Source organism: Paramisgurnus dabryanus, chromosome 3 (assembly GCF_030506205.2).
Source record: "Paramisgurnus dabryanus chromosome 3, PD_genome_1.1, whole genome shotgun sequence".
Classification (NCBI taxonomy): domain Eukaryota; kingdom Metazoa; phylum Chordata; class Actinopteri; order Cypriniformes; family Cobitidae; genus Paramisgurnus; species Paramisgurnus dabryanus.
The window spans coordinates 14,371,957-14,497,469 of NC_133339.1; the positions used below are offsets into that span (position 1 = coordinate 14,371,957).

The 125,513-nt window shown below is 37.0% G+C and overlaps 5 protein-coding genes and 3 long non-coding RNA genes across 11 annotated transcripts; 5 read left to right on the forward strand and 3 right to left on the reverse strand.

Annotated features, from left to right (window-relative positions):
* Positions 1 to 4,039: 4,039 nt before the first annotated feature.
* On the reverse strand, positions 4,040 to 38,593 carry LOC135768996 (uncharacterized). Its single transcript, XM_065278351.2, has 3 exons — positions 38,490 to 38,593; positions 28,949 to 29,157; positions 4,040 to 6,838 (listed from the first exon to the last, which is right to left on the reverse strand). The coding sequence occupies exons 2-3, from the start codon at positions 29,034 to 29,036 to the stop codon at positions 5,322 to 5,324; spliced, it is 1,605 nt and encodes a 534-aa protein (XP_065134423.1). The 5' UTR covers positions 29,037 to 29,157; positions 38,490 to 38,593; the 3' UTR covers positions 4,040 to 5,321.
* On the reverse strand, positions 7,777 to 11,791 carry LOC135769048 (uncharacterized). The gene is made up of 4 exons (XR_010542355.2): positions 11,723 to 11,791; positions 10,769 to 10,836; positions 10,297 to 10,431; positions 7,777 to 8,723 (listed from the first exon to the last, which is right to left on the reverse strand). It is a non-coding gene; the product is annotated as an uncharacterized lncRNA (long non-coding RNA).
* Positions 14,666 to 19,775, forward strand: LOC135769039 (uncharacterized). Its single transcript, XR_010542341.2, has 4 exons — positions 14,666 to 15,010; positions 15,240 to 15,327; positions 15,483 to 15,537; positions 19,416 to 19,775. It is a non-coding gene; the product is annotated as an uncharacterized lncRNA (long non-coding RNA).
* Positions 30,148 to 38,702, reverse strand: LOC141279794 (uncharacterized). Its single transcript, XM_065278350.2, has 2 exons — positions 38,490 to 38,702; positions 30,148 to 36,266 (listed from the first exon to the last, which is right to left on the reverse strand). Exons 1-2 carry the CDS (start codon positions 38,575 to 38,577, stop codon positions 34,336 to 34,338), a joined length of 2,019 nt encoding a protein of 672 aa, XP_065134422.1. The 5' UTR covers positions 38,578 to 38,702; the 3' UTR covers positions 30,148 to 34,335.
* Positions 38,703 to 48,650: 9,948 nt separating this feature from the next.
* Positions 48,651 to 72,628, forward strand: LOC135769014 (uncharacterized). Of its 3 annotated transcripts, XM_073813825.1 has the most exons (4): positions 48,651 to 48,792; positions 55,548 to 55,752; positions 60,146 to 61,378; positions 68,570 to 72,628. In XM_073813825.1, the coding sequence occupies exons 2-4, from the start codon at positions 55,605 to 55,607 to the stop codon at positions 69,529 to 69,531; spliced, it is 2,343 nt and encodes a 780-aa protein (XP_073669926.1). In that variant the 5' UTR covers positions 48,651 to 48,792; positions 55,548 to 55,604; the 3' UTR covers positions 69,532 to 72,628. The 3 variants fall into 3 exon arrangements, with proteins under 3 accessions (XP_073669926.1, XP_065134445.1, XP_065134443.1); XM_065278373.2 differs by lacking the exons at positions 55,548 to 55,752; positions 60,146 to 61,378 and adding an exon at positions 66,800 to 67,008 and having other exon boundaries at positions 68,180 to 72,628; XM_065278371.2 differs by lacking the exon at positions 68,570 to 72,628 and having other exon boundaries at positions 60,146 to 65,985.
* Positions 72,629 to 78,003: 5,375 nt separating this feature from the next.
* On the forward strand, positions 78,004 to 96,470 carry LOC135769027 (uncharacterized). The gene is made up of 3 exons (XM_073814106.1): positions 78,004 to 78,136; positions 92,171 to 92,381; positions 94,572 to 96,470. Exons 2-3 carry the CDS (start codon positions 92,294 to 92,296, stop codon positions 95,615 to 95,617), a joined length of 1,134 nt encoding a protein of 377 aa, XP_073670207.1. The 5' UTR covers positions 78,004 to 78,136; positions 92,171 to 92,293; the 3' UTR covers positions 95,618 to 96,470.
* On the forward strand, positions 78,004 to 108,857 carry LOC135769007 (uncharacterized). The gene is made up of 3 exons (XM_065278366.2): positions 78,004 to 78,136; positions 98,712 to 98,923; positions 106,069 to 108,857. Exons 2-3 carry the CDS (start codon positions 98,836 to 98,838, stop codon positions 107,502 to 107,504), a joined length of 1,524 nt encoding a protein of 507 aa, XP_065134438.1. The 5' UTR covers positions 78,004 to 78,136; positions 98,712 to 98,835; the 3' UTR covers positions 107,505 to 108,857.
* A 2,028-nt stretch (positions 108,858 to 110,885) lies between these two features.
* On the forward strand, positions 110,886 to 112,919 carry LOC135769043 (uncharacterized). Of its 2 annotated transcripts, XR_010542348.2 has the most exons (5): positions 110,886 to 111,031; positions 111,320 to 111,377; positions 111,717 to 111,891; positions 111,990 to 112,147; positions 112,706 to 112,919. It is a non-coding gene; the product is annotated as an uncharacterized lncRNA (long non-coding RNA). The 2 variants fall into 2 exon arrangements; XR_010542349.2 differs by lacking the exon at positions 111,320 to 111,377.
* The last annotated feature ends 12,594 nt before the right edge of the window (positions 112,920 to 125,513 follow it).

Below are 125,513 nucleotides of genomic sequence, written 5' to 3' on the forward strand. Positions count from 1 at the left end.
TGAGTGACTGGGCAGCCCTTTTTAGGGAAAGCACTGCCTACCCCAGAAGGGGAAGCCCCTAGAAAAGGTGGGGTAAAAAAAGCGTGTTCAGAATACATCCTGGCTGGTTTACCGCTACCAGCGGGACTTCACCTCAGCGGTCGAAACAGAAAAAGCAAAAAGTTGATTGTGGCATCTTGGAACATCCGTACTATGCTAGACGGAGCTTCCAGACCTGAGCGGAGAACGGCTCAGATTGCAAAAGAACTACAACGATATAGAGTGGATATTGCTGCCCTTCAAGAGACCAGGGTTGAGGGTCAGGGTCAGGTCCAAGAGGAAAATTACACCTTCTTCTGGGTTGGGAAGACAGAGGGAAGGAGAGACGCTGGTGTGGCCTTTGCTGTCAACAATAAGATCAAGTTGACAACCCTGCCAACATTTGTCTCTGAGAGGATGATGGTTATATGTGTACCAATTGATAACAACAGGCACTTGACCATCGTCAACGTGTATGCCCCAACCATGACTTACCCAGATGAGGAAAAGGAGGCTTTCTATCAGGAGCTGACAAGGATTGTAAGTGGAGTTCCCCCACAGCATAAGTTGTTAATTGTGGGTGACTTTAATGCAAGGGTGGGAAGTGATTGTGAAACTTATGCTGGAATCCTTGGAAAGTTTGGTAAAGGTAAAAAGAACACCAATGGAGACCTCCTGCTTAATTTCTGTGCTCAACAAGAGCTATGTCTCACGAACACCTTCTTTAGACAGCCAGATAAGAACTTCTTTACATGGAAACACCCACGCTCTGGACACCATCATCTGTTAGACTATATTGTTACCCGTAGGAACGGCCTCCATGAGGTCATGTGCACCAAGGCCATGCGTGGGGCGGAGTGCTCGACTGACCATTATCTTGTGAGATGCCAGATCAGACACAAGATAACTGTGCCAAGGAGAAAAACTAACGGCATACCCCCTAAAAAACTTGACCTGGGAAAACTTGCAAATGAAGAGCACTGCAGAAGGCTGGCTGAAACTGTGTCATCTGCAGTAAATGATGCAAAAGCCAAAATGGTAGGATTTGAAGATATTGAAGAACAATGGCAAGTCCTGAAGAAGGCAGTCTATTATGCGGCAGAAAGGACCTTAGGTCACCCGCATCATAGGACACCTGACTGGTTTCAGGAACATGATGAGGAGATCCAGAAGCTGCTGGATGAAAAACACCTCCTGCATAAGCGACATCTGCAGGAAAACTCTAATGGGAGTAGGGCTGCCTTTGCTGAGATTAAGACCAAAGTACAGAGAGAGGTGAGAAAAATAAAGAATGACTGGTGGTGTAGACAGGCAGAAAAGTTGCACACCATGGCTGACAACCATGATTACCATGGACTGTTTGCAGGTCTAAAGGTCATTTATGGTCCAAGGAGCAACGCAGTAGTACCCGTCAAGTCAGCAGATGGAGGAAAACTTTACACTGAATTATGTGAGATCCAGAAAAGATGGAAAGAGCATTTTTGTAATCTGCTAACTCAGCAAGGATCCTCTGAACCAGATGCCTGTAGATGGCTAATGGGACACCAGAGTCGTAATGACCTCTGTTATGAGATTACTATGGAAGAGCTCGAACAAGCCCTTAAGGCCACAGCAAGCCATAGAGCACCAGGTCTAGACGGAATCCCCTCAGAGGTGCTCAAGAAAGGAGGAAGAGTACTCAGAGAGGAGCTCCTGAAACTTTTTAATAGTTGCCTTGTTCATGAGTGTGTACCTCAGGATTTTAAGGATGCACTGATTGTTACAATCTACAAGAGAAAGGGAGACCGAGCAGACTGTGGAAATTACAGAGGCATTCACTTACTAGCCATAACAGGCAAAGTGTTGGCAAAAATAATACTCAACAGGCTCAAAAACATCGCTGAACAAGTCCTACCAGAGAGTCAATGTGGCTTTAGGTCGGGGAGATCTACCACTGATATGATTTTTACTCTACGGCAGTTACAGGAGAAAGCAGTGGAGCAACATCAGCCTCTCTTTGTGGTGTTTGTAGATTTTTCTAAGGCTTTCGACACGGTCGATAGAGAAACCCTTTGGAAAGTCTTACAGATCTATGGATGCCCCGAGAAGCTTGTTAACATCATCAAGCAGTTTCACACAGGGATGAAAGGACAAGTCCTCATTGGTGGGGAACCCAGTGAGGCCTTTGAAGTTAACCATGGCGTGAAACAAGGATGCGTGCTAGCACCCACGCTTTTCACATTATACCTCACAGCAGTGTTAGATTCAATAGGCCTTGATCTGCACAAGGGGATCTTTATTCGCACCAGGACAGACGGCAAGCTCTTTAACTTAGCCAGACTTAGAGCACCTACTAAGACCAGAGAACTATGCATCCGGGAGCTGCTATATGCAGATGATTCTGCCCTCGTTGCTAACAACGCTGAAGATATGCAACATATAGTGGACCGGTTTTCATGGGCAGCAGATTTGTTCGGATTGAACATCAACATCTCTAAGACCGAACTTCTGTATCAACCACCCCCAACTTCATCCAGCATTATGAAAGAGCCACAGCCGGTGAAGATACATGGAGAGCCCCTGAAATCTGTCAAGGCTTTTACATACCTGGGCAGTACAGTGACTTACACAAACTCCTCTGACTTGGAAGTTGAAAGGAGAATTCAGTCTGCTACCAAGGCTTTTGGATCTCTCGAGAAGCGCCTCTGGAGCTGTCACGACATCTTGTACAGCACAAAAGTGAAAGTCTACAATGCTGCTGTACTCCCCTGTCTGCTCTATGCTACTGAGTGTTTAACGCTCTACAGCAGGCATATTAAAATGCTTACACGAGTTCAGCTACGTCATTTACGTGCCATTTTACACATCAAATGGCAGGATCGAATCCCAGATATAGAAGTAATCCAACGAGCTGGCTCTGTCAGTGTTGAAGCCCTTATTACATCATCACAGCTGCGATGGGCTGGACACGTGCGTCGAATGAGTGACAGCCGACTACCCAAAGCAGTTTTTTACGCAGAGCTAAAAGAGGGCAAAAGAAACCGTGGTGGTCAAAAACTGCGTTTCAAAGATGCCCTGAAAAGGCATATGAGGAACTCTGGGATATCTCCGGAAAGCTGGGAGGAACAGGCCTTGCAACGTAAGAAATGGCAATGCATATTGAAAAAAGCAGTTGCAGCTGTTGAGAAAAGGCGTCAGAAAGAATATGAGAAAGCCCACGAGAGGCGGCACTATTCTACTTCAGTAAAAGACTTTGTCTGTAGCAAATGCCATCGGTGCTGTAGATCGAGAGCAGGCCTCTTAGCCCACATGAGAGTCTGCCTATAATAGCCTTCAGTCCAGACAGTCATCGTCGATACACGACGGACTGCCGATGAATGGAATATGGCCCAAAAAACACTACAGTGTAGTGGTTTTAATGGTGAAAGCTAATGGTTCTATTGATATTTTAATGGAAACAATTAGAATTTTTGTAATGGTTTTATTGTTTTTTCAGCAGGGCGGTAGGACGCGAGTCCGGTTATATTGCAAATGAACAGCAGAGTACTTGAGGTCGTCATTCAATCTATCCAAATTATGTGCAGCCCTTTCTTATTTTAAAGGGGACATATCAAGAAAATCTGACTTTAAAAAGGGAATTTAAAAGGACATAACCAAAAACAGCACATTTTTGCTCACACATACAAAGTGGCAATTTTATCAAAAATTATTTATATGGTATTTTGAGCTAAAACTTCACATACACACTCTGGGGACATGAAAGATTTATTTGACATCTCTAAAAAGTCTTGTAAAATGTCCCCTTTAATTCATTTTTGCAATAAAACAAAATATATAAAATGCAAAAACCTTGCTTGCTTTTGTATAAAAAAATGAATATGTGGTTCAGGTAACACTGATTAGGCTACACTGATTAATACATTTATTACTAAATGAAATATGATGTTAAGCACAACCATTTATTATAAAAGTACAAATATTTTGTACAAATATGTAGTAAACACAAGTAAAAAAAGGTTAAAGTACAAAGGCAGTGGTTCAGTGTTAAGATTCTATAGAAAATATATGTGATTTAAGTTATGAAACTTAACTTTAACACCGGTTAAAACAATAATAACAAATAACAGACTTTATATGAATAATTAAGAGAAATACATTGATGAGACCAAAAAAAATCCCAGTTAGATGCACTATATTGACAAAAGCTTTGGGACACCTGCTTTTATATTCTTAATCCATATGGTTTAAAATGGAGTTTTGTCCACCCTTTCAGCAATAACAGCTTCAACTCTTCTTGGAAGACTTTCTACAAGGTTAAGGAGTGTGTTTATGGAAATTTTTGACCATTCTTCCCAGAGGGCTTCAGCTGCTTAGCTATTTGTAGCAAGTCTAACTCAGTAATGGAGTTAAACTCATTTAGAAAGGCAGTGACATTTAAAATATGGTTAAAAGTAGTAATAGTAGTAGTATTAGACAAGGGAATTATACCCTGCCTGAGAGTCCTTATCTTGTCTTCAAAAAATAATAAAAACTCATCACATGATGGGGACGTAACCCCAGGAGAGAGACCAACTGATGGATTAAGAGTGGCATTAATGATATTAAAAAGAGTCTGTTCATGTCTTTAATATAGTGTATATCCAAAGGGAATATTTCATGTTTGACCATCAGACACTGAAGAGCAGAGCAGCTGCACTGAAACAGCGGCAAATTTCAGAAGGACTTGCCGAGATGATTCTGCCCTTGATGGTGTACACAGCGCTGACGGCCCGCTGATCAACTTGAAATCACATATCCAAAATCATCAGAGGAAATGTTAATATTAGGTCCTATCTTTACTAACTGACCACAGATTTGAAGTTTATTCATCTATATTCTCGACTAAACGGCTACATTTTATGACACAAAAAGAGTAATATTTCAAATATTGTGTGGGTTTTAAACTTCATTGCCGTTGACGTGAAATGCATTCTGGGAAACATGGATGTCGTAAGTCCACAAAGTCACCTCCTGATGCATCCTCGATAAAATGAGCAGATCAATAACACATCCGGGGATGTTAGGTGAACTTAACTTGATGTAAACTTGGAACTGGAACAGTACTTGGGCCGCAGCTAATGACGTTTCACAAGTCCACAAGAACACAAGTACAGACAAGAACACATATTGAGAAACGGCCTGAATCTATTTTGCCGTACGCCATTTTTGGCTTTTGTATGCATGTAGACTTTTAGTAAGGATCCTCCAGACAGTTTTATTAATAAGACCTCAGCTGATTTATAAACTTTGTTGCCATATCCACACTGTTGACACATGAATGGTTTTTATCGAGTGTGAAATCTTGTGTGTATTTTAAGGGTAGCTTTTGTTTTGAAACTCTTTTTACACTCATGGCATGTGAACGGTTTCTCTTCAGTGTGAGTGCTCAAATGTACAGTAAGTTGATATTTTCTAGTGAATCTCTTTTCACACTGTTGACACACGTGTGGTTTCTCTCCAGTGTGAGTGTTCAAATGTGCTTTAAGATTTAGTTTTGTCCTGAAACTCTTTCCACACTGATGACACGCGTATGGTTTCTCTCCAGTGTGAATTCTCATGTGTCTTCTAAGGTCACGATTCATTTTAAAACTCTTTCCACACTGTTGACATGTAAAAGGTTTCTCTCCAGTGTGAACTTTCATGTGTGTCTTAAGAGCAACTTCACTTTTAAAACTCTTTTCACAGTGAAGACATTTGTAAGGTTTCTCTCCAGTGTGATTTCTCATGTGAGTCTCAAGTCCATGTTTATCTCTGAAACTCTTTTCACACTGAGGACATGCGTGAGGTTTCTTTTCACTGTGAGTTATCATGTGTCTCTTAAGAATAAACTCCATCCTGAAACACTTTCCACACTGAAAACACGCGCATGGTTTCTCTCCTGTGTGAATTGTCATGTGTGCTATAAGGCAACTCTTACTTCTGAAACATTTTTCACACTCCTGGCAAGTGAACGGACTCTCTCCAGTGTGAATTCTTTCATGTATCTTAAGGCTACTTTTAACTCTGAAACTTTTCCCACACAGATGACAAGTGTAAGGTTTCTCTCCAGTGTGAATTCTTAAATGTATCTTTAGTTTACCTGCAGTTATAAAACTCTTTCCACAGTGATGGCATGGATGTGGTTTCTCTCCATTGTGAACCTTCATGTGTTCATTAATTTCAGGTTTTGTTCTGAAACTCTTTCCACACAGATGACACGTGTAAGGTTTCTCTCCGGTGTGAATTCTCATGTGTATCTGAAGTTGACCTGTATATAGAAAACTCTTGTCACAGTAATGGCAGGCGTGTGGCTTCACCTTGTGAATTTTCCTGTGCTTTGTAAGGCCTGATTGAAAGGTGAAACTCTTTCCACATAGATGACACTTGTAAGGTTTTTCCCCAGTGTGGATTTCCGAATGTTTCTTAAGGTCACCTGCAGTTGCAAAACTCTTTTCACACTGTTGACAAGTGTAAGGTTTCTTTCTGGTGTGAATTCTCAAATGTCTCTTAAGAACACTTGCAGTTGTACAACTCTTTTTACAGTGATGGCACGCGTGTGGTTTCTCTCCAGTGTGAATCCTCATGTGTGCTTTAAGGTTAGCTTTTGTTCTGAAACTCTTTTCACACTGTTGACATGTGAAAGGTTTCTCCTCACTGTGAGTCCTCTTGTGATCTTCAGGGCGTTCATCTTCACTGAAACTATTTTCACACTTTATGTCTTCTGTCTTCAGAGTTTCTTTCTGTGAAACATTATGGTTTATTTTTACAATCTGATGTTTCTCATCCACTTCAGGTTGACTCTCCTCTTTCACTTCCATCAAATCTAAAATGAAGACAGTAAATAGTTCATATTGATAAATCAGAGTAACAAAAATCATTTTAGATTGTCATGTATTCATCACTAAATATTGGATTCTATCATTTTGTAACATGTTTTGTTTGAGTTAGTTTGTATTTCTTTTTTTAACTAAATATAGGCCCAATTAATATGAGTTTATGCACCTCAATGTTTTAGTGAAAATAGCATTATCTGTGAAGTGTTGCAAAATTCCAGGAATTTTCAGAGCTGGAAACTTACCATGGGAATTAACAGTGATATATGAGAATTAATGAGAATAAACTGGGAATAAGATTTTTTCAGAGATGCCTATAACAGGAACACTGTAAAAAAAAAACGTTTTTTTACAGGTAATATTCTGTATATTTTTACAGAATTTTCCAATTTTTTCATTAAACAGTAAAATGCTTTTGTTTTACAGATATTTTCTGTTATTTAAATATTTACCATTAAAATGACAGTATTTCCTTGTAATTAACAATCACATCAAAATTATGTTTTTTAAAGGCAATTCATACTATTTTTACAGATCAAAAATGTATTTTCACAGACATTTGCCGTTAATTTTCACAAACATTTGCCGTTAATTTTCACAGACATTTGCCGTTAATTTTCAGACATTTGCCGTTAATTTCCACAGACATTTGCCGTTAATTTCCACAGACATTTGCCGAAAATTTTTACAGACATTTGCCGTTAATATTCAGACATTTGCCGTTAATTTCCACAGACATTTGCCGTTAATTTTCACAGAAATTTGCCGTTAATTTCCACAGACATTTGCCGTTAATTTTCACAGAAATTTGCTGTTAATTTCCAGACATTTGCCGTTAATTTCCACAGACATTTGCCGTTAATTTCCACAGACATTTGCCGTTAATTTTTACAGACATTTGCCGTTAATTTTTACAGACATTTGCCGTTAATTTTCACAGAAATTTGCCGTTCATTTTTACAGATTAAAAAATTATTTTTACAGAAAATTTCTGTAAATGTTTTATTGATTATTTTTCTGTAGAAATGTAAGTAAAATTACATAAATCAGTAAATTTATAGTGTTTTAAATGTATCCCTCTTCAGCATTGAAACTTTTAGGGTTTTGCTCTTGCTGCAAAGTAAGACCACGTCCACTGTTAACTCACATTCCACCTCAATCTCTAACTGGTGAACATTGTTCAGCAATACTACAACATGACTTCATCAAATCCACTTCTTTGGTTTTGTGCTGCTTGTAGCTATACAACTTGACTAAGAAATGTTTTTGGAGCTGCAACTTGTGTCATGGTAGCCTACACTGTAAAAAAAATTACTGTAATTTTTTTTAACTGCTGTAAATCATTTAATGTAATGTAAACTAAAACACTTAAAATAACAGAAAATCACAGATGTAGCCAAATGCATTTATTGTTCAATAGTCCAAAACTTTCCAATGCATTAAGATAATAAGTATTAGTTTCCAAAACTCTCCAATACAATGCAGATCACAAAATAAGGCTTAAGCCTTGGAAATACAACAACGAATACCACTAAGCACTGCAGCATTTAATTAACCACAAAGGAACACATTACTACATAGTGACCAAACTTCAGTCATAAATTTACAGTTTAAACAAACACACAAGAAATAGTTTTAACTGTGCCTACCTTTAAATTGCTTATCTATGAAGATAAACTTTTAAATTAAACACAAACTTGAAAATCTTGTCAGAGTCTCTTCTTCAATTCCATTGGAATTAACTGGCAAGCCATTCAAAGTCCATTAGTTTTCGTAGCAGTGTTCATACATTTGGGTTCATTCCATGCCTTTATTTGTCTCACATTCCAGCAGCAAATTTTTGATCCAGTTTCCGGACTGATGCCCACAACTTCTCTGTTAAAAAAAACAACAACCAGAAGATCTTATTATAAAAAATCAGCATATACTAAAACAATAAAATAAAAATTTGCTAGAAAAAGATTTTAAAGTTTTAGTTCTGCCAAACATAAAAACTGTCCAGGGCAGTTCCTTTAATTCATACTGGGTTTATAACAATGCAGTATGGGTTGAAATTAGAAAATTATTCACAAATAGATGCACATTTACTGGTGAACTTGATGCACAGTACAAATGTATTTTACCATCCACGAACAAATGTCTTAAATTTGAATATATACAATTCAGAATTTAAATTAATGTGTATTGATTTATACAAATGGAGACATGTATGTGAATAAAAATGCAAAAAATGAGATGTGCATTTGTGGTTCAGGTGACACGCCTGCATTTATCCCGTTCTGTTTATTTGGATTTTGAGACTCATTTCCCCATGTAAAGCATTATATGAGCCAAATATAAACAACTATCGATGAATAAACCAAACAAATGCATTTCATTTTTGTGTCCGTAAAATTCAATATTCAAATGAATGTGCATAGATTTGTACAAACAGAGACATTTGTGAATTTCAGTGATTATATTTTGTATCATTATATCACAATTTGTGCATGCAAAAATGCTGATGTGCATTTGTGAATCAGGTGATACATGTAAATTCACAGGTTCATTCAAATTTTGCGACTTTTGTTGCGTGGTTTGTATTTAACCAAACAGGATGAATGCATGTACATCGCCTAATTCACAAATGCACATTGATGTTTTTGCATACACAAATTGTAATAAACTAATAAAAAATATAATCACTGAAATTCACAAATATCCCAATTTGTGCATGCAAAAACAAAACCACTAATGTGCATTTGTGAACCAGGCAATGCATGTGCATTCATCCTGTTTGATGCACATAATTAAATTCCAACACAAAATGAAACGCATTTGTTTGGTTCATTCATTGATAGTTGTTTGTATTTGGCTCATAAAATGCTTTAAACGGCAAAATGGAAATCTCAAAATCCAAATGAACAGAACGGGATAAATGCAGGCGTGTCACCTGATCCACAAATGCACATCTCCTTTTTTGCATGGGCAAATTATGATATATATAAATACATAACAAAAAAAATTAACATTTTTATTCACATACATGTCTCCATTTGTACAAATCAATACACATTCATTTAAATTCTGAATTTCATATATTTAAATCTTATGGCATTTGTTTGTGCATGGTAAAATACAGTTGTAACGTGCATCAAGTTCACCGAGAAATGTCCATGTATTTGTTATTTTGACTAATTTCAACCCATAAAGCAGTGGTTGTAGTGTTATAGTTATTAGTATCTGCTCTAGAGTTTGCATTTTTATCATAAACCCTTTTGATGCGTGTTCAGCAGGCACTCATTTTGACAATACACATGATGCACATGGTTCACATGATGCAACAAACACATATTTTGAATTTGCTCCCCTGAAAAAAGAAGTCACTAACTAAAAAACTTAACCTAGAAGTCAAAAAAACTTGCAAGTATACAATAGATATTTGTTAAGAGTTTATGCTCTGAATTACCTCTGAATAAACTCAAGTGTGCATGCAGCTTGATTCTGATACGTGTCTGATATGCCCCAAATGCCTCTAAACATGGGCCCAGGACAACCTTCTCTTCAGATGACAACATCCATTTGCTTGAGGTCATCAATTCACCTATATAAATTAAACTTGGATTAATAATGGTTGTGACAGTATGGTTCATGGCATGCACTGCAAAGAAGAGCTTAGTATTTCTGTCTTTTTTCCAGTCTAAATATATTAAAATTCTTAAATCAAGATGCAGAATATAAGATAAGAAAAATGACAAGAAATTTTGTCTAGCTTCAATCTAAATTAAGTGAATAAAAAATAATTTAAAATGATCTTTTTTGGATTATTCGACTGTATGTACCTTGTGTAAACAACAACAAAAAAACAGATAACACTAGAAAAAAATTAATCATTACAAAAGAAAACAAAAAATAGTTTGTATTCATTGTATCCAAATTACCTTGGATGATCAGTGAGTGTAGATGAATCCGATAATCCTCATTCCATGTAAGCTGCAGTTGCTGCTACCTAAAAAAAATTAAACTATATTTCATATAAACAGGACATAAAAAAAACTAAATATGGCAGCTTCAATTAGAAGGGAAAAAGTATTCTTTTTCTTATTTTGGAAGTGAATGGGGCTCATTAAAGATTGGGTTACAAACATTCCTCAAAATATCTTCCTCCGTGTTTGAGATGTCATGAATATGAAGTGAAATGCATTTAACATACTATAATCTTGTATTACAAAATGAATTTAAGTAAAGCTGTACTCATCTTTCATACAAAGATGGGTTCAAATGTATTACAAGTGGTACCTAAATACATTTTTAAATTAGATTTTAGCATATTTCATATGTACTAAGGAACAAAAAATGTAGGCTATATTAAGTACAAAATTAGTACATGAAAATAGAGCACTTTGAGTAGATTATAGAATTGTACTTGTCATTGATCAAGGTACTTGACTTCATGAGGCGAGGCGCTGCAAGAAACGACATATGGATGACATCAGAGTAACGCGAGAGCGATTTGAAATCAGCCTCTTCCGCAACATTTCTCGCGGTACTCTGATGTCATCTTTGTCAGTTCTTGCGGCGCTGCGTAAAGTTGAGTACACAAAAAACCTCGAAGCAGGACAATTTATCTATTACTTCTCAGCCTGAGAAATACAAGGTTTGGCGTGTGAGCGTGTGAACTGACTGAAATGCGTGTGTATCACGGTGAATGCCTGAGACTTGACTTGAGAGCCCTGTCTTCCAGCATGCCATGTGCAACAAACTAACACGCGCATATTACATCAAATGATATGCTATAGACTCGCCCAATAAATTCAGCAAAGAAACTAACGCTAATACCCAACTCTGATGAACGTCTTGTGTTTGCAATGTGACAAAATAAAAATATTACTTACACGATTGAAGAATTATCAGATGCAACAACTTCTTTCCACTCCGTAGACATCTGTCTGCGCATACTTGCAATGCGCATGTGCACCGCGCGCAAATTTGCTGATGACGTCGTGACATCACACGTACTGCGCTATGCACATGTTGTCTAAATGTGTTTCTTATCAAATATTTTTGACAAAGATTTGTACATTAAAAGAATCTACATGCATGTTTATAATTCATTTAATAGGCTACATTTATTGCAGTTATTGTAAAGTGCCAAAGCTTTTATTTCCAAACTAGTACCACAGCTGACATTTTCAATAAATACATAAAATAAAATAATAAGTGTCATTACATGTTGTCCTGTAGCATTTACATATTAGCCTATTTTAAAAATACAATATTGCAGACATACTGTAAAATTTGCATTTAGCATGCTCCCACAATTCATTGCAAACTACAGCAATGTAATTTTCAAATTATATAGGAGAGAGAGAGAGAGAGAGAGAGAGAGAAAGAAAACAGGGCTTAAGACAAATTTGATAGAAGATCCACAACAACCATTATTAAAAAGTCAGCCTCTCTCACACCCCATCTGCATTCAAACAAAGCAACATTCTGTGTATTTGTAATATGTAAACTCAATGGACACTCACGATTCTATTAAAGACTTAGACCTAGTCCACACGGACCAGAGTATTTTTATAGCCGTGGCATTTTTAAACGTGGTTCGGCCGTTTGTCCACGCAAAAATTCAGTATCAGGGCACTAAAACCAAACATTTTTGAAAATCCCTGCCAGGGTAAGGATTTTAAGAAAACGATGGATGCAGTATTGTCATTTAGACAGTTAAACCAGGGTTTTTGCCCTGCGACGTCAGAGTGTGCGCCGTTATCTGCTGTATTTGACGTCAGAGGTTATATTGTTGCCTACTGGTGTGGCATGCTCTTGACAGCGCTTGATAGCGTGTTTTTGCTTTTTCATGTGGACAGAGATTTCTTTTAAACTGCGCATGTGTGAACAGGATTTGTTTGGAGGAAAAACTCAGGTTAGAAATTTCCATGTCCATGTGGACTAGGCCTTATTTTCCTGCATTTTTGCACTGGCGGGATTTCAAAATGGCAAACTTAGGCCTTGTTCACACGGACACGGGTATTTTTATAACCGTGACTTTTTTACACCTTTCATCCACACAGACACGCAGTATCACGTCACTAAAACTGAACATTTTTGAAAACCCCTGCCAGGGTGTGTATTTTAAGAAACGCCGAGTGCAGTGTTGTTGTGTAGACAGTAAAACCGCCTTGCAACGTCACTTGTGTTAGGCTTCTGATTGGCCACGGTGGCTTTATGATTTGAGTAATATCACCGCCTGCCAGTGTGGCATGCTCTTGACAGCGTGTAATTTCGTGTTGTTCCATGTTCATGTAGGCAGAGATTTCTTTAAGCGAGCATGTGTGGAGGGGATTTTCTTTAAACCGCAGCAGGAAAAACTCCAGTTATAAAAATACCCATGTGTGTGTGGACTAGGCCTTAGCTTGGCCAATAAAAAATTACAAGAATCATTGTTGTTGCCATGAACTTTTATATTTATATCCTAATATAAACTAAGGTATTGTTATATGAAAACCCCAATTTTGTGATCAACTTTCAAGTATTACAAATAAAGGAAGTCTTGGACATTCAAAAAACATATGAAAAACATCATAAGCATTACAGGACAGAACAATCTTATTAAACTTTGATACCGAGCTATTTGAGGCTATAATACAACTCTACACTGAAGATCTCCACATCGCTTGGAGATAGAATGTTTACACAATACTCTCCATGATGGATGTACTTCTTCACAAATAGAGATTTTATCCCTTCATTTAGTATCTGTTTTTCCTTGCAAATGTCCAACATGCACAGATTTTACACACAAACGTTTTTCTTTGCCACATTATGAAAAACCAAATCCCTGTCAACAATGCAGTCTGGTTTATATTACAACTCATCCATTTTTAGGGGTCACCTTCAGCACAGGCAAGTTCTGGGGTGTAAAACCATCTACCAGGGCTGAGTTCATACAGGACATTAATGCATGGGGCAAAGCATCCCTAATACACTTAATTATCCTGCCCACAGTTCTCAGAGATTTTAATTTAACCTGTGCAGCAAGTGATTACACAGTTTGTGTAATCATAATCATAAACACACAATAATCATAAAGCACAAGTAATTTTTACAGTTTACCACACTTTTGTTATTTTTCAGGCTGTTTACCTAGTGACTAATGAAAAGTCTCATACATGAAATTATCTTGTATGAAATTGATTTGTCCATGTTGAAAAATAGGGTGGATGATGTAGTGAAGTATAGGGTCAACAGTCATAGGCTACAGGAGAAACCCCAACAGAACCTTTGTATATATATATATATATATATATATATATATATATATATATATATATATATATATATATATATATATATATATATATATATAGACCATTTCACAAGATGTAAACAACACTGGTCCAGAAGCACTTCCTGTTTCCGTTTTTTAACACTAGATAAACGTTGGGATAAAATAAACCAACAGAACATATAAACCTGAATTAACTGAAGTTAAACAAACATCTTAAAGATAATAATACATGTGAAATAAAAAAATAACTCACAAACTGTAACAGGAAGTGTTTCTGGACCAGTGTTGTTTACATCATTTGAACTGGTCTATATATGTATGTATGTATATGTGTGTGTGTGTGTGTGTGTGTGTGTGTGTGTGTGTGTGTGTGTGTGTGTGTGTGTGTGTGTGTGTGTGTGTGTGTGTGTGTGTGTATGTATGTATGTGTATATATATATATATATATATATATATATATATATATATATGTGATTGTAACTTTTGTTGCCTTTTCAGACTTTGTTTTGACAAAGATCAAAATATTTCCACAGAATAATAAAAATAACATTATTCTAATTTCAACTCCATACAACTAACATTCACAATTTTATTCAACAGCACACTTTATGCATCTCTTGTTTGTGTGTGTATGTGTGCGACACAGATTCAAATTTGCCGCCAATTCCCGCCCACAACGTCGAATGTGTCGTAGGTCGTAACAGTCGAATGAGCAGCAATGATTTGGTCACGTGTTTTAGAAGTTTGAATTCACAAACGGATGTCATGCGACTCCTCAACGGGTTTGCGCGGATATCTTCGATTCACTGCTTTAGGTGAGCCATCCTCGGATATCATGGAGCTGCATTTGCATTTTGGAATAAGGAATATGTTTTCTCCTGCGTTTCGAACGAAGGTAAGAGTGTTTTCAGTTCAATATAAAAAGTATGCATTTGTAACTGGTGTGAATTATTTGAATCGGTTTTTTTCCCTATATTGTATTATTTTCTTGAATTTACTGGTTATACTCCGTTTTATAATTAAAATGGGTTAATGAACCTCAAACAATTTTGTTCATATCATTGTTCACAAGGAAGAGAATATAACGTTGAATTAAGGGAACTTTTCTTCGGGTCTTCGTTTAGGGTGGGAACGTCATCGGATCGGTGCAACATCTCCCGGGTTTCTCCATGTACAACGTGTGATGGTGCTTTTCTCGTAGACGTTTCTCTGGTATGCTGAGTTTTATCGTTCAAATGCATATTTTTGCTCAAGGGCTCAACAGCATTTGAACGTGTTGGTTGCGATGAAGTGTTGAAGTTTTTAAGTGTAAGCACATTATGAATTTCATAATCTTATAATAATCATGTTACGCTCTGTGTCTTCAGGACAGACAGTGAGAGAGAAGCCGTTGATCCACTGATGATGTTGGTCTGTTTACAGGTATGTTGTTTGTTTAATTATTTTTTATGAAAGAAAATAGATCTGATTAACTGTTAATAAACATGCATTGTACATCGTGTTTTAAGAATCCATTTGAATGATATTTTGTGCTGTGCGTGACGCACGTGGTCAGGCCTGCACATGATGTAGGTAGGTGCTAAATGTAGTAAATGTTTCATTTGGATGTTTCTCATGTCATTGTAGTTGTTTCATTAGAAGGTTAAATCATAAGAATATGAATTAATAACATATTTCAATGTAATCTAGTATATTTAATGTTGCTATATAACGTTACTTATAATACACTATTAGACTGCATTAAAGTAGACCTTTGGTCAATTTTAACATTTTAGCTTTGTTGTTTGTAAATGGAGTGCTGTCAGTACAGAGAACAATTAATACAATTGTTGTTGGCTACACTGTGTTATCCTCTTTTAAAATTTGCACCCAGTTGACTAAAATGGGTCCAGTTATGTTCTTTTAGCCTCTTTAACACCCTGAAATAGTTATCACAAGTGCCCAGCAATGTAAAGTGTTTTCTTCTGAGTGAACACTGTAAATATGACTGCAGTATATGTTAAAGGTATGCATAAAAGTGATGTTAATTCAGCCAGCTCGCATACCTCGGTTTACTTCCCGTTTTCCAGTGTAGTCCACATTAATCGATTGTTGAATTCGAATGATCCAATATGTCAAAAAAAAAATTATTCCACAAAAAAGCTATTGCCGTGGTTATGTCTATAGTAATGAATATGTAGCAAGTAAAATAGGCCGTAACTTATGGACATACGTAACCACTGCAAATTGTTTTTTTGTGGATTGCATGAGTCGACAGCTGATAATTTTTATGCATATCTTAGCAGAATAAATCCCTTCACATTGCTGGGCACTTGTAATGACATTTCAACGGTGTTAAGAAGCTAAAAGCACATTTACAACAGGGCTGCATTCAGCCCCGACAAAACGTTGCACCCTGCAACACCCTGTTCTAATGACGCAAGAGTTGCAACTACGGTAGCTGAGAAGGTCATTCCTTATGTCTTTTTAAATGTTATTTTTTAAATCCATTGTACGAGCTGTCTCTTTAGTATCGCGTGTTTGCTGCAGTTATGACACACCCACCAAACAAGAGAAAATGTATCTCAAACCGCGTTGCATACCGGTGCACACCGTTTTCAGGAAATATGTTGTTCAACCCGGAAACTGTAGCTAAACGTTGCACACTGTTTTAAACTTGAACGTGCCCCAGGCCCTGTTTCAGTAAACAGGGGGCATATTCTAAAAAGGAGGATAACACTGTAAGCAACAGCGATTGTTTTCATTGTTCTCGGTACGGACAGCACTCCACATCTGCAAACAACAGAGCTAAATGTTAAAATTGACTGGAGTTCTTCTTTAATACGAATGTTAATGTGATGTTTTATAAGGAAGATAAGAGATGTATATATTGTATTCCGTTTTCTTTACTTGCATGCATTTCATTATTATTTTTTATTGTCTAAGTTAATATCAGTTTACCTGGGCAAGGCTGACGAGTGCATGCACGTTGCTTCTCTAGTGGATGTTTCTTAGAGGCTGTTTACACTTGGCATTAACATGCGTTTTCGTTGATCGGATCACAAGTGGACGACGTTAATGCCAGGTGTAAACGGTGTTCAAAACGTTTTGAGCTCGTCCACTTTCGACCACTTTCAACCACATCCAGAGGTAGTCGGAACCACTTTCGATCGGATCTCTTTGGAGTTGCGGAACGCACATGTGGTTGAATGTGTTCGAACAGCCACACGCGACCGCCTTCTCTCTGCCCATTTATCTAATTTAATATACTAAACACAAGTTTTACGTCTTTTTTTTTTTTACTTCTGGCGTGAACATACGGTGAACAGCTCTATTTTTAGCCTTTCATTGATACAACTTAAGGGGGTGATCTCCGTAGTTTCGTTTTGAAAGCGTGTGAAAGTTGCGCGATCCCATTTCATCAATTGCGCTGAAAACTCAGAGAAAGCTCTAACATATACATATACAAAACACTGTGCAGCATGTTTACTTAAACACAAGCAGCGGACTCCGACATAATATTAGTTTGCGTCCATATAAACTCATAATTACTCCCGCTCGGGTTTGAATGACAGCAGAGACACTCGGCCACAGTCTCACAGACCATCCCCTCACAGTATTCAGGACAGAAGCGGTCGAAAGTGGACAAAAGAGACGGATTTAAATACCAGGTGTAAACGTAATGTGTTTCTCTCGTGAAGTGAAATACGTTTTTTGGGCACACGTGAATGGGTGTTTTTGCTACTGCTTTATAATCAGTGAGGCACAAAGCAAATCTTGAAACAGCGTGAAACTATATTTGTGCAATGTGCGCATGTCAAATGATCAAATCTGAGGTAAATCTTGTGTCATATAAACACGCACATCATTCCGATCACATTAAGTGTTCATGTAAACACTATGATAGGAGGCTAAATGTGTCCATGTAAACGTAGCTACTGTTAAGTGATCCTGTGGTCAAATAATTATAATATTTTGTATCATTAAAGTAAACTTTTTTTTTCTTTAAATCAAATGATATATTCACCACAGTATTGTGGTCAAACCTTAATATCAATCATAATAACAGGTTAAGTGTTTCCTCCATTAATGAGTTTGGAAATTTTAAAGAATGCTTAAAGGAATAGTCTACTCATTTTCAATATTAAACTATGTTATTACCTTAACTAAGAATTGTTGATACATCCCTCTATCATCTGTGTGTGTGCACGTAAGCGCTGGAGCGCGCTGCGACACTTTGATAGCATTTAGCTTAGCCCCATTTATCCAAAGGTACCATTTAGAGATAAAGTTAGAAGTGACCAAACACATCAACGTTTTTCCTATTTAAGATGAGTAGTTTTAGAGCAAGTTTGGTGGTACAAAATAAAACGTAGCGCTTTTCTAAGCAGATTTAAAAGAGGAACTATATTTTATGGCGTAATAGCACTTTTGGGAGTGCTCTGGCTCCAAACCAGCACCAGCTCTCCCTTGGTGGAAAAGGGGTATCAATGCTTCCTCCATGATGAGTTTGGAAATTAAAAAAATGCATAAAGGGACACTCCACTTTTTTGAAAATATGCAAATTTTCCAGCTCCCCTAGAGTTAAACGCTCTGGGTCTGGCTGTACCACTTTTAGGATAGCTTAGCATAATCCATTTAATCTGATTACACCATTAGCATCGCGCTAAAAAAATTAGAGTTTCGATATTTTTCCTATTCTAAGCTTGACTCTTCTGTAAGTTACGTTGTGTAGGTTACTAAGACCAATGGAAAATTAATAGTTGCTTTTTTAAGGCTGATATGGTTAGGACTATACTCTCATTCTGGTGTAATAATCAAGGATTTTGCACTAATTTCGGGCACTGCGTAATATCACTGCTGCAGCCATGTTACGGCAGCAAAGTCGTTGATTATTACACCAGAATGAGAGTATAGTGCTAACCACATCTGCCTAGAAAATCACAACTTAATTTTCTGTTGGTCTTAGTACACGATGTAACTACAGAAGTCAAGTTTTACATAGGAAAAATATTTGAACTCTTTGTTTTTTTTTAAACATGCATTGCTAATGGACTAATCAGATTCAATGGATTGTTAAGCTATGCTAAAAGTGGTAAAGCCAGACCCGGAAATCGGCTGAATGGATTCCAAAACGGTAAGAATCAAATGTTTAACTCTAGGGGAACCAGAAAATGAGCATATTTTTTAAAAAAGTGGAGTGTCCCTTTAAACTAATCCATTACACTTTAAAGGTGCACTATGCAAGAGTTATTCATAGTTAATCCTAAACCTAAATGTTAATAATTTTTTTTAAATATTTCCTCCTTTTGTGATTTCAGATTATAGAAAAACCTGTGCTTGTGGATCTACATCGGATGACCATGGCAACCCAGGTGTGGAAAATTAGACTGTTTTTAATCTGAAATCTGTGTAATCTAAGATGGACAATTCTTCTGACACCATATGAATGCATACTGTCGTCTGGCAGAAGCTAGATCATTTAGATTATAAAGTTATATGTTTTTACACATGCATCTATTTGCTTCAGAAGGCCTTTATTAAAGGATTAGTTCACCTCAAAATGAACATTTCCTGATCATTAAAGGAATAGTCTACTCATTTTCAATATTAAACTATGTTATTACCTTAACTAAGAATTGTTGATACATCCCTCTATCATCTGTGTGCGTGCACGTAAGCGCTGGAGCACGCTGCTACACTTCGATAGCATTTAGCTTAGCCCCATTCATTCAATGGTACCAATCAGAGATAAAGTTAGAAGTGACCAAACACATCAACGTTTTTCCTATTTAAGACGAGTAGTTATACGAGCAAGTTTGGTGGTACAAAATAAAAAGTAGCGCTTTTCTAAGCGATTTAAAAGAGGAACTATATTTTATGGCGTAATAGCACTTTTGGGAGTACTTCGACTCGCCTGAGAAGTCCGCTCCACTTCTCACTCTCATAATGGGAGAGGGAGGGTGTTACTGCGCAGAGTCGAAGTACTCCCAAAAGTGCTATTACGCCATAAAATATAGTTCCTCTTTTAAATCCACTTAGAAAAGCGCTACATTTTATTTTGTACCAACAAACTTGCTTGTATAACTACTCGTCTTAAATAGGAAAAACGTTGATGTGTTTGGTCACTTCTAACTTTATCTCTAAATGGTACCATTGAATGAATGGGGCTAAGCTAAATGCTATCAAAGTGTCGCAGCGCGCTCCAGCACTTACGTGCACACACACAGATGATAGAGGGATGATTCAACAATTCTTAGTTAAGGTAATAACATAGTTTAATATTGAAAATGAGTAGACTATTCCTTTAACTCACCAATGCCATCCAAGATGTCCATGTCTTTTCTTTCTTTAGTGTAAAAGAAGTTAAGTTTGAGGAAAACATTTCAGGATTTTTCAACACAATGGACCTCAATAGCAAATTAATGCAGTTTCAAGAGGCTGTACACGTCACAATCCCAGCTGAGGAATAGGATCTTCTTTAGTCATTTTCTAAAAAAACCCACAAAAACCTTTATAAACTTTTTTTTATCACAATTGTTCAGCTTGTGCTGGTCTGCGATGCGCCAGGCATAACGTCATCACGTTGGAATTGTCACCCGTCATGTCATTTATCTAATATATTTATCTGTGTACTCCATTTAAAAAGTCAGGGAAGGGCAGCAAATTCCATCTAATTTTCCCTCCAATTTCAACATCTTTGTTTTTTATTTTATTATTATTTAAAATGTTTCCAACGTGATGACGGAATGTACTGGTCTTCAATGTGCCAGGCAAGATGACCATTTGTGGTTAAAAAGTATATAAATGTTTATTATTATTATTATTATTATTATTATTATTTTAGAAAATGATAGATCGTTTCAGATACTGTAAGACCCTATTTCTCAGGTGCGACTGTGCACAGCCCATGAAACTGCATTGATTTGGACTTCAACATTTTGGTTGCAATTAAAGTCCATTGAGTGGAGAAAAGTCCTGAAATGTTTTCCTCAATGAAATGTTTTTATTTTGCCAGTAAAATTTTTTATTTGACACAATTATTTTATTAATTATCATAATGTAGCTATTTTTCATACTTTGCTTGTATTTCTACTGTCCAATTAACATTACATTTTTGTTTACAATTCACTTAAATGACTGTTCTGTTTTAAAGGAGGTACCCTTTACATTTTTATAGTTTTTATTTTACTGCAAGAAATAACATTTCTTAGTTACTATGCATGAGATTAGCTATATTTTAACACAAAATTATTGTTGGTAGACATGGCTGTTTTATATAACGACAACTAAATACCTTAATTTCCAGATTATGTATGTAGCTTTTGAGGTATTTTAACATACTATGATTATTTTTCTATTGTCCAATAATTCTGTTAAAATATATTTCTGTAATATTTTAGTCTTTGATTTTATGTACTTATTGGGTTTTATACATTGTTCTTAGTTGTTTTGTAAAGATAAGCTATATTTAAGAGTAAACTGTTTTTTTACAATGTATTTTCACATACTTATTACGCTTTAATACACGTCTTTTAAATAAAATGACTAATAAAAACCATACCTTTACAGAGATTAACCTGAAAAGTAGTTGTTTTTCGTGCATTTTCACATACTTGCTACGTTTTTACACGGGTCTTTTTAATTATTTTACAAAGATAAACTGTATTTAAAAAAATATTACTGTATAAATACAGAGAACTTAATAAAGTAACTATTAAAAGCCGTACATTTACAGAGATTAACCTGAAAAGTAGATGGTTTTCATGTATTTTCACATACTTATTACGTTTTTATACAGTTTTTTTTAGTTATTTTAAAAGGATTTTACTATATAAATACAGAACAATTAAATAAAATAACTAATAAAAGCTGTATATTTACAGGGATTGACCTGAAAAGTAGTTGTATTTCGTGTATTTTCACATAATTTATCTGTTTTTCTACAGTTTTATAACAATTATTAACAGTAATATTCTGTAATTTAATGAATTAGGACTGTAAAAGATTCTCTGTATTTTTACGGTTTTTGTATGTAATTTTGAAAAACATTTTTTACCGTAATTTGACGGAATTTCTCTGGCGACCGTGCTGCCAGAGATTTACCGTTTTTTTACGGATTTTTTTTTTACAGCGTACTTCATGTATTTTCACATACTTAATACGTTTTTATACAGGTGTTTTTTTTGTTATTTTACAAAGATAAACTGTATTTTAAAATAATATTACTGTATAAGTACAGAGCAATTTAATAAAATAACTAATAAAAGCCATATATTTACAGGGATTGACCTGAAAAGTAGTTGTATTTCATGTATTTTCACATAATTTATCTGTTTTTCTACAGTTTTATAACAATTATTAACAGTAATATTCTGTAATTTAATGAATTAGGACTGTAAAAGATTATCTGTTTTTTTACGGTTTTTGTATGTAATTTTGAAAAACATTTTTTAACCGTAATTTGACGGAATTTCTCTGGCAACTTTGCTGCCAGAGATTTACCGTTTTTTTACAGATTTTTTTTTTACAGTGAACTTAAATGTACTTAAAAACTCTTACAGCATAATTGTTTAAAACAACAAGATTTAATGGAATTTTAGTTGAATTTATACTCTGCACATTCTTCAGTCACATAGCACACTGCTTACTGAAGGGCCGTTGAGGCTCAAACCCCCTGCATGAACTTGACTTCTTCCATAACATGCACAGATAACTTCTTGAATCCTGTACACAAAATAATGTCAAAATGTCCTACCACCTCAAGACCAGATATTGCTCTCTTATCAAATTCCACCAAACAAGTGGATCTGCTGGAGCTTATAGTTCCTTGGGAAGACCGATTGGAAGAGGCCTTTAAGAGGAAGCTCGCCAAGTATGAGGGACAGGTCATTGAGTGTCAATGAGCCGGATGGAGAGCCAATAGAGGTAGGATGCAGGGGCTTTGTAGCCCGATACCTGTAAAGAGCCTCAAGATGTCTATGACTCAAGAGAGGGGATCCATGGGGTCAATGTAGCTAGATTTGCCAAATGGACACAAGTTGGGGTCTGATCAGCAATGTATCCAGTGGCATCAGAAGATTTATTTGCACAACATTAACCTGATTCCATCAGTGACGACCAGGAAAGAACGTTTGACAACCACACAAAGCGGGGTTACTACTGGAGAGTCGGTAACAGCTCAGAGAGACGACAATCAGGGCAGAACAGTCTGGCAACAAAATCTGTGTCTTCTGTGAGGGAGACTCCCACAATAAGCTACGATGAACCTAAAGAAAAAATACCCCCAGGGGTGTCCGAGAGGGCGGAGGATGAGCACCCCAACTGGATGGATACAATGGTATTACAAAAAGGCAACAGACAAATGATTATGAGCAAGCAGTGTACATGTTGCAAAATCTGTAAGAACGAGCGAGGCCTAAAGATCCAACAAGGGAGTATGAAGTGTCTGGTGGGGACAGGACCAACACAACACACAGGTGTACAACCTGTTGAGACGCAGGAGGAGCCGAGCCCGAAGATACCCCACAGTGCCCGGAACCTCCAAGTGTTTCAAATGAATCCCTCTAGCATTAAGACTGAAAGGAGGCAGATCATTCAATCTCTGGATTTCAAAAGCCCTTTCTGTCCATCAAAATTTTTTTAGCTCCCTTACCCATCTCTGGACATCTGCCTTGGCTCTGGAGTGAGTCAACCTTTTGGCCTGGCAGGTTACATCATTTTGCCAGGCACAGAAGGCCACTACTCGTCTATGAAGTACCAATCTCGACTCTGGAAACCTTAGAGACGAAAGTCAGCAGCCACCTCAGAAGATGGCTGGGGCTTCCAAAAAGTCTAAGTAGAATCGCACTCTACGGATACCGCAACAAATTGCAACTGTCGTTCAAGTCCTTGGAAGAGGAGTTCAAGGTAACACAAGCCAGGGAAGTGTTGCCATAGAGAGACTCAAGTGATTCAAAGGTGGCAATGGCTGGGATTGAAGTGAGGACTGGTCGGAAGTGCAGAGGTGGGTAGAGTACCCAAAATCTATACTCAAGAAAAATTACAAGTACTTGTAAACAATTTACTCAAGTAAGGGTAAAAATCTAATTATCTACTTGAGTTACAGTAAAAAGTATTAGATGATAAAACTACTCAAGTAGTTAGTTACTAGTTACTTCCAATCTGATAGAGAAGAAGCGTAAAAACAATACATTTCAGACTACTTGGAGGGCTTTCACAAACCTCTTCATTGTCGTATTTCGGTATATGGGTAAATGACTCAGTACGAATGAAGACTCTCTCGCCCGCCCCTACCACCTGTAGGAAGAATACCCCACTTGCAAGTTCGCTGTATCCGACCCACCGTCCTTCAGTCTCGCAAAGTCTCAGATATCGCGAGAAGCAGGATCACTTAACGGCAAACAACACAGAGGCAGGTGAACGAAACACGGCTAGTGATAGTTGCAAATGGCAGAGCCGGGGAAGAAGCAGCGAAAACCCTTGACGGAAGATTCCAAGAAAAGAAATCCTGGCCAGGATTTCGGGTGCGTCTTCCGGTCATATTTGTCGACAGCATATGCATACGTTACATTTTAAGGTAAGAATGAAACTACAATTGCATGTCTTATGTTTTTAACTGAATGGCATATGCGGTCAACACCATGTTTGGAGAAGAAATGGCACTGCCCACCACCCCAAGAACACCATACCAACAGTTAAGTTTGGGGGTGGAAGCATCATGGTTTGGGGCTGCTTTTCAGCAAGTGATACTGCGCATACTTCATATTATTGAAGGCAGGATGAATGGAGAAAAAATACTGTGACATTCTGGATAAAAATCTGCTGCCATCTACCAGAAAGCTGAAAATGAAAAGAGAGTGCACATTTCAGCAAGACAATGATCCCAAACACATGGCCAAGGAAACAATGAAGTGGTTTCAAAAGCACTATTCGGGCGGAATTCGTTTTCCAAATGACGTTTGAATTTTAACGTGTCCCTCACAGCGTCTCTGATTTTATGTATCGATTCGGACGGGTTTAAAATTCTGGGATTAAAATTGTTCTCGTTGCAGATCACGTGCTCTGCATACGCATGTTTGTATTGTTTGATATTTTGCTTTAAATGTAAAATTATTACATAACATGTAATTTTTCAATTTAAAGCAACACTAAAGACTTATTGCTCTTTGCTCCCTCTACAGGTTAGAAGCGTAATTGTTCATTACCACTGTCGTAAATACTGCAGCATAGCTGGCTCTGATTGGATTGTAGGTCTGCCGTAAAGCAAGTTTTTCTAGTTTTCACTCGAACTACAGGACCACTACCGGTTGGAATCTTCTTTAGTGCGGTTTTGGCCGATAGAGGGCTGCAAAGCGAATGTGAAAGTGCCATTAACCCTGTTTTGAGTGGATGAACCACTGAAACTTTTTTGGAAACGTTATTTTAAGGTAAAAAAAGATGGTGTTACTTTAACAAATCAAAAGAACTTCTAATAATCCTACTAAAGTATCCTACTTGTTTTATATAACTGGCTGCTTATAATAAACCCAAAGAAATGAAGAAATAATGATTAATAACAATTTATTATCTTATTACTTAACATTACCATTCCGAATAAGGTTGAGTTTACCTTATACTGATATTACAATGGCCAGTCTTAACAGTGTTTAATATTCAGTTAGTCTTGAATTAATTATTTTATTTCGCAAAAATGAAAAAAAAAAACTCCATATCTGAATGAATGGGACTCAGGAAGTACAATAAAGACCTTACAGCAGATCACGTTAGCCAAAACATGAAAAGAAGATATTTTAGCGTTTTCAAAAGATACTGCGGGCAAACACAGACATTTGCATCCACACACACTCCCCCTGAAATTAAAAAAGAATTAAAATAAATCAAGTAAGTTTTGATAAAACTTCACTTCAAAAAATGACTTTCTTACTTAGTATTTTTGTCTTGTTTTCAGTAGAAATGTCTAAAAATTCTTAAATCAAGATGTATTTTCTTGATGAGCAAAATGACCAAAGAAAATAATACTAGTTTTTAGACAAAAAATATACAATTTATGTGAATTTGTGCTTAAAACAAGCAAAAATATCTGCCAATGGAGTGAGAAAATTTTACTTGAATTAAGTGTTTAAGAAAAAAGAAATCTTATTTCACAATTTTTTTCTCACCCCATTGGCAGATAATTTTGCTTGTTTTAAGGACAATTTCACTTAAATTGTATATTATTTGTCTTACAACTAGACTTATTTACTTAGGTCATTTTGCTCATCAAGACAAAGCATCTTAATTTAAGAATTTTTAGATATTTCTACAGAAACCAAACAAAAATACTAGGGATGTAACGGTATTATAAATTTCGTGGTATTGCGGTATAAAAAATTTCGGTACAACCGTGGTCACGTGATTCGGTAAAATATTAGGTCTTCCGGGCAACAGGTGTAGTTTTTTTCCGGCCAAGTGCAGCGAGTGGAGGGACGCGGGAACTACAATTCCCATAATCCCACGCGTGCCACTCTGATGCCTCTCTACAAGTTGAGCGACAATGGCGGAAGCAAAAGAAACGCGGATTTTTAATCTGATGTGTGGGATAAGTTCGCGTTCGCTGTGACAAGAAACGAGAAAGGACAAAATGTGATGGACATACAAAAAACGAGTGTGAGTAAATCCGTGAATGAGGAGAGTATGTGCCGTTTCTCAATTAGAAAGCAGCCTCCTTAGATCGCATATGCAGGCTGCATCCGTCATTACATGCCTGGTGTATTTAAGTTAACTGAGTATTACATTCGCAAGTCATGTTAGTGTGTTACAACAATATACGATTAAATAAGAATAATTGTCAACTTGAAAAATATTAATATTCTGAAATAAGACGGTCTTCATGACGTATGCAGCCTGCAAATGCGACCAATGGAGGCTGCAGACTTCCGATTGGGAAACGCGCCCCTGCATTGAGTGAGCTGACCTCAGCTCTAGGTCCAGCTACAATCAGGCTACAATAAGTAAGATGCTATTTTCATTTTTACTGGGTTGTTTTTGTTTTCAGGAATTGACCCGCTTAAAACCCATAATCTTTTCTTGATTCTACAATCACAACTGTTGCTTTCATAGTATCAAGCATTAGTATTAATAATAATAATAAAAACTAGGTCAATTGAGGGAGTGACTCAATTCTTAAAACCTGACTGATTGGGAGTTGTTTAAAGTTGACAAACTAAACTGAAACTTTATTTTTTATTTTATTACACGGTCTAATTATTTTTGTCCTTTTTATGAAAATTGTAAACACTACACTAAACTAAACTTTGTACATTGTAATGTTCAGTCTTGTTTAATGTACACTTATGGCAGTTTTTCCAAGTCTTCATATGTTTTTTCCTTCTTGTAAATGTTTCAATAACTACCGTACCGTGGGCATCCTACTGAAATACTACCGTACCGTGAATTTTTGATACCGTTACATCCCTAAAAAATACTAAGTGAGAAAGTCATTTTTTGCAGTGTTGGATAAATATATTTGCTCTATGGTATTATAGTTAAACTAGCAAATACCAAAATGTGTTTATACAGTAGCTAGCTAGCTAGGAAATCAAAATGTAAGCTGGTATTATTATAATTACTATTATAATGTTTATTATGCTTTTGGGTTTCTTATTGAAAGAATCAATTAAAGTTCTACTTTCAATAAATCAGTCAAGACGTCATTTTTAAAATTTGTATTATCTTGCATGCATGTCTGCTTATGACCAAACAAGATGTTTATTTGTGTTTGTATTTGACAATAGTTTATATACATTTCCCAAAATTTCCAACAAATTCCCATTAAATTTGTATTATATTCCAATTTGGAATATTTTCAAAATTTCCCATATTAAGTACCAATAGAAAGTTTCTGGAAATATATTGGAAAATTTCCACCCCTTTGCAACCCTATCTGTGAATAATTTTGGCAATATTAAATATAGTGTTGCTCACACTAGTCTAATTTAATGTTGAATTAGGAAATTTGCTTTCATTCTGTACAAAATGGCACAGAGTCACACTTGTTGTGGTGATCCCAGTCAAAAATGATCGGCCATTTAAAGTGAAGGTGGAAGATCACAAAACACAGTCAGAAAATTATTTTACAATTGTGCCGTTCCCTATCAAATCTAAGTCATTAAATTCACCCATTTAAGAACAAACCAAAATGAAAAACGCTGTGACAAAATGACATAAACTTTGTGTGAACTCATGTAAATGATGCATGCATCTAATGCATTTACTGAACATATGCACATGAATGACAATAGTCTATTTCATGTGCCTTGTTAATGGACGCTTTGCATTTAAAACAGACAGTGCTTGTTTGGACATCTTTTGGGGCACACAATGTGCATCTCTTCCTTTTCTCTCTTCTGTCTGAGACATTTGAAGACCCTGATTATAAACTATTTTCTGTAGGCCGGTCATTTATGACCAGAAACACCTCAAGTGAAACAAGGTGGGGGGAATCCCAAAAGTGACAAAAACGCTTTTTTGAGAGAGAGAGAGAGAGAGAGAGAGAGAGAGAGAGAGAGAGAGAGAGAGAGAGAGAGAGAGAGAGAGAGAGAGAGAGAGAGAGAGAGAGAGAGAGAGAGAGACTGATAGTCTTCGGGGTTAACTGTAGTAGAGCATTGCATGGAGATCACAGTCATTCAATCCACTGAAGGTTGTTTTGGATAAAACTCTTTACCTGATGTTTCAATCTAATTCTACTGAATCTATTATAGATGCAGAAAGTTATCATCTCATGGATTTTAGTTTATTTTCCCCTCATGTTTCTCAATGTTTTTATGATTATTCCTCAACCATCAATAATAAAGATTGAAAAATAGACACCAACCTATTTGTTCTTCAGTATCTTCATCCTTTATTCTGCATGGTTGTGGATCTGTCATCTTCTCAAGCTCCTTTTTCACCAGCATCAACATTATGTCATGAAGATTTCAGTTGTCACACATGGAGTGATTTCTCTTTGTGTTTGACTCCAGCATTTATTGGTGGATTGTAGGAGGAGCTTCAATCTCAATCACTTTCACTTGTGGGTGTAAACTAGAGGTGAAAAGAGACATTAAAACATTTAATGTCAGTAAAACATTCACAATCTGTTTCTTATGAATCAATCACAATTTTATTTTATTTAAATAAGGGGATTAAGGTTTTGGAAACCCCCATTAACACCTATTCAGCCTGGTTATGGACATATAATTATTATTCTCTTTATTTAAAAGAGGAACTATATTTTATGGCGTAATAGCACTTTTGGGAGTACTTCGACTCGCCTAAAGAGTCCGCTCCCGTTCTCCCTCTCATAATGGGAGAGGGAGGGTGTTACTGCCCCGAGTCGAAGTACTCCCAAAAGTGCTATTACGCCATAAAATATAGTTCCTCTTTTAAATCCGCTTAGAAAAGCGCTACGTTTTATTTTGTACCACCAAACTTGCTCGTATAACTACTCGTCTTAAATAGGAAAAACGTTGATGTGTTTGGTCACTTCTAACTTTATCTCTGATTGGTACCATTGAATGAATGGGGCTAAGCTAAATGCTATCAAAGTGTCGCAGCGCGCTCCAGCGCTTACGTGCACGCACACAGATGATAGAGGTATGTATCAACCCTTCTTAGTTAAGGTAATAACATATTTTAATATTGAAAATGAGTAGACTATTCCTTCAACATTTTTGATTTTCCTAATTATTTTGCCAGTTTTCTCACCAAGTTACATTTAAGAATGTCCTTTTTACTATATTTTTTCACATTATTTAACATTTTTTTTTACATTCCAGCAGTCATTATAGGGCCTTACACGAGGTCACTTCTCTGATCAGATAACTATAGATAGACTTGTTAAAACCGTCCAGTTGCATTCGACCACAAAAATGAGTCTTAGCTAAACGGATATTAATCCGATCCTTATTCCTGAGCAAAATGCAAATAACATATTCATTACTCTGCCTTAAAGAGGTTATAGTATGTAAATCTGACTTTTTCCATGTTTAAGTGCTATAATTGGGTCCCCAGTGCTTCTATCAACCTAGAAAATGTGACAAAGATCAACCCAATATTTATTTTGTTAGAATGTTCTGAATACAGTTCTAATTCAAATTTGTACCATTAACATTGCATTTTAAAAATGGAACAGCCATTAATATTTTATTTTTCTTGTCATGGTTAAAAAGAAAAATGAACAGATGCAAAAGTACACAGACAGCTGATTAGCTTCAATGTATTTATTACAAAATAAAATATAATATAAAACACAACCATTCGTTTAAAAGTACAAAACTTTTGTACAACATGAAGTAAACACAAGAAAAAAATCTAGTTAAAGTACAAAGTTATTGGTTCAGTGTTAAGATTATATAGAAAATGTATAATAGTTATGAAACTTAACTTTAACATCAGTTAAAACGAAAACAAATAACAGACTTCATATGAATAATATAGAGAAATAAATTGATAAGACCAAAAAATGCCAGTTAGATATATCGAAAGGGAATTGTAGGAGCCATAGTTACTAGCTTATTTAACATTTTTGTTCAATTTGTTCATTTAAATATAATTCTGTTGTTGTATGATTAATTGTTTATTTCTTTGAGGGTGTGTCCTCTACAGGTGAAAGAAATGTTTAAGGCTATGTTTACATTAATGCGTTTATCCTTTAAAACGCGTTACTTTTGCTACGTTTACGCCTTTCATCTACACTACATCACCGTTTTTGACCCTCATAAACGGATTCGTTCGCAAACGCTGAAGACCCTGTTTTAGTTTGAGAACTCAGACGTTGCTCTGAGTGTAAATGAACGTAGACGGAGTCTTATGTAAACGAACAGCTGATGTTAACCTGACAACGCATAATTTTCAAAGTAAAAATTATTTTATTCATGTAAATGTTGGTTTGCAACGGAGGTTTTGCCAAAAATAGTAAACATCTACCAACCAGCTATTATAAACCCTATATCGGATTGTTTTAACATGTATCCTTATAGATAATGTCTGTTTTATATTAATGTTTGAGTATTGTTGGGTTTAATGTGTTTATGTTTTGTTTAAATTTAGTTAGCTTACGAAAGATAAACTGTCATTTTAAACCCCATATAGGCGTTGTAAAGGCCAATATGAAGGGAGAATTGTAAAGGGTCAGACATTATTTTTGAGTTTAATTTAAGTTTTGTTTGCTACTTTAAAATGAATTTCGTTTCAGATAATTTGTCTCATAGGGCCCTATTTTAACGATCTAAGCGCATTGTCTAAAGCGCACAGCGGAACGTCTAAATGGGCGTGTCCGAATCCACTTTTGCTAATTTAACGACGGGAAAAATGGTTTTTGCGCCGAGCGCATGGTCGAAAAGGGTAGGTCCTATTGTAATGGGAGTATTTTGGGCGTAACGTGCAGTAAACCAATGAGAGACTTAGCTCTCATCCCCTTTAAAAGCAAGTTGCGCTGGCGCTATGTCTAATCCCTATTTAGATAACGGACTTTGTAAACTGAAAAACTAAGCGGAGGAAGAAGATCCGTTAAATAATTGTGTTGTTTTTCACTTGTATTGAAATTGTTATTTTTTTATTAAAACCTTTAAAACCCGTTTTCTTTTAGTCATGGAAGTAAAAAGCAGGCTTGTAATTGCTTTAAATGTATGGCTATCCAATATCATCAAAAAATAATTTACAAGTATGTAAGATAAGGTTTGTACTCTAAAAATACTTTATTTGTAACAAACAGGAGATAAAGAATTTACAAACGGCTCCCCTCACGTTTCAGCACTTTGGACAGCGGTTTTTTTAGCAAAGAGTTTTTTAAGCATTACTTAAAAATGTTTCTCATCTCACCATATCCACAGTTACAGAGTCATCATATACAATAAATCCGTGAGGTAGCATTAAAATTTTTTTTAAAAACAGACGCATTTGTTCAAAGCAAAGCATTTATTTACTTACCAGGCTGCAGAAGCAGCTCTTTGCGCCTTCTAACGTCTCATAATTAGTCCTCATTTATGTCCAAGAGACTCTTTATAATCTTTTATATTCAATCCTTTAATCTTTCATATTTAAATGCATTTTTGTGTTGCTGCGCATTCATGTACCTTGTGATAAGCAAACCCGCGTTGTCCTCCCGTGTATAGGCGCATTTTACTAATGCGCTCTTTAAATAACATAAAACACATTGCGCCATTGACTTTAGACTTTAGACCAGGTTTTTGTTGGTCAATGGCGTAGTCTATTTTAGTTGCCTCAAAATAGCAACGCGCCAACAATGCGCCTGAACACACCTCGTTTTTAGACCAGAACGCCCATGGGCGCAAAAGGGGGCGCAAATGCATTTGCTATTTAAACAACGCGGCGCTAAACGTGAAAATTAGGGTGGAAACTAGCGAAAGACACTTGCGTCGCGCATTGCGCTGCATTGCGCCGGGTGTAAGATAGAGCCCATAATTTTAATCGATGTTGTTGATAAGTTTTGTGAATATAAATGAATAAAAACAATAAACTCAACGTCATTAATATATAGGCTAATGCTCGTTTAGGCGCTTGCGCTTTTAGCTATTCTGTGTTGCTAGCGGAGGACGTGCACGGACCTCGCACACTTTTAAAAATTAATGCAATAAGCATTTCTGGTAGGCTAAAGCAATACTTCACCTCTTACTATGTTTGATTGTTTTAACATGTATCCTTATAGATAATGTCTGTTTTATATTAATGTTTGAGTATTGTTGGGTTTAATGTGTTTATGTTTTGTTTAAATTTAGTTAGCTTACGAAAGATAGACTGTAATTTTAAACGCCATATAACGTTAGGCGTTGTAAAGGCCAATATGAAGGGAGAATTGTAATGGGTCAGACATTATTTTTTAGTTTAATTTAAGTTTTGTTTGCTACTTTAAAATGAATTTCGTTTCAGATAATTTGTCTCTTAATTTTAACCGATGTTTTGTTGATAAGTTTTGTGAATATAAATTAATAAAAACAATAAACTCAACGTCATTAATATATAATGCTTGTTTAGGCGCTTGTGCTTTTAGCTATTCTGTGTTGCTAGCGGAGGACGTGCACGGACCTCGCACACTTTTAAAAATTAATGCAATAAGCATTTCTGGTAGGCTAAAGCAATACTTCACCTCTTACTATGTTTGATTGAAGTTTGCATTTGCTAAAATTTATTTTTGCTTCAAGTTCGCTACTGTTAGTACTGTTCACTTGAATGCTTTCTTTTTAAATCATAAAGACCTTTATGTTTAGTTATAAAATCAAAATTAACCTATTAATCATATTAATATGTTGTAGGGGGGAGATAGAACAGTATAAGACTTTCCCAAACACATTTTTATAGGTTCAAAAATAGTGTCTGTTATAGTTGCCAGCAAAGGACCCAGGTATGACTTTTTGTCAATATCGCACACCCCTAGGCTGCGTAAACGCGCAAAGGTATAAGCTATTATTAGAGTAATAAGTTATTTTACACTGTTATGCGCATGCCCAGTTACATGATTGGTCATGTTTCATGGGTTTATGGTGGTGTATAGTGTGGATGAAGATTCTTTTTAAAATGCCAGTATAAACGAGGATCGTTTTCATTTTAAAATGCCGTTTTAAAACGCAAATGCTCTAATGTAAACATGGCCTAAAAGGTTATGCCACCCATGACAGGAGGAAGGCGCTGGTGCAAGATCATACAGTTATTTGACGATACACATGGAGAATGGCTGAAAGTGGATTTGTGGTGTTTGTTTTATGCTAAAATGCAGCTTTAATTTTGATACAATAAAGTTATCATTAGGAAACATCAACAAGCCTCTTTGGATTTTATGCTACTTTGTACGCGTCAGAAACATTGCATCATCACCTCTCACCGTGGTTAAGAAACAAGGGATAAAATTGGAAATTTGGAAGCTTGTTTACCGCTACAGAAATATTTCATGTTTAATGATCAGACACTAAAGGGCAGAGCAGCTGAAATGAGACAGCGGCAAATTTCAGAAGGACTTGCAGTGATAAATCTGCCCCTGGTGGTGTACACGACACTGACTGCCCGCTGATCAACTTGAACTCACATATCCAAAATCAGAGGAAATGTTAATATAGGCGCTATCTTCAGAAACTGACCACCGATTTAAATTTTATTCATCTATTTCCTTGACTAAACAGCTACATTTTTAGACAGTTTTATTAATAAGACCTCAGCTGATTTCTAAACTTTGTTGCCATATTCACACTGTTGACACATGAATGATTTCTATTGAGTGTGGATTCTCATGTGTTTGTTAAGGATTGATTTTGTTTTGTAACTCTTTTTACACTCATGGCATTTGAACGGTTTCTCTTCAGTGTGAGTGCTCAAATGTACAGTAAGATGATATTTTGTCCTGAATCGCTTTTCACACTGTTGACACCCATACGGTTTCTCTCCAGTGTGAATTCTCAAATGTTTCTTAAGGTCACCTGCACCTGTAAAACTCTTTTCACAGTGAGGACAAGTGAACGGTTTCTCTCCAGTGTGAATCCTTAGGTGTAAATTAAGGCCACTTTTCATTGTAAAACTCTTTCCACACAGATGACATGTGAACGTTTTTTCTCCAGTGTGACTTCTCATGTGTGTCTTAAGAGCAACTTCATTTGTAAAACTATTTTCACAGTGAAGACATTTGTAAGGTTTCTCTCCAGTGTGACTTCTCATGTGAGTCTCAAGTCTCGTTTTATCTCTGAAACTCTTTTCACACTGAAGACACGCGTGAGGTTTCTTTTCACTGTGAATCATCATGTGTGCCTTAAGAATAGACTTCAAACCGAAACTCTTTCCACACTGAAGACATGTGTGAGGTTTCTCTTCCATGTGAATTTTCATGTGTGTCGTAAGGTTGCCTTTACTTCCGAAACCTTTTTCACACTTATGGCATGTGAACAGATTCTCTCCAGTGTGAATTCTTGTGTGTATCTTAAGGCTACATTTAAACCTGAAACTCTTTCCACACTGTTGACAAGTGTAAGGTTTCTCTCCAGTGTGAATTCTCAAATGTTTCTGAAGGTTACCAGCAGTTGTAAATCTCTTTTCACAGTGATGGCACGGATATGGTTTCTCTCCGGTGTGAATCCTCATGTGTATGTTAAGGTTAACTTTTATTCTGAAACTCTTTCCACACACATGACAAGTGTGAGGCTTCTCTCCAGTGTGAATTTTTAGGTGACTATTAAGTTCATTTTTCACTTTAAAACTCTTTCCACAGTGATGACATGTGAACGGTCTCTCTCCAGTGTGAATCCTCACATGTATATTAAGCTCACGTTTCGTTATAAAACCCTTTGCACAGTGATGACATGTGAATGGTTTCTCTCCAGTGTGCACTTTCATGTGTTTCTTAAGAGTCTCTTTGCTAGAAAAACTTTTTTCACACTGAGAGCATATGTAAGGTTTCTCCCCAGTGTGACTTCTCATGTGAGTCTCAAGTCGACGTTTTTCTATGAAACTCTTTTCACACTGAAGACATGCGTGTGGTTTCTTTCCAGTGTGAATTGTCATGTGTGCTGTTAGGGTTCTCTTACTTCTGAAACTTTTTTTACACTCATGGCATGTGAACGGTTTCTCTCCAGTGTGAATTCTTGTGTGAAACTTAAGGGTACTTTTACTTCTGAAACTGTTTCCGCACAGATGACAAGTGAATGGTTTCTCTCCAGTGTGAATTCTTGTGTGAAGCTTAAGCTCAGTTTTACTTCTGAAACTCTTTCCACACAGATGACAAGTGAATGGTTTCTCTTCAGTGTGATTTCTCATGTGTTTCTTAAGAACACATTTACTTGTGTAACTCTTTCCACAGTGAGGACATGTGTAAGGTCTCTCTCCAGTGTGAACTCTTACGTGTATCTGAAGTTCACTTTTATATGGGAAACTCTTGTCACAATGCTGGCACGCGTGTTGCTTTCCCACCATGTGAGCTTTCTTGTGCTTGCTAAGGCTCGATCGAAAAGTGAAACTCTTCTCACACTGTTGACATTTGAAAGGTTTCTCTTCACTCTTGTGATCTTCAGGGCGTTCATCTTCACTGAAACTATTTTCACAGTTTATGTCTTCTGTTCCTTTCTGTGAAACATTATGGTTTCTTTTCACATTCCGATGTTTCTCATCCACTTCATTCAGTTCAAGTAGATTATCCGTGCTTATTTCCATCATATCTAAAATGAAGACAATAAATAGTTCATATTGATAAATCAGAGTGACAAAACACATTTGAGATTGTCATGTATTCATGTTATTTTTAATGTGAAGTACATTATGTCATTTCTCCTCTTGTAGTTTAACTCTTGTGCTGTGTTCAAAACCCTTTAACACTTCTGGTGTTTCCAATATCACCAAATATTGGATTCTATCTTTTTGTCAACTTGTTTTCTTTTAGTTAGGACTGGTTTTGTATTTCTTTTTTGACGTAATTCATCATAGGCCTAATTAATCTGAGCTTATGCACCTCAATATTTTAGTGAAAATAGCATTATCTATGAATAGTGTTGGCAATATTAAATAAAATATGACAAACATTTGCAGCCGTTTGAATCTGACAGAGTTCGTCACTTCAAGAATCTCACACAAACATTACAGCATAAATGCTAGGTTTAAGACTTTAAGACTGATTTTATATATAACAGATAATCTAGATACATTTATCCTGTTTAGGTTTTTAAAACATGGCAATGTTTTAATGTTTTAATGTCAGACAATTATTTAAATGTGGGAAAAATGAAGAGAAAGGCAGCAGATAGAGCATCATTCTCCAGAAAGAGTAGCAAGATGCAGCCAAATGAATCTTAGTAAAATACATTTCAGTGGCCTAAATTCACGTGATTTTCTGGTCTCTGTAGTTTTTTCAGCAATGGGAGATATAAATTCTGGTTTCAAAGTAAATTTCAAAAGTTTTATTTGATTAAATAGTTCAAAAAACATGAGGTTGAATTATGACTATAAATTGTATGTTAATCTCAATTCATTGTTAATTAAAATTATTAAAGTATTATTAAAGTAAAGTATTGTAGCAATTGTATGTTATACATTATTCTGATTAACACACCTATAATACTTAAAAGTATTTTAAGGTTGGATTATTTTATATGCCACCCCAGAGTAACTGCTGGACCCTGCCTGGCCACCCCTATGAAAAATCCCTTGCTCCGCCAGTGATTAGCAAAACACAAAAAATACATTATATTATAAATCTTTACCTGGACAAGTGACTTTTGTGCATGGACAAGTGAAAAACAAATTTACTTGTCCGAAGGACAAGTTCCTCAAAAAGTTAATGTCAAGCCCTGATTAAAACATCTTAAACTGTGTTCCGAAGATGAACGATGAGAAAACTCAACTTCTGAGTTGAGTATAGGACGACATGAGGGTAAGTCATTAGTTACATTATTTTCACTTTTGGGCAAACTATCCCTATTAAGGAGCCACGCTGTTCCCTTTGGGGGCGGGGGCAAAAACACAAGCCACTTATACAGTATGTAAATACACACAGACACGCTAGAATCTCCGGAAAAACAAGCCGATTTCAACCGCAAAATGTACGCTTTTAAATATACAAAAACTGCTATCTCAAACATGGAGAGGCTTCTTCGTGATCTCAACTAAAAGATTCTGCAATAAAACGAAAATCACAAATTTTGAAAAAAAAAACCTTCTCATCTCGAAAGTTGTGCCTGCTGACTTGTGTCACTGGTTTCCGTGACGGGTCACATATTGACCTAACCTTACACTGTACTCAAATTATTTTTTTATTTCATTATACCCTCATTGGTGGGCTGAGTCCCCTAAAATGAAAATCACCCTGTTGATCACACTAGTCTACTTTAATGTTTAACTAGAAAGTTTGTTTAAATTACTTTTATTCTGTACTCTATGGCATTATTAAATCTGAGTCGTTAAACCAAAATGTGAGGAAGATTTTTAAATCAGAACTATAATTCAGAACAATATTTTGGTGAACATGGTATTCAGATTCAAAGATGTTTTGCCAGTATACATGCTTTATGTATAAGCTGAATTAGCCTTTATGAGACATGCTTAAAAGAACTACATGAAAATACCTTGTTGAAAATAAAAAAAATTCTAGGTTTTTCTAGGTTTCCTAGGTAATCTATGTGTTGTTGTTTTTTTTGCTTGTGATATATATAAACTACATTTAAAGTACCTTTTCATTATTTACTTAAAGCGGAGTTTACCTGTTAGGTTAGGTGTGACCACTAAAGCCGCTTGTTTATGTTGTTACTTCTAAAACCGTCTATAGATGTAGAAAGTTATAATTTCATGGATTTTAGTTTATTTCCCCCTCATGTTTCTCAATGCCAAATTTCTGTTTTTATGATTATTCCTCAACCCTCAAAGATAAAGAATGATAAATAGACACCAACCTATTTGTTCCTCTGTATCTTCATTCTGTATTCTGCATGGTTGTGGATCTGTCATCTTCTCAAGCTCCTCTTTCACCAGCATCAACATTATGTCATGAAGATTTCAGTTTTCACACATGGAGTGATTTCTCTGTGTGTTTGACTCCAGCATTTATTGGTGGGTTGTTGTAGGAGGAGCTTCACTGAAGGTCTCAATCACTTTCACTCTATGGGTGTCAACTAGAGATGAAAGAAGAGACATTAAAACATTTAATGTCAGTAAAACATTCGCCATCTGTTTCAGACTTTTTAACGTTTCACTTCTGTAATTTTATTTAAAATAGATAATTGGTTAATTTCTAACGTTGACCCTTGTGTTATACTCAGATTGGCTTTTATGTTATGGGGGTGTAATAATTTACTTGTTTTCTTCTTACACATTAATTACAGATCTGAATCTTATGTTTGGTGTAGACCTGTGTGATTCTACCTGTTTTCAATTAATTCGGACAAACATTTAGATTGGGCGATTAAGGTTTTGAATAAAAGTTAGTTACACATGTCAAAGTAAAATGATGCAGACATCATCTGATTATTGCAGAGGGGTTTTCCTGCATTGAAAATTATTTAGGACCAAACCAAATTACAAAAACAGGTCTGCGCTGGTTGCATTTATTTCAGTGCAGTGTCTGCACAGCGTCTGCTCAGCCTGAAAACAATAGAGTAAATATACTTAAATTACTAACTAAATTACTTTCAAATAGGTTTGCTAAGAGGCGCAAAGTTTCTGGTTAGTTTCTGGAAATTGTCCATGGTAACTTAATCTGGGGATTTTTTTAAATATTCTAAATTAGAAACTTAACAGGAATTTACAGGAATTTATGGGGAAATTTCTATAAACTATATCATATACAAACATAAATAAACATATTGTTTGGTCATAAGCAAACATGTATGCAAGGTAAATCAAATCTTAAATATGACATCTTGACTGATTTAACTGCAAGTAGAACTTTAATTGATTCTTTCAGTGAGTAACACATTATAAGCATTATTACAGTTATTATAATAGTGCTCGCTTACATTTAGATATCTGATTTACTGGCTAGCTACTGCATAAACACATTTAAGTACTTCCTAGTTAAACTATAATACCATAGATCAAATATATTTATCCAAGTTTATCATCAAAACTTACTTGACTTGATGTAGTCCTTGGGGTCAAATGAAAGTGTGGCTTCTGTAGTAGTCAAGGCCTAGAAAATGGAGGGGAATCAAACCCCTTATTGATATATGGAGGATTTATTTTAATTTCAGGGTGATTGAGAGTGTATTGGTGTGATGACGGATCATGGATGGATGAATGTGTGGATATCTATCTATTATAGGCAACTATATCCACCTTTATACTAAAGAATTTTATTGAATTATTTGTGTTTAAACAAAATTTATAGCCCACCTATAGCCCATATCACATTCTCTGGTCAAACCATTCCACTATCTTCGACTATCACTTCACTGGCTCCATGTCTCATACAGGATTAAAATCATCCTACTTGCCGTCAATGCATCCACGGAAAGCACCCCCCTACTTAAAGGAACTACTCAACACAAAACTCTTCACGCAACCTCCGCTCTGGAAACAAAGCCCTTCTTCAACCCCCGCATTATTGGGGATCAAGCCGTCTTTGGAATTCTTTTCCAGACAGCCTAAGTGCTCCTCAAGCCATGGATTCTTTTAAGAAAGGTTTCTTTTTATCTTTTCTCTCATGTTTTTAACTTTTGTTTATAATCATGCTTTTAAATTTGTTTATTCTCCGTAGCACTTTGGGATTGTTTTTAACTATGAAAAGTGCTTTACAAATAAAATATATTATTATTATTATAAAATATATAAAGTAGTAAGTTAAAATGACTTGGACTGGCAATTGACCTTTCGCCAGCCCCTCCCCCAAAACGGCAATTGTTAAATCACACATTACAGCAACCGTTACTATGCGAGCACGTCCGACAAACATTCACGCCCGCAGTGTTTGTGAGCGGTGCATACAATGGATAAAACAGTGTGAACTGCCCCATCCAGTTAAATGTGTCGAACATTTACGAAGCATAAATACGTCTGCACAAAGGTAAGGCTTACAGCTAACTAGTTACAGTGTGGTCTAGATCTACTAACTAGAGGCATAAACACAAATTGGACCAAAGTTATGATTACCATGAATATAATTGCCAGAATGTTAACCTACTCTCTAAGCTAAGTTTAAGGAGTTATTTTGCCAACATTAGTTAACATGTTAGCTAACGCTAGCTACATTAGCTGCTGTTGTGTTGGGACTTTCAGCTCCCCAACTTTATTTTTCGTCATTTTACGACAAAGTCGAACATAGCGCCCTAACAATCAACTTTAAATAATTTGTTTTTATCTTTCATGTAGCATTTTATGAACGGAAAACCTACCCGAGTTTCCCAATCCAGTAAATGCTGAGCAATTTTATTATATTATACATTTTATTTATTATATTATCTGTCCTGCAACTTTTAAGCCAAAGCAATTTCCTATTTGTGAATTCTGGTTATCACCAAAGGAAATAAAACATTATGATTCTCAAAACGGCTATCCTCAAAACAACAGAGAAATGTTAGTTAGCTTTGAATGGCTTTGAAACACATGTAGGTTTAGCTAGTTATCATACCCTTGTATTTTAACAAAATAGCTACTCGCAATAGACATTAATAGACCAATTTAGAGTAGACGTCACAGTTACGTCACGGCAAGCTGCGCGCGCAATGCGGTTGCAGAAAAACAGTGGAAATGAATTAGACACGAGTGAAAAGAGCAAGATAACTCACTAGAAAATGTCCTGTTGTGCTGTTAAGTGTCAGAATAAGAATGCCAAAAAAGATGGCTTTCATTTTTATAAAATACCATCGTCGAAGACATCATTTGAAGATAAACGTAGGTGTTTATGATTACAATAAGCCCTTAAACGGACAGAATGGAGCGAGGAAATCATCTGGAAATCTTTTAATAATTAGAATAGAAAATAAGTAGAGAAGATGTCCAGTGTTCTGTCGAAGTCTGTTCCCTCCATGTGTTTCTTACAGCGTTTTTATCACGTTACAATTACAATTGATTCAGAATAAAAAAGCAAAAATATCACAATTTTTTAAAAATATTTCATGATTTTTTCGTTTTCTATTATTTCTTTTTATTTCCTTATATCTTAGCTTATGTCTTCTTCCTATTTGTTCTAAAATTATTATGTTTACATACTTAATAAATATATATTATGATGTAAAGTGTTATTAATATATAAACAGGCCTTTTTAATGTATGTTTAAACATAATACTTTTATAATAGTTTTAGAACAAACACGTAAGATAAATATAAGGAAGAAATAATAGAAAACAGGAAAATTATGAAATATTTAATAAACGCTATTATATATAATACATGATAGTATTGCTTTTACATGTACTTTAGCGATTCAGACTGTAAAAATAATTGATTTACCAATAAAGAACAATACATATACATGACATACATGCATATCAGTAGCCAAGCCATTTAAACTTTTTATCTATCTAAAAAATAAACGTAACGTGATTAAAACGCTATAAGAAACATTGCACTAAAGGGAAACATAGGGGAATCAGACTTCGACAGAACAGCGGATCCATAAAAATCACGGTTTAATGCTAAAACACTTCACAACCCTACTGCGGAGCAGTCACTTTCTGCAACCAGTTTGGCTCCTCCCACAAAAAACGTCATCTCTGTTTGCAAACACGAAATTGGTCTATAGACCATACCATATGAAAGAGAAGTGCAAGAACCCGGCAGTGCAAGAACATGACTGGTCCACAAGGCTGTGCTGGTTGCATTTGACTTACAGGTCATGTGGTTTCTCAATTTTTGCTAGAGACCGGTAAGCATTAGCCTCGATAGTAGTCGTGTCTCCTTCATTGCGTATTTTTATATTTTGAATATATCCCTCCACTGCATACTGTAACCCCTTTTGCCTCGATCTGGAGGATATCGCAGAGGTAATGCTCCAAAAAAGGTCACTGACACGCACAGGTATATCGCTTTCCATCATGGCAATCTGTCGCGCTGGTCATTTGTTTGTCGGAAGTAGCAACAGTAACTAAGGGGGGCGGGGCTCGGCGAAAGGCTAATTTGATAATAACTTAAAGACAGCTAAAAATGTTTTACAGTGTGCATAATACAAATCTACACGATGAATGAATGTACCAAATAAACTAACGAGACACTGCTACTCATTAAAAAAAGGGGAGGAGACTGTTTACAAAATAAAACCTGCTCCCGACCAGGTTAGGTTAACAAGTTACCCCGGAAACAGACTCTGAGTATAAGTTACCGCTCCTTCAGAAACAGGCTTGACTTACCCCACTGTCTCAGGTTTAACCTAACTACAATTCTGAAACAGAAAACCCTGAGTTTCCCACATTTCATGGTTAACAAACTCAGAGTTTTCCCTTAATCACCTTTCTGAAACAGGCCCCAAGACAGAGTTTAGATTAATCCAGCATTATTTTAGGCCATTTAAGTTGTTTTTACAGACATATTTTACAAAAACAACAACTATGTGCCATTTTAGACAAAACAATGACAATGATGTATTTAAGCTTATGTCAGTACAGGTTGTTTTCAGTTAAGACAACTCAAATATCCATTTAAGTCTGGGACTACACTTAAACCCTATCTGGGAAACCGCCCATAATAGAGCAGAGATTTGTGTGTAAAAAATATTAATCTAACTCAAATTTTTTTTATAGATGGATATAAGTCAAAAAGCCTTGGTTTGTACCCCGCTCTCCCGTAACGTTACTAAATATAAAAGGTAAATAAGAACTAAAGTAAGAAGTGATAAATACAGATGCAGTTCTGAGGTAATTTTAAAGTTGTATGAATAGCGCACATCTTCCGTTTTTAGCCCTCGATCTCCACAGTACACTGGTTCATAATACATGGATAAAAACATTTAATAATATTGGTATCAAACGTGCTGGTAATTACCTCAAAGTACACAACTGTATGAGTCAGGAGATGTTTATGACGCTGTCCGGACAATGGATCCCTGCTCCAGAGGCAACAGTGAGTCCGGGTCAGATTTTCAACTTCATCTCACTGCTTACGGTTAGCGTATTAAGAAATCCTGTCTTCTGTTAACAAATCAATAAAATAATCGAAGAAGCTTTAATTATTTCACTGCACACCGAAGCATTTCCACGTGGCTGAAGACATCAGGCTCGAAACACACTGACCGCGTCCGAAATCCGAATTCGCTCTATGTAGTGATGGTCGTTTTCGAAGCACTGCTTCATGAGGCTTCGAAACATTTACGAATCTTTTGTTTCGAATCAGTGGTTCGGAGCTTGTTTCAAACTGGCCCAAGTCACGTGATTTTAGCAAACGAGGCATCATTACGTCATAACTGTTTCGAAACGTTTCGAAAATCCGATGGTTCACCACTAGGGGGAGTTGATCACATGTCTAATATGTTTAGGTGAACTCGGGTCAGTTTAATTATGAAAGTTCAAAACATTTATCCTTCTGACTAATAACACTGCCATTTTGTCTACTTTTTGTTTATAGACAGATTTAATGACAAAAATGTGCATAATTAAAAGGGTAGTTAGTTTTAATCATTTGTTTGCCCTAAATAAAACTAAAAACACATAATGTCTTTATTAAGTTAAATAATTTTTTAAAACATATTTTAATACAAATCTTGCTATTATTTTGTTTAAAAAAGTGTAAAACGTTTGGACATATCTGGTTTTACACAATTTTGACCAGCAGGGGTCGCCAGCGTGTGTGGTGTTTCCAACTGCTTCGAAAAACTGAATAAATTTTCGAAGCAATTAGTTCAATTGATTCGAAGCTTCGAAAAGCTTCATTTCTCCCATCACTAGCTCTATGATCCTTTCTGAGGAAGCATTCAAATCCCCCCTGGCAATTCTGCCCCCTTAGGACCCCGCGTGATTCCATTGGCTGAAAAAACTCCTCATAGTAGTTTTTTTAGCGCCTTATTACAATTCCTACAGAATCGCGTTATGCTTTATGTAGTTAGAAGAACGTAGTTAACATTACAATTTAGGTCTTTTAAATGATATGTTTCATATAGTAGTATATAAATGAGGTTATAGGTGGTGAGATCTACATATTGCTTGTAATTTTGTTATTTAGATATTATATTTTGTAATTGTACCACTTTTGTACTGTGTAAAGTTAATAAATTACTTATAAAGAACATGATTACTACATAGTTGCATTATACATTAAAATTATCATTTATAAGCCATGATTAGCTACTACACTTTTACTATAAAAACGACATTTTGTAAGGTATGTTAATAATTTACAAAAATAAAAGTATTGTTTTTTGTAAAGCAGATGATGACACAATACTGACGTGTCTGCAACATGAATATTACTTTATTATATTATTTTTGCAAGCTTTTGTTTAAAAAAATTGTTGTATGCTTCTATTTTGTACAAAGTAATTAGCTTGATAGACCGCTAACGCAGACAAGATATCGCAATGACAAATTTTGACCAGGCATTATTGCTAAGTACCAGTCGGGGTCCTAGGGGGACAGAATTGGAAGGGGGGACAGAATTGCACTTTTTTCTTTTTTTTAATTTATGAACAAATGTACACTTATACATGGCATTCATACTTGTTACACGGTACAAAAATGAAAATAAAAAAGCAAGGCGCACAAATTTCAGAAAATAAATTACATAAATAAAAATAAATAAAAATTAATACAGAAACCAAAAATGGTCAATCATTTTCTAGAATGTCAAAGTCTTTTATCAGTCCAGCAAATTTACAAGCCTATTTGCTTTTCATATAATATAAAGAAGGAAGGTAGCTTTCAAGAAATTATTTTTTAAATACAGAAAAGTAGGGTTTGAATTTGGTACATTTACATTTGTGAATAAAGAATTTACCTAAAATTAACATTGTGTTAACAAAAAACTCAGCTCTACTGTCAGTTAACAACATTCAAATATTATATGGTCTCTAGAAAAAGCAGGCAGTGACTGTATTTTGTTTTCCAGCCAGAAGGACATGTTTTCCCAGAAAAAATTTGAGTGAATACAAAAAAAAGATGGTCAGTTGTCTCTATATCACTTTGGCAAAAAAATATTATGGTCAAAATTAAATCTCAGTCTTAAAAATTCACCTGAAGGGTATAAACCGTTAAATATTTTAAAGTGAATTTCCTTTGCTTTAGGAACTACTGGGAACCTTATATATTGATCTTATAATTTCTGTACAATAAACTTATCATAAACCCTTAATACATTGTCACGGTAAAAATTCCCAGAATACAACTTTGAAATAAAAGAAGATCGAATGGGTTTATTGGAAATCATTGCCATAAGATCATGACCATCAAAAAAAAAAGAGATGGGAGTTCACGTGTTATCTAGCTCTACACTGAAGGAGTTTCACACCAAACAAATTAAATTCCTTGAAATAGCTTTTATGATACGTTCAAAATGTTTACATTCACCAAATAATTGATATTTTGTACAAAAAATTTCAAAAGTAAGTAATGTGCCGCCTTCATTCAATAATTGCTCATGACACCTGTATTATGAGTGACCAATTCTGCTCCCCCCCCTTGCAATTCTGCCCCTGCGGACCCCAACTGGTACCTAGCAATAATGCCTGGTCAAAATTAGTCATCGCATATCACGTCTGCGTGGTCTAGCTAGCTAATTACTTTGTACAAAATAGAAGCATACAAAATATATATATTTTTTTAAATAAAAGCTTACAAAAAATTTAATAAATTAATATTCATGTTGCAGACACGTCAGTAGTTTTGTGTCGTCATCTGCTTTACAAAAAAACAATATTTTATTTTTGTAAATTATTAACATACTTTACAAAATGTATTGTTTTATAGTAAAAGTGTAGTAATCATGGCTTATAAATCATAATTTTAATGTGTGATTCAACTATGTAGTAATCATGTTCTGTATAAATAATTTATTAATTTTACACAGTACAAAAGTGGAAAGGGTACAGTAATATCTAAAAAATAAAATGACACAAGCAATGTGTGGATCTCACCACTAGCCTAATTTATATACTACTAATATAAATGAAACAGCAGTGTTTCCCAGTGCCACCGCTCTTACCACGCGCATCATGCACTGTGCGTAGGGCACCAAATGCTGAGGGGGCACCAAAAATAGCCTAATGAAAAAATTATAATGCAGATATTATTTCAGTAGCCTATAGAAATATTATAAGGCACTTTTTAGCCATAAAGCCATATATATAACATTTTGTACACGTTAACTTGCACGTTAAGTTATAAATTATTACAAGTAATGCACGGGCATCATCTTGCAGTTTCTTCTTTCTTTTGTCAGATCCTGACTCATGCTGTCTTTTCGGGGCCATTTCAATAAAAATTGTCTACTGTCTGTCAAACTTCGTCAGGTGCCCGCGTGGTCAACCGGGGCATACTTTCTAGCAATTAAATTATCTCGTTCCTCCTTTATTGTTATATATATATATATCAATAAAGGAGGAACAAGATAATTTAATTGCTAGAAAGTATGCCCCGGTTGACCACGCGGGCACCTGACTGTGAGGATGGAGGATTAGACAAGAACGAACCCAAATGCAGACAGGACTAAGAAAATAATAATTTATTGACAAAAAACATGGAAAACAAAACCCACGAGGGGGCAAAACAAGACAGTATAAACACTACACTAAACTGACATAAAGCTAAACATAAACCAACATTAAACTACAGATAACAAACTACACTAAAATACTCAATACTCACAAGGCAAGACTCTTTAACACAACAGGGATGGTAACAAGACGAACGCGCACTGGACAACAAACACAAGGACTCTTAAATAGGGAGAAAGTAAATTACATACACCTGGAAAATAATCACGAGTAAGGGATCGGGGAAAAAGTGAAGAGACCTGGGAAATGTGTGGTCAGAATAAACCAATACAAAAACCACACATTTCCCACATAAAACATGGTACTGCCAGGACCTCGAACACAAAGACTAGATGTAATAAAACAGATGTTTTCAGACGGATCCTGACACCTGACGAAGTTTGACAGACAGTAGACAATTTTTATTGAAATGGCCGCGAAAAGACAGCATGAGTCAGGATCTGACAAAAGAAAGAAGAAACTGCAAGATGATGCCCGTGCATTACTTGTAATAATTTATAACTTAACATGCAAGTTAAATTGAGATTTTACTGTTAAAAATGACCTATGCATATGCATTAAAATGCCAGCTAGCTGTTACTTTCCTTACTATCTTTCATTGGATATCTTTAAATTGATAAAGTATTCAAAGTATAACACTGGGCTACCATTTAAACATTACAGTAGGTTAAGAAAGAAAAATGTTCATACAATCCCCTATTCAGCAGTCAATAGCAAACAAAAAAAAAACATTTCATTTTGACAAAAATAATCTTTAACTTTAACTGTTTTTGGCACTGTATAGTATATTGATCACAATCATCAGAGACCAAACAGTTAAATGTAGTTTTAACAACCGTCATCTCTACCTATCTAAAACCACAAGACTTTTAGCCTCTTTATGATGTATAATGCATGTTTCAATGTGTTTGTGTATAATCTGCATTTGTTTTTTGTGGTCCAGAAGAACAGACTAAATGTTGAATTGAAATAAAAAAGCAAGGGAAAGTTGTGTTGTTTTATTGTCTCTTCAAGTAAAAACACTTAGTGACCCCATACTTACTAAACTACCTGCTGTTTTTAACATAGCTAATAGTCAACATTGACATGTGAACCCCTTTAAAGCACTAGTAATCCAGATTTGATCATCTGAAAAAGTGGTCTCTAGGGTGATCCAGTCAGTCTAATTTTCCTTTGAAAACCCAGGACAAAAGTGAAATATAAAATGTATTTAGTTGTATTGGTGTGAAATTATTCGAATATTTGTTTATGTGTGTATTTGGTAAATGTGGTTTAATTTATTACATTTTTGTATAATCGAGAAGGAATCCATGAGTAAGGGAGTAGACCTATTATCGATCTACGCTCCGGAGCAGAGGGGGCGGTAATGCGCCAATAAGATGGATGCCAACCGCCGTTAAAAGAGAAGAAGAAGAAGAAGAGACGAGGGAAATGTATGAGGAGAAAAGACACGGTTTTCGCATTTCTTTGAGGATTTTAAATAGAGAATCTTGCCTGCAATCAGAAGTACTGTCCGCATGTTTACCCCGGGGAGGTGACTCGTTATTACGTCGGACTGTTTCAGGTAAGTTTGGAGAATGGGGGCTACACAAATGTTTGTGATTTAAATAGGATGAGGCTTGTTGTAAAATGCAGGTGTAAAGTACTAAGTACTGTTGCTTTTAAAATGACGTTTTTCTTTTACTTTACTATATTATAACATCATACTTTTAAATCCACTACATTTCATACACTTTGATATAGTACAGTTACTTGAGTAGTGAGGAAAAGTACTTCATTACTTTAAATATCTGGTAAAATTTTTCAACGTTAAAGTTTAAAACACACGAAACAAATCATGCTTCAATAGATTCTGCTAGAATACATTTGTATGACTTGGTGGCTTTCATTGACTGTATGTCTGTTCCTCTCGGGTTCACACGTGTAAGAACAAGTTTTGACATCCAGAATGTCACATTTCATGACTAAAAACAACTTCAATTTGATTCTCTTGATGGGTGATTCTCACGAAACCATTGAAACACCATGGCACTAATGATTTTAGATATAAAATGTGCAATATAGTAATATTAAAAAGCCTCAGAATTAACACAATACTGTGTTCTACCTTGCACAATGTGTGATTTCAACATAAGAATTTATAATTTGTCAATTTTATCTCATTTTCTGCTGAAATTCTCATTACCGCAATGCGTCCGGCTGTGTTTGAACATGCGTTATGCTGTAATTTAAACATATTAAAACAAAAATATTTAGAAAAAAAATAAATGGATGTTTTGCTAGACTACTTTAGATGACAGAAAAAGAATTTACTGAATATTCATGTATAATAATAATGAAGAAAAATTAGGAAATTGATGTGTCCGTGCCTGATGTTCTCATCCTCCGCAACACTTTTTGAGAACAGTTTAAGCACACATACAGAATTTTAATAAAGTTTGATTTTGAGTGACCAAGCACATGGACCAGTTACTTCAAGATGGCTACAAGGTAAGATCATCTCTTTATATCTTTCCAGTTAAATTTGAAATATTCTCTTGTCAGAATGCTTACACAACATTTTGATTATCATTACCGAAACAGGTAGTTTTCTACATTTCGAAAATTGTTTGATTTACAATTTTTTATGAAAATGTTCTTTATTAAAGTCTAATTATATGCACTGAATAAAAAATGAGCAAAGCCTACGTGGCTTCTCTATTTTTAGCAAAACATACTGGGGTACCTCATCCTCCGCAACACCATTCTCATATACCGCAACCATTTAATAGCAGTTGCGGTAAAGAGAACTTCTGTTTCGGAAATGAGAATTTAAGCATATTGTTTATTACATTTAAATATCTCTTATGAATTTAATATAAATTTAAAATGTAATAACTGTTGATAGTTTGCTTTATGATGCTTCATTGTAGACAGTCAGCAAGTGAGAAAAAAGCTTTAGCAAAGGCCATGTTGACAAAGTTCAGGGAGAAACTTAACAGCAACCCAGAATGGCTAGAGGAGTACAGAAGGAAGGAGAGAGAGAGGTTAGGTTTGGAGATGTTACTAGCAGGTGTAATTAGCAAAAAACACACTACAGTGTTAGGAAATGTACATGACAAACACACAACACAACGCAACAAGTCTATACTATATGATGATGTGTACATAAATTTGTTTCTCTCATGTTGTGAGACATGCTAATTTAATGTTATGCTTTCTTTCCACTTTCAGGTATCAAAAACAACCTAGCGATGGCACGCCACGCATCTAGGCGCTGCAACATCAGTTGGATAACAAGATCCATAAAGTTGGATCCCATGCGTGCCAGCATCTCAGCTACCTGCGACCGCACAACGCGCACTGTCTGCAGCGTCAGATTGCTGCCTGGGGGCAAGGGACAAAGGGAGACTACCTCCTTTCTGCGCAGTGCGTGAGTCACAGACACCAGAGAGGATGGCCAAAAAGCGCCCGGCGCTGTGACAGAAAGCGGGTTGCTGCGCAATTCATTAGGACTGTGCGTTAACCCTTTCCGCCTCTGCTGTCTTCGCAACATGTGGGTCGTGTTCGAGAGTGGGGGGGGGGGCGTGTTGTAGACGCTTATGTGAGGACGGGCCCTGGGGCGAGCAACACAAAACCAACTGAGGAGAAAAATGCTCTGTTTTTGAGCGGCTTCTTTCCGGACGGCAGTCCCCCAGGACCCAGTTTCTTGCATCATATACTGGAGGATTTGTGCCAGGGACTCTTGTGATGCACCACCGGTTCTGGTCCATGAGACACAGGGTGGTGAGGTATGAAGTGCCTCATAGCCTTAGAGCTCTTCACCGCTTCCGAGAAATGCTCAGTGATTGTGCCCACCGTGTCACCAAACAGGCCGGATGGAGAAACAGGCGTGACTGTGCATGGCCACCATGAGTGGTCTTCGTGGCCCTTAGCGTGAAATCCGTAACCATTCTCAGATCCCTGAAGGTATTTCGATCCGTGCTGCCCTCATCCAGAGCCTTAAGCACCTGCGCCTAAAAGATCTGTAGGACCGCCATAGTGTGCAATGCAGACAGAGCCTCTCTCGGCGGGGGTATGCTTTTTCGGACAGGTGTGCTGTCATGAGGCTTCACTACCCTCAAAGCTGCGCCACACCATCCAAGGAAGTGGACAAGGGGCAGAGGTGAGCAGCCACAGCGTCCTTGATGGGGGGAATACACAGGTAGCCTAACTAAGAAAAAAAATGGGGGGAGGGGTAGCCCACACTTTGGTGACTTTCCTCCGAGCATCAGCGGGGCGGCCTGAGTGAAGAAAACAAAAGTCAAGCTTGCTTCTCTGGGGTTGTTGTGGGGTGCTCCACTCAATCTCCAAGTCCTGCACGGCTTTAAAGAGAATGTGCACCAGTTCCTTTTAGAAGGATGGCTGTGTGTCTGATGCACCACGTGGAGCCTGGTCCCAGTCTCCATCCAACGCTGTCAGAGACATCTCATCTTCCTCCGCCGGAAACCCAAAGGAAACAGACCTGGCGGCTCCCGGTTCAGGACACAGGCTCTCGGCGACAAACTGAACCGGTTGAGCGAGGGGAGGACTACCACCAGCGGCTCTTTGCCGGCAGTGGGACACTGCAGTAAGAAACCTCCAAGGGCGATGTTGAGCCGGGTCCTGAGCACCTTCATCGGGAGATCCTCACAATAAGGGACACCCTGAGCCAACAATTGCCGCCTTTGGGTGGAGCACACAGAGCTCGTGTGAATTGGGTGGGTCGATCAGACCTCCGCACCACAAGCAGATTTGCGACATCCCGGAACACAGAGAGGGCTGCTTACATTTCAACCTGAATTCAATTTTGCTGCCTATGAAGTCTGTCCTAAAGCATTTCTCGGATCTGCCATTATGCAGCCAAAGTCATTGTCTCATAAGGCAGCGAGGGAACAAGTCAGCTGTCTAAACTTTCGGATACAGCCTCTCTCTCTCTCTCTCTCTCTCTCTCTCTCTCTCTCTCTCTCTCTCTCTCTCTCTCTCTCTCTCTCTCTCTCTCTCTCTCTCTCTCTCTCTCTCTCTCTCTCTCTCTCTCTCTCTCTCTCTCTCTCTCTCTCTCTCATCGAAACAGATACAGAATGGTAAAAGGTCAGAAGACCAAATCATATCCAGCAAGGAAATATTTTTCATCTTATTTACACAAATGTTTTGTGATATCTAGCTGACATTAGCTGGCCATTTCTCAATCCAATGGCTGCAGCCTTCAGAGCTCGCATTTGTAGGCAGCATATGTCATCAAGACCATCTTATTTCAGTATGTTAAATGCATAAATGGGGACTTAAATATGACACAAAGGAATATTAATATAAGCCTTCCTGTTCTCATGTTTTTTCTTTAATATTTTTTTCAAAGACTACACAATAAAACAGTTTTGAACTTGAACACATGATGCTGTAAATATTATCAGACTTTCTACTTTAAAATTTGTTTTTAACACAATCTCAGGCTAGTATACGTATTCTCATTACCGAAATAATTAACCTCATTTCCGAAACCTATGTATCATTACCGCAACAGATGCTTATTAAATGTTAATTTAATTAATAGAAGCATAATACTTTGATTTTAAATGCATGTGGGTTTGTCATGTAATTTTGAAAATGTGTCAGGTTTCTTCGAAATATATAAAAAAAATAGTTGTAAATTGTGGAAGGTGTTGCGGTATATGAGCTAAATAAAACAAAATAAAAAAAAACCGTTAAATTTAAAACAAATATTATTTCAGAATTTCAATTTACTGTGCATGACTATTAATAATCAATTTTTAAAAATGTGAAAATATAGTAGCTTTTCTAACAGTGTTGATGTTTTCTGACTGTTGCGGTAATGAGATTTTTTAGGACTTATTTTTGAAATTATGTTACAAAAAGTGTTAAATGATAAGTAAAAGTTTTTAAATTAATGTTCCCATATACTTCAGACTTTGTTTCTAATGTCTGGTGGGGAAAAAAGTAAATTTAAGCAATTTTTACATTTTCATGCTTGACATTTTTACAACCAAGTTTTCGTGAGAATCGCCCTGATATACAGTTAAAGATAGGAGATGAATATTTACACCTTTTGCACTTAAGTTTTTCTGATTGTGTAGTTTATTTAGCGTGTCAATTCGACAGCAGCTTAGCTTAGTTGGCGACTGACGTATTCCTGTGGGAGGAGTTTAGTTAAAACGTGACCTTTAAGAACATTAGATGCTGCACTAATTGGTCTTTCACTGAGTATTTTTACATGAACACTAATAATGCGATTATTTCTAATAATCAGAGTAAGGACTTAATCGCAGTAAGATGTTACCATGTCCATGACTGGAGCTAACCTCTTCACTCCTGTTTATATGCAGTTTTTACTTTATGATTAGTCACACATAGCCTAATACAGAGCACAAGTGATGAACTCACATATACTGTCCACTGTTTTCCATTACTTCTTTAAATGACAAACTTGTTATGGACGCATTTCATTATTCGGTGCCGTGATAAAGACAGAAATATTATGACAGGGCCTGTAATGGTTTTATACGCTGCTGTCATGTTATTTGTTTTTTTTACGTTATTTAAGTTTTTTTACGTTATTCAGGAAAAACTTCCTAATGTCAAGTTTGAAACAAACTTAAGGCGCGGTATAGATGCGTTTAAAGGTACATTTACATGGACGAATCCTGTAATTAAAAATGGCGTATCCCACCTCTTTTAACTCTTTCGCCGCCCTTGACGAGATTTCTCGTCAATCAAGAGAAAACGCTTCCCCGCCAATGATGAGTATTTCCGTCTTTCCGCAATACCGCTATTATCCACCAGGTGGCGCCCTTCCGCAACTTTTTAAACCCGGAAGTATTGCCCTATGGCAAGCAGCTGCATGTCCGTGTCTGTTTTAAAGATCGCTCTGAATGGGAACTCTATGAAAAGTCCGTCACAAAAATGGAATTATCTCTGCTTTTTGCTCAAAATGTGGTGTTTTTGCAGAAACCTACCCATATTCAAAAGCTGATTACAAAAGAACTACTGAAGGTAGGATGAAACATTTTTTTTTTTTTTTTGAAAGCAGAGGGTCTGTTCTTTCATTTGATATATTGTATGTTTATATTTAAAGAAGAACATTTTCTGGAAGGCATTTAACTTTTGTGAAAATCATGAAAAACCCTGGCGGTGGCTGGCAACTTTTTTTAAACACGCTGGTGGTGAAAGAGTTAATACGATTACTCACTGTGATTATGAGCTTAATCTCATTATTTTTTATCAAAGTATTGCGTTCACATGAGGTTAAGTATAATCCCAGTTTTGTCAAAATCCCATTATAAACACATTATGAGGGTGCATGTAAACAATGTCATTGTCTGTGCCCATGCTTGGGGCAGATAAATACCTGCGCAAAATCCGTGCAAGCTGTGATGTGCACAGAAGGGTTATGTGAATGTTTGAACTGCACACAAGACAGATCAAGCAATGTGATTGGCATGTGAGAGGGCTCTCCCACCTAACAACTTCTGGTTCCCAGAATGTTCTGGAAACATTCGTATTTTGTTTCCATAACGCTCCCTGCTGGTTAGCCAGGAAAGCGGGCATTCACCGCACTTCCCTGGGAGCTTTACCAAGTTGCCTTACTATCCTTTCACACCTCCACCGGCAAGAGCGTCAATTAAAGCTCTGGCTGCTCTACTTACGACGCTATAAAAAAGGTGAAGTGGATGCTCTGACGCTCGAATGCATACTCTGAAATCCTCTCAAGTGGAGGTTTCTGCCTTCCGATTGGTTGTCACTGAACCGTGTCATAGCTCATTACCATAAAGTTGATCTGATTTCAACTCTCCTCGACGCTCACACGTACATGACACGCCGCACCGCTGCATGACGGAGCTCGACGACGGCTCTCATTGAAAATTAATGACTTACGGCTACTTTGTCGCTTTGGCCGGTGGCTGTGTGAAGGCACGGTTAGTAAAGGCCATCCGTTATAAAAGTTTTTATCTGGGTTCTTGGGAAGGTTCTCTTTAGGTCAGTGGTTCTCAACTCCAGTCCTCGGGACCCACTGCTCTGCACATTTTGGATGTCTCTCATATCTGACACATTCAGTTCAGTTCATGGAATCTATCCTAACGAGCTGATGATCTGAATCAGGTGTGTTTAAAAAGGGAGACATGCACAATATGCTGAGCAGTGGGTCCCAAGGACTGGAGTTGAGAACCACTGCTTTAGGTTATAAAATGAAACCTAAAAATAACCTACAGGGAACGTTCTGGAAGGAGGGGGAAACCTAAGTGCTTGCTCAAGGATTGGGGGCAATATTCATTTTTGGCGCGGTTTTTTTTTTTGTTTGTTTTTCAGCACAAAACCGATAATGCCATTTTCGGCAAAATTCGGCAAAAAACAATCCACCAATGAATGCTGGAGTCAAACACACAGAGAAATCACTCCATGTGTGACAACCGAAATTTTCATGATATATTGTTGGTGACGGTGAAAGAGGAGCTTGAGATGACAGATCCACAACCATGCAGAATAAAAAATGAAGATACTGAGGAACAAATAGGTTGGTGTCTATTTTTCAATCTTCATTTTTAAGGAGTTGAGGAATAATCATAAAAACATTGACATTGAGGAACGTGAGCGGGAAATAAACTCCCTGTTGAAAAAAAACCAGCATACCAGCAAGACTAGCATATGTTGTGTTTTGGTGCTGGTTTGCTAGTGAACACCATTCCGCATTCCCATGCTGGTTTGATGCTGGATTTTTCAGCAGGGCCAAAATCCATGAGATGATAACTTTCTGCATCTATAATACATTCAGTAGAATTAGATTTTTAGTAGAAAGAGTTTTATCAAAAACAAACTTTTCAATTCAATTTTATTTATATAGCGCTTTTCACAATTGTTAATTGTTTCAAAGCAGCTTTACATTAAAGGACAAGTTCGGTATTTTAGACTTAAAGCCCTGTTTTCAGATTGTTTATGGTGAAATAGAACGGTTTTGACTGAAATTTCGACATTTTCGGCTGCCCTGAGAATTTTCGCATGTTTGTGTTTCAGCTCAGACCTCTACAATGGGTTTAATGGTGCACTGGAACAATCCTTCCTAAAATGCATTAAACTTTCGTTTACAAAGACGTGAAACTCACCGAGTGATCAGGGGTGTTCACTGGTATGCTCACACAAAAATCGCTCCAAAAGACGAATTCCAACAGGTTTTATCGTAGTTTTTACCAACTCCATTGACACGTATTAGATGTGCTGTGAGGTACGGTATTACTCCGCGCCGGGAACTTTGTTTCTATTCTTGCAATTGGCAAAGTTAACAACGAATGCTAAAACAGCTGTTGTAAAGCATCTTTTGCAGCGATTTTTGTGTGAGCATATCAGTGAACACCCCTGACCACTCGGTGAGTTTCACGTCTTTGTAAACAAAAGTTTAATGCATTTTAGGAAGGATTGTTCCAGTGCACCATTAAACCCATTGTAGAGATCTGAGCTGAAACACAAACACGCGAAAATTCTCAGGACAGCCGCAAATGTCGAAATTTCAGTCAAAATCATTCTATTTCACCATAAACAATCTGAAAACAGGGCTTTAAGTCTAAAATACCGAACTTGTCCTTTAATAGATTTAGGGGAAAACAGAATAATCTATAGATAATATAAGAAGCAGAATACAGTTGCTAAGAATAAACCGTACAAGCGAGCGTAGTAGTAATGTAACGTTTACAGTAGGCTTGGGCGGTAATACGGTAATATGGTATACCGCGGGATCTAAAAATAGCAAAGGTATCAGTTTCTATACCGCCATACCGGCATAAAAAAAAAACCATGCACTTATATAGCAGACAAGGATTAAATATTAAATTAGGCGTGGCGAAAACGAAACATTTTCTTCACAGAGCCAACCGATTAGTTTAAAATATGTTACGCTGTTTGAAATAACAGCCATTTCGAGCTGCGCCTGCAATTTCGCAACCCTGTCGCATCTCTCTGCTGCTCTGCCTCCGGCTCATGCGAAACATGATTCCTGCAAACGCGTCGCAGAGGAGCTTGTATGCTGCTTGTATGTAATCGGAGGACAAATGACTCATTAGTTTCGAAATGGTTTGGGTACAAGGTGATCGCGTGCAAAATAAAGGCGTTTGTCTAGCAATAGAAGCTCATTTGAAACATTGCCGCGGCTTATTAGAAAATGACAGCTCCGAAGAGACGCCGCTTAAGTTTGAGGTAGTGCTAAAAATAATAAAGAAAGATGATGATCATCACCACCTTATCAGTTAGCACTGAAATGTAGATGTAATGTAATTCCAAATCTAAGCCCATTTTATGCGGAATGTTGCTAATAGACTACAACACAATAAAACCAATGAATTAAACAGGCACCTTCAGTAAGAATGCGTAAAAGACGCACCACCAACCAAGGCAGGTCTAACTCACTCTGTGCCTTCTAATAACGACTAGAACAACTCTTTTGTATAATTATTATTACTTTTTTATTTTTCAAAAAGACAAGTGTTAACTTCTGTTAAGTGCAACATGGACGATGCAATGCTCTGCTGATGCGAGCCGCGAGAAAGCCCTTGTCTGTTTTAGAAAGAATGCAGCAAAGATATTTAATGCTAATGTATAAGTTTCATTCATTTATGATGAGGTCCGTCCGTTCTAGTTAACAATGCAATGCAAGCGAACGCGCCGTGTCGGCGCCTCCATGTCACGGTTATTATATTGTCTATTTGCTTTTTATTTATTAAATACATGCAACTGGTTGATGAAACATTTATTAAAATTAAGACACAATTTATACAAAACGAAATTCACTTTAAAGAAAGGCTTTCTACAAAGCAAAACCTAATTACGTGGTAAAAATGTCTAATGATTTACAAAAACAAAACTTAATCTGCACTTTACTGTTAAAAGACGTAAATGTTAATAATTTGAATACAACCAGGAAAGACTTTCGTTTTAATTATTTTATTGCTGGATTTTACAAAAAATATTTTTATTTTATATGCTGGAATATGCAGAAATATAAGTTAACAGAAGGAGGACTTTCTTTATTTCATTAAAATATGCAGAAAATAGGTTTAAATGTTCAGCAATTTTCTTCAAGGCTGAGACTGTAGCTTTGATTAAATTTTAGCTTGATGCAATGTGAGTGCACGAAACCAAACGCCGTGACCTCGCGCCAGAACCCAAACGCCGTGACCTTGCGCCAAATGTTTTTATTGGTTTATAAGTACAAACAGGTTATGAAAAATTGAGTGTAAGGGATTTGTTCATTTCACACAAAAAGATCCTGGAAATTGGAATGAGATGGCTAACTGTAGTAGCGTCTAGTCCACTGTCTATAATAGCCTAGAGATCACTTTTTAACCGACAACTGGTTAATTCTGTTTGACCTTTGTATTTAACTTTTTTATAAACTGCTAGTTGTTGCTAATAAAAGTTGTTAATATTGTTGTGCATGTTATTTTGTCATTGTTTCAGTATTAGTGTTTGGTATTCAGTTTCTGAAGGGTTTAGGCACAAGCCAACATTATGGTGACGCTGTCTAAGCCTTACGTCATAATTTTATAATTATTCACGGTAAAACCGTATACCGGGGTAAAATAGGGAGGCGGTTTGATGGTATCAAAATTTGGATACCGCCCAAGCCTAGTTTACAGTGAAGTGCTAAGTTAAGCCAATGTAACACTGACTCTCTGAAGAAGAAAAACCCCCTAGGAGAAAAGCCCTGTGGCAAAACTCCTAGGAGGAGAAAAACCCTTGAGGGAGATGCATATATATTTATATATAAACACGATAGGGATATGAAACGGGTAAATGAATTAAACTGGTTCATCCTGTGGTCATTGGTCAGGCATCGGCTGGGCATCACGTTGAAGGACAGCCAGTAGATCAGTGGTTCACAGCATCAGGAACTGGGTCTGTTTGTCTCATTGTCCTCGGGGGCGAGAACGAGACAGGGAGAGAGAAACAGAATCCTATTAGCTTAGGAGCAGTTAGCATGTAATGCAAGTTTTATACAGTAGTGTGGTTTTAAATATGCTCGGTTCCAGACAGGCTACCTATTGCAGCATAAGTATATTACCCAGATGAGTTATGTGAATGCTTTGTTCTGGACAAACTAACTATTGCGGAATAATTATCTTAGAAAGAAAATGTAGATTTGTGATTGGTCTGAAGTTATTAAGATCTCCCTGGTCAAGGTTTGGTTTTTTAATGAGCGGTCTAATAACTGCTAGTTTGAAAGCTGTTGGAACGTATCCTAATTCTAGCGATGAGTTAAAGATATTTAGTACTGGGTCTGACATTACAGGGAATACCTCTTTAAGTAGTTTTGTAGGAACGGGGACTAATATACAGGACAATGATGTGGATGATGTTACTAATTTAGAGAGCTCTTCTATTGTAGTAGGTTTTAATGACTCAAGATGTTTGTATAGTAATCTAGTGTTAAATGAACTATTGGGTAGAGTGGTGGCTGCTTGCGTAGCTTCGATGTTTTCCCTAAAAACCGTAATTTTGTTTGTAAAGAAGTTCTTGAAGTCGTTACTATTGTGTTGGAGTTTGCTATTGGTTTCTGTTTGTTCTTTGTTTCTAGTCAGTTTCGCAACTGTGCTGAGGAGGAAATGAGGGTTATTATGATTTTCTTTAATAAGTGTACTGAGATGGGTAGTTTTGGCGGTTTTTATAGCCTGTCTGTAGTGTTGAACACTCTCTTTCCATGCTGCGCGCCTACCTTCAGTGGATTGAATGACTGTGATCTCCATGCAGTTCTCTACTAGAGTTAAACTACAAGAGCAGACATTAACAATAGAAATGACAAAATGTACTTCACATGAAAGATAACAAATAACAGATACATGACATGTTGCTTTTGTCATACAATCTTAAGTGTTTTGTCACTCTGGTTTATCAGTTTTAACTATTTACTGTCTTTATTTTAGATGTGGTAGAAGTGAAAGAGGAGAGTCAAGCTGAAGTGGATGAGAAACATCAGATTGTAAAAATAAACCATAATGTTTCACAGAAAGAAATTCTGAAGACAGAAGACATAAAGTGTGAAACGAGTTTCCAAAAATGTGGTCGCCCTGCAGATCACAAGAGGACTCACAGTGAGGAGAAGCCTTTTACATGTCAACAGTGTGGAAAGAGTTTCATATCTAAAAGTAAACTTGAGGCTCACCTGAGAATTCACACTGGAGAGAAACCGTACACGTGTCATCTTTGTGGAAACGGTTTCACAGTTGAATCTAGCCTTAAGAAACACATAAGAATTCATACTGGAGAGAAACCATACACGTGTCAACAGTGTGAAAAGGGTTTTAAATCTTCAAGTGACCTTACGAGACATGTGAAAATTCACAGTGGAGAGAAACCACATGCGTGCCAAGAGTGTGTAAAGACATTTACATCTATAAGTTACCTTAAGAAACACATGATAACTCACACTGGAGAGAAACCACATGTGTGCCATGAGTGTGGAAAGAGGTTTACATCTCAAAGTAAACTTAAGGCTCACATGAGAATTCACACCGGAGAGAAACCTTACACATGTCAACAGTGTGGAAACAGTTTCGCAGTTGAATCTAGCCTTACGAAACACATGAGAATTCACAGTGGAGAGAAACCGTACACGTGTCAACAGTGTGGAAAGAGTTTTAAATCTTCAAGTGACCTTACGAGACATGTGAAAATTCACAGTGGAGAGAAACCACATGCGTGCCATGAGTGTGTAAAGGCTTTTACATCTGCATGTAACCTTAAGAAACACATGATAACTCACACTGGAAAGAAACCGTTCACATGTCTTCAGTGTGGAAAGAGTTTCAGAGATAAAAGTAACCTTGAGATTCACATGAGACTTCACACTGGAGAGAAACCTTACACATGTCTTCAATGTGGAAAGTGTTTCAGAACAAAAGCTAACCTTGAGATTCACATGAGACTTCACACTGGAGAGAAACCTTACACATGTCCTCTTTGTGAAAGGAGTTTCACAACAAAAGCTAACCTTGAGATTCACATGATGCTTCACACTGGTGAGAAACCGTTTACATGTCCTCATTGTGGAAAGAGTTTCACAACAAAAGGTATCCTTGAGACTCACATGAGACTTCACACTGGAGAGAAACCATTTGCATGTCCTCATTGTGGAAAGAGTTTTATGTGGAAATCAAGTCTTAGAAATCACCAGCGCTTACATTCTGAAGAAAAGACATTCAACTCTTCTGTACAGTGATGAGTTTATTATGACATTTGAATCAGAAGATACACACAAGTGGTCATGAGTGGATATGTAAAGTCTTACCGTGAGTTCACATTAGCTGCGTCTGAGGCGTTAAAATCGTGTCTAGTTTGCCGCTTGAACATTATGGGGCGCTTTCCCGACAGGGATTGGACTCGTCTTAAGCACTATTCGGACGGGATTAGTTTTCCAAACGACGTTTGAGTTTCAACGTGTCCCCCAGGATGTCTGTGATTTTATGCACCGATCCGGACGGGATTAAAATGATGCAGGCTATTCTAGAGATGGGAGTGTCTGTTTCATGCATTTGGGCGTTGCCGTAGCACGTGCTCTGGATACGCGTGATTGTAATGTTTAATATTTTGCTTTAAATGTAAAATTATGACAGAACATGTAATTTATTAATTTAATTTTAAGAAATCAAAATAAAATATACAAATCCTACTAAAGTAACGTTAGCCTACGTGTTTTATATAACTGTCTGCTTATAATAAACACAAAGAAATGAAGAAATAATGATTAATAAAAATTTATTATCTTTATTAATTAACATTACCATTCCGGAGCTGAACAACTTTGAACGGAGTTTCTTATAACGTTAATGATATTACAGTGGCCAGCCTTAACAGTGTATGATATTCAGCTCGTCTTGATTTAATTATTTTATTTTGCTGAATGCGAAAAAACATTAATATCTGAATGAATGGGACTCAATACATGGGAAATACAATATACGCGCATTATTAATACCTTACGGCAGATCACGTTGGCCAAATCACGACAAGAACCGCGTTTTCAAAAGATATTACGGGCAAACACAGACATTTGCATTCGGACGGGATTAAATTTCTCAGAGGACCTCTGAGTTCGGCGAAAAACAGTAGGTAAATTACTCTGGAATTCTTACGGAGGTCGTCAGAGAAAAACACAGACATGGCCAATTCGGACAGGATTAAAAACACAGATGACCTCTGAGAAGCACGATTTTCTCAGAGGTCCCCCTGTAATACTAATCCCGTCCGAATAGGACTTTAGACTAAAACATTTTTAAGAGCTGTCCAAACTGAAAACAACTTGCACTAACATATCTTAAAATACATCAGTACCCTTTGTTTTGCCTCAAAATGCACAAGGCATGGAAAATGATGGTTATATTTCATAATTAATCTAAGGCCTAGTCCTGGATTAAGATTATACCTGTCCGGGAAACTGCCCCTTTGATTTGAAATTCGCAATCTAGCACTAAAGGTAAATCTAATCTTTACATTAGAGCAATGAAGTTTAGTGACGATTGACCAATCAGTGATCTACTGTGTTTTCGCGTCATGCTTGGTATCAGCTTGGGTCGCTTGAAACCCCAATCGAGGTGGTATGAAAAAACGGGTACTACGTACTGCACCCAATGGAAAAGCTCCCAAAAGCAAGCTGACCCGACCCAAACTAAACCAAACCGTGGGGTACTATGCAATGGAAACTGATTGGTTATCATTTTGTTTCACGTGACTACAGCGCAGGTGTCCGCTTGTGCTTGAGGTTTCCCCCACATATCAGTAGGGGTGGGACAAAAAATGTATTCTTGGATGAATCGCGATTCAGACGTGGGCCGATTCTGAATCGATTCACAAATGTTAGTTTACAAAATAATAACATGACGTTATCATAACCAAAAGGCGTAACTCAACTGGGGGAGCGGTGCTGCACACGGACAACTTAAGAGAGCATGCACTGCACGAGCGCATAGTGGAGCTTACATGAGCAGAAGAGAAAGAAATAAAATCTAGAACAGCCCTGTTTGACATATTCTAAACTGCAAGAAAACAAGATACACTTTGGGATAGTCTTTCTCTACCTTTTCTCTGTTCAATGAGCAGCAGGGAGAAACAGCACATTTAATTTAATGACTCTTTTGGCTAGGGGTGGGCGATAAACTGGTAGACATGGTAGAAATTTGTCAACCGGTAGAGATTTTGGACTATCTTCTCTATCGAGGTTACGCGCCCACGTCACGCTCCTGTGCGCGTGGTTACGGAAACGTAACGTTTGTACATGTTTTGAAGAGCCGCAGTTTTAAAACAAGTTATTTTAAGCCATTGAAACACAAATAACAGATCTATATGTGTGCGTTCTTTCTGTCTGTGAGGAGTGCGCAAGTCGCGCAACCGCTGATCTTTCTGTCTATGAGGAACGGGCAAGTTGCGAAACCGCTGCTCATTAAGCTTGTGAGCATTTTTCCTGCTTTATTGGCCTTAAATACATATATGCGTCAAAATTCCCGCATTTGCAAGCATCCTCATAAACACGACCATTAAGGACTTAAGAGAAAGTGAACAGCTAAGAGAAAACGCATGTGAAACATAAAGTAGGGTCCGGACTTTGGTCTTAAAGGGGAAGTTTCCTAATTCTGTTCCTGTCTGTCACTCATGTTTATGAAACAGCATTAAGAGAAAATCTCTACCTACTTCTGGCTGTGCTAATAGCGTTTCCCTAAGCCATCCGCTGATTGTTTAGATATAAAGACATGAATATACTTCTGTAAAAATATGCACATAGTTTGTTATTCAGTCGCTGGGTGCGCTGCATTATATAAATACAGTAATACTGCCAATCACTGTGTATAATGATGATGCTAGATGCTTAATGTTAGTCAGTTCGTGTAAGTTAATGACGGTTAACATATAGAATTAATATGTCACGTTTAATTACTATTTTGCTGGTTTTAATGTCTTACAACAGAAACAGGACATATATGTATATAAGAATGACATTATTTATCCCTTAGTTGCATTAAAGTACAGTATATGACAGTTCAGAGACTAGTAGCAAAAGCGCAAATATTAACCTGGCTTTGAGGGCAAATGTGACGTAATGACGTCAGAGATGTGCAAATTAGTACGTCAAGAATCGATTCTGAATCGATTCATGAGGGTCCAAGCGATTCCCACCCCTACATATCAGGTTTCTGATTTTAAATATTTAATATGTTGAATATTTCTGAAAAATTCACACTTAAGAGATGTTATGTGTTTTGATTGTGAAAACAGTTCTGATGTGTCAATGATTTCTTTATTACTGTGCTTCCTTTTCATGTTCTTTTGGGGGTCTATATGATCCCAGACCCTCTTCAAATAGTTTAAAAACATATGCAGTGTTATTTTTTATTCTGATATTTCATGACCATTTTCCTTTACATCAGATCATTTTACAAATGTTTTTTCTTGATTATCGATTACATGTGATGCTGACCCCAGTAATAAAAGTTATTACTGCATGACCACCAAATGGATTGTCACAACTTTGAATCTGTTCAGCACACATAACACTCTGAGCTTGGCGTATTTAGATTTATTTACTTGCAACAGTTTGTTCAATGTTAAATCACCATTAACAAGTCTTTGTCTTTACAGAATAAAACTTTAAAATACGAGCCTCATGCAAAGCATTCTGGGAACCAAAATCTGAAGGAAAAAGGTTGATGAGGATTTCTGGTTCCCAGAATGCTTCGCATGAAGCTCTTATTTTACACTGTAAAAAGTAATACCTAAATCTAACTTATAAACATGTATGTTTTAAGTTGATTCAACTTGTAGCCTTTTTTAAGTATAATAAACACTGTAATATTACTTAATACAAATGCAACAAAATTAAGTTGAGTTAACTAATAGTTCTAGTATTAGTTTAATCTACTTTTCTTGGTACAGGTATATTTTTTATGGTTTGTTGTTGTTTCCATAAACATTGGTTTAGACTTGATATTTCTGTGAGATGAGGGCACGAACTGTTTATTCAATCAACGCGCCCACCCAGTTTAGTTTTGGTCAGCTGTAAAGCGCGACATTCAGTATGCAGTCTATGCACAAGCACTCTTCTAAATCTCGAAGATAAATGAACATTAAACCCTTAAGTCTTTTTTTTGTTAAAAACACAAAAAACAGCGTTTAAATTTCACTGTCCAAATGCAGTCCCATGCAAAGCATGCTGGGAACTACGAGTCTATTGCCTAGTTAGCTATGTTTACTAAAATCATTCATGTAGTTTCAACACAAAATCATGAAGTTAATTTCCTTCTTACAAATTTAAGTGGATTATACATGATAAAATAAAGCTGAATTTTTGTTCATTTAGTATTACTCAAACCATTCATGTTTTGATGTTATTTTAACTCAAATTTTGATTAAAAAACAAGAATATATTTTTTAATACAGTTTACTCGTTTTATCTTTGTTAAATCTACTAAGGAGAAACACTTTTTACATTGTAGTTTTATTCTGTAAAGATAAAGACTTGTTAAATCTTTAAAGACTGATACAGACCTACAGATTATTTTTTTATATTTCACATTTACACCCAATTCATTACAGTGATCTCTTAAGATCTCAAATGTTTGTGATTTAAATAAGATGAGCTGTAAAATGCAGTTATAAAGTACTAACTACTGTTGCTTTTAAAAGGACATTTTCAAGTATCTACTTTGTGTTTTTCTTTTACTATATTATGTTTTCATACACACAAAATGTTTCAATACTACGATTTTACTGCATTACCCCATTGTATTAAAAAGATGGCTATAACATTTGTGTACTTTTTACTTTTTTGTACTGAATTTCTTTAATATATTTTCATCTAATGCCACATCCACAATATATTTTAAATAAAAAATACTTTGTATTCAAATGAACGTAATACTACTAGACAAGTAGTAAGCATCTGTATTGCTCCTGTATTACATTATATAAACAGTTTAATGTTGATAAACTACACAGATGTCATCTATCAGTTAATGTACACATCTTGTAAATCTGAATGAATTTAATGAGCTTATTAACATCGTAAAATACAGCGCAGAGCCGAAGCTTGCCACCATTTCATTAAAATTAGTCTAAAGCGATCACGATTTCATGTACAGATTGGGGAATGAATTACAATCTTTAGTGGGGGTTAGAAGTGCTACTTTACCTGATATTACACTCTGATATTATAAAAAACTGTGCCGTCTCTTTGAGGAGCATACTCACTTTAGCATTTTAATGGGAGGCACGTCTACATATCACTGCATTATTGTCAAATGTGCATGTGCTTAAGATTCTCTTGACATACAGTTAAAGAAATAAGCAGCAGATGAAATATATATATATATATATATATATATATATATTTTTTTTTTTTTTTCAAATAATACAAAAATAATAAAAAACTTAATATTATCAAGTTGGATTTAGAAGTAATATAATTTGTTATCTTGGTCTTTTTATATAGGAATTTTTTTAGTGTATCTGACATAATCTGGACAGAGTAAGTACTGAAACAGATACCTCTATGAATGTTTTACTGACAAAGCCTCTTTTAAAATCTCCAGCCACACCCACACAGTGATTGAGACCTTCAGTGAAGCTCCTCCTACAACAATCCACCAATAAATGCTGGAGTCAAACACACAGAGAAATCACTCCATGAGTGACAACTGAAATCTTCATGACATAATGTTGATGCTGGTGAAAGAGCTTGAGAAAATGACAGATCCGCAACCATGCAGAATAAAGGATGAAGACACTGAGGAACAAATAGGTTGGTATCTATGTTTCAATCTTTATCTTTAATATGTTATATTACATAATTCATGTACTTGCAGGAGATCTGTGACTTATAAAGGAGCACTGCTTTGTTTGATAAGTCTTAATATTTTTTGGCTTATACCATTTTTGGGTTTTGTGTACGTAAACTTTTAGTAAGGATCCTACGCACAGTTTTATAAATGAGACCCAAGGTGAATTGGCGACAGATGGTGAGGTCGTGAATTTAAGTGAGATTAAAGAAAGACGAATTATTATAAGTAGATGCCACACACACATAATTTCACTCCATATAAAAACATTAGATCCACGTTATCATGAAGATTAAATCCAGCAGTGTTATTTGCCCTTGTACTGAGTAGAGGTGTAATGATTCTCCAAATCCTCGATTCGATTACATTTTCTATTCTTAAGGTCGGGGTATACCTTTTTTCCGCATCCGGCTCATGCGCGCACGCGTCCGCGCATGTTTTCAAGTATAGACAGTTTCATCAGACGTACGCGATACACGTCTGGATGCCTCGTCGAAAAAAAGAATTGTTTTTATTTCCTATGTAATCTATGTGTTGTTTTTTTGCTTGTTATATAAATAAACTACGTTTGAAGTACTTTGTTGTTATTTATTATTAGCAGAGTTTACCGGAAGTTACGTGCGGACTGCGACAGCCACTTGTTTATGTTGTTACTGCTGAAACCGTCTATACTCCCCGTGGGTACACGCGGATGGCCGCGTTCAACCCTATACGCAATACAAAGTAGTAAATAAACTAAAGTAGTAAACCACTATGGGGCCACAGGTGGAGAAGATGTCACGATTGAATGGGTTTATTCCCATTAATTCTCATATATTTCTGTTTATTCCCATGGAAAGATTCCAGCCTTGAAAATTCCTGTAATTTTGAAACACTATTCACAGATAATGTTATTTTTGCTAAGATATTCAGATGCATGAAAACCAGTCCTAACTGAAAGAAAACAAGTTGACAAAAAGATAGAATCCAATGTTTGGTGATATTGGAAATACTACAAGTGTTACAAGAGCAGAATTTGACAATAGAAATGACATAATGTACTTTACATTAAAAATAACATCGATACATGACAATCTCAAATGTGTTTTGTCATTCTGGTTTATCAATATGAACTATTTACTGTCTTCATTTTAGATATGATGGGAGTGAAAGAGGAGAGTCAAGCTGAAGTGGATGAGAAACATCATATTGTAAAAATAAATCATAATGTTTCACAGAAAGAAACACTGAAGACAGAAGACATAAAGAGTGAAAATAGTTTCAGTGAAGATGAACGCCCTGCAGATCACAAGAGGACTCACAGTGAGGAGAAACCTTTCACATGTCAACAGTGTGGAAAGAATTTCAGAAGAAAAGGTCACCTTAAAGAACACATGAGGACTCACAGTGAAGAGAAACCTTACACATGTCAACAGTGTGGAAAGAGTTTTACCTTTAAATCGAAACTTAACCGGCACATAAAAACTCACAGTGGGGAAAAGCCACACGCGTGCCAGCATTGTGACAAGAGTTTTCCATCTACAGGTGAACTTAAGATACACATGAGACTTCACACTGGTGAGAAACCTTACACATGTCATCAATGTGGAAAGAGTTTCAGAACAAAATGGCACCTTAACGCACACATTAGAATTCACACTGGTGAGAAACCACATCCGTGCCATCACTGTGGAAAGAGTTTTATAACTGCAAGTGACCTTAAGAAACATTCAAGAATTCACACTGGAGAGAAACCTTACAAGTGTCAACAGTGTGGAAAGACTTTCACCTTTAAAACAGGCCTTACCCAACACATAAAAAATCACAGAGGGGAAAAGCCAAACACGTGCCATCACTGTGAAAAGAGTTTTCCATCTACAAGTGACCTTAAGATACACATGAGTTCTCACACTGGAGAGAAACCTTACACTTGTCATCTATGTGGAAAGAGTTTCAGAACAAAACCTCACCTTAACATACACATGATGATTCACACCGGAGAGAAACCTTACACTTGTCATCTGTGTGGAAAGAGTTTCAGAAGAAAACATGACCTTAATGCACACATGAGGATTCACACCGGAGAGAAACCACATGTGTGCCATCACTGTGAAAAGAGTTTTACAAGTAAAAGTAATCTTAAGACACACATGACAGTTCACACTGGAGAAAAACTGTTCACATGTCATCTGTGTGTAAAGAGTTTTAGAACGAAACGTAACCTTAATAGACACGTGAGAATTCACACTGGAGAGAAACCATTCACATGTCAACACTGTGGAAAGAGTTTTATAATGAAATTTGACCTTAATGCACATGTGAGAATTCACACCGGAGAGAAACCATACTTGTGTCATCAGTGTGGAAAGAGTTTCAGGACAAAACCAAAACTTAATGCACATTTGATCACTCACACTGAAGAGAAACCGTTCACATGCCATGAGTGTAAAAAGAGTTTCAAAACAAAAGCTGCCCTTAAAAAACACGCAAGATTTCACACTCAATAGAAACCATTCATGTGTCAACAGTGTGGATATGGCAACAAAGTTTAGAAATCAGCTGAGGTCTTATTGTGTTCTTGTGTTCTCGTGAAACGTCATCAGTCGCGGCCCAAGTACTGTTCCAATTCCAAGTTCACATCAAGCCAAGTTCACATAACATCTCAGGATGTGTTCTTGATCCGCTCATTTTATTAAGGATGCATCAGAAGGTGATTTGTGTGGACTTACGACAGCCAAGTTTAAGTTTAAGAAGCTTAAAACCTGCACAATATTTGAAATATTACTCTTTCTGTGTCATAAAATGTAGCCGTTTAGTCGAGAATATAGATGAATAAAGTAAAGATAGTGCCTATAATAAAATTTTCTCTGACAATTTTGGATATGTGAGTTTCAGGTGATCAGCTTGCCGTCCGCGCTGTGTACACCACCGAGGGCAGCAGGGTGATTTATTGTTTTTTCTTCTTATACTTCCAGTTAAAGAATTGGGGGCTCTTAAAGGTGCTCTAAGCGAATTCACGCGTTTTAGACCATAAAACATTTTTTGTTACATACAGCAAACATCTCCTCACTATCTGCTTGCTGCCTGTCCGCTGATCAAACTGTAAAAAAAACTCGATCTCTGTAGACAGCCTAGGCTCCACAAACTGCAATAACAACAAAGTGGCCAAACCTGCACCACGAAACAAAACAAAGTGTTCTAGCCAATAAACGACAAGAAGGATTTGGGGGTGGGGGTTAGGCGCATTCATGAAAGCACGGAAGAGAGGGGGAGGAGTTAGCTACGCTCCGTTTGTTTGAAAACAGTTCAAACATCAACAAAAAGTAACGTCACACAGATTCACTTAGAGCACCTTTAAAATAGATTTTACCTGTCTAGGTGGGTCCTGGATTGAATGTATAGTATTATATAGTAGGGGTTGGACCAAAAATGTATTCTTCGATTCACGAATGTCAAAAAGAGAAGGGTTTTCCCCCGAGCCAAAATCCATGTGATCTCAAAAGATGCCTCAGTTAAACGTTCGGCTATAGATTTTGTCCTGTGTATAAGCCTTTGTTGTCCAGAAAGAGAGAAAGAAAGTTGCTTTATTTGTCTTTTCCTTATTTCATTTCCAGGTGGATAGTTTTTATTGAATTGTGGGTGCGTAGTTTGGAAATGCCGCTCCAAATTACCTCGCTTGAAACTAGAAAGGGTTTTTTGCATATTAAACACAAAGGGTTTGATCCGTGGAGAACAAAAAAATCATCCGTCGACTTTTCTTGAAATGTCCTATGCTCATCTGGTATAACGCGTACCTTTCTCTTTTTAACAGGTGTTGACTCTCCACAAACCCCGCCATCTTTGTCATCATCTTGTTGATTTGCAGTTGGTGTATGCTCCAAATTTGTAGTTTCCTCGTTGTCACTGTCACATTGCTTTGTTGCTGTGAACTTGGTGCACGAGTTTGTTTAATTAGAAATCGCTCCATTTTCAGTCCGAATATAACACAAGCTGAATTGGCATGAAATTTTGGAAATAATTTGCATATTCTACGGATACTCGTAAGTACGCACATTGCGTATAGGACCAAACCACTAGGGGGGAGGCATTACTCTTAATTTCATGCGGCACTCCACAGACTGAAAGGTGTGAGAAATGAATATGCTGCATAAGCAAATACATAAATGCGCATCCGGAGCAGAAAATACATGATTGAAAAGCACACGACTGCATTATCATATATATTTTACCATCTTGCAAGCCACAAATTAAAGCTTGGCGAGCCGCGCAATGAAGAACACTGTTGTAGATTAATAATTTTAATACTTCTCTTTACTTTACTTCATATACTAGTAGAGGACCTTGGCTGCAGCACATTGTAATTATTAGGGGTCAAGCACCGAAGGTGCTGAGACACCTATTGGAATTGTCAGTATTATTATTATTATTATATTTCCCCAATGGGAGTCTATGGCAGCCCTATGAACCCTACATAGGAAAATGGTGAAATTTGGCACAGTTGTAGAGGTGGTCCTGAAAAGTCAAGTGACCAAAAATGGGGTCTCTAGCACTAACTCTATAGCGCCACCAGCAGTGCAAAAATTCAATGTTCAAATGGTTATAACTGCTGATCCGCTTGATCTATGAAAATTCTACTTAGTACAGCTGATTGCTCTCCTCATGCTTATTGTTTTTAATACCTTACAGTTAGACTCCACCCATTACAGTAGCGGCCATTTTGAAATGTACAGTATTCCGTTTATTCGCTACTCCTCCTTTAAATTTGGTTCAATTGTTATGAATTTTGGCACAGATGAACTTTGGAGTGAGTCGCACCGAAATGACCAAACAGAATTTTGATATCTATCTCTGTTCAAAAGTAATAAATGCGCAAACTTAACGAGGTTGACGCATAAATGGTTCTGAAGCTGTAGCTCGGTCATTCTTTAATCAATTAAAATGAAATTTGGTACACTTCATGTGGACCATGAACTGGGGGTCCATGCCTAATTTGGCGACAGTGCCAACTATGGGTCATGAGATATGGAAAATGGCTTTTTTTCCCATAACTACCGAAATGTTTGTCAGAATTTTATGATCTTGGTGTCTACGGATTCTTTGGCTCATGACGAATCTGTCGATATGTATTATGTCAGGTTTGACCACACCACCTGTCTGCCATTTTAAAATTTGTCATAAATTTGTATATCTTTTAAACTATTGGACATATTCGTGCAAAAATAGGTAGGGAGCTTCGGCATGATGTCCTGAAGGTACCTGGGAAGTCAGAGTAAAGCGCCACCTAGGGGTTATGAACTATAACAGTTCTTTTAGAACTGCTTATATCTTCAAATTACTTTGTCTGATATACATTTTCTTTGTGAAATTGTATTCACTGGTTTATGCCATTCGCAACAATACCTTGTTTGTCATTTTCCATCATTCTGTTCATGTGTTATTGTAAGGCATATGGTAAATGATTTTTTCGCTACTCCTTTTACAAATTTTGTTTATTTTATGCCAGGTTCTGCTCGTATAATGTTTGGAGCAATCCGCACAGACGTGATTGAACAGATTTTTCTGCTGCGTGTCAAATTTTTGAGAAATACCTCTGCCTGTCATGCTGTTGCTTTTTCATATTAAAAAGAATCTGACAAAATTTGCCCGTGTTGTTCATTATTGTACAAAATGTTCTTCAGGAATTCACTGCCATTTAAGTTATCTGATTGCCCTACACTTTATATTTCTGTTTATTTTTGCTTTGTTGTGTTATTTCTGCACTTTCAGTGATTGGAATTGTCAATGTTTGCAGCTTTGAAGCCTCTTTTCCCCAGCCTTTCAACCCATAATTACTCAGTGGTGCATGTTGCAAGTGCAATGCTTTGGGAACCTGAGGTCATGGGTTCGATTCCCATGTGCAGTGGTATTTTGTTTTGTGATTCTTATACTATACATTGTATTTCAGTTATTTGTGCTCTCTGTTGTCATTTCTACACTTTTGGTAATTGCTGGATATTAATGTTTATAGCTGTAATGCTGTATTCTATAGCTTGGACACACCAACTCAGTGGTTTAATCGTTTACTCAGTGGCGCATGCGGTTAGTGCCATGCTTTGGGAACCTGAGTTTATGGGTTCGAATCCCATGTGCAGTGGTTTTTTGTCTTAACTTTTTTTCTCACTTAAGTTTTGTGATTTTCATATTATACATTGTATTTCAGTTATTTGTGCTCTCTGTTGTCATTTCTACACTTTTGGTAATTGCTGATATTAATGTTTATAGTTGTAATGCTGTATTCTATAGCTTGGACACACCAACTCTGTAGTTTAATCGTTTACTCGGTGGCGCATGCGGTAAGTACTGTGCTTTGGGAACCTGAGGTCATGGGTTTGAATCCCAGCTCTTACTTTCACTTATTGAGATTTCCTTTTGTGTTCACTTTAACACGTTCTTCTCGACCTGTCTGGTTTCCACACGTGTTATATTTTTGCCATCTTTACTGTTGTCGCTCCGCATTGCAGTGGTTCTGCTCTGCATTTGCTTTGCTTCGAGTTCGGGCTCTGTATTGCGCGCTTTCTGCGCTTTGCGCATTTGCTGCGTCGTGTGGTTTTTGCTGTGCTTTGGGTGCTCATTGCGCTGAAGGTGCTTGGCCCCCGCAATTGCTGCTTGCAGCTATATTTTTAACTACTTTTGGTACTGATTTTAATATTCGCAATAAATAAGTTATTGTGGTTGGAATCTCTAGGCATCTCATGATTTGATTCGATAACGATTCAAATGGGGTCGGCGATGTTAAAACGATTATCGATTATTTTAATCTTTTTTTGTGTGTGTGACTATAGATACTTTGCTTTTAAATGACCTAATGACCCATAAAGAGTTTACTTCCAATATGAATTATGTTAACATTGCAAAGAACCAACAGAAAAATAAATGTGTGTCTGTCTGAACTAGCTGACCTCCTCTGGGTGGAAACAAGTAATATGTATCTCATGTTTGTCCTGTTTTCAAAATATTTTCGTTTTGTTTGACATAACCTACAAATAGTGTGGCTCTTGTCTAGCTCATTTGCGCCTTCAACTTCATAGAAGCCAAAATATTTCCACACGTCAGCTTTTAACAAGGAGGGTGTTCATATTTCGCGCTCAGCCATTGCTTTGGATTTTATGTCTTTTATGTGCATGCCACAGACTTCAGTTCCGGGCTTCAGAGTTTCGCCTTTTTCATTTCGTCAATATATTACTTTATCAGAATTTTTTCAGAAAATAGATTTTTAACATTTGTGAATCAATTCAGAATCGTCCAAGTCCTGCATCGCGATGCATCTAAGAATCAATCCCCCCCACTTCTAGTGGTTACACTTGTCTGTCTATGCTTTTTTGTAACAGTAACGTTACAATGATTTTAATAATCTGTTTTGGGTAGGACTGTATTAGCAGCTTAAAATATCTTTTAACTCTTTCACCGCCATTGACGAGATATCTCGTCAATTAATAGAAAACGCTTCCCCGCCAATGACGAGATTTTCCGTCTTTCCGCAAAACCGCTATTATCCACTTTCTAAACCCGGAAGCATTGCCCTAAGGCAAGCTGCTGCATGTCCGTGTCTGTTTTAAAGATCGCTCTGAATGGGATCTCTATGAAAAGTCCGTCACAAAAATGGAATTATCTCTGCTTTTTGCTCAATATGTGGTGTTTTTGCAGAAACCTGCCCATATTCAAAAGCTGATTACAAAAGAACTTCTCAAGGTAGGATGAAACGTTTTTTTTCATTTGGTATATTGTATGTTTATATATCTGAAGAAGAACATTTTCTGGAAGGCATTAAACTTTGGTGAAAATCATGAAAAACGCTGGCGCTGGCTGCCAACTTTTAAAAAAAATGCTGGCGGTGAAAGAGTTAAATGCTATATTGTCACTATTGTTAAGAAAATGTTTCTACAAATTACACTGCATAATATGAAAACAAACAAACACGCCCCTACTCCGATAAAATCTGGACCTTCTTTTGATAGACCCGCCCCACACATACGCAAGCCAGGCAACAATGTCGGTTGGTAGACACGCCCCTTACTGCTGATTAGCTACAAATTTGTTTTGGTTGTCGGTCCAAAGTGTTTTTCAAAATCACCCCCCCCCCCCGCCTTTAAGCATTTGATCTGTTACATAACATCAGATCTGGCAGTCAAACAGATGCTGCAGTCATCTCTTTTGAGAGATTTTTCTTAAAAAAAAATCTACTGATCAACATGTCAAGAGAGAGGACACTGCATTTTGCATGGACAGTATCACCTGCAGTGCTCAAATTGATTTCGTATGTGTGGCATCGATACATCGGATCATTAGAAATATGTCGGGGTCCTAGGGGGACAGAATTTCTCATGACACCTGCATTATGGCTGTGCCCAAAAACTCAAGGCAGTGACTTGTTGCCTCGTTGCCCCATGAGACAATGACTTCGGAGACATGAATGCAGCTCAGAGAAAGGCTTTCGGACACACTTCAAAGGCAGCGTGTTTGAAATATAAACAGAGAGCTCCTCTGTACTAATCACATATTTGAAAACTACAATACTAAGTACGCGTTCCAGGCAGCCTGTAACCCGTGTTTTTACAACCTTCTACCTGTGAAAGTGCACTGGAATGGCAGTCAAACCCGTGACTTCCGACCCGTAAACTCGTACTAGATCGATGTACTCCCAGTACACAACAGAGTCGTGAGTTGTGGTTTTGAAGTGATTTTCGGGTTACAGGTTGCCTGGAACGCGGCATAATTTCTTGCTAGAAATGCAAGTAAAAGATCTATAAAGTAAAAAATATGCATTTTTATGTACTAAATTTGTGCTCCAGTCGCTTCCTTGGCCGTCATTTTTTCAAACATGACCGGGCTTGACCAATCACATTCTCATTTTACGCCCATGCATAGAATTGTGAGACAGGACAATGCATGTATCTCAGGAGACAGGAAGTAAACCTAACATTGAATTCGGACATGCCTTGATGCCGTCCTGCCTTGGAAAGCTGCCGCAGAAGGCAGCAATCTAGAGTTTTCGGACGCAGCCTATGAGTGACCAATTCTGCCCCCTCCCCTTGCAATTCTGCCCCCCTAGGACCCCAACTGGTACCTAGCAATAATGCCTGGTCAAAATTAGTCATCGCATATCTCGTCTGCGTGGTCTAGCTAGCTAATTACTTTGTACAAAATAGAAGCATCCACAATATTTTTTTTAATAAAAGTTTACCAAAAAATATATATTTATTAATTTTACACAGTATAAAAGTGGAAAGGGTATAGTAATATCTAACAAATAGAATTACACAAGCAATGTGTAGATCTCACCACCTATAATCGAATTTATATACTACTAATATATATGAAACAGCAGTGTTTCCCAGCGCCGCTGCTCCCTCCACGCGCATCATGCGCTGTGCGTAGGGCACCAAATGCTGAGGGGGCACCAAAAATAGCCTAATGAAAAAAATTATAATGCAGATATTATTTCATTAGCCTATAGAAATATTATAAGGCACTTTTAGCCATATATATATATATATATATATATATATATATATATATATATATATACATACATACATACATACATACATACATACATACATACATATATATATCTCAATAAAGGGGGAACGAGATAATTTAATTACACTAGTCTAGAAAGTATGCCCCCTTCGCCTGGAATGGTCTCTGCTGGTTGATCGCACGGCCGCCTGACGAAGTTTGAAAGTAGACAGTAGGCAACTTTTATCGAAATGGCCTCGAAAAGACAGCATGAGCATGATCCACATTATTTGGTTAATGTGGTTTTATTTATTAAATGTTTTGTATAATCGAGAAGGAATCCATGAGTAAGGGAGATAGAGAGTAGATCTATTATCAGATCCACGCTCCGGAGCAGAGGGGGCGGTAATGCGCCTATAAACTGGATGCCAACCGCCGTTTAGAGAGAAGAAGAAGAAGACAAGACGAGAGAAATTTATGAGGAGAAAAGATCTGAGAAAAGAAAGAAGAAACTGCAAGATGATGCCCGTGCATTACTTGTTGTAATTTATAACTTAACGTGCAAGTTATATTGAGATTTTACTGTTAAAAATGACTTATGCACTTTACAATAACTGATGCCAGCTAGCTGTTACTTTCTTTACTATCTTTCCATGGATATCTTTATAATGATAAAGTATTAAAGTATAACACTTGGCTACCATTTAAACCTTACAGTCAATTAAGAAAGGAAAATGTTCATATAATCCCCTATTCAACAGTCAATAGCAAACATAAAAAAAGACATGTTATTTTGACAAAAATAATCTTTAACTTTAACTGTTTTTGGCACTGTATAGTATATTGATCACAATCATCAGAGACCAAACAGTCAAATGTAGTTTAACCGGCATCTCTACCTATCTAAAACCACAAGACTTTTAGCCTCTTTATGACGTATAATGCATGTGTTTGTGTATAATCTGCATTTTTTTTTTTTTTTTGTAGTCCAGAAGAACAGACTAAATGTTGAATTAAAAAAAGTAAGGGAAAGTTGTGTTGTTTTATTGTCTCTTCAAGTAAGAACACTTAGTGACCCCATGCTGACCAAACTACCTGCTGTTTTTAACATAGCTAATAGTCAACATTGACATGTCAACCCATTTAAAGGACCGGGAATCCAGATTTGATAAACTGGAAAAGTGGTCTTTATCAGAGTGATCCAGTCTAATTTTGCTTTGAAAAACCAGGACAAAAGTGAGATATAAAATGTATTTAGTTGTATTGGTGGGAAATTAATCGAATATTTGTGTATTTTTTGTATTTGGTTAATGTGGTTTTATTTATTAAATGTTTTGTATAATCGAGAAGGAATCCATGAGTAAGGGAGATAGAGAGTAGATCTATTATCAGATCCACGCTCCGGAGCAGAGGGGGCGGTAATGCGCCTATAAACTGGATGCCAACCGCCGTTTAGAGAGAAGAAGAAGAAGACAAGACGAGAGAAATTTATGAGGAGAAAAGATTTTCGTGTTTCTTGGAGGATTTAAAAACGAGAATCTTGCCTGCAATCAGAAGTACTGGCCGCATTTTTACCCCGAGGAGGTGACTCGTTATTACTTCGGACTGTTTCATGTAAGTTTGGAGAATAGGGGCTACACAAATGTTTGTGATTTAAATAGGATGAGGCTTGTAAAATGCAGGTGTAAAGTACTAAGTACTGTTGCTTTTAAAAGGACATTTTCAAGCGTCTACTTTGTGTTTTTCTTTTACTTTTCTATATTACAGCATCATACTTTTAAATCCACTACATATTCATACACTTTGATATAGTACTTGATTAGTGAGTAAAAGTACTTCGTTACTGTAAATCTCAGGTAAAATTTTAAAACAAGCTTAAAACGTTAAAGTTTAAAACACACGAAACAAATCATGCTTCAATAGATCCTGCTAGAATACCTTTTCTGAACTTTTTGTATGACTTCCCTTACGAAAATTAATCATGGTTTTTCTACAGTTAAAACTATATAAAAAAAACATGGTTACTGTAGTAAAACCGTGGTAACCACAAAATTACCATTGTTTTTTACAACAAAAATTATAGTTAGTGCCGTAAAACCATGGTAAAAAAAACATGTTTACTACACTTATACCACAATAAAATGGTTAATTTCGTAAGGATTGGTGGCTTGCATTGACTGTAGGTCGGTTCCTCTCGTGTTCACACATATGTAAGAACAAGTTTTGACATCCGGAATGTGTCACATTACATTTCATGACTAAAACAACTTCAATTTGATGACACTTTTTAAAGTTGTATGAAACATCGATATATTGTCTTTTTTGTGTTTAAAGAGTAACTAAACCCTAAACCAACTTTTTTTAGTTAACGATCTGTAAGAATGGGGCTTTATTAGTGCTGTTCATTGATTTTAGTAAGTTTTTTGACATTTGGATGTAAAGTGTTTCAATACTACAAAATATGGTGTAAAAACGTCTGAGTGCTGCCCTCTTCAGGTTGAACGGTGGCTACTACAGTTGAATTTTCCTATTCGATGGTGGGTCCAAAAAATGACTCGTGACGTAAGCAGATTCAAGCTTACCACGCCCTTGTTACGATCTCACCACACACTTAGTTCGTCCCCTCTATCTCCTTGGGATCTGCCCACTTTTCTTGCATTTTTCAAATATTCCCAGTGGGTGGAGTCAGGCTCTGACCAGGCGTTTAGTTACGCTTTAAGTAAGATTTTTCACATGTTCATTATCTCTTGAGATACAGTTAAAGATTAGCCTGGTTAGCCAGACCTACATCAAGATGTAAGGTCTGGCAACTCTTCACACAAACGGCTCAATGCAAGGGGCGGGATATAAGGTTGTCCCTCAAAATGCCTCTGCACGCAATAGGATAGCGCTATGACCAATCAGAGCAACGAAGAAGGTGACATAGTTACCGTAACCAGTCGGCAAAACTCCAAACACATCTTTCTTGGTTAAAAAGGATTTCAGTAGGGTTATTTGCTCTTCTCTCAAAGAAAAACATAAGTCTAAGTCCTCCAGAGTCGCGGCCAAAGCCGCTTCAAAAGAAAGCTGTTCGCCAGCAGCAGCAGCAGCCATTCTTTGTTTTCAAGTAGGAACCGTTGCAGCTCTGTCGTCATCATGTTAAGCCCGCCCCACAGACGCTACACACGATGTGATTGGCCTGACCAAATTTTGGTTTTTGGAGCTGTTAAGTGTATTGTGAGTGCCTAGACTAAACCCTGGCAGCAAATATATTTTGCGGCCGCTAGGGTGCGTCTAGATTTCTAGGCTAGTTAAAGATAGCAGATGAATTTTTACACCTTTTGCACTTAAATTTTCGAATGTCAAAACATTCAACAATATGGCTGGTTTTCATAGTGGCCGCTGCGAAAATCGGCAGTAAAACTGACTATTACCAGTTTAAATTGAATTTAGTTGGCCTTAAACTATTAAACCATCCCACCTTTGTAGAACACAAGGCTCATCATAATGGATGTTTTTTAATGAAGGCTCACTGACAAAACTTTGCAATTACACAGAATAAGAGCATTAATTTATGTGTATTTCATGTATTTTTTATAGGATTTTTTATCCCCAAATTCTACATACCTGACGAATGGCTACTGCCAGTGTTCCCTCTAGGATTTTTTCCTGCTGTGGCGGCAGGGGGCGCACATGATGATTATAAATGTACATTATTTTTTATGTAGAATATAGGCTACAGTAAACTAGGGATGCAGCGATTAACCGGTTTCACTGTTAACCGCGCTTTAAAATGTGACGGTTAAGTAACCGTAAAGCCTCCTCTACACCGCGTGTTTTTGTTTCACGCACGCACATACAAACCAGATCCACGAACCACCAAGAGGCGCGTGCGGCATGCGACATGCTCGTTAGCGCACTGTATGACAAAGCTCTGCGTTCAAAAAAATATGTGCGCGTGACACGTCTCTTGGTTGTTTGTGCATCTGGTGTGTGTGTGTGTGCGCGTGCGTGCCTGCACGAGTGTGTGAAAGAGCCACACTCCAATCGGTCTGTGCAGCATTAAAAACCTCCTCCTCGCGGATCAAATCCAGGCGGGGCTCCTGGTGGTCTGACTGCATTTAATAACGTTGAATTATTTTAACGCGTTAATGATTTATTAATTAATAGCATGAGTTAACACGTAAATGCTGCCAGTCCAAAATGACTCGCAGAACCCAGTCCAGGATGACCCTGTGTTATTATTCGTTTGAAGAGGCTCTTATCATTTTTACTAATACTTCAAACAAATCAAAATAATATATAGGGATGCTCCGATCGATCGGCCGATAATGCTTGCTATGTTTCTCAATGTATTACGGTGAAATGCCGCTACATCCAAAAGCCAGGGGGCGCTCTCGTGCAGAAACTCAAAGTGTGCTGTAGACGAAGAACAATACACACGCAGCTGTGATGACACGCAGCTCCATGAAATGTCTTAAGGATATATTTATATTGCTGTTCTTCAAACCTTTTCAGGTATTTTCATGATAATAAAGAATATGTTTAATAATTATGTTTGACGAGTGTTGCTTTTTCGAATGCATGCTATAAACGACTCAAACTAACAGTGATTTAAGATCGATAAGGACTTACTGATCAAAAGCCGTAGTACATGAAATAGCTGTAATAAGATCGGCTGTCCGATTCAGAATAGTGATCGGCCACGTATTATTAGTGGAGATCGGCATTGATCGGAGCATCCCTAATAATATACATTTATTCAGTCCAAATATAAAATTACATTTATTCAAAAGATCATTAAAATTAATAGCCTACAGGTTTCAATAGGCACCTATACTGTTTAAGTCAAAGCCTGCTAGGTTATTATTTTTATTATTATTTGTCCAAGAATTACAGATAAAATACACAAACTGAAAATACAAAAGAATGTAGCAATTGTTCAAAAAGTTATTCATGTGATTTTTTAAATTAATGTTGTAAAATAAATGAGTCCATAATAACCGTAATAACCGTACAACCGTGATTATTTATCAGACTATAACCGTACCATCAAAATCTATAATCGTTGCATCCCTACTGTAAACTAACATGTATTTTTTATCATTTTCATGCTGTCATTTACTTTTCCTTATATTTATAGCATATTGCTTTTCTATGTTTGATCTAAACTGTATTTTCTTCAAAAAACCTTACATAGCTACATAGTACGGATCTTTCATTGTAGTTTTAATGTAGTGTGCATTGCAAGTTCGTGCTCGTGTTTAGCGTTACAGTACCTGTTGCAAAGTTATGCACAGTCCTGTTTGATAATCCGCACCGCTGTGATTGACAGAACACACGACCAGTTATCCGACATCAGCAGCAATTTTATTCCACACCCGGCCCGTTTGACAAAGACTGTGACCCTGTCGACCCGGTCACACCACAAATCGTGCAGTAAATAGAAACCTTTAATGGTCTTCAGACAGAGCTTAAACACAAATAAGCACAGTGCCATTTAAAAACTGCTATATCGGAATCGAGTCGAATTCTGGTCTTGGATGTTAGCCCCGCAGTTCACTCTTGCCTGTTGAGTCCCGACCTGCATCTACAAAGCAAGTTACACGTTAATATTACACCCGTTACATCAAATATATGCGTTTCACCCGCGGGTACCCTGACCCTGCTGTCTGAAAACAGATGAAACAGTCTCACCGTCTGCCTCAAGTTTTTATAAACAACGTTCTTCTCTTCCCATGGGAATAATGTAAGTTTCCTTCCGAACAGATTCGACTATTAATGTCTTGCAGTCCCATATAAGTAGTATTCAGTATTTAGCCTTTTGTTTTTGGAAAAATATCATTTATGTGAAACTTTGTGACTGTCGATCTGAAGCACAGCAGATTGACAGCTGAGTGGGCAGCAGTGCGCTGCGTTAATAGCCTATATTCTGAATAACAAATGGCCTGATAACTTGATGAGTACAGTGATTACTAATGAAATGTCAGAAAATCTCGTAAAATTTTAAATTAAAGGTTTAATCATGTCTTTTCTCGCAGCCCTGCACTGCATCCGTGTATAGGCGCCGGTCAACAGCATACGCGTGATGACCTTACACCTTAAACAAGTTGCACTTGATAGTGACCCTAGCAACAAGAACCCGATCCATTTACTTCTCTTTTCAGTGTTTCTTTGCAGTTTGTAAAACGATAGCTTCATATTCTTGTTAAATCTGTTAGTACAGTCTATATTCTGCTGCTCTGTCTTTTGCCACTCAGTGGGCGTAACCGCAGTCACTTTCGCCGAAGGTGACGTCACATGCATACCCTCTATTCTGCTGTTGCACGTAATTGTTTTACTTACATTTACAACAGTGCAAAAACAGCAGTGGAACTTAAAGCTACAGTCGGCAACTCTGGAGGATTGAGATGATTTCGACTGTTTACAATTTTCATGCCCCTCTCACATTACCCTCCGAGCATCCTCCCATCAGGCTTGTCCTCGTCAGTGCCTGTGGACCAGTACTTTTCCAGTGCCAGTCCGATATTGATCCTAGTTGAAATTAGACTTCTCCGTTGAATCGCTCTTGCTGTAGTTTTACGTCATCCGCCTGTCAGGTGTCACATAGTCGAAACGAGCCTAATGTAACGCGCCTGAGGGGGGAGGGTGGATCTGTAGCATGTGTAGGAACTGTGATTGACAGGCAGATTTTACACAGCCCTGCACTGATTGGACCAGATAAACCGGGAGCAGTGGATTTTTGCCAACTAAATAACAGGCTCTAGGTGGAGGTTGAAGCGCATGGTTTTTTTTTTAAACAGTCTTATTTATGTTGTTCTGTCTGAGCATAGTGTCGGTTTCAGTAAATATATGATCAAAAAATCTTGCCGACTGCATCTTTAAGCCAAACTCAAACTGTAAACACATAGTCCTCTAATGGTAAAACTCTGCTCAAGTTCAGAAACATGAAAGGATACATTGTGACACTGAGGTTGCTTCGCGTCACGCCCAATTCATTGAGAAACAGAGAGCACGTGAACGGACACTCAACCGGAGAGACACAACGTGCTTGCACGCAAAATGAAGCCAACTTAGATGCTATAAACACATATGCACACAAGCATATGCGACCATTTTGGTCGCAGTGTGTTTCCTGGCTGCTCCGTATGTGCTGCTGCAGTTGATCCAGTTTGCTGCGCTGGATGATGAGTTTATGACGCGTGCATCATCTTCACGGTCACCCGACCCCCACCTCTCTCTCTCTCTCTCTCTCTCTCTCTCTCTCTCTCTCTCTCTCTCTCTCTCTCTCTCTCTCTCTCTCTCTCTCTCTCTCTCTCTCTCTCTCTCTCTCTCTCTCTCTCTCTCTCTCTCTCTCTCTCTCTCTCTCTCTCTCTCTCTCTCTCTCTCTCTCCAAAACACGGGTCATCCAGTCGAGTTCAGAAAATACGGAAATTCGTAAAGTGATTTTTTTTACCTGGGCGGGTCGCAATTTACCTGGGCGCAGCGCCCAAGTAGAGCCTATGTATGGGAAACACTGGCCTATTTAGCAAAACACAGTTGTGCAATGCTATGCACATTTTAATGTAACTGCTATATACATATAAATTGGACTGTTGTTTATTTAAGCAAATGTGGCAGGTTTCTTTGTAAGAACAAAAGTTGCTTCGTTTTTTGGCTGGAAAGACGGTTGCTCTTCTCTTTAAAGGTCCCGTTCTTTCTGTGTTTTTGAAGCTTTGATTGTGTTTACAGTGCGCAATATAACACGTGTTCATGTTTCTCGTGTGAAAAAAACACATTTTTCAAACAACTTACTCATCTGTATAGACCCCTTCAAGGTTTGTAAACATTGAATGACTATTGCAGGGCTCAAAATTAACTTTTTTATTTGGTAGCACTGGTGCACCCAACTTTGAACAGTTAGGAGCACCAGCAAAAATGTAGGCGCACCCATTCAAAAATTATTAAGCACCACAACTACAATGTATAAGTTAATAGATTTATTTTATTAAAAGTTAATACCACAACTGGGCTTTACACATCCTATGGCCAGGATTTGAAATTTGGTCTTTTTGCTGCATAGATTCCTAAAATAATACTCAAATGTTGTTTAAATAGTATAGGAGCAATAATAATTTAACAGTTACAGGTAACATAATTATGATTACAATAGAAAATCTAGCAAACATGTAAAACACAGATTAATGTGACATTACAAAAGTGAGCTTAATATAGAAGGCTAATATATGAAGAGTTTTGTTCCAAAATGAGATAACTGTGTTTTTTTAATTTTTCAGAAATCTAATTTTTTGGTTGTGCATTCCAATTAATATCAATTCAACTGCAGTTGGTTTGTTTTGATTTAAACCTTCATAACTTAAAAAATACAGCTAAGTAGCACCATAAAACAAAATAATAATAACATGATAACATAATAACAAAGATGTTTTGACAGAAATTTTAAAAATGTATTTATCTCGTTTTGCAACGAAACTCTTCATATATTGGTATTGAAAACTGCATTACCAGGATGCTATTACTACTATATAGGCAATGTTTTTAAAAACATACATCAGCATTGTCGTGTTCCACCTCAACATGGAATACAAGGATGTTTGTTGGATGTCCGTCAAGCAGGATGCGCACATAACTTACATTATCATACACTCTTTGACAGGTCGGTGTCTCCATCAATAATGAACACATTGGTCATGACACTTCTTGTGTTTTTGGCACTTTCGCCATGTTTAAGCAAAGTCTCGCGCTTAAAATGTGTGGATTCCGCCACTAACGCTGTTTTAATTAAATTAAATTTTATTTATATAGCGCTTTTCACAATTGGTAATTGTTTCAAAGCAGCTTTACATTAATAGAAGCAGTGAAAAGCACAGAAAATCAACAGATAGCTCAACATGTGTTTTACTTGCAACCTCCGCTTCACAGGATTTACAGTAAACACCGTAACATCGAGCCATTTTCATAGCGGAGCCACTCATAATCTTTATTTCACTCTCTATGAAAGGTTTAACGTTAAGCCTTATTTTCTGGTGGTGAAGTTGCATTTAAATCTGGACCGTCGTTATGAATTAATGCAGTAGTAACATTGGCTGTAGTCGGCTCGTTCTCTTCATGCTCGCGATTCGTTTTTTCACATTTTCGCAATTTGCGCACCAACATAGCACGGCAACAAGGAATGATTGACATTCATATAAGCCAATCTGCGGTCTTCATTAAACGCAAGAACTTAAAGAGTAACTAAACCCCTGTTCAGAGCCTGACTCCACCCACTGGCAATATTTGAAAAATGCAAGAAAAGTGGGCAGATCCCAACGAAGATAGAGGGGACGAACTAAGCTCTTATCAAGTGTGTGGTGAGATCGTAACAAGGGCGTGGTGAGCTTGAACCTGCTTACGTCACGAGTCATTTTTTGGACCCAACATCCAATGGGAAAATTCAATGGCAGTAGCCACCGTTCAACCTGAAGAGGGCAGCACTCAGACGTTTTTACATCATATATTGTAGTATTGAAACACTTTATATCCAAATGTCAAAAAAATTACTAAAATCAATGAACAGCACTAATAAAGCATCATTCTTACAGATCATTAACTGAAAAAAGTTGGTTTAGGGTTTAGTTACTCTTTAATGGTGAAATTTGATTGTTTATGTAATGTTGGAGAGAACACTGAACCTGGAACAGCACACAAGCATACTCAATCTAAATCAAGTAACACCACAACAAAATGGGCAGTTGCAAAAATGCTCCCAAATATATTTTAAGGTCGCACAGATTAAATTTTGGTCGCATATGCCTCTTTGATCTTTGCATTGTCCCAGTCTGCACGTTTAATTGCTTGCAGCCACAGGTGTTGTATTTTTTTTGAGATTCTGCAGGAATCCAAAAAACTTAAAGGCAGACCTGGTGCGATTTTTACAGCCCACGACGCAAGTAGGCATTTTTGAGGATACCGAATAATACGCAACTCAACCTGCTATAATGACTTTTCTGACCCCGACATGCGCAGTGGGAACCGCCTAACTTGCCTGTAACGGTTTAAACGTAATTAGGTTTTTTATGTTATTTACTAGGGGTGTCACTATTCTCCAAATCCTTGATTCGATTACATTTTCAATTTCTAAGGTCACGATTCGATTCTCGATTTTATTTTTATTTTTGAAAGACAAAAAATTATATGCCATTATTATTATTATTATTATTATTATTATTATTATTATTATAGTTTCACATTAACATACGCATTGTGTGCTTTTCCTCGCAGATTGGGTTTTTGTGGGCTTTTCTTTACGCGAGAGAGCTTGTAGAGAGAGGATTCCTTCTTGCACGCACATGGACTTAATGTGCGCATCTTGGACTCCTAGCATCTGAAATAAAAATGGTGCATTATAAGCAGCTGCGCTTCTCTCTGTCTCACGTGCACGCACTCTCGCATCTGTCCAAAGTCTAAACATAAACTAAAGTAGTAATCATTACGTATTTGTTCAGTTTTATGCATTTCATGCGAGCTGAGGCAAACTATCCCTCTTGTTTAAAATATAACCCGTTGCGCTGCATCTTGGCGGCTCTCTCTCGCACGTGCAGAGAGCTGGGTCTCTGTCCGAAGGCAGATCACTAGGTAGTAATCCTGTTTATGATATGCATTTCAAGGAGTTGTAGCAATACATCCCTCGTGTTTAAAATATAAATCGCTTTCCGCTGGACCGATGTTTTTAAAGGCACCTCTGAGAGGTTTATTTTCCCCCGCTTGGCAAGCCGACCGGACATGATATGGGGGCGTGGCAGCATCAACGATCCCATTTTTTTTTTATTCGAAGTTCGAGGTTGTGACTTAATTTTGAAATTAAAAATCGAAATCGTGACACCCTTATTATTTACATATTTGACATTATTCAGGAAAAACTTTCTAATGTCAAGTTTAAAACAAACTTAAGGTGCATGACTAAAACACCTGCGCACTTCAGTTGGTGCGGTATAGATGCGTTTAAGGTGTGTTTACATGGAGGCATACTGCAATTAAAAATGGTGTACCCCACCTCTTTTAATACCATTATACTTGCTGCGATTAAGAGTTTAATCGCATTATTTTTCTCGAAGTATTGCATTTACATGAGGTTAAGTGTAATCCCAGTAGGGTTGTAACGGTATACCCATATGACGGTATACCATGATATTAACATGCACGATTATCATACCGTAAACATTTGCTTAATACCGATTTTGGAAAAAATTATAATAAAGGAGATCTCACCTGTGCTTCTGCTCATATATACTTCATTTCACGTGACTGCTAGACACCACTCATATAGCTTTTCTCTGTACAGCAGAGAAAATTTCAAACCAAAGAACACAAAATCTAACCTCTATCCCCTGCTGAGAAAAAGTTAAAATCTGCATTATGGGAATGCTTTGGGTATCCCAAAAATGAGCATGTGTTGTCCTTAAAGATGGATATCCAGTTTGCAAGAAATGTGGATAAAGAGTGGCTGCAAAAGGAGAAAATACGTCGAACATGTGCTACCATATGTTCGCAAACACATCCCTCTGTGCAGATAAAGGTGTGTTTTGTTTATAATTTAAAGCAGTATTATTTCTGTGATGCAGAGGGAATCCCAAAATCCAGTCATGAAAATCGGCCATAAATCGGAAACGGATGTGTGTTTAATTTTCGGCCGATCTGTTTACGGACACAAAGCTGTTATAAAAATGCACCTCTGAAGTGAACTGTCTTCAGAAAAGTCTTGATGGCATTTTCTTGACGTTAAATCTCACTATAATGCCTGATAAAGCACTGTTTATAAGAGCACATGTCTGTTTTGTTTACATGTGAACTAGGGCTGTGACGATAACCGCGTCACCGCATCACCGCAGTAATGAGATGCCAACCGCGGTGCTGAGTTCATCATCGTCATCATCGCACTTTTTTATATTTTCTTTATTTTGCTGGTGAAAGTTACAGAAGTCATATTCTGTATGATATGAACTATACACAAAAGTCATTGTTAATCATAATTTACTGTCTTCCATCCAGTGTTCAAGGGTTCTAGAGAAAAAACTGCTTTCCGCACAAGGGGGAGGGACGGTGCATTAAACATATATAGGGTTTATTATGTGAGCATGTCTTATAATTGTTATTTAATTACTTAGTTTCAGTACTTAAATACACACAATAGCCTACTGTCACGGGCGCAATCTTCTTAAACATGAAGCCATTACTTTAAGCGCGTCATGCCCAGGTGCTCTGATATTTATTGCACGCCATGGAACTGTACCAACTCACTCACTGCGCGAATAACAAAATCTCAAGTGCAAGGAAATCTCACAGCCACGTGCATTACATTATTCAGGTGCAAGAAGGTCACCGGGCAGCACGAAATGCGCGTTGGTACTGATAATAATAGCATAATTATTTAAAACTATAATGGTCAAACATGCCAACTATAGTTATGAAGGCTAGCGCGGTCGGCTGTAGACCTATATGTCTGACTATCGTTGCGAGGAAATGCCACTATCTAAAATCACATCTTGTGATGATTAACTATCATGTGGCGTTTGTCGGACTTGGGAGCACCACACATACCTTTAGTAAAGCATAAAACTTCAGCCCAGCAACAACAGTTGGAAATCTCCAAGACTTTTGCGAGAGAAGCGAAGTACCAAAGGGACAGCACAGCAGTCAGGCAGGTGAGGGCTTACTGACCGCATGACCCGTTAATGCTGTAAACTAATTTCTCCAGCTCGGGATCAAAAATGTTTTATTATCTTCTTGATTATGTAAATGGACAGCAGTAATTTAAAGCATTGATTGGAGTATCCATAAGTTTTGCGCAGTTATTTACGGGATGATGCAATACGTTATTTTGTTTCGTATCTGCTTTAAAAAATTATAATTAAACATATTAACTATAGTAACATGAAATAGTATTTATTTTCTTTTGTTTTGAGTTTAATATGAATTATGGAACAGTTTTTGTCATTGTTTGTAACCCATTTTATTGTGCAATAAATTATTTAACGTTCAACCCGTTGCGTTTGGAGGAGTGCGTTATATCCACAGGGTTTTCCCGAAAAACACTCTAAAAATGTATAAAGAAATTGGAATCAAGGTTTTGCTTACAAGAAACAATGTTAAGCTCGGCATGTTCTTTCTAGTTTTTTTCAGGTTGCTATTGTATGAAATGTATTGTACAAAATGGGTTATAAACGATGACAAAAAATTATATAATTATTATATATATATATATATATATATATATATATATATATATATATATATATATATATATATATATATATATATATATATATATATATATATATATATATATTTATTATACCTATGGAAAAAATATTATTTTATGTTGTTATTGCTAATATAATTTGTTGTTTTAATAATAAATAAGAAGACGTTTACGATGCTTTGCGGGGGTGGGGGGTTGTGCTTTTGGGCTTTGGGGGTTACTGTTGTGCGGTTAACCGCATAACCGCATGATTTTTTTATGCTTCACCACGGTGAGAAAATATCCTAACCGTCACAGCCCTAATGTGAACGCTGGTAACCTCTCGCTCTCCGTCTCGTTCTCTTAAAACACTAAAGCACATTTAAGTGATTTATATTACAAATCAATTTTAAGTTGATTATACATAGGCAAAATCTAAAGAGAAATAACTTTGTTCAAATGAGTGATGCAGCATTATTTTCTTTTTTTTTTCAAAAGTTTTTTTTTGATATATCTGTTTTCATTCATTTAAGGGTCATTATAGCTGATGATTATAACACTACTAATAATTTTATAACATATACCTTGAAACTACGAACACTGTGATAGTTTCTGAGACGATTATCATACTGTGAAAATGTCATACTGTTACAACCCTAAATCCCAGTATTGCCAAATCCCATTATAATCGCATTATGAGGGTGCATGTAAACGTTGTCATTGTCTGTGCTCGTACTTGGGGCAGATAAATACCTGCGCACAATCCGTGCAAGCAGTGGTGAGCACAGAAAGGTTATGTGAATGTTTGCTCTACACAACAGATCAAGCAATGTGATTGGCATTAGTGGTGCAACGGATCGCAGTTGATCCGTGATCCGTACGGATCACGACCCACGGTTCGGCTCGCATGTGATTCGCGGATTAATACGCAAATTTAAATAGGGAAAGTTTATAATTTGTAAGTGTTATAAAGGTTTGCACATGTTAACATTCAAGTGATTTTAAACAGTTTAACTGCAAAACGGCGCTAAAGTGATCAGTTTACTTTACGCACAAACGCACGCGTGCGGTTAAATGCGTCCGGTCCAGCTCGAGTCAGACGTAATCATCCTTCAAAGATCAGAACTCTTGATGTTTAAATTTCAGAGAGTTGCGCTACTCTCTCTCATACTGTAGTGTATTAAAATACATTTGGCTAATAGAGCAATGAAAAACAACGTAACGTTTTTATGTGGGACGACTGTAATGCTGCGCCGTCTGTAATTCACCCTTTGTCTGTGTCTGTGCGCTCGTTTAAGGGGACTCGGTAGTGCACAAACAGAGAGATGCAGTCTGTGCACATTTGGTCTTAAAGAGACAGTAAGCTCAATTGACCTACTTAAGTCTGTGTCATTAATGTTAATCAAACAACCCAAGACAAAGAGAAAATCACTTCTGAAGCTTTAAAAAAATAATAATTACATTTAATTAATACAATAAATGCAGTGTTATTATTCATTTGATTTCTGTAACTAATGATTTTAGACCTTACTTAATGTGCAACCTTGTTCTTTTTATAAATGTTTGTAATTTCTTGATTTGTTATTAGAATTTTCCCATACTTTTTTTTTGCTGATCCGAAAAATGATCCGATCCGTGCCTCAAAATCCGTAATGTGATCCGAACCGTGAGTTTTGTGACCCGTTGCACCCCTAATTGGCATGTAAGATGGCTCTCCCAGCTAACAACTTCTGGTTCCCAGAACGTTCTGGAAACATTTGTATTTTGTTTCCATAACGCTCCCTGCTGGTTAGCCAGCAAAGCAGGCATTCACTGCGATGCCCTGGAATCTTTACCATGTTGCCTTACTATGCTTTCACACCGCCACCAGCAAAAGCATCAATTAAAGGTCTGGCTGCTCTACTAACGACGCTATAGAAAAGGTGAAGTGGACGCTCTGACCCTCGAATGCATTGTCTGGAATCCTCTCCAGTGGAGGTTTCCACCTTCCGATTGGTTGCCTTTGAACCGCGTCATAGCTCATTACCATAAAGTTGAGCTGATTTCAACTCTCCTCGACGCTCACACCGTAAATGATGTGCCGCACCACTGCTCGACGCCGGCTCTCACTGAAAATGAATTCATTCCGGCTACATTGACGCTCTCGCCGGTGGCGGTCTGAAGGCACAGTTAGTAAAGACCATCCATTATAAAAGTTTTTATTAGAGAACATTCTGGGAAGGTTCTCTTTAGGTTATAAAATGAAACCTAAAAATAACCTACAGGGAACATTCTGGATGGAGGTGGAAACCTAAGTGCTTGCTCAAGGATTGGGGCAATATTCATTTTTGGCAGTTTTTTTCAGCCCAAAACTGATAATGCAATTTTCAGCTGAAAGTTTTCTATGGCCAAAATTTCAGTGCACCTCTACCTCCTATGATTGTTAACTGACAATGCCTCTCTAAAATCTCCAGCCACACACATAAAGTGATTGAGACCTTCAGTGAAGCTCCTCCTACAACAATCCACCAATAAATGCTGGAGTCAAACACACAGAGAAATCACTCCATGTGTGACAACTAAAACTTCATGACATAATGTTGATGCTGGTGAAAGAGGAGTTTGAGAAGATGACAGATCCACAACCATGCAGAATAAAGGATGAAGATACTGAGGAACAAATAGGTTGGTGGCTATTTTTCAATCTTCATTATTGATGGTTGAGGAACAGGGGCGCCGTAAAGGGGGGAAAAGTTAGGACGATTCTAAGGGCCCATGAACTTTTGAGGGCCCCAGCCAAGGACTGTGCCGCACACGCAACCCCCTTAAGCTGAGCCCTCTTAGCTCCGCCCCGTCTTTACTCTGCGTTTTAGCGCCGTCTTCAATCCACGGTCTCACAGTGCGCGTGAACTTCAGAAGAGAACAAGGTGTGTGTATTTACTGCTATTTCCTATGATATCTGCATATGTGCACTTCCTTACTATAAATGCAGTTTACACAATGTGACGCTGGAGCAATACAATGCAGTTTTCTTTCCACTGTAAAGTCTTAGCTCTGTTCACCTCAGTTTAAAAAAACACAAGGGGATTTACGTTCCCTGTTTTGTGTTATGATTCTAACGCGAAGTCAGCCCTTATAAGCTGTTTAAATTAACGTAGCCCGTATAAGCTAATTAACATAAACTAGAAATGCGATCGGTTACACACTGTTTTGTTTTGTAACGCAATATGCAAAGAAAGGATTTTTATGCAGTCTTAAATCGAGTTGGTTGTGATAAAACTGAAATGCAACTAAGGCTAAACTAGTCAAATTATGTATATTAAAGCTTCTCAACTTGCAACAGGGTTAAGAAATCAATGGAAATCTATGTCGTAATCTGCTATAGTTGTCATTCATTTCATTTTAGAGCCCTGTTGATTAAAAAACAGTCTCATTTAATAACAGTATAGCTGTTTTCTTAAATAATAACTCAACCCTAAACCAACTTTTTTTAGTTAATGATCTGTAAGAATGGGGTTTTATTAGTGCTGTTCATTGATTTTAGTAAGTTTTTTGACATTTGGATATAAAGTGTTTCAATACTGGTGTAAAAACGTCTGAGTGCTGCCATCTTCAGGTTGAACGGTGGCTACTTCAGTTGAATTTTCTTATTGAATGTTGGGTCCAAAAAATGCCTCGTAATGTAAGCAGGTTCAAGCTCACCACGCCGCTTTGGTCAAGCATTGTTAACCCAGTCTTATTTCAGACAGAATGTACATAGAAAAGATGCATTGTTGTTGTTCGCCATTTTTAAATGTTACAATGTCGTGTGTGTAACAGCTCAAGTATACAGTATGTCACTGAGACTGTCTCTGAAAATCAGACTAAAGCCTCAAATCTTATTGTGAGATAAAAAGCATCACAGTTTAATTTCAAGCATTAATTTCACTATGATTTCAATCGCTGATATGACATTACTCAGCCAACATTAAAGATATCAAGTTTATATTTTCACAAATGTTCTTTACATTATATAGGATGATTTTATGTGGAAAACAGTAAATCACAAAGAAATACTTCAGCTGGGTTTTCACAGGCATGGTCACATTTATCTTTAATCTTTAAGAATGTTGCATTTTCTCTGAATATTTGATTTAATGTACTGTATTTTTCAATTAAATTTGCATTGCACAATAAATTATCTTAGCTGCAGACATTTTAGGTATCTATAAATACTGATAACTGTGGTCAAAACAATATCAAAATAAATAGTTCTGTATTATTAAATTACAGACAAAGATTTTGAATAGCTACAGTAGGTTGGATTGTATGTTTGGTACGAAATGGGTATGGGGGGGCCTGACCCCCTATTTTTTCATAGGGCCCAAAATTGCTAGCGGCGCCCCTGTTGAGGAATAATCATAAAAACATTGAGAAACATTAGGGGAAAATAAACTAAAATCCATGAGATGATAACTTTCTGCATCTATAATAGATTCAGTAGAATTAGATTGAAACATCAGGTAAAGAGTTTTATCCAAAGCAACCTTCAGTGGATTGAATGACTGTGATCTCTGGGAATTGATGAGCCAGATCACACGAATTTCCATGGGATAGTCACAGAATTTTTTGCTCATTTTTCTGTGGCATTCTCACAGATCTGCACATTTTTCTGTGACTATCCCACAGAACTTTGTGAGATCAGGTTGATTTATCCATACAATGCTCTACTACAGTTAAACTACAAGTGCAGACATTAACAATAGAAACAACATAACGTACTTCACATTGAAAAATGACACATAACAGATACATGACATGTTGCTTTTGTCAGACAATCTCAAAAGTGTTTTGTCATTCTGGTTTATCAATATGAACTATTTATCTTTATTTTAGATATGATAGAAGTGAAAAAGGAGAGTCAAGCTGAAGTGAATGAGAAACATCAGATTGTAAAAATAAACCATAATGTTTCACAGAAAGAAACTCTGAAGACAGAAGACATAAAGTGTGAAAATAGTTTCAGTGAAGATGAATGCCCTGCAGATCACAAGAGGACTCACAGTGAGGAGAAACCTTACACGTGTCATCTTTGTGGAAATAGTTTCACACTTAAATCTAGCCTTAAGGATCACATGATGATTCACACTGGAGAAAAACCTTACACTTGTCAACAGTGTGGAAACAGTTTCACAGTTAAATCTAGCCTTAAGAATCACATGAGAATTCACAGTGGAGAGAAACCATACTCGTGTCAACAGTGTGGAAAGAGTTTTACATCTTCAAGTGACCTCACGAGACATGTGAAAATTCACAGTGGAGAGAAACCACATGCGTGCCATGAGTGTGTAAAGACTTTTACATCTGCAGGTAACCTTAAGAAACACATGATAACTCACACTGGAGAGAAACCGTTCACATGTCTTCAGTGTGGAAAGAGTTTCACAACAAAAGGTATCCTTGAGACTCACAGGAGACTTCACACTGCAGAGAAACCTTACACATGTCTTCAGTGTGGAAAGAGTTTCAGAAGAAAAGCTAACCTTGAGATTCACATGAGACTTCACACTGGAGAGAAACCTTACACATGTCCTCAGTGTGGAAAGAGTTTCGGAGATAGAAGTAACCTTGAGACTCACATGAGACTTCACACTGGAGAGAAACCTTACACATGTCCTCAGTGTGGAAAGAGTTTCACAACAAAAGCTAACCTTGAAACTCACATGAGACTTCACACTGGAGAGAAACCTTACACATGTCCTCAGTGTGGAAAGAGTTTCACAACAAAAGCTAACCTTGAGACTCACATGAGACTTCACACTGGAGAGAAACCGTTTGCATGTCCTCATTGTGGAAAGAGTTTTATGTGGAAAGCAAGTCTTAGAAATCACCAGTGCTTACATTCTGAAGAAAAGACATTCAACTCTTTTGTGCAGTTATGAGTTTATTATGACATTAAATCAGAAGATACACACGAGTGGTCATGAGTTGATATGTAAAGTCTTACCGTGAGTTCACACCAGCCGTGTTTGAGGCGTCAAAATCTTCACAGTAAACAAACATGAAGGAAAATGGTCATAAAGAAATGTCATTAATACTGTGGACTGCACCTCACTTTGGACTGTTCCTGCTGCGCCATAACTGCTGTTGTTATTGTTTCGTCTTCATCAGCTCGTTTTCTGATTGGTTATCATTTTGTTTCACGTGACTACAGCGTAAGTGTTCACTTGTCCTTGAGGTTCCAACTTTCCCCCACTTATCAGTATTTCTGATTTAAAATATTTAACATGTTGAATATTTCTGAAAAATTAGACTCAAGAGATGTTATGTGTTTCGATTGTGAAAACAGTTCTGATGTGTCAAGCACTGCTTTGTTACTGCGCTTCTGTTTCATGGTCTTTTGGGGGTCTATATGATCCCAGGCCCTCTTCAAATAGTTAAAAACATATGCAGTGTTATTTTTTATTCTGATATTTCATGACTGTTTCTATTTACATCAGATCACTTTACAAATGTTTTTTCTTGATTATCGATTACATGTGATGCTGACCCCAGTAATAAAAGTTATAACTGTATGACCACTAAAATGATTGTCACACACTTTGAATCTGTTCGGCACACAGAACACTGTTATCTTAGCATTAATAGTTGTGTTCAAAAATAGCATTGTACTAATAAAAGTGAATAAAGTGCTAAACATGTTTATTTACTTATTTTAACACTGGTAAAATGTCTGTAGAAATTACAGTATTATTGTCTGCTGTTTGTCAGTTACTTACTGTAGATTTAAATTTGTTATTTACTGGCAAATTACCATTAACAAGTTTTTGTCTTAACAGAATAAAACCATAAAATAAGAGCCTCATGCAAAGCATTCTGGGAACCAAAATCTGAAGGAAAAAACAGAAAAAGGTTGATGGGGATTTTTAGTTCCCAGAATGCTTTGCATGAGGCTTTTATTTTATAGTTTTATTCTGTAAAGATAAAGACTTGTTAAGTCTTAAAGACTGATACAGACCTACAGATTATTTTTTATAAAACACATTTTGTAAGTAGTTTCTCCATCACACTTCTCCTCAATGCATTGCTCAACACAAGCGTCACTGATCTTCAGATGATAGCTCTGGATCGACTGGTGAGCAAAAATGTAGTCATTTATGTTTAAGGTGCTCTAAGCGAATTCACACGTTTTAGACCATAAAACATTTTTTGTTACATACAGCAAACATCTCCTCACTATTTGCTTGCTGAATGTCCACTGATCCAACTGTACAAAAACGCGATCTCTGTAGACAGCCCAGGGTCCACAAACGGCAAAAAAAACATAGTGGCCAAACCTACCAACACGAAACAACAAAGTGTTTCAGCCAATAAACGACAAGAAGGATTTGGTGGTGGGGGTTAGGCGCGTTCATGAAAGTACGGAAGGGAGGGGCAGGAGTTAGCTACAATCCGTTTGTTTGAAAACAGTTCAAACATCAACAAAAAGTGACGTCGTACAGATTCGCTTAGAGTGCCTTTAAATTCATATTTGCTGAGAATGAAATCAGGCTTTTTTCGCTTTTCTTGAAAGTTTGTTTCATTTGTGGCAATAACACAGTGAAAAAACACCCAATAGTGTTAATAGAATTGTTAACAGAGTCATCAGTCTTCATGAAATGTTTTTGTTTCAGTCACATCAGTGTTTGAGTACTATGATTTTACTGCATTACACCATTGTTTTAAAAAGATGGCTATAACATTTGTGTACTTTTTACTTTTTTGTTCTACATTTCTTTAATGTATTTTCATCTAATGCCACATCCACAATATATTTTAAATAAAAAAGACTTTGTATTCAGATGAATGTAATACTACAAGACGAAACATAATGTTTTTTGAAGAATGCATTCATGGGTGTTAAGAACTCTGGAGATAAACTGTAGATTTCCAATAAATGAAGCCCTAGCTTGACGCTTTATCCACTCCCTTCGTCCAATAATCCACAGTACCACTCGTAGAAAAACTATATCCTTTACTTGGTTGAGAAAAAAAAACTTCAGCACAGGAATATTACAGTAAATAAAAATGATTAGCTAACGATCAAAGAGAGGGAAAGGTCAAAAAACTATGCGGCTCCACTATCCGCTTACCTGACTTATTTTTAGTAAAACTTCACAACTCTCGTTTACCACTCTCGCAAGAGTATTAGTAATTAAAGGTCCGTGCATTTCAAAGATAAAGATGCAAAAAACAGGTATTATTCTCAAAATATCCCCAAATAATATAAATGCACTATAAATTATCCACATACATTTTAGATAGTTACACAATTAAACGCATAAATTACAATTATTTATCAAGTAACTGCATTTAGTCTCCTACATAAACATTTGACTTCATACAGTGGATGGTAAAACGTCTGTATTGCTCCTGCATTACATTATATAAACAGTTTTTATGTTAATTAACTACACAGATGTCATCTATCAGTAAATGTACACATCTTGTAAATCTGAATGAATTTAATGAGCTTATTAACATCGTAAAATACAGCGCAGAGCCGAAGCATGCCACTGTTTTCATTAAAATGAGACTAAAGCGATCACGAATTCATGTACAGATTGGGGAATAAATTACAATCTTTAGTGGGGATGGGCAGAAATTTCGGCTGACTAAAGCTTACCAAGACTGCTGCTTTACCTGATATTACACTCTGATATTATACAAACTGTGCCGTCTCTTTGCGGAGCATACTCACTTTAGCATTTTAATGGGAGGCACGTCTATATCACTGCATTATTGTAAAATGTGCATGTGCTTAAGATTCTCTTGACATACAGTAAGATATAAGCAGATGAATATTTACACATTTTGAACTTAAATGTAAATATATTACAAATATTACAAAAATAATAAGAAACTAAATATAATCAAGTTGGATTTACAAGTAATTTATTTTTTTATCTTGATCTTTTCATATAGGGATTTTTTTGTATATCTGACATAAACTGGATCGATTAAATACTGAAACCGATGTCTTTTTTAAATCTCCAGCCACACCCATAAAGTGATTGAGACCTTCAGTGAAGCTCCTCCTACAACAATCCACCAATAAATGCTGGAGTCAAACACACAGAGAAATCACTCCATGTGTGACAACTGAAATCTTCATGACATAATGTTGATGCTGGTGAAAGAGGAGCTTGAGAAGATGACAGATCTACAACCATGCAGAATAAAGGATGAAGATACTGAGGAACAAATAGGTTGGTGTCTATGTTTCAATCTTTATCTTTAATATGTTATTGCATCAGACTGAAATTTATTGACTTTGTTTACGAAGACTTCGCTTTTGGGATTATCCTCTGCCCCACCTTGTTTCTGGTCATAAATGACCGGCCTACAGAAAATAGTTTATAACCAGGGGTCTCTAATGTTTCAAACAGACGAGAGAAAATGAAGAGATGCACATTGTGTGCCCCAAAAGATGTCTAAACAAGCACTGTCTTTTTTAAATGCAAAGCACCTAGGCACATGAAATAGATTATTGTCATTCATGTGCATACGTTCAGTAAATGCATTAGATGCATGCATCATTTACATGCGTTCACACAAAGTTGATGTCATTTTTTCACAGCTTTTTTTTATTTTGGTTTGTTCTTAAATAGATAAATTTAACGACTTGGATTTGATGGGAAATGGCACAATTGTAAAATAAATTTCTGCATGTGTTTTGTGATCTTCTACCTTCACTTTAAATGGCCGATAATTTTTGACCAGGATCACCACAACAAGTGTGACACTGTTTAATTTTGTACAATGTAAAAAATCTGTAGAAATTACAGTGTTACTTGCAGCTGGATGGCGGTAATTTATTGTAGATTTAAATTTATGTTATTTACTGGCAAGAGTTTCTTCAAAGTTCAATCAATTTTAAATATTAACAAGTTTTTATTTTTACAGTCTAAAACTATACAACAACATCCTCATGCAAAGCATTCTGGGAACCAGAAATCCTCATCAACTTTTTTCTGTTTTTTGCTTCGGATTTTGTTTCCCAGAATGCTTTGCTTGATGCTGTTATTTATAAGACTTATAAATGTTCAATGTTCATTTAACTTTTAACAAAATGTTGCCAGTAAATAACATACATTTAAATCTACGGTAAGTTACCAGCAACCCAGCTGCAATAACACTGTTATTTCTACAGATTTTTTACAGTGTACAGAATGAAAGCAATTTAAAACAAACTTCCTAATTCAACATTAAATTAGACTAGTGTGATCAACACTATATTTAATATTGCCAAATTATTCACAGATAGGGTTGCAAAGGGGTGGAAAGTTTCCAATATATTTTCAGAAACTTTCATTTGGAACTTAATCTGGGGAATTTTGGAAATATTCCAAATTGGAATATAATACAAACTAAATAGGAATTTGTGGGAATTATTTAGAAATTACATTTGAAGAGTTTTACCTTAAGTTTCACCTCTATGGGGACTAAATAAAGTATGTACAGAGATGAGCACGCATAAAAGGTGGCCTTCTGAGCATATGGTTTATCCTCTAGCAGCGACCAAGCCTGATTCGATTGTGATCGTGGGTTCGCATGATTATTAAAAATTAATAAACTGCCGGTGCGTGAGTCCAAAGTGTTATGTGTAGCCGAATGAATGGATGCAATAGCAAGTAGTGCTAAATCAGAATAACCAAACATCCACTCAAATTCTGCAACTGTTAAAAGTATTTATCAATCAGATTTATGTTAACTTTATCTTTGGAGTCAGATAACAATACCTTAATTGCGTAATGCCAAAACGTCACCTGCAAGCGGAGGAAAAGACAGAACGCGCTAGAATCCTTTGCCATGCATATTGGATTCCGCCATTGGGCCAACGGATTGATGGGGATTATATTAGCCTCCATGCATCTAATTTAACTTAAACTAACGCCAAGTGCTAGTCAGATCTCCAAAATCATCCGCTGATGTACCACTATGCCATCTAGTCTGGGATTTTAGTCAGGTACTAGCCTGATTTCAGTCATTGCGGTAACAAGGATTCATCGTAATTTACTAGTCATGTCAATAACTTTCATAGCAACACAGAATAATCCAAACACAATTTATTAACCAGGTAGGAAGGAAGGTCATAATTAAAAGTCAATTCACAATCCATTTAAAACACGAAGAATCAAATAAGAATATTGGGTTTTACTTATACTTTAAAGGAACAGTATGTAGGATTGTGGCCAAAAATGATACTGCAATCACAAAACTTGTGGCTAAAACTGGTACTGCAATCACACAACTGGTGGCCAATACACAACATGACAACATAAACATCAGTTGAGGGCTGCAACTCCACTTTTTAAATTACAATATCCTGGCCGGACCACTGTTGTGAGTGATATAAGTATTTGAAATGAAAATGATTTCTTAATGTCTAGTGACATATCAGGGCCATTTTATGATTAATTGATATAAATCTCTTACGTACTGTTCCTTTAACATTGAATTCTGTTGTTATCCATTCATATAGTCCACTGTGAATCGTGGAGAGTTGCTTTCTCGGGCCTATGTAGTTAAGTCATGCTGTGCTTTTCAAGGAGGGGCCATCCCTATTCAGGAAATTGTCCTTACACCATGGATTAAAGGATTTTTGAGGCGAACTTGAGGCAACCATGAAATTATTGTCATTGGCAGGTAAGCGTTTTCTCTTAACTGACGACGAGTTATCTCGTCAATGGCGGGGAAAGAGTTAGAGGCACCTCTGAGTAGAGCTGAAGACAAGGGCGTAGGTTTGATTCTGGCATTGGTGGGGACATAAATAAAATGGTTGCATTGCAAAAACTGTTTATCACCGTTTACTTGACACAAACAACAGACAACTCAGTATGCACTTTACTCAGTAACATCTGACTCGCCACCCCCGGCCATCCCAAATTTATAATAAACAATTCGTTATGTCCTAGAGCCTAATAAACAGTAACTGTTTAAGTCTTTGTCAAAAAAAAAAAGAACATCACATTGTAAGATATAACCATATTTACTTTATAACAATGAAGAATATGCAATTAATATTTAATTCTTAATTTAATTTTGCAAAAAAAAAATCCCAGTGTTGAAGTTGGTATGTATATCATGCTGTTTCCTGAACAACGTTTATTAACGTTTCTGTAGTTCACATTAAATCTTCTTTTCATTAACAGACAGTTAATCAGTGTGAAAAAAAATAATTTTAAGTTTAAAATGCAACCTTACATTATGTCTACATCTGTGCAAGTAATGACCACAGTGCAGTAATGTAAAGTATTCAGCAATCATGACATGAATTCATGTTTTTACCATGTTGGGGTTATTTTCTTTCATGGATTAGGGACCCCCTAAATAACCTTGCTACCCCATTTATAAAAGGTTGACAAAAGTTTGCAACTCCTCAGGGTTAACATAGGATTGTCGTGTATTGGTGAAAACACTGTCCTTGAATCATTATGTGACACAACTTGTTCCGTATTTTGTGCATGAAACAGTTACAGTGGGTATAATAATACTTTCTTCCTCACTTACCTGTAGCCCGAATAATCACGCGCGTCTTGTTGAGTAAACTTTGGCGCGTTGCACAAAGTGAAACCATCCTATCACACGTAGCGAGTAAATACAAGCCCAGCATAAAGTGATGTGCGTTAGAGAGGCGGGACTCAAGAAATGCTAATCCAATCATATTAGCAATGTGAGTTAGAGAGGCGGGACTAAAGAAATGCAAAACCAATCATAATAGCGATGTGAGTTACGGAGGCGGGCATTGCAGAGAACGAAAGCTGTTAACCGTTTGTGTACCACATAGAGCGTCATTTTTACAGAACGGGATTGCAAAAGATTTCTAGTCTCATTTAAATGATTCCTGAAAAAAAAATATAATAAGTAAAAAATAGAAAACACAAGAATAAGAAGGAAATTAGTGGTTATAAATAAATACAGATTAATTGTTTGGTCGAAATTATTGCTAGGGACAATTCAGTCTTCCCTGAATATTGCTAGGGACATGTCCCTAGCGTCCCACCCTAAATCTACGCCCATGGCTGAAGATCTTTGCCCGAACCCGATGGGACCCGTCGGAACCCGACGGGCTCGGGCGGGTTCGGGCTTCATTTCTAACATTTTACACGGGCTCGGGGCGGGCTCGGGCTTCCGCTCCGGCTTTGTGAGGTAAATGAGCGGTCAAGTTCAAATCAGTAGCGCAGGATCGCGCTGAATTCATTTACAGTGGATTTAATGATTTTCCTCATCAAAAACATGTAGCCTAATCTTGGTGAGTAGGTTTTTCAATGTATAACTAAATATGAATCGAGTCTTACATAATTTAGACAGAGGATATAGACTAATGTTGGCAGTAATGGAGAGAAGTGCCGACGCAAATCCCGCGGAGCCTGCCTCTTAATTTCGTTATTGCCAAATACCCATCTTAATTCAGAATGTATTATCTTAATTTAATTCGTTAAGAAATAAGAATTTTATTGGCATATTTATAGTGTATTGCATAAGCCTATTTAGAATGAGATGTTACAATGTTAAAGATTACTTATTTCTTTGTTTCAACTTCCAAGTGGCGTGTAGATTATTAGTCATGAATAAATAATGTTAAAACCTGTGTAAATTTCTCATTCTTGACAAAAGCTGTGTGTGTGCGCACATTTAAATAATGTCGGGCTGTAAACGGGTTCGGGCTTTTAAAAAGCTGTCAATCTAAATGTACGTTCGGGTTCGGGCTGCATTCTGTCGGGCTCCGGACATTTCGGGCCTAACTTTTAAGGCCCGATTACAGCTCTTCCTCTGAGAGTTTTTTCCCCAGCCTGGCGACATGGGGGCGTGGTAGCATCCAGTCCTAACTGAAAGAAAACAAGTTGACAAAAAGATAGAATCCAATGTTTGGTGATATTGGAAACATCACAAGTGTTAAAGGGTTTGAACACAGCACAAGAGTTAAACTACAAGAGCAGAAATTAACAATAGAAATGACATGATGTACTTCACATTAAAAATAACATGGATACATGCAGGGGCGTCATGCACCAAATTTTTTAAGGGGGCACAGTGTGCACAGCTTACAGAAATGTGTGCATACATAGTGATGGTCGTTTTCGAAGCACTGCTTCATGAGGCTTAGAAACATTTACGAATCTTTTGTTTCGAATCAGTGGTTCGGACCGTGTTTCAAACTGGCCCAAGTCACGTGATTTTAGCAAACGAGGCTTCATTATGTCATAACTGTTTCGAAACGTTTCGAAAATCCGATGCTTCCCACTAGGGGGAGTTGATCACAAATGACCAGTGTCTAATATGTTTAGGTGAACTCAGGTCAGTTTTATTATGCAAGTTCATAAAACATTTATCTTTGTAAAAAAAGTGTAAAATGTTTGGACATATCTGCTTTTACACTCTTTTGACCAGCAGGGGTTGCCAGCGTGTGTGGTGTTTCGAACTGCTTTGAAAAACTGAATCAATTTTCGAAGCAATTCGTTCAATTGATTCGAAGATTCGAAAGCTTAATTTCTCCCATCCCTATGCATACACGGACATCAAACAAAATATTATAGAGCTTTCAGTCTTTTCCATGTCACTTTTTTGAGCCTTCCTGCCTTCATGACAAAAACCTCCAAAATAAAAGTGTTGACTAACTTTCATATCAAATACTATTCAATCGAAATAATGACATATTGGCATCATATTTACATCTGGAACGGCATGTTTTGTTTATTTACGTTTTGTTTAATGACTTGTTTAATTGTGTCAAGGCATTTTGCACAGCAACTGCATAATCCTATAAAATTAATGTAATTTTAAATCCATAAAGTTTATAAACAGTGAAAATTATCTAAGCTATAGTCATGTGATTGAGTTTAATGTTCAATAATGATTCAAAAAATGTTTCGATAAAAATTATTAGAGGTTTTTGCATAACTTTACCTCATATGTACACATGTGTGATTCCGCGTCCCCGTGACTCTGGCGAAGTTTGGCGTCGTACCAAGAAGATGAATCTAGAAATCTCTGCTAATATAACGTTGAGACGGTCACATTTTAAACCATACATTTTCTACACATAGGAGGTTAACTGCACATTACCGTACTGGGGTTTGGAATTGTTGTGAGCATTTCTTACATGTTTTAATTCCTCAGATAGCAAAATGCAGCAGCAACAGCAAAGAGCTTGTGAGCGCACAGACGTTGATGACGTCAGCGACTGCGCTGAATGCAGCGCCTGCCGCCAGAAGTAATGTAACATGATCAAAACACTATCAAAACGGCGAAAATGTCCGAAAAGTGACAAGGATGCAGCACAGAATTAATAATATTGTGTATAGTAAACAGATTAAAAGACAAATAACAGATTAATGGGCGCTTCTTTGATTTTGAGGCTCAAAAAAACAAGGGGGCAACTGCCCCCTCAGTTTGAATGGGCATGACGCCTCTGGATACATGATATCTCAAATGTGTTTTGTCACTCTGGTGTTACGTCCCTTGTAGTTAGATGTTATTTGTCTAGGAATATTAGTATTAGACGTAACAAAAATAGCCGTGTGTGTGTGTGTGTAATGGTGGCCACAGGAAAATAACAAGACAAAAGGACAGACAAACAAACCAGCAATCTCATTGCAAAGTTTTTAATTTGAATATAAGTTAAGTATGAAAAGTAGTATAAAGGAATAAATATTTACAATATGTACAATGTAGCAAGAACAAACAAACATCTACAAACTGGAGGAGAGGAAGGAGCGAGAGAGTGGAGCTTAAATCAAAGAACCAAATATAACCAAAAAGAAAACTAACTAAGGATTAGAAAGCTAAACTATCTAACAAAAGAAAATGTAGAAAGAAACATCTTCAGCGTGCAAGACGCTATAACTAAACCACACTATCTAACAAAACAAACTTTATGCTAGTGTGTCTAATACATTAAAACGCTACGTGCAAATGTAGGTCCCAACCTACTTACCTGATTCACGACCTCTCCAACCAGGCTACACAGCTTTAAAATAGGACATCGTGAAATATAAGTTTCATCGGTACCGCGGGCGGGAACGCTCCGCGTTTCAAATCAAGCATTAATTAAACACAGAAGCCCAAACAAACGAGCACGACAAACACAACATCTCTCCCCAACCCAGAGTATGTCTTTGAGCTGCCGCCATTGAAGTTTGAGCCATTCATAAACAGCTCAGTGAACAGCGATTGGTGGCGCAATCCGTGACGTCAGCCCTTATGCCCGCAGATTGACAAATGGATCGTCAAATCAGAACCGGAACCTGAAACACAGCATACAGACACGCACACATATGCAGCAACAAAACACTTGCATAACACAGCATACGTAACAATCAATATGAACTATTTATTGTCTTTATTTTAGATACGATGGAAGTGAAAGAGGAGAGTCAAGCTGAAGTGGATAAGAAACATCAGATTGTAAAAATAAACCATAATGTTTCACAGAAAGAAACTCTGAAGACAGAAGACATAAAGTGTGAAAATAGTTTCAGAGAAGATGAACGCCCTGCAGATCACAAGAGGACTCACAGTGAGGAGAAACCTTTCACATGTCAACAGTGTGGAAAGAGTTTCACAAGAAAAGCTCACCTTAACATACACAGGAGGATTCACACTGGAGAGAAACCTTACACATGTCAACAGTGTGGAAAGAGTTTTACAGCTGCAAGTAACCTTAAGAAACATTTGAGGATTCACACCGGAGAGAAACCTTACACTTGTCAACAGTGTGGAAAGAGTTTCAGGACAAAATCAAACCTTAATGCACACATGAGGACTCACACCGGAGAGAAACCTGTCACATGTGAAGAGTGTGGCAAGAGTTTCAGAGATAAAAGTAAACTTGAGACTCATGTGAGAAGTCACATGAAAGAAAAACCACACGCGTGCCATGAGTGTGAAAGGAGTTTTATATCTGCAGGTTATCTTAAGTTGCACATGAGGTCTCACACTGGAGAGAAAACTTATGCATGTAAACAATGTGGAAAGAGTTTCAGAACAAAATGGCACCTCAACACACACGTGAGGATTCACACTGGAGAGAAGCCACATTTGTGCCATCAGTGTGGAAAGAGGTTTATAACTGCAAGTGACCTTAAGAAACATTCAAGAGTTCACACTGAAGAGAAACTTTACAAGTGTCAAAAGTGTGGAAAGAGTTTCACCTTTAAATCCGGCCTTACCCAGCACATAAAAAATCACAGAGGGGAAAAGCCAAACACGTGCCATCACTGTGACAAGAGTTTTCCAAATAGAAGTCAACTTAAGATTCACATTAGACTTCACACTGGAGAGAAACCTTACAGTTGTCATCAATGTGGAAAGAGTTTCAGAACAAAACCTAACCTTAACGTACACATGAGGATTCACACCGGAGAGAAACCACATCTGTGCCATCAGTGTGGAAAGAGTTTTATAACTGCAGGTAAACTTAAGAAACACATGAGGACTCACACTGGAGAGAAACCTTACATGTGTCATCTGTGTGAAAAGAGTTTTAAATGTAAAGGTAATCTTAAGACACACATCACACTTCACACTGGAGAAAAACCGTTTACATGTCATCTGTGTGGAAAGAGTTTTACAAGGAAACGTGACCTTAATGCACATGTGAGAATTCACACTGGAGAGAGACCATACGTGTGTCACCAGTGTGGAAAGAGTTTCAGGACAAAACCAAGCCTTAATGCACATTTGATCACTCACACTGAAGAGAAACCGTTCACATGCCATGAGTGTAAAAAGAGTTTCAAAACAAAAGCTGCCCTTAAAAGACACGCAAAATTTCACACTCGATAGAAACCATTAATGTGTCAACAGTGTGGATATGGCAACAAAGTTTAGAAATCAGCTGAGGTCTTATTAATAAAACTGTCTGGAGGATCCTTACTCAAAGTCTACATGTGCACAAAAGCCCAAGATGTATGTACTTGTGTTCTTGTGAAACGTCATCAGTCGCGGCCCAAGTTCCAATTCCAAGTTCACATCAAGTCAAGTTCACATAACATCTCAGGATGTGTTCTTGATCCACTCATTTTATCGAGGATGCATCAGGAGGTGACTTGTGTGGACTTACGACAGCCAAGTTTCCCAGAATGCATTTCACATCAACGGCATTGAAGCTTAAAACCTGCAAAATATTAGAAATATTACTCTTTTTGTGTCATAAAATGTAGCCGTTTAGTTGAGAATATAGATGAATAAACTTTAAATCTGTGGTCAGTTAGTAAAGAAAGCGCATATATTAAAATTTCCTCTGATGATTTTGGATATGTGAGTTCAAGTTGATCAACGGGCAGTCAGTGCTGTGTACTCCGCCGAGGGCAGGCTTCTCTCTGCAAGTTCTTTTGAAATTTGCTGCTGTCTCAGTGCAGCTGCTCTGCCCTTCAGTGTCTGATCATTAAACATGAAATATTCCCTTTGGCTATTCACTATATTGCCCAAAGTTTTGGGACACCCCTCCAAATCATTGAATTCAGATGTTTCAATCACGTCTAGTAAAGGAACTCTTAATGCTTCATCATACCAAGGTATTTTGGACAATTTCATGCTCCAACTTTGTGGGAACAGTTTAGGGATGGCTCCTTCCTGATCCAACATGACTGTGCACCAGTGCACAAAGCAAAGAGCGAGTGTGCAGAAACTTGACTGGCCTGCACAGAGTCGTGACCTCAACCCAGTAAAACATATTTTGAATGAATTAGAGCAGAGACTACGAGCTAGGCCTTCATCAGTGTCTTACAAATGTGCTTTTAGAAGAATGGTAAAAAAAATCCATAAACGCACTCCTAAACCTTGTAGAAAGTCTTCCAAGAAGAGTTGAAGCTGTTATAGCTGCAAAGGGTGGACAAAACTCCATATTAAACCATGTGGATTAAGAATAGAGGTGTCCCAAAGCTTTTGTCAATATAGTGCATCTAACTGGCATTTGGTCTCATCAATTTACTTCTCTTTTTTATTCATATGAAGTCTGTTATTTGTTATTATCATTTTAACTGATGTTAAAGTTAAGTTTCATAACTTAAATCACATATATTTTCTATAGAATCTTAACACTGAATCACTGCCTTTTGTACTTAAACTAGATTTTTTGTGTTTACTTCATGTTGTACAAACATTTTGTACTTTTAATGAATGGTTTTATATTATATTTCATTTTGTAATAAATACATTGAAGCTAATCAGTGATCCGTGTACTTTTGCATCTGTTCATTTTTCCATTTTAACCATGACAAGAAAAATAAAATATAAATGTTGTACAAATAAATAATTGAATAAAGTGATTTTTATGGGGTTCCTTTTGTGCCAAAATTAAGTCGACATGCTATCTGTGTATGCTATGTGTCGTCTTCCATGTCTATGTGTCTGTTTACTGTCAAACAACGCATGGTAACGACAGAGGGAAACGACGTATAATAACAACACATGGTAACGACAGAGGGAAACGACACATAGTCATGACGCATGCTGCATTGACACAGCAAGACGACACAGTCAAACAACAAAGAAAGACAACAGGAGTAAGTTGAGTTGACACACACAAAAGTTGAGTCATGTGGGCAATCACATAGACATAGACAGTAAACAGACACATAGACATGGAAGACGACACATAGCATACACAGATAGCATGTCGACTTAATTTTGGCACAAAAGGAACCCCATACCAGACAGCCACTAATCCATGTTACAAAATAACGTATTACTGATTGCTATTGATGTTTTTGAATGTAAGAATCACGCATACATCATAAGTAGACCTCAAACAACAGTATAAAACAATAAAATCGACAAATTCACCGCCCCTTTAATGTTATGTATGTTTATGTGCATTAGTGTTACTTTGGGAATCCTGTTGTTATCTGTTGCAGGGAAACCACATCTCCACCTGCCTATGATCTGGCTAAGCTCTCAAATAACCATTACCTTCATCAACGACTGCTCTGCTCTCCATTAAGTTGTGCTTCTCATTCAGCGTTCTGTGCTGTGTGTGCTACCTCATAAATACTGAATGCTGGCTCTCCCATATGTAATGTACAGTATGTTCTTTTGTGTGCCTAATAAACAGCTCATGTTGATTTAACGCTCTCTATTGTGTTCTGACAGACACCCTGGTACACTGCTATATTAATTCGTAACTAGCCCCCTACACTTCAGAGTAGCCTTCGCTACCATCACAATTAAGTAGTGACATTTGCTTACAGATAGTTTGTATCTAAAGTGGCACATTTTAATATGACATGACAAAACAACTCTGCTTTACATCGTTCTCAGACTACAGAACTGATCATTTAATTACACATTATGCATTATGGTATGAACACGAAATTCCTGTGGTGTCTACATCTTAATGGTAAGAAGGTTTAATTTGTCAAAGCTGTTAGATCGTCTTCCAGTGTTGTTTTTTTATTTTCCCTTTATGCTTATATGTCATTAACAGTAAAATTCATAGAAGTAAGCTGGATTTTTTCACAAGTTTGCAATCAAACAAGTGGTATGTTATTTGTTTTTTATTTTGTGTGAGGTTTTTTTGGAGGAGGTGCAAATGAGTGGGGGTGCATTCAGCTGATGAAGATGTTTGCCTAAAAGGTATATGACAGACTCTACATATATCATTTCATGTGATTTTTATATTTTTTACAACTTGCGTCTTTACTTTACCAGGTGCTGCAGATGATCAACAAAATGCCCTCGGGAAGTTCCTGAGCGGGGAATTCTCTGGAGTAAAGGATGAAATTGTGTTCATATTTCAGGTTCAAGAGGAAATAGACTTTTTTTGTCATACTGTGTTAATGAACAAGGCCTGAAGGTCAATGCCATGTTTCTCAATCAGCAATTGCAGTAGCCAGGAGTGAATGAATGAAATGTGTAATGAACTCATTTATGTATTTATTTATGAATCAATTAATTGAATGAATAAATAAATAACCTAATCCTTTGTGTAAGCTTAGATGCAGACATGTGTTAGAGTGTGCTGAAATAAGTAGTACTGATTTATATAGAACACACTATCTTAAGTAAATTAAATATTAAATGTAAACACACACACACACACACACACACACACACACACACACACACACACACACACACACACACACACACACACACACACACACTGGTTTCCATGTTTTGTGGGGACATTCCATAGACGTAATGCATTTTATTCGAGAAGCCCCTGTCTGCAGCCTGCAGATTTGGGCGGGTATGCACCTAGGACGGTGCTGCACGTGCAGGCCCGCCCACACTGCTTCTCATTGGTTAGTGGCGTGAAGTCATGACGTCGATTATAGCAAGTTTTCATTTCCGATGTTTATCGCTGCATGGTGAGTACAAGCTCCTGTTTTTGTTCTATTTTATTTACAATTTTTAATTTTGAAGTGGCGTTTAGTGTGATGTTAAAATAACTAGGACCGTGCGTGTGTGCGCGCGTGCGGTTTGGTGGGATTATGATTAAAACAAAGCAAAACTGAACCAAAAGAAGAAATATAGGATTTAAGAGTTAATAGTAACAACAACAAAGTTATATTCTAGGACTTTTTTCTATGAATACATTTTTAAATGTAAACTATTTTGATATGTTATTGATAAGTATACATTTATTGATTGATCAGGAAACCATTTCAGTATTCACTGAGCTTTCTGACAGTAGGGACCTTTGATTTTACAGAGGTTAGTGAAATAGCCTATACAATAGAAACCCCCCATATAATTAAAAGTAAACTCAGTATTAATTTTTAACTTAGCCTGTCATACATTAGTGTCTGCTGCTTTTGGAGAATTCCCCCTTTGATGTTTGTTTGTTTGTTTTCTTTTTTTTTTTAATACATACTTTTCATTGAAGCTTCAATTACCAAATGCTTAAATTTAGCATTTTAAAATAAATGTTTTTAACTATAGATAAATTCATTACATGTATCGATCTAAACAAGTGGATTTCAATCATGGTCCTAAGGGATGTCATTAAGAACAAACTGTTTTTATGAGACTTTATATTTTAAACTTTTGAAGGTCAGAGATGCTGAAAGAGCAACTCCAGTAAAAGAGGAGCGTAAAGAAGCAGGTGTTGGTTCCCATTTCAAATCTTGAACCTAAATAACAGGGGTTTGAAAATGATGCTACTCTTGTTCTTACTCTCCAATTTAGAGGTGATGAAATCCCCCGGCCTGTGGATTATTCGACCAAGGTAAGTGCATTATAAACTCCTGTCAATTTTTCAGTTACACTTTTAATAAGTTGTATGTAAAGTTACATTTTGGACTGACTGTTTGCTACTTTAAACAGATGCCACCTGACCTTACATCCTCGGGCAGATCCTGATGGGAGTCGTTACAAAGAGGACGATATGGCTTTATGGTGACTTTCCCTGACATGCAAGGTTTTCAGAGACGTTTTCAGCAAGCCCAAGTTCTGAGAAAAGGTCCCCTTTGTATGTCCAAACAGTAAGTTTTTTAAATCTAAATTGTGAGTACTTTAAAAGATACTTTAGAAAGTCTGTATGTCCATCTGTTTCTGTTTGTTCGTTTGTGCAATCTATCTATCTGTCTGTTTTTCCTATCTATCTGTCTGTCTATCTATCTCTACCTATCTGTCATGTCTATCCGTCCATCTGTCTGTTTGTCTGTGTCTGATAGACGGTATTGCCTTCAAAACTTTCAGCTTGAAAACTACTTTGCTGCAAACTAAAAATTCTTCAAACTTCTATTTCAAACTTTTAGGATAGGCTTTCTCAGGTCAAATTTAAGCTTGTGTTGCTTGTGTTGACAAACTTTTTTAACTGGTTTATGTTGTTCATAAACAAAAAGTGAGTCTCTTAGGTACTTTACAGACAAAGCCAATAACACTCAAGTATATTTTGTCTAACATTTTCCTGTATTATGTGTAACATATACATAAAAAAATTCCTTGCATGACTCTTTACTATGTTTATGCCTATTTCCAATTTGCCAATTTCTTCAAAATGATTCAATATTGTTTGTTCTGTATTTTATCTTAATTAGGTGTTGTGAACTGGAGTGCATTTTCCAGACAATATGGGCAAGAGCTCCGGGTGCCCTACTCGTTGACTTTGAAATATACAAGGACTGCCCACCTGGATATGTAGGTGATGGCAGAAGGGGAGTCCTGAATGGGTTTTATTCCGACAAGGAGGTTCAGGGCTATTGCTCATTTGATTGTTTTTTCAATGATGGAGGGCAACTTCAGGCTGTGTAGATTGTGTGTGTACGGTTAATGTACGTGATTATCTGTATGTGTATATTATGTCTTTTAAACAATTATTTTTGTTTTGAAATAAAAGTTATCACTGGTATGGGTTTGGTGTTTTTGAGTGGCATGCATACTATGGGATACAGAGATTGACAACGTACTGTATGTAGTTTAACTTCTTTATAGGCATAAATGTTTAGTAATAGCCTATATTAAGCACAAAAATAAACAAGAACTATTAGAGGAGTGATTAAAATACGAAATATATAAGGTGCCATTAATGTTTACGGTAATTTTGTAATTACACAATGAAGTGCAACATAATCTGAAAAACTTTTAAAATCTACACAGATATTACACAATACTCTGAAATTCTTTAAAAGTTCACATTAGATCAGGCATAATTGAAACTATATGCTCTACTCCATTATTACTTTATACTTTTCTTTAATAATAAATCGTTTTATTAAAGTATTATTTCATAACGTCAGCGCGATGTAGCGCACATTTTAAAGATCGCACCGTTTTCAACCGCATTTCCTGTTTACCGTGGCGTCGACGTCATTACTGTGCTACTAACCAATGATACGCGTTATGGGAGGGGCTGCCTGTTCAGGTCCTCCCTAGAGTCATCCACGCCCCGATCTGCAAGCTGCAGTCAGGTGTACTTGTTTTATTCTGCACAAACTGTATATTCTATTCCCCTTACCTGCCCCATTCCCTAACCCCAACCATCACAAAAACCTTTCTCCTACTTCACATTTTCAAGAAACATCATTCTGTTTGATTTTTAAGCTTGTTTCCTCATGGGGACATCAAAATGTCCCCACAAGGTCACAAAAACACTGGTATTCCTATCTTTGTGGGGACAATTGGTCCCCACAACGTGATAATTACCAGGTACACACACACACACTACAAATCTGTAATTTCTAAATGGGGTGTAAATTAAATTTTAAGTCAAGCCAAGCCAGATTTATTTATATAGTGCTTTTTACAAAGTTGCATTGCTTCAAAACAGCTTTACAAGAAATAAGAAAAACCAGGGAAATTACTAAATTAATAGTAAATATAATAGGTTATATAGTATTATTCCAAACGTTTTTAAGACGTCTTTAAGAATGTAGCCGGATTATTTCAAGAAAAGCTATATGCTATATTAACAGAATTTACAAAACGTAGTTAACAAACCAACACGGCAACAGAAAGAACCAAAACGCCACGTCTGGAGTAAACTACTGCTAAAACCGGCTTTAATCAATTTAATTTGACAAATATTAACCTTGACATACCACAAAGTGTATTAAGAGAATCCCTAGTAAAGAATTATTGACAACTGTCAAGAGTGCCCGTTTCTTAATCGAAAGGGCTGCAGTCTCCGGAGGTCGCATATACAGGCTGCATAAGTCATCAAGTCTGGTTAATTTAAGTTAACGGAGCATTACATTCGCAAATCATAAGCATATTACAACAATTAACGAATAACTGAGAATAATAGTCAACTTTATAATAGTTAATTCAACTGTGTTCCCGCCCTGACCGTAAAACAAAATATGATTGGTTGGAGGGAAATCTTTTTTTTTTTATTCAAAGCTTTGAAAGAAGATACAAAAAGGCATTTATAACTATGAATGGAAATTGTTTGAATATTTGTGTATGTGTGTATTTGGTTAATGTGGTTTTATTTATTAAATGTTTTGTACAATAAAGAAGGAATCCATGAGTAAGTGAGATAGAGAGTAGACCTATTATCAGATCCACGCTCCGGAGCAGAGGGGGCGGTAATGCGCCTATAAACTGGATGCCAACCGCCGTTGAAAGAGAAGAAGAAGAGACGAGACGAGGGAAATTTATGAGGAGAAAAGACGTGATTTTCGCGTTTCTTGGAGGATTTAAAAACGAAAATCTTGCCTGCAATCAGATGTACTGCCCGCATTTTTACCCCGAGGAGGTGACTCGTTATTACTTCGGACTGTTTCAGGTAAGTTTGGAGAATGGGGGCTACACAAATGTTTGTGATTTAAATAGGATGAGGCTTGTTTGGTAAAATGCAGGTGTAAAGTACTAAGTACTGTTGCTTTTAAAAGGACATTTTCAAGCATCTACTTTGTGATTTTCTTTTACTTTCCTATATTATGACATTATACTTTTAAATCCACTACATTTCATACACTTTGATATAGTACAGTTTCTTGAGTAGTGAGTAAAAGTACTTTATTACTTTAAATCTGTGGTAAAATTTAAAACAAATTTGATAAGTTACAGTTTAAAATGGGTATGTTGCTAAAATGTTCAAAATGGTTAAATGCTAAAAGTAGTTGTTCAGATAGAAAGAGCTTGAAAAAAGCTTTTAAATGAGACCAATATAATATTTATGGGTTTAAGATTAACAAAATACTGCCCATTTGAAACTCGAAAATCATCACTTTATTTTGTCCCATTGTTTTCCATTAAAATTCAAGAAAATGTGTGACTGAATAATGAAAGTAAAAAGTTAGAGCAAAAAATCTTTATAAAAGTTTTGAGATTGACCTGAATCTTTCAGGATAAGCTGTTTGCTTTATCCTCAACATATTATACTTCTTAAAAGTCAGATATATAATAAAAACACTTATTATTGCACCAAATAACACTCTTTATTTCAGAATATCGCTAACCCCAAGATTGGCTCCAAGATCTCATTTCTTTTTAACGAAAGGGTTTTGTATCTAAACTCCTTTACAAGTTTTAGATTAAACACAAAAATATTCAATTCATAACTATTTTATTGTTTTACATTAACATTACATTTCGCACACATTCTAATATATACAGACATCTACTACATGGCTATACGGCTGCTTTACATTCTTTGTCCATTCAAGCGGATTTTGGGGGTGGTAAAACTCCTGTGGTCGGCGTTCAAATTTATAAAAAATTTTGTACACTTGTAGTTTAGCAATTTAAGGCGCAAAAGAGGATGTTTTCGCCGACTTAGAATCCAAAGACCGTTACTGAGTTTTTGAAATGAGCGCATGCATAAGAACAGCCCCCCTCCTTCACATTTCATTTTTAGGGAACGCCTTCCAAAACTCGTGCACGAGTATTTGAACACGAGTGTTTGTTTACCACCGGCATATGCTGTGTCGCGTCACTGGATTCATTATGTGAAATGATATCATAATAAACACATAAGACGTAATATTAGCTCAGTCGATGCTACTCCCATTTCAACTAGCATGTAGCAGACTGGTCACTGCCTTACAACTACAATACAGGAACAACGTCAATATACCTGAATAACAGTACAACAATAATTATTCCCCAAAGAAAGAATAATCACTGTTACCTGTCAAGAAGAATTTTTGCAAACTGCGTGTCTGTCTTGACACCTCTCTGTTCCTTCATTGCTCTCCAGCGTTGAAATGTTTCTCCAATAACGACTCTGGTTAGATTACTTTCTTCGGACAATTTTCTCCTCTTCTTAGCGACGACTTCTTTGCGTCCTCCTCCGGGATTCTTCTCTACCTTGGTGCAAATTCGAGGAGGAAAGCAGGAGCGACAAGGAAAACAAACCGAAACTTACGATGGAGTTTCCGTCACCTGTGTAAAGTTACTGGAGCGTGCACGTCTCTCACAAGAAACGTAATGGCAGTGATTGACAAGCCAGAGGGCCAATGATGATTGTGATGATTGCGTCAACGATTGGCTTAAGTTTTTAAGGCCCTACCTTGTGCACAGGTAACATATATTAATATTTTTACTTTCAGTGCACCTAATAAATAGTCTTTTATCAGTTAGTAAAGACAGTTTCAAGTAATATTGCAAAACTGTATAAAACAAAACATCCTCTTTTGTGCCTTTAAACTAAATGTCTATTACAATTTCAAGAATGTCTTTACTCAACTTTATCAAAAACAATGACAATTTTACAAACGACTTTGGCGAGCTTGCACGGTCAGTAGTTAAACATGAAAGGTGGTGAATGAAAACGAGAAGGTACCTATGGTTCTTCTGGTGGTGTTAACAATAAAAACTCAGATATTTTGCCATCAACAAACCAACAGAAGCATTATTTTCCACAATCCACAATGCCATTTGAGGAAATCTTAAGTTTCGTTGAGCGGAACCAAAAAGTCAGCCGCAACAGCAGAGTTAGCAACATACCTATTTAAAATACACGAAACAGATCATGCTTCAGGAGATCCTGCTTTTTCTCAACTTTGTGTATGACTTGGTGGCTTTCATTAGTCCCTTTCACACATACAGTCTTTACTGGAAATTTACTGGTAAATTGCAGTTAACAGGTCATGTGTGAACAGAACCTTTCCGGTAAATCAGTGCTGCCAATTTACCAGTAAGAGAGGTTGTAAGATTACCAGTAATTTACCGGTAAGCCCAATGTGTGAACGAAAAATGTAGGATTACCAGCATTTAGAACGGACAACGTCAGACCGCACTGACAGCTCGGGCCAATAACAACGTTTTTATACAGATGACTCGTTTACGGCCGTTTGTTTACGAATGTTTCCACACACATGCTGCTTAAAAGTCGAGCACACCTGAAGTTAACATCCACATTTCTTCACCAAAGTTGTTTAAAACAGCTTACCATCTATTTGCCAAAATGCCAACGTCCTTAGCACATTCTCTGTGAAGATTAATGTGCAAACGCAGGTTCCTTGAGGTTGCCTAATGCAATGTTGTTTGGTCACGAGCAACTTCGGGACCACCAGCGTTTGCCACAGATGTAAAAACAACAAAGTACAGACTGTGGATATTAAGGTCATAACCCGGCTGGTAAATTCATTCTGGTAAATTCATGGTAATTTACCAGAAATTCTGTGTGAAAGAGGCAAATGACTGTATATCTGTTCCTCTAGTGTTCACACGGGTATAAGAACAAGTTTTGACATCCAGAATGTGTCACATTACATTTCATGACTTAAAACAACTTCAATTTGATTACACTTTAAAGTTTTATGAAACATCGATACATTGTCATTTTTTTGTGTGTCCAAGGAAGATTTTTCACCTGTTCAGATTCTCTTGAGATACAGTTAAAGATAGCAGATGAATATTTAAACCTTTTGCACTTACATTTTTGAATGTCAAAACATTCAACAAAATGGCTGGGTTTCATAGTGGCTGCTACGAAAAACGTCAGTAAAACTGACTCTTACCAGCTTAAATTGAATTTAGTTGGACTTACACTATTAAACCATCCCACCTTTGTAGAACACAAGGCTCATCATAATGGATGTTTTTTAATGAAGGCTCAGAACTTTTCAATTACAACAGAGTAAGAGCATTAATTTATGTGTATTTCATGTATTTTTATAGGATTTTTTATCCCCAAATTTTACATTCCTGACATATGGCTACTGCTACTGATTTACTTCTCCTTTGAGTGGCAAAACATTCAACAAAATAACTGGCTAAATTAAATTTAGTTGCACTTGATAGTGACCCTAGCAACTTGAACCCACCTGTGGTCAGTGGACGATACATTTACTTCTCCTTTCAGTGTTTCTTTGCGGTTTGTAAAACAATAGCTCTGAATTCTTGTTAAATCTGTTAGTATAATCTATCGTACAACAGCTGTTTTCCATTTAGACGCTGTGTTTTCGCAGATTTCACACTGTACATAAATCTTGCCGCTCTGTCTTTTGCCTACTCTGCACTTTGCACTTTGGTCAACGTAAGTTGTTTTTAAAACGTGCTATACAAATAAAATTGTATTGTATTGTACTCAGTGGGCGTAACCGCAGTCCCTCTCGCCGAAGGTGACGTCACGTGCATACCCTCTATACTGCTGTTGCACGTAAATTGTTTTACTTACATTAACAACAGTGCAAAAACAGCAGTGGAACTTAAAGCTACAGTCGGCAACTCTGGAAGATTGAGAATCTTTACAATTTTCATCCCCCTCCCACATTACCACCGAGCAGTGTCTGCCGGTGACTTCTTTTTTCGAGGATGCTCGATGTGAAGTTTGTCACAACATGTATGTACCTTGTCATGTATGTGGTTCGAAATTTCAAAATATGTGTCCTGCGCTTTGAGAGATCCTGTGTGCATCTAAAGGGTTTATGATAAAAGAGACGCTCACGTTTGCCAGATACTCGCATAATCTCATGCGTAATCAGAGTGTACTGTTAAGGAGTGTCTAGCGTGTATTTTGGGAACGTGAACGTCTCTTATCAAAAACGGTTTTGACGCATGTGCAGCAGGCACTTATTTTGACAACATGTGATGCACACAGGATCTCTGGACACGCAGGACACATATTTTGGAAAAGGGAACCACACACGTGACAATCCGAACACTTGTTTTGAATTTGCGCATCCTCGGATGAGCAGTCACGAACTGCCACTGTCACTGAGCAACCTCCCATTGTGTTCGTCCTCGACGAGCGTTCGACTTAATGCTGTGCCGAAAGAAATGAAAGGCAGATGACGTAAAAGTACCGTTGAGTTGAAATTAGACTTCTCTGTATGATTTCTCTAATCGCTCTCGCTGTACTTTTGTGTCATCCGCCTATCAGTTCTATTGGTGCCACATAAAGTCGAAACAAGCGTAATGTAACGCGCACGTGGGGGAGGTGGATCTGTGACATGTGCAAGAACTGTGATTGACAGGCACACTTTACACAGCCCTGCACTGATTGGACCAGATGAACCGGGAGCGGTTAATTTTTGCCAACTAAATTACAGGCTCTAGGTGGGGGTAGAAGCGCAGTTTTTTTCTTAAACAGTCTAATTTATGTTGTTCTGTCGGAGCATAGTGTCGGTTTCAGTGAATATATGATCAAAAAAATCTTGCCGACTGCAGCTTTAAGCCAAACTCAAACTGTAAACACATAGCCTATTTAGCAAAACACAGTTGTGCAATCCTATGCACATTTTAATATAACTGCTATATACATATAGAAAATTGGACTGTTGTTTGTTTAAGCAAACGTGTCAGGTTTCTCTTTAAGAACAAAAGTTGCTTGGCTTTTGGCTGGAAAGACGGTTGCTCTTCTCTTTAAAGGTCTCGTTCTTTCTGTGTTTTTGAAGCTTTGATTGTGTTTACAGTGCACAATATAACATGTGTTCATGTTTCTCGTGTGAATAAAACCACATTATTTTTCACACAATTTCCTCATCTCTATACCGCTGTTTTCACTATCCTGAAAACAGTCTGATGTCTTCCTTGTTCTATAAAGTACCCCATCAGAAATATGTAACAATTTCCGATTGTGTAGTTTGTTCAGTGTGTTGTGATTCGACCGCAGCTTAGTTTACCCAGAGCTGTTTGAGCTTAGCTGGCGACTGATGTCCTCCTGTGGGCAGAATTTTGTTAAAAACTATATTGACTATAATTACATGACTGGAGCTAACCTCTTCACTCCTGTTTACATGCAGTTTTTATTTTAGGATTATTCAGACATAGCCCAATACAGAGCAGAAATGATGAACTCTCATACTGTCCACTGTTTTAATTTACTTGCGTTCAATGACAAACATGTTCTTATGGATGCATTTCATTATTCGGTGCCGTGATGAAGACAGAAATATTATGACCGGTAGGGCTGGGATGCTTGTAATTACCACCGCACCACTGCGGTGGTGGAGTGCAACCAGCGGTTGGGAAGTGCGCCTTGCGGTGGTGTGCACGTCACAAATTATTTAAAATATAAAGTACAATCTCGCACAGTGAGATGTCTTCAGGTTCGTGTTAAGGCAAACAGCCAGCAGATGCGGAGTTAATGCGCTATTTGCAAGGGAAGGCAACTGATATCAGTGATGACCTGCTGGCTTGGGGGTGGAACAATGAGGCAAGATATTGGTCGTTTCTCAGTTCGAAAACTGTAGCCTCCGGAGGTCGCATTTGCAAGCTGCATACGTCATCTTATTTCATAATATTAACTAGGGATGCACCGAAATGAAAATTCTTGACCGAAAACCGAAAAAGAGGAAACCAAGGCCGAAAGCCGAAACACCGAAAGAAAATATGCCAATTATTAGTATTACCATTGCACTTATGGTATTTTTGCGTGTAATAGAAATGGAGTCAACACAAACAATTTGAGAAGAAAATTAAGCCAAACAGCATGTGGCATAAACAAACCCAAATTCAGTTATATAGGCTATATGCCTCACATCTGGAAAAACTGGTGAGTAGGCTACTAGTGACACATCAGGTTGTTAAAAGTTAAACTGTTTGTTTAATTAATCCTTTGGTGCTTGTTTACCATGCAGTATACATTTAAAAACTGAGATGTGCTAGTTGTGGTTTTGTTTTAACGTTAATGTTACAAATTGCTGATAAAAAAATTATGGCATTTTAATGCACGTTAAAACCCCGCATGGATCGAAGCCTCAGTCAAATATTAATATCTTCTTTATTTAGTCTGACATGTTTTTGTTTAGAAAGAAAATCCTATTTAGCCTACCTTCTCCGGTGAAAACCGTTTTTCTCATTAATGCCAGCTGCAGAAAAAACTCTGCTCTGTGGTTATCCAGTGAGAACAACAAACGGATCTAACAAATATATCTGAATTTAATATTATGTTACATATAACGCAATTTGGCTTGATACATTATTGCTGAGGGGGCAAAGTTACGAGCTTAATTTAACACTTCACAAAACGGAGCTATTGTTTGCTGTTATGGCATTTGCAGTTACCGGGTTCGTTAAAACCATATCCACAGATAAAATAAATGTTCTCTGTTTCGCTTTCCATGTGTGTCTCGTGTCGTTTTAACAACAAAATAAACTAGGCTATAGGGCTGGGCAAAAAAAATCGATTTTTCGATTAATCGTTTTTTAAAACTTGGTCGATTCAGAATCGATTCACAAAGAGCAGAATCAATTTTTTTTCTGCAAACATTGAACGTAAGATTAACATTAATCAAATTACTAGTATTCTTCACTAGATGAAGAATGAACCTGGCATTAAAACTCTAAACACTTGAATTAGTCTGCAATCTGAATTACCAAAACAATCAGAAATACATACATATTAATTTTCATGTATATTTTACATTAAAGTCTGTAAAAGACCGCACAGGTGAAGTGAAAAAGGATTAAATGAGCAGTAGCTGTAATGCTGCGGTGGTGGATTAAAAACTATTGAATATCATTTTTTTCCATTCTAATTATTATTGCAGATCAATATTTGACCATTTGTCCACATCCCTTACTTTAAAAGCAATCATGTTTCATGTCTGTTATTCTGGATGTTAATCTGAACGAATGTTTAGTCGGAGCTTGTGAAAACTGTACACAAATGCCCAGAGAAAATCCGTGGGTTTGAACGCAAACATTACGGGCGTGGGCGGGAGTGGAACTCACAGGTTGCGGGCATCCTGGTCAGAAATTCGGCGGACGCGGGTTTAAGAAAAATCTAGTCCACACCGCAGATATGTTTCTTCAGACAAGCACGTGCAGGTCGCGGTTTCTGTTTGCGTCATCACATTATTTCGGCCGTATTTTTTCGGTGATTAAAGTCTTTCGGCAGAAAACCGAAAATCCACTTTTGGGCCATTTTTGGTCGAAAATTTTCGGTGGCCGAATATTCGGTGCATCCCTAATATTAACAATTATAAAGTTGACTATTTTTCTTTGTTAATCATACATTGTTGTAATATGCTCGACACCGGCTCTCATTGAAAATGAATGACTTCCGGCTACTTTGAGCTCTAACCTAAAAATAACCCACATGGAACATTCTGGAAAAGTTCTCTTTAGGTTATAAAATGAAACCTAAAAATAGCCTACAGGGAACATTCTGAAAGGAGGGGGAAACCTAAGCCTTGCTCAAGGATTGGGGGCAGTCCAAAACCGATAATGCTATTTTCGACTGAAATTTTCGAGACCCAAATTTTAGTGCACCCCTTCCTCTATGAATGTTTTACTGACAAAGCCTCTCTAAAATCTCCAGCCACACCCATAAAGTGATTGAGATCTTCAGTGAAGCTCCTCCTACAACAATCCACCAACAAATGCTGGAGTCAAACACACAGAGAAATCACTCCATGTGTGACAACTGAAATCTTCATGACATAATGTTGATGCTGGTGAAAGAGGAGCTTGAGAAGATGACAGATCCACAACCATGCAGAATAAAGAATGAAGATACTGTGAAACAAATAGGTTTGTGTTTATCAATCTTTATTATTGATGGTTGAGGAATAATCATAAAAACATTGACGTTGAGAAACACGAGGGGAATATAAACTTAAATCCATGAGATGATAACTTTCTGCATCTATAATAGATTCAGTAAAATTTGATTGAAACATCAGGTAAAGAGTTTTATCCAAAGCAACCTTCAGTGGATTGAATGACTGTGATCTCCATGCAGTGCTCTACTAGAGTTAAACTGCAAGAGCAGACATTAACAATAGAAATGATATAATGTACTTCACATGAAAGATAACACATAACAGACACATGACATGTTGCTTTTGTCAAAGAATCTCATGTGTTTTGTCATTCTGGTTTATCAATATGAACTATTTACTGTCTTCATTTTAGATATGATTGAAGTGAAAGAGGAGAGTCAAGCTGAAGTGGATGAGAAACATCAGATTGTAAAAATAAACCATAACTTTTCACCGAAAGGAACTCTGAAGACAGAAGACATAAAGTGTGAAAATCGTTTCAGAGGAGATGAACGGCCTGCAGATCACAAGAGGACTCACAGTGAGAAGAAACCTTTCACATGTCAACAGTGTGGAAAGAGTTTCAGATCTAAAACATTTTTTAGTGCAAGATCTGGCAACACTAGTCAGCAAATGCTTGTGCCTCTATCATTCTCTGTACCGCACATACAGAAGACTTTTCCCCCTTGTAATAATTTATTTCTTCAGAAGAGAGACCTGTCATGTCCATGATGCACGTTTAAACACTTAATTAACTACTAGTTGTTCATTTCGGTTATGTAGGCTACACACTTTGCAAAGTTTCTGTAAACGCGGTTGTCACTGCAGTTTGCGGGAGTTAATGCGGTTGTAGAATGCGATTGTCAGTCCTGTAAATTACTGAAGTGTGTGTGTACAGAACAGGATTAAGCATTCAAATTTGAAGTGACAAACGAATTAATATGCAGTGTGTACAAGATGCCATGCTCATTTGGGTGCACATTTTCGAGATGTGACATCATGTTGCTAGTGGTCGAATGGTATGCTAACAACTTTATATAGCGGCTCAACAATTTTACCTCCTACCGACCAAAATCCAAAGTACTTTCAGACATGGCTTTTTAGATTTTCGGGGGTTAAAATCGCTTTCTCTGCTGCGGTCGACTTTCTGCCATCTTCCATGCAAGACGCGTCAACTTTTAACAGTGACAGACACGGACAGTGTGACTACTGTGACCTGTCCCTGAACCAGGCGCACTAGTGCGCCCACTCACAAAGCAGACAGCCACGCTTCTACCACGCGGTCTTAAAAAAAAAATTACTTTTCATATTCGAAATTCGTTTTTTTACTATTCGAATATATATTCAAATTTAGAATATTCGTTGACAGACCTACACCTCACACAATCTTTGTAAATATAATTACTTTGACCCGTGATACGCGATGCTAAACGGGTAACATTCCAATGCCGACCGGCAGCATGAGCATGTTGTCAGACTGATAAAAAGATATTAATGTAACACCTCACACATTAAAAGTACAAGTAAATGCTTACCTGTTCAACAAAAAGTCTGCCGTGTCGGCGTCGGTTTTCAGCCCCAAATCTCCCTGAAGCTTCCTCCAACGGTCAATGGCGGACCCTATATTGATTCTACTTAGAGTCCGGCGTTTTTTAAATTTTTTTACCTCTGCTCTTTCCTCTACAGACTTCCTTTTTCTTCCAACCTTTACTGTAGGGACAAGCAGGGGCCTCTTGCTGCTGTCGGTTAGTTTTTTTTTTCCATTAGTGAGATGTTGCTACTTCGTTAGCTACCATACACTGACACAAATTTCATGTCGCAGGCGGGAGAGGGGCGGGGTGGTGTGAGATGCGGTGGAGACGCGAGCACGAGGTGGATTTTCAAGTGTAGGGGGTATGAGATGAGAGCAGTTTACCAATGTAAGCTGTCCGGCCGGACAGTTTACATTGGTCAACTTATCTGCCGCCGTACACCCAATAGACTGAATGGATTTTTTTAGTTCTTTTTTCTCTTCATATTGTTAGGATTTTACTGTAGAACTATAACCAGCATCTAAACGGGGTTATTAATAATGAACAATCTTTGAAATCGTAGACCATAGCTTTAAATTTATGTACACTGCACACAGCATGCATCACATAATGAAACAATTTTTTTGACCTTTTGGTTTGAAAACTGAGCGAACTTGAGGCAACGCATGAAATTGTCGTCATTGGCAGGGAAGCTTTTTCTCTTAATTGACAAGTTATCTCGTCAATGGCGGGGATAGAGTTAAAGGCACCTCTGAGAGTTTGTTCCCCAAGATGGTGACATGGGGGCATGGTAGCAGCGCCGATCCCATTTTTAAATTAGAAGTTTGAAGTTGTGACTTAATTTCGATCAATTTCAATTTAAAATCGAAATCGTGACACCCTTAGGACTGAGTAATAATTATTTCATATTGGCTTACATATTTTTTGTAAAATCT

Coding starts and splice junctions, on each gene's coding strand:
- LOC135768996 (XM_065278351.2), bottom strand. CDS start 29,036: ATGTTGATGCTGGTGAAAAAGGAGCTTGAGAAGATGACAGATCCACAA. Junction 6,839..28,948: donor AGATACTGAAGAACAAATAG/GTTGGTGTCTAT, acceptor TCTTCATTTTAG/ATTTGATGGAAGTGAAAGAG.
- LOC141279794 (XM_065278350.2), bottom strand. CDS start 38,577: ATGTTGATGCTGGTGAAAGAGGAGCTTGAGAAGATGACAGATCCACAA. Junction 36,267..38,489: donor AGATACAGAGGAACAAATAG/GTTGGTGTCTAT, acceptor TCTTCATTTTAG/ATATGATGGAAATAAGCACG.
- LOC135769014 (XM_073813825.1), top strand. CDS start 55,605: ATGCTGGAGTCAAACACACAGAGAAATCACTCCATGTGTGACAACCGA. Junction 55,753..60,145: donor AGATACTGAGGAACAAATAG/GTTGGTGTCTAT, acceptor TCTTTATTTTAG/ATGTGGTAGAAGTGAAAGAG. Junction 61,379..68,569: donor GAGTTTTATGTGGAAATCAA/GTCTTAGAAATC, acceptor TTCCATCTACAG/GTGAACTTAAGATACACATG.
- LOC135769027 (XM_073814106.1), top strand. CDS start 92,294: ATGTTGATGCTGGTGAAAGAGGAGTTTGAGAAGATGACAGATCCACAA. Junction 92,382..94,571: donor AGATACTGAGGAACAAATAG/GTTGGTGGCTAT, acceptor TCTTTATTTTAG/ATATGATAGAAGTGAAAAAG.
- LOC135769007 (XM_065278366.2), top strand. CDS start 98,836: ATGTTGATGCTGGTGAAAGAGGAGCTTGAGAAGATGACAGATCTACAA. Junction 98,924..106,068: donor AGATACTGAGGAACAAATAG/GTTGGTGTCTAT, acceptor TCTTTATTTTAG/ATACGATGGAAGTGAAAGAG.